Source organism: Gastrolobium bilobum, unplaced genomic scaffold (assembly GCF_033153095.1).
Source record: "Gastrolobium bilobum isolate Gb01-03AN ecotype WA unplaced genomic scaffold, APGP_CSIRO_Gbil_v1 utg7782, whole genome shotgun sequence".
Lineage (NCBI taxonomy): Eukaryota > Viridiplantae > Streptophyta > Magnoliopsida > Fabales > Fabaceae > Gastrolobium > Gastrolobium bilobum.
In genome coordinates, this window is record NW_026899380.1 from 302,094 (window position 1) to 420,184 (window position 118,091).

Genomic DNA, 118,091 nt, shown 5'->3' on the forward strand with positions numbered 1-118,091 from the left:
TGAGTCACCCCAAATAAAATTCCTTTGGAGTTTCTTAATCTCGTTATAGAGACCCACAAGTAACAAGCTATTTTGCATATGATATATAGGCATGGCCGAAATAACAGACTTGGCCAGAATTATTCTACCAATAATGGATAAACACTGCTTTTTCCAACCTTGCAGCATGTTGTTAACTATATCCATAATTTCTCCATAATGAGATTTAATAACTCTACCATGTTAACTCTATTCATACATTCATCTTTTGTCAAAGTGAATATTTCTCCATAGGAATTCAGATTACCTATCCGCTTGAGGAAAAGAAGCACTGAGGTAAATCATTTTAATTGTAAAATTCTTCTTGACCTTTTTGAAGGTCTATACTGAGAAACTTGGATACCAGTTCTTGTGCTGGAAAACTGAAATACCAGCATATCCTTTTTCATTGGAAATTGATAGTAACTTGAGAACTCTTGTGTGATCGAGTTTCGCAATCCTAAAATGTTAGGATTTCGTACTAGGAAACAAAGATACCAAGTAAAAATTTATGTAAGGGGTCGACTAGAAAACTAGGATACTAGAAAACTCCTTGTATGCAAGTTTAATAGTGAAGTTGCTAGTCGAATTTTAGTATTTGATATTTCGGCTCGTGATTTTGTTTTTTCCTTTTAGGTTTTCCACGTAAAATTTATGTGTCAATATCTCTCTATCCTTATCTTGATTTATTTCTTTGAATTAATTTTTAATTTTAGCAAATTAATTTTATAAAACTCAATTTACCCCCTCTTGAGTTCATTTGGGACCAACAACATTTATACTTCGGGAACGAGATGTTTAAATTTAATAGTTTTGATTCTCAAAGTTATATTTGAACTGTTAGTAAAGTGAGGGAGCCATGTATGTAAACCCAAGGGATATAGTAATCATTGTAGGGGTGCCCTTGACAGCAATGGTATGGACCAAGGCTATGCAAGGAAGTTTTAGGTGTAGTGTATAATAATAGGAGGTGGTGTTAAATGACTACAATGGTGTATAATAACTGCTCATGATAGTAGTGATATCGTGTGTGTTCATGGTGAAGAAGGAAGAGGTATTTATAGTTAGGATCAGGCACTATCTTGGTGGGAGAATAAGCCAAGTCAACTATTACGTGAAAAAATCATAGTAGTAGGGCCTTACAGGATAAGGTGTTTTGCAACCGCTGTCAGCACTGTAGCAGCTACGGTATATAGAAAGACATAAAAGGCAGGACCTTTTGGTGCTCATGCAGACAAAATGACTTCCCAAGTAAAACATTTTAACGTCTTACGTTGGGAAGTCTGCTACATGGGTGCTGATATGGCAGTACTGATACGGTGGAGTTTGTTCAACCAGAATAATATGATTTATTTGATATTGCACTAGTCAATTAGGCTCACTATAACAATATTTGTTTCTTGTTATAGGACAAATATTTTAATCATTCAGATCATTTGCAGTTTATTTTTAAGACCTGAGGACCCTGAAATGGAAATATCATCGATGTACATGCATGTAGTAACTAGTAATTACATTAAAAAATATTTTATTCCCAGGTGTATCACACTACAAAGTCAAAATCAATAGTTAGAAATAATTGTTCAAAATTTTAAAAATCAGGGATGGTAGTTAAGAAAAACTCTTCAATATTTTAGCAGTTATGCATAATAGGTCGCGTCGAAAGTCAAATTAAAAAAAATCAGTAGCATTATTTATTGGATTTAGTGTTTGATACATTGGAAATCAGTAGCATTATTTTCACTAATAATATTATAGCAAAACACCAAGTTTAAGAATACTTAAAAAACATTATTAGTTATTACAAATTGAGAATAATATCGTGGTTGAGATATATAGTCTCACATTGGTTTGGTTGTATGTGCAACTAATGTGAAGTTTATAAGATCTTGGGCACTCTCACCCTTTAAGTTAGCTTTTGAGGTGGTGTATCCCAAGGTTCTCTACATGGTATCAGAGCTTGAGTGACTATAAGGTCAAAAGTTCGATCCTCACCGCCCCCACCTTAAAGTGAAATTAAAATAAAAAGCACAACAAGGTAAACAAAAAATTGGGCATGTGCATAATCCACGCTTCAAGCCCAATAGTCTCTCGTGTGAGGGGGCGTGTTGAGATATATAGTTCCACATTGATTGTGTGGGCAATTAATGTGGCCTTTATAAGGCCTTAGACACTCTCACCCTTTGAGGTAGCTTTTGGGATGGTGTATCCCAAGATTCTTTACATTGTTGAGATATATAGTCTCACATTGATTGTGTGGGCAACTAATGTGACCTTTATAAGGCCTTGGACACTCCCACCCTTTGAACTAGCTTTTGGGATGGTGACCTCAAGGTTCTTAACATGGTATCAGAGTCTCGTGTCCCGAGTTCGATCCTCTTCGCCGCCCCCACTTTCTTTCAAGTGGAATTTCTTTGTTCGCACAGGTAGGTGGGTCTGTGCATTGTCCACCCTTCAAGCCCAGTGGGCTCTCATGTGAGGGGGCGTGTTGAGATATATAGTCCTGCATTGTTTGTATAAGCAACTAATGTGGAGTTTATAAGACCTTGGGCACTCCCACCCTTTGAGCTAGCTTTTGGGGTGGTGTATCCCAAGGTTCTTTACATGGTATGAGAGCCTCACCGCCCACCACTTTCTCTTGTGGCGTTTCTTAACACAGGTAGGCTGGACCTGTTGCATTGTCCACTCTTCAAGCCCAATGGGCTCTCGTGTGAGGGGGCGTGTTGAGATATATAGTCCCACATTGGTTGTATGTGCAACTAATGTGGAGTTTATAAGGTCTTGGACACTCCCACCCTTTGAGCTAGCTTTTGAGGTGGTGTATCCCAAGGTTCTTTACAATCGTGATAAATATTGTGTAAATTGTTCATGTTATCAAATGTATATATATTGGATTTGATGTTTCTTATATTATAGAAGATAAAATTATTTTCTATGTATACATAAAAGTGTATGAAGCCTATATGGGGTCATATAAGGAGAAGAGAGAGAAAAATAAAATATGGACTCCACATACTTTTATGTATGTGTAAGAGATAAAATTATCTCTTACAACATGAGAAACATTTTTTCCGTATATAATTTATAAAACTATAAACACTTGAAGAAGCATTTTACTTACTTTTTTTAATGAATCAATTAAGTTTACTTTTAAAAATCATATATATTGTTTTAATTTTAATTTTATAAATTGTAAAGAAAAGAAAACCTAGATAACTAGTTTTTTTTGGAGATTACAAGGAATTGAACACAACACCCTACACTACACACACTCCTAACACACACACCCCACACCACTAGGCTAACCCTAGTGGTTCCTAGATAACTAGTTGAGTTTTTTTAATAATTTTAATACATTTTTTGTTAATTATTAAAATTTTCTTACTTCTTTAACCTCGCTTATAATTATGATGCTTATTAATAAAAAAACATATATACTTATTTAAGCATTTCAAATTCTATAATCCTCTGGCAACAAAAGAAATTACGCAATCTTCTATTCAATGATGCCTTTTTTCCTCTTTGTTTTGCTTCATCTAAATGGTTTCTCTTCTTGATGATTTGATTTTTTTAGCAAAAAAGTTATTTACCAAAAACACCATAATGCCTAAACTTTTCTCAGATTTTATCTCTTCACTTAACCATATTAATTCGTAAATTACTAAAAAGTAAAGGGCAATTTGAGAAAGGAACAAGGTCAGGACGCGTTTGTTGCTGTCTTGCTGACATATTTTTGCACTCTTGTCATTGTGAGTTGAGACCCACAAAATGATTGTTTGGATTTGAGCGAATAATGTGTGGCCCGCGTGGGGTGGGCCCATCCTTTCTATTGCGCCAAATGGAAGAAATCACGTGCGAGTGAGTATTCTGAAAGAAACATGGGAAGGACTAGGGGTGTTCGTGGTCTGGATTGGATCGGTTTTGAAGCAAAAAACTATCCGATCCAATTCCTTCGGTTTGGTCATTACATCATCCGATCGGTTTGAATTTTTTTTCAAATCCGATCCAATTTTTTTCGGTTTGGATTGGATCGGTTTTCGATTTTTTGAAAAGTCAAAAAAACAGAACTTATAAGAATTATTTTTAGAAAAATGAGTAGTATTATTTGTCATGGATCCTTTGTATTGGTAGTAGCAGAAAATTTTGACAATACCGTAGTAATAAGTTTTCCAAAATCACTAATAAAAAAAATTATTGATCGATGTTCTAATAAAAAAAGTAATGAATTCTTTGACAGAAATCACTGTTTTACTACTTATAAATTATAATGGCGGCAAAAGTGGCCACTATGAACAGTGGCCAAAACACAGCTTCTACAAAAAACTTAACCATGTATACTAGATTAACGAAAGTAATCCAGAAATTCCATAACATAGTAAACTTAAAACATAAAACTGAATTCTTCTTATCCATACATAGATCATTGGCATGAATACTACATTAACAAAAAAAAAAATTTGGTAGAAAATAAGTTTGGATCGGTTTGGATTGGATCGGTTTTCAATATCCAAACCGAAAACTGATCCAATCCAGTAAATATTTGCGGTTTTTTTCGGTTTTTGGTTTTTCGGTTCGGTTTGAATCGGTTTATGAACACCCCTAGGAAGGACATGGATAAGACTCACAAAGGTTCAAGCAAGTGACTGAACTAAAGTATAGGCTCTTTAATCCATTGTGATTTTTTTTGAGGTTTTAATATATTAATTTGATATTTGATTCATAATATTTATCAACGGGGTCATTGAGTAATGCGAGGGGATTCAACGACACTGATTGTTTCTTTTTTTATGAAACACATGTCATTCACACATCTGTTTATTTTATTTTATTTTTTTAATTTGAGTGTCTCCCTCTCTCCTGAAAACTCATGGGATTGTATCATATGGCACAATCTCATTTGTCTCATTACTGTAAAAATTTTAGAAGGCAATAACTTTTGACTTAGGTATTCAAATCAAATGATTTTTTTTATTTCACATAACTTTTCGAGATCTATGCAATGACACCTCATTTGACATATTTTATATTCCATTAATATAGTTCAAATTTGCAACGATAGGTTCACATTTTTTTGTCACATTCACATATTTATGAGTGAATTTTTTTTCTTCAAAAAAACCAAAAATATTTTCCCCATATTATATTAGCTACTTTGGAATTAAATATTAATAATTAATTTTAATTAATTTTTTATGAAAAGGAATTTTTTTTCTAAATTTATTCTAAACATTTTAATTTAATAATTTTGTCAGTAACAATTTAAGATTTAAGTTTGATTTAGTATAAATTAAAACATGATTTGTTAAATAATTATCATCATAACTAGTTTTTAAATCATATGTATCATAGTTAGAAATTATATATTATTTTAAAATTTATACATCACTGACTGTAAACTCACTTATATGGCTAATTAATATTGTGTAGTTTACAACATTTAGTAAATTAATCATTTGACGTCCGTTAATAAAAAATGCATTTTTTCTTGTTCAGCAAATTTTGTATGGTTATGCAGTTGCATTAATTTTTATATAGATATTTTGTATGGGAAACAAAGCGCCAGATCCTTGCCCAGCAGTTTTCCTTGTTACATGGGCCGGCTTCATTCTTACATTGGGCTGGGCCGACCGATTGATGTCGACGTGGGTCCCAATTGCTTTTGCAGTCAACCTAGTTAGTAATTAAGCCGTCTTCACCGCTCAACGACCATTTCATCGATTGTGTTTATATATATATATATATATATATAGGAAAAAACATCTATCATTTTAAAAGATATAAGTTTATATCCTTTTAGATCTTAACCGTTGATTTTCGTCCATCAACGGTTATAATCTATTGGGCCAAACTTAATGGGCCAAATTTATTATTAATTAATTAATAATTTTAATCCAATAAATTATAACCGTTGATGGACGGAAATCAACGGTTAGGATCTAAAAGGATATAAGTTTATATCCTTTAAAAGGATAGATGTTATTCCCATATATATATTAAAATCATTTCTACAGCCGTTTTACGTACAACAACGATATGTGTATAGTTATGATTTCTTATATTTAATTTTTTTATCATTTGTATGATTATGATTCCCTACATTTAATGCTTTCAAGTATATATATATAACAAGTATTTGATTGCTGCACGTACAGCAGCTGGAGAGATGTAAACTCTTATATATGTATATATATACATATAGGGGAGAGATCATTTGACTCCAGAGTAAGATTTATAAGTCTTACTCCTCATCCTAACCGTTGATTTCCATTCATCCAACGGCTATAATTTAAGAAGTTATATTAATTAATTAATTATTAATTACACTATAAATGACAACCATTGATTTTCGTCCATCAACGGCTGGGATGATGAGTAAGACTTAAAAATCTTACTCTGGAGTCAAAAGAACCCTCCCCATATATATATATATATATATATATATATATATATATATATATATAGGGGCAGGATCATCTTACACCGGTGTAAGAATAATAAATCTTACACCAAATCTTAATCATTGATTTTCTACATCTAACGGTTAAGATTTATTAGGTCTCACTCATTAATTAATTTTTAATTCCAAATAAATCTCAACCATTGGATGCATGGAAATCAACGGTTAAGATTTGGTGTAAAATTTATTATTCTTACACCGGTGTAAGTTGATCCTGTCCCATATATATATATATATATATATATATATATATATATATATATATATATATATAGGGTCATGATCATTTTACACCAGTGTAAGTTACACTCTCAATCTTGATCGTTGATCCCACTTATATCTAACGGCTCAAATTTTTTAGTAATGTGAGCTATTGGATACAAGTGGATCAATGCTCAAGATTGAGTGTAAGACTCCTAACTCTTACGCCGGTGTAAGAATATCATGCCCCATATATATATATATAAGATAGGATCATTTGACACCAGTGTCAAATTTCAAATTTGACACCTCATCTGAGAGTCGTTAGATAAAAAAAGATCAACGACTCTGATTTGTAAGCATGTGACACTATTGATCTTTTTTTATCTAACGACTCTCAGATGAGGTGTCAAATTTGAAATTTGACACGGGTGCCAAAGGATCTTTTATATATATACATATATATATATATATATATATATATATATATATATTGAGGATACGTTGGATCTGTCTTAAACGTCTCATAAAAATGTTTGCTACATGGACAATTTTTTTTAAAAAGTAAGACCCACAAATTAAAAAAAAAATCATTACACTAAATATTACTGTTCAAACTTAGTTTATGGCAGATAAACATTTTTGCAATTAAGGCATAAATATTTTTGCTATATATATAGGGTTTGATGTTTGTCATTTTAAATGACACGTGTTATGTCATTTTAAAAGAGAGATAAACACAAAAAATGAAAATTATGGGAGAAAAAGTGTTTTTTTTTTAAATTTCAATTTTAAAAAAATATTATGTGTTATCTCTCTCTTAAAATGACATAATTTTATGTCATTTAAAATGACAAATACTTTTTCCATATATATATATATATATATATATATATATATATATATATATATATATATATATGGGTAGGATATTGTAACAACTAATTAGTGTTACTACCAATCAATTTCACCGTTACATCGATTATGTTGATCCTTATATTTTTTTCCATCTTTGTATGGTTATGATTCTCCATATTTAATGCAAAAACATTAAATATGGGGAATCATAATCATACACAAGTGAAAATAAATATAAAGTATTAAATATGGAAAATCATAACCATACACAAGTGAAAATAAATATAAAGTATTAAATATGGAGAATCATAATCATACAAAGATGGAAATAAATATAACCGTTGGATCCACATAATCGATCTAACGGTAAAATTGATTGGTAGTAACATTAATTGGTTGTTATAATATCTTTCCACACACACACATATATATATATATATGGGTTAGGATCATTTTACACCAGTGTAAGTTACACTCTCAATCTTGTCTGTTGATCCCACTTATATCTAAGGGCTCTAATTTTTTAGTAATGTGAGCCATTGGATACAAGTGGATCAATGATTAAGATTGAGTATAAGACTTCTAACTCTTACACCGGTGTAACAATATCTACCCCTATATATATATATAGGGCTTATCGTTTCTCAAGTTGCTTGAGATAATCTTATCTCCAGCTACTAAATCATAACCGTACAAAGATGGATCAATGGTGATAAAAGAAGAGAGAGAAAAAGATAATCATAACCATTCAAATGTAAATCAATTGATATAAGGAAATAAATAAATAAAACGACGTAGTTTTGAAGTAGCCGGAGATAAATTTATTTTTTCTTATATATATATATATATATATATATATATATATATATATATATATATATATTCCAACCAGCGTCAAAATACAATCTTTCCATTTGTCAATTTTTTGAAAGTAGCTGAATTTTTTTATTATTTTTAACTTCCAGTATGGTTTTCAAATTATTTTGTAAGCCTTTTATATTATCCGTAAAAAAATTTGGTTTTATGTAATTGTTTTAAAATGTAGAGATTTGACAAATATGTCGTGTAATAGTAATAAAATTTTGAGTTATTACTTTCTAAAGTTAAACTATTGGTTACAAAATCCACACAAACCTTTTTTAAACAATTTATTTGACAGGTACTATTTATAAAAAAATATTAACACTTATTTAATGTAATATATGTAATCATTAATATTTTCAAATGTTTTCTTAGGGTGAAGGTGGTTGCTAAATTTTTTGGGAAAAAATTTTGTACCGTGACAAGATGGTAGTAAGTTTTTATTTCTTTTGTGTGTTGTGTAGTGTTTTAAAACTCCGTCCCATCCTAGGGTCGACCTCATTGGTCACTGACCCTCTCACTCTGAGAGTTGGGGTCAACTGTTAGACCCTGCATGCACGTTGACCCTTCTGACTCCGAAACTCGGCCGGGTCTTGGGTCAAAGGGGATCATTGTATTTTAAATTTTTTTTTACACAAAACGACGTCGTTTGGTGTGTAAAAAAACGAAAACTCGTTGATGCCTAGATCAATAACTAGATCTAAAATATGAATAGTTCTTCTTTTTTCTTCCGATCTTCTCTTCCATACCCATACCCAGTCTCCCTCATTTTGTGATCTCCTCCGCCTCTCTCCGTTATGTTGGTGGTTCCCTTTATTCTCTTTGATTTTCTCTCTCCCTCTCCTCTGTCGTGCTGGTTCTTCTCTCTCCATCGTTGATTCGTCGCGCCGTCGCCTCCCCTCTGTCGTTCTCTCTTGGGTAAAGGATATCCTTTCACGTGTTGTTGCATAATTTTTATGTATGACTTCATTTTCAGTTGTTGTTGTTTGTGACTTCAAAATGATACAAAGAAGTTCATTCCAGTATTTCAAGAAGCAGCAAATTTTTTGAAGGGGAAAGCATATTTCTTCAGATACTATTATTTTATTCTCTCTATGTCGCCATTCTTTCTCTACAGTCTAGACAAATTTGTATGTTTTTTTCTTTCTTTTTGGTAAGCAGTTTGTAATGTATGTGTTTTATTTCAAGAAAAAAGTGCAAATAAATTAGAATGCTTTGATGTTTATAATGCATTTTGTTTAATTTGATCACTTTATAATATATGTTAACTTACATATCATGTGTTATTGTATATGAATTGAATTTAGATGAGGATTATGTAGATAAAGAACCTTATATGACCATTATACCACAAAATAAAAACAATGTTCCTCAAGGTTTGGACGACAATGGTGGAGAAGGACAATAAAGACCTGATTTTGATGATATAACTTTTCATTAACTCCATTGGAATATGTGTTTTATATTTTGATAGTTTGATACTTTAATTAGCTTGTGTAATAGACTTGTGGATGTAATTGGTGGAATTATGTTAAATATATTTTAAATCTTTGATGATTGGTGGTTTGATTTTTTTGAATTTTTCATATAGAATATATATTTATATTTTTTTATGAAGGTTATACTTATAACCTATTTTCGTTTATAACCTCTTACAACCATATATTAACCATTGATTTGTGTCGATCAATGTTTATTATTTTCACAAATTAAACTCATTAATTAATTATTAATTCACAATAAATGATAACCGTCGATTGACGAAAATCAACTGTTAAGATATAGTTGTAAGAGGTTATAAATGAAAATAGGTTATAAGTATAATTTTCCTTATTTTTTAATATGAGATATGTTATTTTGCCTACTCCTTTTAATACCGTTATATTATAATCTCATCCAATGGTGGAGATTTGTAGTATAAAATAAATCGTTTTACCACTTTTATTCTCCTCACTGCCTCTCACCTTTTTCTTTCCTCCTCTTTTTATCTGTTGATAAAGACAGAGACAACTCATTGTATTGTAGAATCGTATTTATCGTTTCTTTTTTTTTTTTGATAAAATTATCGTTTCTCTTTTAAATAACATATGATGATGCAACTCAATGTATTGTAGAATTGTAGCAATTGAATTAGCAAAACAAAAAAATTATTAATGAATTTGTGCCTGCAACTCATTGTATTGTATATACATCAATCAGCATTTTTGTTTTATTTCTTTTTTTGGTGAATTTTTTGTTTTATTTTTCAACCATGGAGGTCTCCACCCTTATTCGCACCATTCAACAATTTAGAGGTCCTTGATCCGAAAATTCCTCTTTTTATTTATTGGATTTTCTTCATTTTGTCGGTGATTGAAATTATAGGGATAATGCTGCACCCTTTTGCTATCTTTGCCTTAAACCTGGTTTAGGTGTTTAGAGTTATTGATTTTACAATAAAATGAATTATGTAGAAAGGATAGGAGAAAGAATGAGTTTGGAAGGCAGTGAGGAGAAAGAAAGGGAAAAAATTTATTTTATTCCACAAATCTCCACCATTGAATGAGATTATAATCTAACGGTATTAAAATAGATAGACAAAGGTAGGTAGAATATTCTATCCTTTTTAGGGATATGCTATTTTGCCTACTCTTAATTTGCCTATCCTTTTAATACCGTTATATTGTAATCTCATCCATCGGTGGAGATTTGTATTATAAAATAAACCGTTTTATCCCTTTTATTCTCCTCACTACCTCTCATCTTTTTCTTTCCTCTTATTTTTGTCTGTCGACAAAGAAAGAGACAACTCATTGTATTGTAGAATTGTATTCAACTTTTCTCTTTTAAATAATAACACATGCTGATGCAACTCAATGTATTGTAGAATTGTAGCAATTGAATTACCAAAACAAAAAAAATCTATTAATGAATTTGTGCTCCCAACTCATTATATAGTAGATAAATCAATCAACATTTTTGTTTTATTTCTCAACCACGGAGGTCTCCACCCTCATTCGCACCATTCAACAATTTAGAGGTCTCTAATTCGAAAATTTCCCTTTTTATTTATTGGATTTTCTTCATTTTGTTGGTGATTGAAATTATGGGGATGAGGCTGCACCAAGGTAGTCAAAATCGGGATTTTACCTAAAATCGAAAAGGGAATAAAAAATCGTAAATCGTAATACAAATCGTAGATTTTACCTGCACTCTAAAATTAAATTTTTATATACATATGCTTATGTATAAAAAAATTAAGAAAAATAGACTACATGCCACCATCCTTATACATTTGCATACAATTGTTACACTCTAAGGGTCTAAGCTAATAAATCATTCAAGTTATTATCATCGAAGACATTCTGTTCCACGTGATCTTCAACTACATCATTCAAAATTGTCTTCATCTAAACTTTCATCATGAGATAAAGTTCTTTCATTTTTCACAATCCATTTATCTTCGGATGAAACATCAGCAATGTTATATTCAACAATTTTTCTAACTTGTTTAACATCATTCCAATAGTTAAAATCAGGGCTTAAGTAAATGTCTAAATCGGAATTTTGTATTGGAAACGATTTTAAGTGAAATCTAAATCGTTTTAGCAAAAATAAATCGTTAAAATCAGGATTTTAAGATTTAAATCCCGATTTTAACTACCATGGGCTACACTCTTTTGCTATTTCTGCCTGAAACCTGGTTTAGGTGTTTAGAGTTATTGGTTTTACAGTAAAACAAATTATGGAGAAAGGAGAGGAGAGAGAATGAGTTTGGGAGGCAGTTAGGAGAAAAATAGAGAAAAAAGATTTATTATATTTCACAAATCTTCACCATTTAATGAGATTATAATTTAACGATATTAAAAGAGATAGACAAAGATAAGTACAATAACCTATCATTTTTAATATATAAAATGGGGTTAACAAAATGAGTCTAATCCCTGAATTAAATCTATGACCTTTGACCTACATCGAGTCAATGGCCGAACTTAATTTTTAAATACTGGTGTTGTGGGTTTTCTATTTTACGGGGGATGGTATCACGGTATGTGATGCCAAGGCAGGGAACCAACACCCGATCATACAACTTTTTAAAAGTAGAAATTTAATGCTTCATTGAAAAAGAAGCTGTTACTTACGATAATGATCATATCTTATTATCTTAACACTCATTATTTTTAAACCTGCACACTGATCATTAGCTATGTATCATAATTTAATCTTTACAGATATGTTATTAACTATATATTGGAAATTTAAGTAAGGGATTGTTAGATAATCACGGGGTGCAAGAATATGGAGACATCCATGAATTAATTTTGACATCATATCTTAATACAAAATTTTAAAATGAAAAATTAATAAATCATTCTATTAATATTGTTAGAGTATAATATAAATCATTAAAGAGATCTTCACTTAACACCTTAAAATTTTGAGTTGAATTAGTTCTTTACATGATATCTAGTCTAACGAGAGGAATCCTGATTCATTTTCGGTGAACTCATTGTTCATCACAATTTTCAAATTTTTTTCGGATACTGTTTCCTTGTCAGTTTCCGGACATCTCTTTTACTCTTGGGTCGTTGCTGTGTTGCTCCTCCGTCGTTCATCCGGAAGTTGGACGCCACAGCCCACCGTCTCCCTTTTTTCGACAAGTTTTTGGCCGCCACCACCACCGTTCGGTTCGTCTTCCCAGTGCGGTCACCGTCGTTCAAGCCGCATTGCCAAACACCGCCGCTCGCACCCTCACGCGCCGACAAGGGTACGCATGTTTTTATGCACAATAACATCTTCCCCATGCACCTGAGATCTCCTTTCCATGCGCCATCTTCAATATGGTATTAGAGCTTCGGTGTCTCAAGTTTGATTTTCGCCGCCACCCATTTTTTGTGTGGAGTTTCTTAGTACAGGTAGACTGGACCTGATGCATTATCCACCTTTCAAATCTAATGGACTCTCTTATGAGGAGACATGTTAAAGTATAATATAAATCATTAAAGAGACCCTCATTTAACATTTTAAACTTTTGAATTGAATTGATTTTTTACAAATATATTCACGTAATCTTCACATACTTGCTTAGTTTCTTCTTCTTCTTTTATGTTTTTTTAACTAGGACTTGATAATCACACTTAAATTTCCGCATTTTCAAAGTACTAGAGGCAAAGACAATATTTTGTATTAAAAAATATCAGTGTGAAGCGTAGTCCTTAGCCCTTTTCTTCCTTTATTGGTACACTAGCTATCTAGTACGGCATAGAATATCATAGGCTATGGTCCTGTGGATGCCATAGCCAGAGATGTATATAGTATGTTTGGTATCATCTTTAATTCCAACCCATAGGATGTCGTTCCTTTTTGGCATTTATTCCTCGTGTTATAAATAATAATGAATTTGAAAGCCACATTGCTGTATATTACGTTGTAACTTACTAGAGAAATATATGCGCACCAATATAGAACATACTGGACATTTCATAGCCACTAAAATGTCTTACACTAACTGTTAAAGTTCATCTTTCGTTCGAGAGTGAATCACACATACAGTAGAGCCAACCAAGATTTCTGAATATTAGTTTGCACATACAAATAAACGGCTACGAAGCAGCTATTTTATATTAAATAATAATACAAGCTGGGATGAAATTATTTAGTAAAGCAATTTTATCGTTAGTCAATTGCATAAACCCAAAAGCGAGCAAATTAGATTGTTTTCAAGATGAAATTTAACTTGTATAAAAAGATTACAACACCCTAAACATTTTTCTACTAAAAAATTCAATGTATGTCTATTGCCAATACCACACCCGATAAGCCCATGTATTAAGCCGAAGCCCAAATGTTGCTGAATTACCAAGTGGGTTGTAATAATTCTCCGAACTTGAACCAATAGTTGTACTCGTTTGTTCCGATCCTTTTTTATGTTTTTTTTTGAACATATGATATATGATTTTAGTATTTCTACGGTGAAATGTAAATAAATTATTTTCATTCACTCTTAAAATAATATTATTTTGAGATTAAAAATTAAAAAATTATAATTATAAAGGTTATTGTAATTTTGAAATAAAAAATTATAAAAATATCTTAATTTCTGTCCCAAAACAATATCATTTTAGATTCATCACAGATAACTTATCTTTGTAAAAAAAATAAACCCATGATATATACTCGACAATTTCAGTTAATGAATTTGTGACACACGTATATACGCACACACATGGAGGAACGAATCCCCTCCTCTTAAAAACATTAAAATTTTATGTTTTTTTTTTCATAGGTATTAAATAAATAAAGTCCTAATGAAACTTGTCAAAAGGTTTTTTTTTTTTTGCAGTGAATGAAGATAAATTATTTTTATTGAGTCCAAAATGATATCATTTTAGGACGTAAATTAATGTGTTTTTATAATTTTAATTTATTCCAGAGATATAATAATCTTTATCATTATAATTTTTTAATCTTTTAACCTCAAAACAACGTTGTTTCACTTATCTGCATTTATTGTAAAAACATTAAACTCTTTGTAAAAACCTAAAAGAAAAAGTTAGGCACAAAAATGTTACATGACAATATGTCTAAAATTAAATTTATTTATAAAATGTATTAGTGAAAATATGTCTACCTTTAAATTTTAGTTAGTTAAGATCATGATATACTTTAAATTACATTAGTCATAGATATATTTTTATGGGGATTATTTTTTTATGTTAAAGGAGATGATTTCTCTCTCTTTGTGGCACAACTCACATGTGAGGCCTATTGGAAACATGTGGGGGCTTCATGTGGGTTGTGCGAGCAAGAGAGAGAAATCCTCTCCTATAACATAATAAAGATAAAACTCTATTTTTATTTATGTAATTTAGGGACTAATTTGTTTTAAAGTATTTTTTAATTTCAACTTAAATTGAAAAAAAAAAGTTATGTAACTCTGTATAGGTTGATACTTGTAGCATAGCTCTATTTTTTCTCTCCCCATTTTTACTCACTTATATCATCACAAATTATAAATGATAATATGGAAGGTACGCCCTTAGTTCATCCTTGTTATGAATGCTCATTTATGAAGAGAAAACGAAATTTTATGAAATTTAGTGGATATTTAAAAGAATTGTTTTTTTTTAAAAAAAAAGTATAAAACATACATAAGTGAAATAACAGTATATACTAACCTCAAATAATAATTTAAAATGCTAACAAAATTAAAAAAATACCACAAATTATATATCAAAACTTATAAAAAAAATTTAATAATCAATTCATACAACTAACAATTATGAGAATATATATAATTTTTAATCAGAATGAGCCTGAACATATATATTTTTTTTTTTAAAATCATAACCTATGAAAAATATTAAATGAAAATTTTCCACCCAAACCATTATTTTTGACATCTTTTTTCGTATTTAAATCCTTCAAAGGATATTTCTGAACTCATGAATACAATGTCATAGCTAGGAATTTTTTTATGAGGAGATGAAATTACATGTATTTTAAATTCCATAATTAATAAATTTTAAAATTATATAATTGAATGAAAATACTAAAAATATATAAATCACACTTCATGAATCGTAATATAATATAATATAATATAATATATATATTCAAATCAATTTTATGGATTATATATTGATATTAATATTTAGATAGGCATCTAATCTATTTGATATTGACTACAAAATAAATATAATTTCATTATATTTAAATCTTTTTTCTTTAATTTTCATATGTTTAGTCATTTATCTTGTCTTATTTATTTGATTATTATATGTTGATATTTAGATAAACATTAAATATAATTGAGATTGATTAGAAAATAAAACTAATTATATTATGCTTAAATATATATGGGTTTAATGTTTGTCATTTTAAATGACATAAGTTATGTTATTTTAAGAGAGAGATAGACACATGAATGAAAATCATGGGGGAGAAAGTGAATGATTTTTTTAATTTAAATTTTAAATAAAAAATATTATTTTGGGTCTATCTTTCTCAAAATGACATAACTTTATGTCATTTAAAATGACAAATACTTTTTTCAATATATTTTGTACAAATTTATGTTGGAATAATAATTCCTCTTAACCTTATGGTGATAACTATCACCAATAAATCAAGATCCATCATACCAAATCATAAACGAATATTAACATAAAGGTGGAGGCGTACATGTTTCCATAACAGCGGAATAACTTCGATCTTCTCCTTTGGGGTATGCGACCTTCCTTTGTCGAATAGCCTTAATCCTTATTCTTTAGTATGATCTTCTCTTTATGGGATATGCGATCTTCCTCAGTCAAATAGCCTTAATCCTTATTCTTTAGTGTGTTGTCTCTCTCTTGATGGAAAAGAGGGTTGTTATTTGACATATTGAGACCATAATCCTTTATAGTATTTTTATTTATTGTTGAGTCAGTAAGCTCCCATTATACCTAGTTGGTCCAATATTGGTATCCATCCATTTGTCCCACAATTACTTAGAAATTTATTTGGACATCTTTATTGATCATTTTAATTTACCCAATATATATTAAATAACATAATATAATTATTTATACAACATTCGTAAATATAATTTCCTAACATTTACTTCTCCTGTACCTTTCTATTGTATTTCATATTTTTATATTTTTTAAAGTTAATATAAATAACATTACCTTTTAATAAAATTAGAAAAAATACTTAACAAATAATAGCGTATTGGTGGTGTTAAGTATGACTGCTCAAACATTATAAAGATAATATTAATAGTTGATTTTGAAAAGTGGGAGGTCGATAGCCTCTAACCCTGTCGAAATTAAAAATATTTTCAGTAATACATATTTTGGTACAATAATTAAAAATAGATGGATCATACGATATGATATTAAAAATGAAAAAATGAATGGAATAAATATAATTAATAAGTCGTAATTTTTTTATTTAACAAATGTAAGACTGAATCCTCGATGTTACATGACTATTAATTGACAAAAAAGGTTACGTATGCGCAAATAAAACTGATTTGAAATTTAGGGAAGCGGAGTACACATGGACAAAATTGCATATCAATTCCTTTGTTACATTTTGAATTAATTATAACTACAATGGTGGACTATGTCAAATAAAGTCGATTGCCAGTATTTTGGACTATCTCAAACCGAAATTATTAATATTATTTTATTTTATCTTTGATAAATCACAGACATTCTTATATAGAGGCAATTGTGTTTGTAACGGATTCAAATTAATATTATTTTAAGCATAGAAGCATATGCTTTAACACTGGATAATATGTATGACCCAAAATGTAGGGAACTTGATTTCTAAATAAAATATTTTTTACAGAGGTTCTGTTCGGATCCATGAATTAGGTTTACTTACACATATATGTAGGATATTGACCGTACTGTTCAAAAAAATTTACCGCAATGTCATTGTGCTAAAATTGTAAAGAACCAATTCAACCCAAAAGCTTAAGCTTTTGGGTGAGGCTACATTAATGATTTTATATATTTTAAAATGCTCCCTCACACGAGAGCCCACTGGGCTTGAAGGGTGGACAATGCACAGGCCCACTTACCTGTGCGAACAAAGAAATTCCACTTGAAAAAAAGTGGGGGGCGGCGAGGATCGAACCCGGGACACGAAGAAATTCCACTTGAAAAAAAGTGGGGGGCGGCGAGGATCGAACCCGGGACACGAGGCTCTGATATCATGTAAAGAATCAATTCAACCCAAAAGCTTAAGCTTTTGGGTGATGCTACATTAATGGTTTTATATATCTCAACACGTCCCCTTACACGAGAGCCCGTCCCCTCACACGAGAACCCACTGGGCTTGAAGGGTGGACAATGCACAGGCCCACCTACCTGTGCGAAGAAAGAAATTCCACTAGAAAGAAAATGGGGAGCAGTGAGGATCGAACCCGGTACACAAAGGCTCTGATACCATGTAAAGAACCAATTGAATCCAAAAGCTTAAACTGTTGGGTGAGGCTACATTAATGATTTTATATATTTCAACAAAAATTATATTACCAAATTGTCATGGCTCCAAATTCGCTGGTAGTTGTAGTGAGTTTCAACTATCATATGGCAGAATAAGACAAACTCATTGTCAGTAGTAACGAGTATAGACCAACACGTGGTAAAATAAGTCAACTCATTTTTGAAAAGTCATAACTTTTGATTTTGGTATCCAAATTGGGTAATTTTTTAATTCCACGTAATTTCTTGAGATCCATACACCTTTTGGAGAATAAAAATTAAAAAACAACATTCATAGAGATAAAATATGCTAAACGAGACATAAGGAAACATTTTTTGAGAATAAAAAAGTCGTTATTAGTGCTAACGAGTTTAGTCTAAACTCGCTACCACTAATAGCGACTTTGGTAGTTTAAGGAAATGTATCATGTGGCACAACTTTTTTTTTTTTGATAACATAAGGGGCAAAGCCCCAAGAAAATAACAGCAAAACTAAAAAAAGAAAAAACTGAAAGAAAACAAACAAACAGAGCAAGACCCTGCACAGCAAGAGAAGCTGCAACAGCGCCTTACAAACCAGCAGATGCCTCCAATCCTGGGTCCAGGAGATCAGCAGCAAGCAAATTAATGAGATCACTATGCGGTGAGGAGTAAATAATGAGACCAGGAGGATCAATCAAAGCCTTTTTTGCAATCCAATCTGCACAGTTGTTGCAATTCCTTGGGATGTGCTTTAACACAATAGACTAATACTTATTAAGTAGGACTCGAATCTTAGCTACCAAAGGGAGCTTTCGAGTATCTTTACCAACACTGGTAAGAAGGCTAATAGCTTGTAATGAATCTGATTCCAAAATGATGTTCTTCCAACCATAGTTCCAGGCAAAGACTAGTCCTTTGAGAATAGCCCAGAGTTCTGATTGTAAGGGGGAGCAGGACCCTATGAAAGCAAAAAAACCACTGATCCATTAACCCTTCCAGTCCCTCAAGAGACCACCATAAGCAGCTCTATTGCCAAGAGCTGCCCCATCAATATTCAGCTTTAGGAATCCTTGAACTGGAGTGGTCCAAACAAAGTGGATAAAATTAGAGGGCATGACAGAGACAACATAACTTCTACTTGTATAACAAATCCTCTTTTCCTCCATTAAATCAACAAGAAAAGATGAAGGGTTATCATGTCTCTTATAATTCTCTTTATGAAGCTTTTTGTTTCTCCATGTCCACAAAGAATTGCAGGCAGTAAAGAAGTAATCCCTCCAGTCCCTTACTTTACTACTACTAATTCAAGTTAAGGATCTTCCACTCATTAAAGGAGAAAGAGCTAAAAAAGTCAGGAGGAAAGGGATGGAATAAAGGAAGCAACCAAACCTTAGTTACTTTGTGGCAATCTCTGAATACGTGAAGACAAGTCTCCACCTTGTCAGGACAAGAAGGGAAATTATTAAGAGATCCACTCCACTTAGTTATGTTCTCCTTTGTTGGCATTCTTTCATGCAATAATTTTCACATGAGCAATTTCACCCTTTCTTTACCTTTCCAGCTCCAGATTTTGTCCCAGCCACTATTTGGAGTTGTAGAATTAATAGACAGCCAGTTACTATAAGCAATTTTAACTATCGACAGGCTTGGTTTCCAGTTGTTCCACATCAAGAAATCCTCTTCTACATCATCATCAGGATGAGGTATTGCCAGAATACGGTTCACCACACTACTATCAAAATGATGCAAAAGATACTGAAGATTCAAGCCCTCCCCATCAACAAAGCTACTATGATTAATCTTCAGATCAGATTCCTCAGCAGTTGGAGAAGTTATAGCCAAAGATAGCAGGTTGGAGCTAAGCCCAGTTCAATTGTCCTTCCAGAAAACAATTCTCTTTCCATTTCCAATCTGCCAAATGAGATTACTTAACATGGTAGGCCATATCTTGCCTAAGTTCTTCTAGAGATGAGAATCATATGATTTGCAAATGACCTCCTTTGAAATATCTTTATTCCTACCATACTTAGAAATCAAAACCTTTGCCCAGAGCTGAGATGGAGACTTCATTTTGCTTCCTAAGATTGATAATTCCCAATCCACCCTGATTTTTAGAAAGCCCAGTTGACAACATGAATTCTTTTCTGCGAATCTGAGTCTCTCCAAATGAAACTCCTTTGAAGTTTTTTAATATCATCACAGATGCCTTTAGGGAGAAGACTATTCCGCATATGGAACATGGGTATGGCTGATAGGACAGATTTGGCTAGAGTGACTCTCTCAGCCATAGATAAACATTGCTTTTTCTAACCTTGTAATCAATTGTTAACTTTGTCCAAAATATCTCCGTAGTGAAGCTTGCTAATTCTGCCATGTTTCATTCTATAGTCCAGGTATCTGCCAATATTTTTTGTATGGGCAAAATCACTAAACTCCACAATAGCTTTAACCACCTCATGTGGCACAACTATATATATTTGCTATAGCTATTAGCAAATTTGAAGCCGTGATAGTTTGATAATTTTTTAAAGTGTCATGATATTCAGGTAAATTCTTTTTAAAAACATGAGGGTCAATGTCCCCATATATATGCTGTCCTAATGCATATTCAAAACTTGAAAGTATGTTTTTTTTAAATAAATAAATAAATAATTAATGAAGATATCGACTGATGTCTTCATAATAATTCTAATTGAATTATATCGTTAAATAGTGACCTATCAAACCGTTATTGATATATTAATGTTAAATACGAAAAAAACTAAAACGCAAATAAGAATTTAATATAGATGAAAGCTTTATAAATACAGGATTAAATGAAATCAGTAGTTTATTGATTAAAGGGAAAAATATTTATCCTTTTAAATGATATAACTTATACCATTTCACTCTTACAAATAGATGGATTCATACCTTTATTTTTTTTTGTCAACTCTCTCTCCTCTTCATCTATCTCTTTCTCTCTATTAAAATGATACAACTTTACATCCTTTAAAATGACACACACTTTTTTCCAATGTTATTAAAACCGACCCGATCATTGACCCGGTCGATGTACTGGGTCAGTGGGTCACTGGTTTAACCGCATGACCCGGTAATTATATGTAATTTTATAATTTATATTAAAAAATTATAAATATACTCAAATATCTAAAAATAATAATAAAAATTTCAAATTTTTAATATAAAAAATAATTAATCACATACTATTATCCAATAAAGGATCAAATAAAAATATAATAATTGTGATACGGGGCTTTAAATTCAGAAAATGACATCTTTACCTATAAATCAAATCAAAATTTTCTGCATAATGCACAACTGAGATAATTTTAGTGTTGTAGGTACATAACTTATGTAAGTCAATAAGCAAAAAAATATTCAAATATGTCTATTGTGATTTTTTCTTTTGAAAAAAAAATTTGGAATTTTTTTTAGGACCGGGCCGGGTCACCGATTTTCATGAAAATCGGTCGAGTCGGACCGGGTCGCACAGATTCTGATGCATGCCTGATCCGTTGCTTCATCCGGACCGATTAAATAGCCGGTTTACCGATTCCCGGGTCAACTCGGGGGGATCGTTCCGATTTTAATAACGATGCTTTTCTCTTGATTAAAATAATTAAATATTGGGTAGAGATATGTTTGGTCAAACATTTATCTTTAGTTTGATTTTTACATACATACGACAAAAAATTAATTTAGTTATTCAAATTTATGTCTACTGTTTGTTTGCATTATAGCATGCATGTGGTGAGATCAATATGAATCTACTACAAAATATTAAAAAAAAATTGAAAATGATTTTTATACATAAGGTAACTAATATAATATTTCTAGTCTCTACATGTTAGACACAGTACTTTTATTGATTTTTATACTTCAATTTGTCATAACAAACAAATTATATTTTAAGTTAAAATAGGGACAACAAAATTAATTTTTTATATATATAATAATTAAATAAAAAATGAAAGGAACATGAATGGAAAAAATTATATTTTAATTAATTAATACAGAAAAAAATATAAAATAGACATAAATTTCGACTTTTGATTAGTATTAGATGAGATAATCAACAATGATGTCTAATGTCTAATTTCGACTGTTGACTAACGACTTTTGACTGTGAACTTAAAGCGTAGAAAAGTCGTCGACACCTTTGGTTGAAGCAAGATTTTTCGTCTGTAAAAATGTATATAACTGATCATGGCATTTTGTGTTGAGCATTCAAACTAAGAAACACCAACCAGAATGGGAGAGAGACAGAGGGAGGAGGTGGTGAGTGCAAAGCAAGTATCTGATGAAGATGCGTTCCTATTTTCCATGCAACTAGCAGGTGCCACCGCTGTTCCTATGGTGCTGAAGTCAGCTTTAGAGCTTGGTATCATAGAAACCATAGCCAAAGCTGGTGATGGAGCTTATCTTTCTCCTTCTAATATTGCTTCTCAGCTCCCAATAATTAAGAACCCGGATGCACCCGCCATGCTGGACCGATTGTTGCGCCTCTTGGCTAGCTATAACATCCTCACATGCGAACTCCCTCTTGGTAAGGCTGAAAGGCATTATGGTCTTAACCCTTTGGCCAAATACTTTGTCAACAATCAAGATGGTGTCTCCATGATTGCTCCCTTTCTCATGCAACACGACAAAGTCCTCAAAGACATGTGGTATGATTTTTCACTTTTTTTTTATACTATTATCTTTATGTTATTATATGGAGATGGTATGATTTGAGTAAGAGGTATAGGTTATTGAAGTTTAAAATCTGTTGGGGGACTCCGTATATTCCCAAAGTAGGCAACTAGCATATGTCGGTGAAAGTAAGTTTTTCAATTTTTCTTCATGCTAAATGCGAACTGACTCAGACATGACGGAGCTCAACCACGTGTGTTATAATTGGGAATAGATTTTTTTACGTTAAGATTTCAGTTATGTGATCTATTTTTTCATTAATAATAATTAGATCCTTCCTACTTAATATATGTAAAGAGAAAGATAAATATAAAATTTTCACATAATCATCAGATCTTGTAAAATTTTAACATGAAAAGATCTACTACGTTATAATTAAATATGCCAAAGTTTTTGAAAAAAATTTAATATACAAAAATTGCACTGAGTATTCAATACAATGGTCATATAATAATTATATGTTATGGATAGTATATAATTATAATAGTAAGGTTATTTTTTTTCTTTTCTCAAGTATTATCGATTGTGTGACGAAAAGAGAAAAAATAATTTTATCATTATAATTATATATTATCCGTTTTATATAATTATAAAAAATGCCCTCAAGCTTTTGATAGGGTCTCGGTTAGAGAGTCAAAGAAAACAAGACAAGTGGACATGTGAAATATGTAATACTTTTATCAAAGACTTTTAAAGATAACTACTTAATTAGATTGCTCTTTTTCTTTTGGATAATACTTAATTAGATTACTATACTTTTAATCTGACTCTGATTTTACCATAATTACTAGTCAAATATTATAGGCGCATTAGTAAAAATATTTTAATGTCTAACTCCAAAAAAATATTTTAATGTCTCTCATGTTACTCAATAATTTTATCTCTACATAATATAAAAATGAAAAAATTATTTCTGTGACAAAAATAATTTGTCTGTCACGTACAGAAAAAGAAAAAAAATAGACTACATCAAAATTTTCTCTCTTATTTCCTTATAGTTTTTCCTATGAAAATATATGAGGTCCATCTTTTATTTTATTTTTTATTTTATTTTTATATGATTTCACATGAACTTCATATACTTTATGTGTATATAGGTAATAATTTTATCTATTATGACATAAGAAACATTAAACTCTTATTAAAACAGACGAATGATGTACATATATATATATATTTTTTTTGGTATAATGATTTGCGTAACTTTAACGCTATGCAAATTTGACTTTATGATTATGTATATTTTAGTTGATTTTTCATGCAAAAAAAACTTTAACTTATTCATATCAAAGTTTTATGTGCGAATAATTCAATTCCAATAACCACTTTGCATATACGACTAAATTAGAGGCATGCGGTTAGAACTTTCAGGAATTTTCTATGATTTTGATAAAATAATTTTTGTTACAGAAGAAAAAACTACAGAAAATTTTAGCCAATGAAGAAGAGCTAAAAGTTGTACTATCTGTCGAAGGCAGAAGATGCCAGTGCTTAATTACAACTTTTTTTTTTCTTTGGATTCGACAAAGTTTATGGACGGGAGAGAAACCGGCCTCATTATAAGAAGAGGACACGTCATAAGCATTAATGATAATTCAAATTACAACTGACCTATTTTTATCATTATCAGGGTTTAATTGAAGTATTTATAATTAGTGAATGCTTAGTAAAGGGAATGAATTCTCTCATGTCACATAATTTTTGTACTATACATCTCAACCGTCATTTATTAAAGATTTTTCATGATTGTGTTATTGTAGGTACCACTTGACAGATTCAATTAAGGAGGGTGGCCTTCCATTTGACAATGCTTATGGAATGACTTCCTTTGAATTCCATGGCACAAATCCAAGGTTCAACAAGCTTTTCAACAAGGGGATGTCCGATTGCTCTAGCATCATAATGAAGAAAATTCTTGAGACCTATACAGGCTTTGAGGGTCTTGGATCCATGGTTGATGTTGGAGGTGGGACTGGAGCTATTACTAACATGATTGTCTCCAAGTATCCCACCATAAAGGGCATTAATTTTGACTTGCCCCACGTTATTAAAGAGGCTCCATCTTATCCAGGTGCTTTTTAATTCATACCATATGAAGTTTATATAGTGGCTCTTCAAAGTTATAAATGAGAAGAACTAATAAGTTGGGTGTTTGGTGCAGGTGTGGAGCATGTTGGTGGAGACATGTTTGTCAGTGTTCCAAAAGGTGACGCCATTTTCATGAAGGTAAGTTTTTAATCAGTGGGATTAATGTTTTTTTATGTTGTAGGAGATAATTTTATCTCGTACACATGTATAAAAGTCTGTGAGGTAATATTTTCTTTTTATCTTTCTTCTATTCACATGAAATTTTTTTAATGTGGTCCAGGACCACCACGGTTCTTTAACTAAAAAATTAACACCTAGATTAAATTTTTTTTTTTTTTCTCTCTCCTCTCCCCTCAATCTTTTCTCTCTTTCTCTCATCAGAGTTCCACTGAATGATTTCTGCTCTCGGAGCACAGAAACTTCGCTCCTTCACATGCGCCCGCATATTTTTATAAGTGTAGAAGAGAAAATTATTTCCTACAATATGAGAAATATTATTCTCTTAATTAATTTCATATTTTGAAATCAAGTTTTAGCATTATTTTGACGAGTAGGGTTATATTAACAATTTTTTTTACAAATGTACAAACTACACTATGTATTACCGGTTAGACTCTACTCAAGAATGTATTACTGGTAAACATAGTGTAGTTTATAAGTGTTTGTAAATAAAAAGTTTGTAAATATAACTTTCTGATTTCACAGCTGACATGTTTTTTGCCACTTGTTTATGATAATGACAAAAATACCATTTATAAATGCAGTGGATATGTCATGACTGGAATGATGAGCAATGCTTGAAACTTTTGAAGAACTGCTATGATTCCATTCCTGAAACGGGGAAGGTGATTTTGGCTGAATCCAATATTCCAGTAACCCCGGATTCTAACTTGGCCACAAAGTGTCTGTTTCAAATGGATGTTATAATGTTGTGTCATAGCTCAGGCGGAAAAGAGAGAACAGAGAAAGAGTACGAGGCTTTGGCTAAGGGGGCTGGATTCCAAGGCTTCCGAGTAGCGTGCTCTGTTTTCAACTTTTATGTCATGGAATTTCTTAAGAAGGCTTAAGTTCTAATCTTCTGCCATTCACATTTACGTTTTGAGAGAGTGCAATTGCCAGGCCACAATGCTTTCCTCCAATATAATGTTGTCTTGATTCATAATAAAGGGAAATCATTATCTCCATCTACATGAGATAAGAACTTTTTCCTACACAAATTCGTTTTCCGTGCCAATTAATTTTTCTTTTCTTTTTTAATTTAAAATGTGGGACCCACATTTAACTTATCTCTACTTTTTTTCTCTCCTACTATCCTACAACATAAGAAAATATGCCCCCCTAATAAATTAGTAATAATGAAGAAGTTGATTCTACTTGATGAACTGTATTGTTTGTGATATACTCTGTTATGTATTTAATTTTCCACCTAGCTGTGGGTTGCTATAGTTTTTGCTTGTTGAACCTGCGGGTTCTTTGTCCTTATAACTTTTCATTAATGAATTCATCTCTTTCTAGTTCTTCACAAATGACTCTCACCTATATTCCACAATTTTTTTATAAGAGCGAGTGTACAACGGTACATAACAATCATTCGGAGAGAAATGGTTTTTTTTTTTTTTGGTTGGGATTAAGGAACTTAAGAAGTTTATTCTGTACAATAGAAAAATAAATTAATTTTATAATAATTAAATAATGAAGATATCGACTGATGTCTTTATAATAATTCTATTGGAGTTATATCGTTAAATAGTGACCTATCAAACCGTTATTGATATATTAATGTTAAATACGAAAAAAACTAAAACGAAAATAAGAATTTAATATAGATGAAAGATTTATAAATACAAGATTAAATGAAATCAGTAGTAGTTCATTGATTAAAATAATTAAATATTGGCTAGAGATATGTTTGGTCAAACATTCATATCTTTAGTTTGATTTTTACATACATAAGAAAAAAAGATTAATTTAGTTCTTGAATAATAATATTCAAATTTATGTCTATTGTTTGTTTGCATTATAGCATGCATGTGGTGAGATCAATATGAATCTACTACAAAATATAAAAAACAAATTGAAAATGATTTTTATACATAAGGTAACTAATATAATATTTTTAGTCTCTACATGTCAGACACAGTACTTTTATTTGATTTTTATACTTCAATTTGTCATCACAAACAAAATATATTTTTAAGTTAAAATTGGGACAACTAAATTAATTTTTTTTATATAGTACTTAAATAAAAAATGAAATGAATGGACAAAATTATATTTTAATTAATTAATACCGAAAAAATATAAAAATAGACATAAATTTCGACTTTTGATTAGTATTAGATGAGATAATCAACAATGATGTTTAGGGTTCGTTTGGATGAGCTTTTTTTTTAGTCAGAAGTTATTTTTTTCCCAAAAAAAAGCACTTTTAGTTTAAAGTGCATTTGGATGCTGTTTCTAAAAAAAACAGAAGTTATAAAAAAGTCAAAAATTTACTTCTCAAAAAAAGTAAAAGTCAAAAGCTAATTTTTTTTTAAAAAAAATAAATATTTTTTAAAAAATCTAAATAATCTTAACTTTTATAAAAATTACTTTTAAAATAAGTAAGACATAAAAATAACTTTTTTTTAACAGTGAATCCAAACGTTTTGATTGTGAACTTAAACCATGGAAAAGTCAACACCTCAATTACCAAAAAAAAAAGTCAACACTTTGGTTGAAGCAAGATTTTTGGTCTGTAAAAATGTATATAACTGATCAAGGCACTTTGTGTTGAGCATTCAAACTAAGAAACACCAACCAGAATGGGAGAGAGACAGAGGGAGGAGCTGGTGAGTGCAAAGCAAGTATCTGATGAAGATGCGTTCCTATTTTTCATGAACCCGGATGCACCTGCCATGCTGGACCGATTGTTGCGCCTCTTGGCTAGCTATAACATCCTCACATGTGAACTCCCTCTTGGTAAGGCTGAAAGGCATTATGGTCTTAACCCTTTGGCCAAATACTTTGTCAACAATCAAGATGGTGTCTCCATGATTGCTCCCTTTCTCATTAATCACGACAAAGTCCTCGGAGACATGTGGTATGATTTCTCACTATTTTTTTCATACTATTATCTTGACTGAAATATTATATTTATAAATTTTTTCATTACAATTTTTTACAAATTACATTATATTTGACCCGTTATACACCAATCAATAATATATGATCGATCATATTTAATATAATTTGTAAAAAATGATTTATAAACGGATTTTTCCTTTATCTTTACATATGGTATGATTTGAGTCAGAGGTATAGGTTATTGAAGTTTAAAATCTGTTGGGGGGACTCCGTATATTCCCAGAGTAGGCATCTAGCTTAGCATATGTGGGTGAAAGCAATAATTTGCCTATTTTAATGTTTTTCAGTTTTTCTTCATACTAAATGCGAACTGACTCAGACATAACGGAGCTCATGTGTGTTATAATCGGGAATAGATCTTTTTAGGTTATTTTTTTTTATCTATTTCTTCATTAATGATAATTAGATTCTATCTATTTAATATAGAGTTTTAGTTTGTCCTTTAACAAGATCAGAAAAACTTTCCTATATACACAACATTTTGTGGGGCCCGCACTTTTTAAAGCAAAAAAAAAAACTATGGCACGTAAAACGAATCTCTATAACATTACATAATCACTTTTTCTACAACATAACTCTTATAAAACTCATTTAATATATGTAAAGAGAAAGATAAATATAAAATTTTCACATAATCTAATCATGTAAATATTTTTTTTTTTTTTTTTTGTAATAATCATGTAAAATTTTAACATGAAAATGATCCACTACATTATAATTAACCATACCAAAGTTTTTGGGAAGAAGTTAATATACAAAAGTTGCACTGAGTATTCAGTGCAACGTAATAATTATATAGTACGGATAATATATAATTATAGAGGAAAGTTATATTTACAATCTATTTTTGTTTACAACATATTACAATCATATTTTAATCGTTGATTTTCGATAATCATCGATTAAGATTTATACAAATTAAATTTATTAATTAATTATTAATTCACAATCAATGATAATCGTTGATTGACGAAAATCAACGGTTAAGATATGGTTACAAGAGATTGTAAACGAAAATAAGTTGTAAGTATAACCTCTTCCATAAATATAATAATTAAGTTTTTTTTTCTTTTCTTAGGTATTATCAATTGACGTGATGGAAAGAAAAAATAATTTTAACATTATAGTTATATATATTATCCGTATTATATAATTATAGAAAATGGTCGAAAGATTTTGATAGGGTCTCGGTTAGAGAGTCAAGGAAAACAAGACAAGTGGACATGTGAAATATGTAATACTTTTATTAAAGAATTTTAAAGATAACTACTTAATGAGATTGCTTTTTTATACTTTATTAGATTACTATACTTTTAATTTGACTCTGATTTTACCATAATTACCAGTCAAAGATTATAGGCGCATTAGTAAGGGTTTTGATATCTCTGATGTTATTCAATAATTTTATCTCTCCACAATATAAAAATATAAAAACTATTTATGCAATTAAGACAAAAATAATCGGAAATCATAGTCTTCTGCCGCTCTGGAAAGCAAACAATTTTCCTGCACACAGTTTGTTTTGCGTGCCAGCAAATTTTATTTTATTTTTGTTTTATAAAATATGAGACCCAAGCTTGATTTGTTTCTACTTTTTTTTCTCTCATGTTGTCATGCAACATGAGAAAAGATGATCCCAAAAATAATTTGTCTATCACATACACAAAAAAGAAGTAGGCTCCATCAATTGTTTCTATCTCATTTTCTTATAGTTTTTTCTATGAAAATATATGAGATCCATATTTTATTTTATTTTCCTCTTTTCTTTATATGATTTCACATGAACTTACATATTTTTATGTATGTGTGGGTAATAAATTTATTTCCTATAACATATAAAATATTAAACCCATAGTAAAACACACGAATGATGTATGTAACTTCAACGCTATGCAAATTTGACTTTATAATTATGTATATTTTAGTTGATTTTGTTGGAATTAATGAACAATGATTTATTGATTATGAATAAGAAGTGGGTTAATAAATATAAGAGAAAAGGGAAGTTGAAGGAGTGTGTGGGTTTTAACAAGTCCCACATTGGACAACTAGTTAGAAGTGGGAGAGTTTATAAACTCCCACCTCACTCTCCTAGATTGGCTCTTGGGTCACTACACATTTTGTGGAGGGGGAGGAGCTCGGTGGGCTTTGGTCCACCACACGCGCGCCGCCGCCTGGCTTGGATCGGTTCGATTCGGTTCGTATGTGTGTCCAAAAATGTATCTGTTGCTTCCCTCCAAAATTTAAAACCTAAACGTTGCTACCCGCCAGTTTTTTGAGAAATTTTGAACCAAATCGGTTATTTCTTTTCACGAACCGGTCATCGGTTGTGTCTGCTCACTGAACCAGTCACCGGTTGTACCTGTTCGTCAGAACGGTCACCGGTCGCACCCGTCAGTCACGAATGGGACAAATTTCAAACGTTGGCAACAGAAAATGTTGTTCTATTTGACAACTCTGAGTCTGGACCGTTTCCTCAAGGAAGATGCTCCTAAATTGAATGAGGGAGAAGAATCTGATAAGGAAAATGTTGCTGCCATTGATGCTTGGAAGCATTCTGACTTCCTTTGCAGAAACTATATTCTCAATGCTTTGGACAACACATTGTATAATGTGTATTGTACCCTGAAGACCAGTAAGGAACTTTGGGATAGTCTGGACAAGAAGTATAAAACTGAGGATGCTGCCTTAAAGAAATTTATAGTTGGCAGACTCTTGGACTTCAAGATGCAAGACTCCAAATCTGTTGTGAGTCAAGTTGAGGAACTTCAAGTGATTGTGCATGAAATTCATGTAGAAGGATTGTCTCTTAGTGAGTCTTTCCAAGTTGCTGCTTTCATAGAAAAATTACTGAATTCTTGGAGAGACTTCAAGAATTATCTGAAGCATAAGCGCAAGGAATTGTCACTTGAAGATCTGGTTATGAGATTGAGAATAGAAGAAGAATATAAGATGTCTGACAAGAGGAATGGCAACAATCTTATGATCTCTAAGGCTAATGTACTTGAAGAGGGGTCAAAGTCAAAGAAGAAGAAATATTCTGAAGATGAAAATGCTAAGCAAGGAAAGGGCAAAAAGTTCAAAGGCAACTGTTATAATTGTGGGAATCCTGGCCACTGTGCAAGGGATTGTAAGAAGGAACAAAAGAAAGATCAGAGGAAGCCACAAAAATTCAATAATAAGAAGAAGAACACTCAAGCCAACATGGTTGATATTGCTGATCAGGTTGAAGAACTGAATCTGGCAGAAGTGGTGATGGAGTACAATCTGATGGGAGACTCTAAGGAATGGTGGGTGGACACTAGTGCCATTAAACATGTCTGTTCAATCAAGTGGATGTTCTCCTCCTATACTCCTACTGAGAATGATGAGAAACTTTATATGGGTAACTCATCTACTTCAAAAGTTGAAGGTGTGGGCAAAGTGGCTTTGAAGATTACATCTGGAAATATAGTGACACTAAATGATGTGCTCCATGTGCCTAATATTCGCAAGAACTTAGTTTCTGGATCTCTGTTAAGCAAGAATGACTTTAAATTTGTATTTGTTTCTGATAAGTTTGTACTTACTAAGAATGATGTGTATGTAGGAAAGGGCTACCTTAGTGAGGGTATTTTCAATCTGAATGTGATGACTGTAAACAATTCTAATAATATTAATAATACTACTACTTCTGTTTACTTGCTTGAGTCTTCTAATTTATGGCATAATAGATTAGGACATGTTAATTTAAGGTCAATTAAGAATTTAATTCATTTAGATTTACTACCTAAATTTGAATGTTTAAATAACAAGTGCAAAGTATGTGTTGAATCAAAATTTTCGAAATTACCTTTTAAATCAGTTGAAAGATCAACCGAGTTGTTAGATTTAATACATACTGATATATGTGACATGAAAAATACACCATCTAGGGGTAATAAGAAATATTTTATTACATTTATTAATGATTGCAGTAGATATTATTATGTGTACTTACTTAATAGTAAAGATGAAGCTATTGTTGCTTTTAAGCAATATAAAAGTGAAGTTGAGAATCAACTTAACAAGAAAATTAAAATAGTAAGGAGCGATCGTGGGGGAGAATATGATGGCCCCTTCGAGGAATTCTGTATAGAGTCTGGTATTATATACCAGACAACAACTCCATATTCACCGCAATCAAATGGGATTGCAGAAAGGAAAATCGGACATTAAAAGAAATGATGAATGATATGTTAATTACGTCCGGTTTATCACAGAATTTGTGGGGGGAAGCCATTTTGACGGCTAATTACATTATTAATAAAATGCCTCATAAAAAGACAAACAGCATACCATACAATATATGGAAAGGAAAGAAGCCATCCCTGAAATACTTTAGAGTGTGGGGGTGCTTGGCTAAGGATGCGGTTCCTAAACCTAAAAGGTTGAAAATCGGACCTAAAACCGTGGATTGTGTATTCATCGGTTATGCACTTAATACGGTTATTGAGTCAAGGGAAGTCACTTTCTTTGAAGACTTATTTCTGTATAATAAAGTACATGAATCAAGTGGTAATAATGATAACCACATTGTTATACCTCAGGATCCTACAACTAATATTGATCCTATAGAGGATGTAGAAGATGAATCTAGACGTACCAAGAGGCAAATGACAGCCACATCCTTTGGACCTGCTTTTATGACGTATTTATTTGAAAATGAGCCTCGAACGTATAAGGAAGCTATAACGTCTCTGGAAGAATCATTCTGGGAAGAGGCTATCAATAGTGAGATAAAGTTTATCTTGTCCAACCACACTTGGGAATTGGTAAACCTTCCTCGTGGCAATAAGCCTTTAGGAAGTAAGTGGGTGTTCAAAAGAAAAATGAAAGAGAATGGCACTATTGATAAATATAAAGCAAGACTTATGGTAAAAGGCTACAGGCAACGTGAAGGTCTCGACTATTTCGATACTTATTCACCTGTTACAAGGATCACATCCATTAGGATGTTGATCGCGGTAGCTGCATCGAATGGATTAGAAATACATCAAATGGATGTTAAGACCGTCTTCTTAAACGACGACCTAGAAAAAGAGATATATTTTGAACAACCTAAAGGTTTCATTGTTCCAGGACAAGAACGAAAAGTTTGCGCTTAATAAAATTCTTTTACGGGTTAAAGCAAGCTCCAAAACAATGGCATTCAAAATTTGACAATGTTATGTTATCAAATGTATTTCGAATTAATGAGTGTGAAAAATGTGTCTATGTTCGAAATACTGAAAAGGATTTGCCATTGTCTGTCTTTATGTAGACGACATGTTGATCATGGGTAGTAATAATCAAATGATTAAAGCTACCAAACAATTACTTAAAAGTAAATTCGATATGAAAGATATGGGGATAACATATGTTATCCTAGGTATTAAAATCCATAGAACATCTAGAGGGTTGACCTTATCACAGGCTTACTGTAAGAACCTGCACCGTTAATTAAGGAATTTAATTAATAAATTATGAGAAAATAGGAAATGATTCCATAATTGACCCTAATAATTATTATGAGGCTTTAATAATTATAGTAAGTGAGTAATAATGCTGAAAGTCACTTTTCGGAAGAAAAGTGCAGATACCGGTTCTGCTAGTCGGTATAAATGCGTACCGAAAAAGTATCCCGGAAAATTAATGTAAGTGCATGATAATTACTGAATAATATGTAGGACTTGTAAAACGAGTTTCAAGTCCAAGTAATGAGAACTGGTGCTAGAAACCGGTATTGGCTTGGAAAAGCGCGTACCGGAAAGTCGTTTAGAAAATTATAAGAAAAATATGATAATTCTTAGAAAATTATGTAGTTTCAGAATCCAAAGTTTGGGATTAAAATGCTAAGCGTAGCAATTAAAGTTAATACTGTGTGTTTTATGGCTAAGTGGCTATATATATGCATTTTAGCACATAACCCTAGGCATACCAGAATTCCTATGTGAAGCACTTGGTGGGCTGAGGGTGGTTTACTGTTCCATTGCCTCCTTTCACCATTTTTGAACTCAAGTTGTCACCTTTACTTGATTTCTTCCCTCTTTGAGCTTGTATACACTTAAGAACATGCATGGTGAGGAAATGTGAGGGTGTATTCTGAGTTTCCATCCTCTGTGTGTGGGTGAGGGTGCTGGTTTTGGGTGGTTTGGGTGCTGAAAGCCATAGTCATGGCATTTTGAGGTCCAAGTGGTGACCTTTGGTGAGAAGAACCAACCTTTGTGAAGCCATTTTCGTGCATCTTCCTTGAGTCAGACTTGAGGGGCTGTGTTGAGCTCCAAGAGCATCTCCATTCTGAGTTTTGAGCCTTGGTATGTTGTACCAACCTTTAACTTGAGTTTTAAGGCTTAAAAATGGTACCTTGATGCATCTAATGACTAAAAGATGATAACTTGTTGTTGGGTAATGTTGAACACACCTAGAAATGCATGTTTAGGTGTTTAAAATCGGTAAAAACCCAACCTTGGAAGGATATCTTCACGAAATGCAGTTTCTGCATTCTGTCGTGAAATATCCGGATATCTGCCCGTGGAATATCCGGATATTGGATATCCGGATATGGGATTTGGACATCCGGATATTAGATATCCGGATATGGGATTCTGGATATCCGGATATTGCATATCCGGATATGTCCAGTGAGATATCCGGATATGGCATATCCGGATATGGTCCCGAGGAATATCCGGATATTCTGAGATTTCGTAGAACAGTAGCTGTGTTGTGTGTACAGTAGGCTATTGGGGGTTTATGGACCCTAGATTGATGAAGTTGAACTTCTGTAATTAATGAACTAAGTCAGAATCGTTGTGATTAAGGACTTATGGCTTGGTATGGAGCCTTAAGACGTAAAACATAAGAAAATGCGTTGTCTTTAATTTATATGCTTGTGTTGTATTATTATTGATATAGTATTGGTCCATAACAGATTGTGAATCTGCTGTGTTTGGACTTTAAGCTGTGGACTCTTGGCTTTTGGAGTTAGCTTGCAAGGTAAGCTTTTGTGTCCTCGGTTTAGCCATGTTGTGGTTCCACCATGTCCCATGGGGGTATGGTTGTATGCATGCTGTGTTACATGCTTTGAATATTTGAAATGCTGTTGAGCCTTATGTGTAGTGGCTTTTAATATGCATGTGTTGTTTCATCTTGACGGTAACCTGAGTATGTAGCGTCATACGAGATGGTGATCCGAGGTGAATGCAAGTAGCGTCTTGCACTAGTGTGGGTATTTAGCTGTGTAAATCCTGCATTTTTCTGGCCAGTAGAATAGAATTGACACACATGGCATGATTATCTGCTGCATTGCACTGTTTTAGAACTGATGATGATATCTGCTTTTAAACTTATATTGCACATGTAAGTGAGCTTGGGGTGGAAGATCCTTGAGGACCCCTTGTCTTACTGAGATTTCTTGTTTAGAGATCTCACCCCACGTTTGGGGAATGCTTATTTCAGGTTCTGGTAGTTTGGTGACTGATGCCTCTGGTGGCAGGAGGCCAGAGCTTAGTTGATGATAGTATGTTGTTTGCTGCCATGACTGGATATGGATGCTGTTTATGTTTTTCGCTATTTATGTTTATGTTGTTATTGAGACTGATGTTGGGCATGTTGCCTTATTTGAGTGAGCATGGGGATTGTCCATGACACTGTATGTTAGTACTTTTGATTTGGAGTTGTATAAACTGTTAGATGGTCCGGTCTACGTTGTTGTAGTTCCGTGACTAGAGCCACACTTTTATTATCTATGATTATGAGGTATTTCAGTTAGCTGTTTTATTGCAATTACATACAGGCGATGTTTTATTAATTGATTAATAAGCAAGTTGGTAATGATAAGGACATCATAATTGTAAAGAAAAAGATATTCCGCATTTTTAATTAAGCGCTGCTTAATACGATAGTATGATAACATTACCGGATATATATGGGGTGTTACACTCACTATATAGCTAAAGTTCTTGAGAGATTCAAAAGTTTGAATATAACCCATGTGAAGAACCCTTTAGATTCTAATCTTAGTTTATTAAAGAACACTGGTAAAGCTGCAACACAAAAGCTAAAATGCTCAAATGTTGGGAAGCTTGATGTATGTTATGAACTACACCATACCTGATATTGCTTATGCAGTAAGTCTGTTAAGTCGCTTTACTAGTAATCCAAATGAAAATCATTGAAAAGCTATGGTAAGAGTTTTGGGATACTTGAAGTATACTCAAAATTTTGCTTTGCATTACGAGAAATACCCCGCAGTTATAGAAGGGTATTGTGATGCAAATTGGATCACCGGCTCTAACGACACTAGATCCACAAGTGGATATGTGTTCACCCTTGGTGGGGGTGCTGTGTCTTGAAAATCGTCCACAGAGACCTTCATTGCAAGGTTAAATATGGAAGCAGAATTTATTGCTTTAGATAAAGTCGGTGAAGAAGCCGAATGGCTTCATAATTTTATTGAGGATGTTCCTAATTGGCCAAAACTGGTACCAGCCGTATGCATACACTGAGATAGCCAAGCAGCTATTGGAAGGGCCAAGAACGTCATGTATAACGGTAAGTCTAGACACATACGTTGTAGACATGATATCGTAAGACAACTACTCTCGAATGGAATTATTACAATTGACTATGTTAAGTCTAAGGAGAACATAGCAGATCCGTTAACCAAAGGGATTACTAGAGAGTTGGTTGAAAATTTGTCGAAAGGAATGAGTTTAAGGCCTATCAATTGTTGAGCATTGCGGTAACTCTACCTAGAAGAGTGGAGATCCCATGAACGAGGTTCAAGGAGACAACTACGTGATGTTCGACTGTTCAAACACTGTGGAGTTTTAAACTCATACTCATTCCTATGACAAGACAGTGTATTTATGAGGGTAAGCATTTAGACTTTTAATGATTTCTTAATCTGTTGTGTTCAGATGATGTATAGTGAGTTACATCATAAGAAATCACCTATGTGAGTGTGAAGTGAAGGCCGCTTCTATGAGAACTTTTCAAAGGCCGATTCTCTAAAAAAATCGCAAAACCAAGCAGGTGTCCCACGGCCAAAATAGGCACAACAAAGGACCAACAATACTGGAGAAGCAATTGTGTGACTCTTATTGTCTAGTATACACTAAAGGTCGACGGTTCAAGTCGGCTAGACCACCGATTGACTGAGTATATCCGATAGGTTTTCACTAGAGAAGGTTCAAAGGTAACTCCACCTATCTCGATGCAGTTGTTTCTCGATGAGGAAATTACACTTTGCATTTATATTCTTATGCATTTTTGTCACAGTAATTTGACTTCTTATCCATATGGGGGATTGTTGGAATTAATGAACAATGATCTATTAGTTATGAATAAGAAGTGAGTTAATAAAGATGAGAGAAAAGGGAAGTAAAAGGGGTGTGTGGATTTTAACAAGTCCCACATTGGACAACTAGTTGGAAGTGAGAGAGTTTATAAGCTCTCACCTCACTCTCCTAGATTGGCCCTTGGGTCACTACACATTTTGTGGAGGGGGAGGAGCTAGGTGGGCTTTAATCCACCACACACGCGCGCGCGCCGCCGCTGCCGTCCGTCCGGCCGGCTCAGATCGGTTCGGTTCGGTTAATATGTATCCGTTGCTTCCCTCCAAAATTTAAAACCCAAACGTTGCTACCCGCCGATTTTTTTAGCAATTTTGAATCGAACCGGTTCTTTCCTTTCGCGAACCGGTCATCGGTTGTGTTTGCTCACTGAACCAGTCACTGGTTGTACCTGTTCGTCGGAACGGTCACCGGCCAAACCCGTTCGCCGTCGTCAGTCACGGCGGTTCGTCGCCGGCGGCAGTTCATCGTGACCGGTCAGTGTCTATAAATAGACATTGACACCTTTAGAAATTTATCGATTTTTTCTGCACTGAAACTCTACCGGAATTTTTCCTTCTTCCGGTTGGCATATTCCTGTTCATACTCCGATGTGATTTCCTCTAGCATTTTGTTGTGTTCGTTTGGGCTGTTGACTGGTAGTGCCGCCACTCTTCAGACGAAATCTGTTCTATCCTGGGAGACAAGTGTCCATCTACCTTTGGCATCAGTGAGGGAGAAAATTGTCTTAAAGAGACACGTTCTGTGGGCTCAGATTTAATTCCTCTACTGCATACATTCACCTGTCTGATTCTTTATACTGACTACAAGTAAGTCTGTTCTGATTTGTTCTAATTATACTGTATCTCATAATTCTGATCATCTACTCCCTTATGTTCTTTACATGGATTCAAACTTCTAGTGATTTAATATCACTCATTGTCTTCAATAACAGATTTTTTATGCAAAAGAAAAAAACATTAACTTATTCATATCAAAGTTTTATGTGCGAATAATTCAATTCCAATAACCACTTTGCATATACGACTAAATTAGGGGCATGCGGTTAGAACTTTCAGTAATTTTCTGTGATTTTGATAATAATTTTTTATTCAGAAGAAAAAACTATAGAAAATTTTAGCCAATGAAGAAGAGCTAAAAGTTGTACTATCTGTCGAAGGCAGAAGATGCCAGTGCTTGATTACAAGGTTTTTTTCTTCTTTGGATTCGACAAAATTTATGGACGGGAGAGAAACCGGCCTCATTATAGGAAGAGGACACGTCATAAGCATTAATGATAATTCAAATTACAACTGACCTATTTTTATCATTATCAGGGTCTAATTGAAGTATTTATAATTAGTGAATGCTTAGAAAAGAGAAAGAATTCTCTCATGTCACATAATTTTTGTACTATACATCTCAACCGTCATTTGTTAAAGATTTTTCATGATTGTGTTATTGTAGGTACCACTTGACAGATTCAATTAAGGAGGGTGGCCTTCCATTTGACAATGCTTATGGAATGACTTTCTTTGAATTCCATGGCACAAATCCAAGGATCAACAAGCTTTTCAACAAGGGGATGTCCGATTGCTCTAGCATCGTAATGAAGAAAATTCTTGAGACCTATACAGGCTTTGAGGGTCTTGGATCCATGGTTGATGTTGGAGGTTGTACTGGAGCTATTGCTAACATGATTGTCTCCAAGTATCCCACAATAAAGGGCATTAATTTTGACTTGCCCCACGTTATTAAAGAGGCTCCATCTTATCCAGGTGCTTTTTTATTCATACCATATGAAGTTTATATAGTGTCTCTTCAAAGTTATAAACTAGAAGAACTAATAAGATGGGTGTTTGGTGCAGGTGTGGAGCATGTTGGTGGAGACATGTTTGTCAGTGTTCCAAAAGGTGACGCCATTTTCATGAAGGTGAGTTTTTAATCAGTGAGATTAATATTTCTTATGTCGTAGATATTATCTCGTACACATGTATAGAAGTCTGAGGTCAATATATATTTTTTTCTTCTCTTCACATTACCTATATGAGCTCCACTTATTTTTATATGCATAAGAGATAAAATTATTTCCTACAACATGAAAAATATTAATCTCTTAATTAATTTCATATTTTGAAATCAAGTTTTAGCATTATTTTGACAACTGACATTTTTTGCCACTTGTTTATGATAATGACAAAAATACCATTTATAAATGCAGTGGATATGTCATGACTGGAATGATGAGCAATGCTTGAAACTTTTGAAGAACTGCTATGATTCCATTCCTGAAACGGGGAAGGTGATTTTGGCTGAATTCAATATTCCAGTAACCCCGGATTCTAACTTGGCCACAAAGTGTCTGTTTCAAATGGATGTTTTAATGTTGTGTCATACCTCAGGTGGAAAAGAGAGAACAGAGAAAGAGTTCGAGGCTTTGGCTAAGGGGGCTGGTTTCCAAGGTTTCCGTGTAGCGTGCTCTGCTTTCAACTTTTATGTCATGGAATTTCTTAAGAAGGCTTAAGTTCTAATCTTCTGCCAGTCACATTTACGTTTTGAGAGACTGCAATTGCTGGGCCACAATGCTTTCCTCCAATATAATGTTGTCTTGATTTATAAGAAATTAGTAATAATGAAGAAGTTGATTCTAGTTGATGAACTGTATTGTTTGTGATATACTCTGTTATGTATTTAATTTTCCACCTAGCTGGTGGGTTGGTGTTGAAATGTAATTTAAATTTGAATAGTTAGATTTTTTTGTATAAGTTAGTTTCCTATTATTTCTCTGATTCTATTAGGCAAGTTAGCAATTCTTATTTTTGTATGTTAGTTGCTGAATATCGGAACAGTCCTTAATCTTAGGTAATAGATAGCTATTCAATGCTAATCTCTGTGTATAAATATTGGAGTTATGGAAATGAAACAGTACAGTGGAATTCCAAATATTGAATGAAGTTATTCTTATTTTTTTAACATGGTATCAGTAAACCAGGTTGATTTTTTTTCGTAAGCCCATCACTATTCCGCTACCCAACCCATTACCTCAAACAGTATCCTTCGATTTTTTTTTCTTTCTTGGTTTTTCCCATCCCATTACTTTTCCGCTAAGACCCATCTTTTTCTTTTTTGTTTTTTTCCCATCCCCATTTGAATCCCTAATTCCCTTCTTCCGAAATGGCCAACGCCACACCTCCACAAAATGATGTCGCAAACACAGACCCTCCCAACCCTGTTCCTCCAAACATTATCCTCCAACAGGAACATTCTTCCCTCCCTGTTACTATCGTTCTTGATGATAGCAATTATCCCCTGTGGTCTGAATTGCTGAACATGCGTATTGGCGCACGAAACAAAGGAGGGTTCCTTACTGGCACCACTCCAAAACCGAATCTGACCGATGCTACTTATGATGCGTGGGTCACTGATAATAAACGTGTAAAGAGCTGGTTGATTGACTCCATGAGTCCTTCCCTCATGCAGCGCTTTATTCGACTCGAAACGGCAAAGGAAATTTGGGAGGCTGCCAAGAACACGTTCTATGATGGGTCTGATGAGACGTGTTTGTTCGATCTGAACCAAAAATCCTTCAATATGAAGCAACTTGGACGACCCCTGTCTGTGTATTACAATGAGTTGGTGTCCATCTTCCAAGACATCGATCAGCGTCTTTCTTCAGACGCTACCACCGTCGATGGTGTAGTCCAGGTTCATACCTCTATGTCTCGTCTTCGAGTACACATATTTCTTAATGGTCTCGATTCTGTTTTTGACCAGGTACGAGGAGAAATTCTTCGAAAAGACCCTAAATTGGATCTAGAACTTGCTTATGCCTATGTCAGACGTGAGGCTCAGCAACGGCTGACCATGGGTCATTCCCAGACCGGTGAATCCACTGTTCTCTTCACCCAACAGTCTCGACCAACACAGGTGTCGTCATCTCATCATCGACAAAAGAGTGGCAAGCCCTCGTATACTTGCACTCACTGTGGAGAGAAAGGGCATTCTCAACAACGATGTTTCGAACTCATTGGTTACCCCTCTTGGTGGGATTTCACAAGGAAACCTCGGAAGAAGAATGCTGTGAAAGGGTTGAGCACTTCTGCTGAAGAAACCATTCCTTCTGCTAATGTGGCCACAGGCTCCAGTATCCTCGGTAAGTCTATTGCTTTTTCTGCATTATCTAGGAATTCTAACTGGGTAATCGACACAGGTGCTTCAGATCATATGACCAGTGACCCCACCCCTCTTTCCAATATTGTTCCTTCCTCTCGGTCTCATATTACCACTGCTAATGGGGGTATAGCCCCAATTACGGGCCAAGGTTCTATAACTCTTTCAGATAAATTAACTATCCATCTTGTCCTAATTGTTCCTTCCTTGGATTATAATTTACTGTCGGTTTCAAAACTTACGTCTGGTCTCAATTGTCATGTACTGTTTTGGCCTACATTTTGTGTGATACAGGACATCCAAAGTCAGATGATAATTGGTTATGGTGTTAAGCATGGACAACTGTATGTGTTAGAGGTCCCTCAAGATACTGTAACTGCACCCGCCAGAGCCTCTGCTGCCATTAGTTCTGATAAAGCATATGACCTTGTGTGGCTGTGGCATCGTAGATTAGGGCATCTCTCCTTTGGTTACCTTAAAAAATTATTTCCCCATGTATTTGCTTCTCTCAATAAAACTGATTTTCAGTGTAATGTGTGTGAATTGGCCAAAAGCCATCGCATTCCTTTCTTTCCAAGTACTAATAAAAGTTCTGTTCCGTTTCAAGTTATACATTCTGATGTTTGGGGCCCTGCCAAGGTACCTTCTATTTCAAAATCTTTATATTATGTCAGTTTCATTGATGAATGCACTCGTATGACTTGGGTTGTCCTCCTGAAACACAAGAATGATGTCTTTCCTGCATTCCAAGAGTTTTATAATATGGTATATACCCAATTTCAGAAGTTTATCCAGGTGTTACAATCTGACAATGGCACTGAGTACATAAATAGTGTGTTTACTGCGTTTCTTGTGTCCCACGGCATTCGCCATCAAACTTCATGCACTTATACCCCTCAACAGAATGGTCTTGCTGAACGCAAGAATAGGCAAATACTGGAAATTACTCGTGCATCTCTATTTGGCATGAACCTTCCTAAGTACTATTGGGGTGAGGCAGTTACATCTGCTGCTTACTTAATAAACAGAACACCTTCGAGTGCCCTTGATTTCAAAACACCCCAACAAAAACTTGAATCTTTTTTCTCCATCCCTCATATTCCTAATCTGGAGCTTAGGATTTTTGGCTGCAGCGTATTTGTTCATGTACCCAAAGTGTTGAAAAATAAATTAGATCCTTGCGCTGTTAGATGTGTATTTGTTGGTTATTCTAACTTGAAAAGGGGTTATCGTTGTTTTGATCCCGTGTCTCATAAGCTTTATGTCACCTTGGAAGCCACCTTTCATGAATCTGAGCCATACTATTCAGGGGGAGAGACTAGGCCTTCCTCTCAGGGGGAGAACAAACATACTAGAGAAGAAGACCAGTGGATTTGCAGCTCCAACGTGACAGCTCCAACTCAAACAGAATCTGAAGTAGCCTCTCCTACCACCTTAGATGGTTCCCCTGAACCTAACACTCCAACACACACACGGGAGACAATAACTGGGACACCATTAGCCGAAGAATCATCATTGGATGTCCTGGAACCACCACAATCTCAGCCAGAACAAGTGCAACCTGATCAGGTAAATTCTAACCTTAATGATACATCTTTAAGTCATCAAACTCAGCATGCATTACCACCCATCACACTGTGTGTAAGAAAGTCACAAAGAACCACCAAAGGCATTCCTAAGTCTCTGTATGAACCTGATCCCACTTCTAAGGCCAAATATCCCATCAGTAACTATGTGTCAAGCCATAAACACTCTGAATCATATGCTCTGACCACTGAATCATTGTCCAGTATATCTATTCCTAGTTGTGTGCAGGAAGCCTTAGAAAACAGAAATTGGAGAGCTGCCATGGATGTGGAGATGGCGGCCTTAAGGAAGAATTGCACCTGGGAAATGGCAAACCTACCAAGTGGAAAAAGAACCATTGGATGCAAATGGATCTTTACCGTGAAATTAAAACCAGATGGAAGTATAGACAGGTATAAAGCTCGATTGGTAGCAAAAGGCTATACACAGAAGTATGGAGTTGACTACCAAGATACTTTTGCACCAGTGGCGAAACTGAATACAGTTAGGATCTTAATCTCCATTGCAGCTAATAAGAATTGGCCCTTGAAGCAATTTGACGTGAAAAACGCTTTTTTGAATGGAGACTTGGAAGAAGAGGTGTATATGGACATTCCCCCGGGAATTCAAAGAGATCCTACTGAAGAAAACAAAGTGTGCAGATTGAAAAAGGCCTTGTATGGCTTAAAACAGTCCCCGAGAGCATGGTTTGGAAGATTCACTCTTGCAATGAAGAAGTTCAGGTATACACAAAGCAACTCAGACCACACCATGTTCACTAAACACAAAGGAAAAGAGGTAACTGTTTTGATAGTGTATGTAGATGATATAATTTTGACTGGAGATGATACATGTGAGATGAAATTGCTGGAACAGCACTTATGTACAGAATTTGAGATAAAAAGTTTAGGAGAACTGAGATACTTTCTGGGAATTGAGATAGCCAGATCAGAAAATGGAATATTCCTCTCCCAAAAGAAGTATGTCCTAGACCTACTGGCTGAAACTGGTATGTTAGCTTGCAAACCAGTTGAGACTCCCATGGAGATGAACCATGGATTAGAGATACATCCAGACCAGGAACCTGCTGATATTGGTCGCTATCAAAGACTAGTAGGTAGATTGATTTATTTGTCCCACACAAGACCAGATATAGCCTATGCCGTAAGCATAGTGAGCAGATTCATGCACTCACCCAGTGTTGATCATATGAAGGCTGTGTACAGGATTCTTAGGTACCTTAAAAGTTCACCTGGAAAGGGCTTGTTGTTCTCTAAACATGACACACAAAATATCAAGGGATACACTGACTCAGATTGGACAGGGGATAAGACTACTAGACACTCTACATCAGGATACTTCACTTTTGTATTTGGAAACTTAGTAACCTGGAAAAGTAAAAAACAAAAGGTGGTAGCTCGGTCTAGTGCAGAGGCAGAGTTCAGGGGAATGGCATATGCATTATGTGAATTGGTATGGATCAGCAGTGTGTTGAAAGAACTGAAAATGCCCTTCAATCAGCCAATGGAACTATATTGTGATAATAAGGCAGCCATAGAGATTGCTCACAACCCAGTACAACATGATAGAACAAAGCATGTTGAGGTGGATCGCCACTTTATCCGAGAAAAACTGGACCAGAATGTTATCCAACTTCCCCATGTGAAATCTGAGGACCAATTGGCAGATATTCTAACTAAAGCCGTGTCTGCAAGGAGCTTTGAACCAGCAATCAACAAGTTAGGCATGCATGACATCCATGCTCCAACTTGAGGGGGAGTGTTGAAATGTAATTTAAATTTGAATAGTTAGATTTTTTTGTATAAGTTAGTTTCCTATTATTTCTCTGATTCTATTAGGCAAGTTAGCAATTCTTATTTTTGTATGTTAGTTGCTGAATATCGGAACAGTCCTTAATCTTAGGTAACAGATAGCTATTCAATGCTAATCTCTGTGTATAAATATTGGAGTTATGGAAATGAAACAGTACAGTGGAATTCCAAATATTGAATGAAATTATTTTTATTTTTTTAACAGTTGGTAATAGCCAAATATGAATCATTTTTAAATATGACATTATTAGAAAAGTCTCAAATACTAACAGAATTTATCGAAGAAAAATATTTTGTTGAAAATTTTGACAAAAATCATATTACGTAGAAAATAGAGACAAATTTTTTTTCGTCGAAACTAGAGACGGAACAAGATTTTGTCATAATCACTGACATTAAATTTTTTGAGACAAAATATTTCAGTCAAAATTCTTGATAGAATCTAAATTCCGTCGAAACTTTCAACAGAAACAATTCTGTCAAACTTTTCAACGAAAAATAATTCTGTAAAATTTTTTGACAAAACACATTTCCATAAAATAATTTAGTCAAATTTTTTTACGGAAAATATTTTCGTCCAAATTTTCGACGAAAAATATTTCCAGCAAAATTTTCGACGAAAAATATTTCCAACAAAATTTTCATAGTATTTCAGAAATTTTTTGACGAAAAATAATTCTATAAAAAATTTTGACGGAAATTTTTTTTGTCAAAGTTCTTTACGGAATCTAAATTCCCTCTAATCATTTCCCTCAAATTTTTTGACAAATTTTTTTTTATAAAACATTTTGGTCAAAAAATTTTATCGAAATATTGTTCGTAAAAAATTTTTACGAAAATTTTTCATAGAAATGTGTTCCGTTGAAAATTTTGATGGAAATATATTTTATCAAAAAATTTGACGGAAATATTTTTCGTCGAAAATTTTCGATGAAAATGTGTTTCGTTAAAAATTTTGACGGAAATTTTTTTGTCAAAAAGTTTAACGAAAATATTTTTGTTGAAAACTTTTGACGGAATTTGAATTCTGTAAAGAATTTTGATGAAATTTTTTCCCGTCAAAAGTTTTCGAAGAAAATGTGTTTCGTGGAAAATTTTGATAGAAATATTTTCCGTCAAAAATTTCGATGAATATGATTTTTTTGAAATATTTTGACGAAATTTATAATCCGTAACAAAATTCGACAAAAAAAAAATTTCCGTCAAAATTTTTTAAGATATGTTTTTAGTCACAAATTTTGATGGAAATATTTTTCGTCACAAATTTTTGCGGAAAATTTTGATGAAAATGTTTTTCGTAAAAACAACGTAAAACAATTTCTATAAGAATCATTTCGTCCTAAGAGTTCCAAAACAATGAAGATTCTTACAAGAAATAGTTGGTCAACTACCTATAACCGGGAGAAACAAACGACTACTTATAAAAATAGCACGATCCATCAAAAATCAATTTTTAATTTGTTAAAAAACCGATTTTGAACTTGATAACTGGTTTATAGTTCATAACCGATTTTGAGTTAAAACTGGTTTTAAATCAAAACCGGTTATAAACTATAAACTATAAACCGGTTTTGGAACAGGTTTCAAACCGGTTTAGAAAATTAAAAACCGGTTTTAAAAGAAGAAAACCGGTTCGGTTTGAAAACCAAAACATTTAAAATTGGTGCAGTTCGATTTTTGTTAAAACCGATTATGAATCGCTCCATGCACAGTGCACACCCTTGCTATAGTTTTTGCTTGTTGAACCTACGGGTTCTTTGTCCTTGTATCTTTTCATTAATGAATTCATCTCTTTCTAGTTCTTCACAAATGACTCTCACCTATATTCCATAATTTTTTTTATAAGAGCGAGTGTACAACTGTACATAACAATCATTCGGAGAGAAATGGTTTTTTTTTTTTTTTGGGTTGGGATTAAGGAACTTAAGAAGTTTATTCTGTACAATAGAAAAATAAATTAATTTTATCAAATATAATTTTTAACTTAAATCAAAATAAAAAATATTCCTCAAAATATTATTTTATATGGCGTTAATTAATCTTAAAAATATAATTAATATAAAAACACAAAAGTACTAAAATATCATTAGAATAAAAAATGCTTAAAAACAGAAAGAAATACCCCCAAAAAAGCAACGCATACACACGAATAACTAATGTACATGAAGAATTTTTTTAATGTGATCCAAGAGCATAATACATTTGATGATCCTTTATAAAAAAAGAAATTTTTTTTTTATTTATATCCTTTTCTTCCATCTAAATCCCCTCCCAATTCTTTGGAATAGTGACCAAAATGTCACTGTTCAATAACTTTTTTACTTAAATGCCATGCGAACAATGTTATTTTCTTATATGTCACGCGGGCAAGTTCACTACAGTGCCAAGCGAATTTAGTTTGCTGATGTGGTGTGTTTCTGGTGGTCATCTAGTTTTCTACTAAGTGTAACAAACTAGGTGACAATTAATATTTTTTACTCTGACAAAAACAAAACACGTGACAATATCATAAAAGTTTGCTAGAGGTAAAAGCAAACTAAGTAAAAGTAGTCTGACACACATAAATTTGCTATATTAAGTAAGGAACTATGTGTCTTCTAATAATAAAGGGCGTTGTCAACACTCTGCAAAATCAATATTAACTACTAGTACTGTATAAGATAAGGCAAACAATGAGTACTCAATAGGTCCTTTATAGGTTATCCTTGGTATCTCCTAACTTTTGTCTTTCTGATGCTATTTTATTGTTTGGACCTTAAAGGTCAAATATTTTTTAGGGAGGATATTTTGATTACTAAAATATTTGACTACTAACTTATTATCTATCTAATCATCATTGGATCAAAGAGAGAGAATGTTAAAAAGTTTTTGAACAGAGAGAAAATGCTAATTCAATGGTGATTAGATAAATAGTTAGTTGGTAGTGAAAAATTTTGGTAGTGAGAATATTCTTCCTCAATATTTTTATGCACATAGTTCGCTACTTAGTGTAGCGAACTTGTGTGTGTCAGACACAACTATTTTTACTTAGTTCGCTATTATCTCAAGCGAACTTCTATGATACTGCTACATATTTTATTTTTGTCAAAACAGAGGGATATTAATTGTCAAATAGTTCGCTACATCCAGTAACAAACTAGATGGCAACCAGAAATACGCCACATCAGCAAATCGAGTTTGCTGCCTGCTGCAGCGAACTCAGACACATGATATTTTGACAAATATTACTGTTCGCGTGACGTACTAATAAAAAAGTGACCAATATGTGATACATTGTTCCCGATCCTTTTTCCTTTCTACTTTTCGAAAAGGAGCACAAACTCCCATACCATAATAGCATAATAAATGAGCTCGTACATGAATACTTCTACCAAAAAAAAAAAAACTATGTACATGAATACAATAAAAAACATAACGAATTCGGCAGACATCAAACAAAAATAATTACATTATGTATTATTATGAGCTCTTCAAAATTCCAGTAATGATAAATTTCTTCCGAGGGGATTGAATTGTTTTGGCTTAATAAAAACGTATAGTTAAAATAAGAATTTTTTTTTTTGATTGAAAAGCTAAATTTGTATCTGAGAAGAAGAAAAATAAAGTTCAAAACTTAAAATTAAATTAGTCGGACATATTAAGGCTTTAAATATATTAATATCTAAAAAATTAATTTTATATTAAAAAAAGCAATGCTAAGAATATGTTGGCATGCAGAAAAAATGATGGGAATTTTTGTTCAATCAAATGCTCTGCGGGAGATGAAAGTATCTCAATAACCTTGCAACAATTGTTCAAATAATACTTTAAAAAACATCTTATAATTGAAAGCATAAAAAATATCAAATAAAAGTTTAATATTATATACTGTTACAATAAAAAACTATACTTTTATTTAATTTGTATTGATAAATTTAACCATATTAATAATCAAGCGAGATATCAAATTAACTAAATAATATAGTCATAAATCATTTAATCCGAAAATAATATTTTTTGTTAGCATTGAAATTGAATTCTAGATGATATTGTATATGATTTACAATCCTCTAAGGTTAAAAAAATAAGGGTGGTGTATTGGATTGAGATTTCAAAGAATTTTAATGGATTATTTTTGGATAAAAAATCTATTGGTATTCAATTAGGATTTTAAAAGATTTAAAAAAAGTCATGTGATACTTGATTAGGATTTTAAAAGATTATTTTAGAGTTCGTTCAAATCCTTTGGTATTCAATCAAGATTTTAAACAAAGGAAAAACAATCTTGTGGTATTCAAAAATCTGACGATTTTAATGAATTTTCTATTAGTGCGGATTTCGTGAGACTTTTTAGTGAGAAATATAAATAAGATGTCTTTCTCACAATCTCACCCTAATCCCTAGGATTTCTTGATATTTCTCTATTGCAATTGCAGTGTCTTCTTCTTCCTTTGATGGGTTGACCTGCTCGAAATCAGATTCCACCATAAGAGTTTCGTCAAAGCTCAAAAACAATAAATTTTTGAAAGATTTTCATCATAAAACAACCCAGAAATAACAAACCAACAATATTCTATTATAATCCATCTCAAAAACAGCAGATTTTTTAGAGCTTTTGGAAGTTTAAAAAACAATTTTTCAAGCTGAGTTGCGATTTTTTTGGCATAAAAATGTGTGATTTTTGTATTAAGAACAACATAAAACAATGAGAAAACAATAAGGGAATTAAAACCCTCAAATCAATTTTTGTTTTACATCAATGAAACAATATCAATTTAAAGAAAGATTAAAACTTTCATAATATGAGCTTTATATTTCGTAACAATACATTAATGAAAGAAATTCCTTCGCTATAAAAAAGGATTTCAAACAATTTTTATGTAAATAGATAACTAAAGAATTATTTTTCAAAAGCCCCAAAACAATTTAAAGTTTCAATGTATCGATTGAAAATAATTTGAGAAATTTTCTAAACTTTCATGTAATAAAACTCAGAAATCCATATTCGAAATTTTCTAAGAATACTTAATGAAAACATGCATATTTAGAAAAATCTCATCACGTAGAACAAAACCCCCAAAGTTTCCAAGATCATTTGCAAAAAGTTTCAAACGAAATTTTTTTTTGGTGTGGGTTTCAAACGAAATTTTATCATGAACTTTTTTTTTTTAATACATTTTAGAATTATTTTTGTTCTGGACGAAAATTAATGGGTATTCTGTATATCTGCATGTCTCATTTGGAGCATTCCATGTATATATATATATATATATATATATATATATATATATATATACATCCTATTCCAGACGGTTATGATGAACGTGGGTAGTTATGGATAACCTAGTTTGAGATCGTGGTAGGGCCCAAAGAGGCCACTAATACGTGGGTCTCCTACCCGGTTAAGTGACTAATCCAGACTCGTGCCTTAACCAAGACAACTACTCGTTACAACTTAACTCGGACACAAGCTCCTTTTGATCTTGGGGGGAGCCTAAGTCAGGAATCCACAACAATTTTAATAAATAAAAAAAAATTGGTCTTATAATCATATATGCATAGCTCTGATACCAAATAAAGAAAATAATTTTTAACCCATTGGTCAAATCCAATAGCAGGAATAAGAAAATGCTAATGCGTGAAGAACTAGCATAGCTTTAGGTATGTGGAGTTGTTCTTATTAATTTTGAATGTTTGTTAATAATTATATTATGTTTTACTGTTTAAGAAAATTATATTATGTTTTACTTTTTTTTATTAATATCATTGTATTTCTTTGTTATTTTTTTATTGACTCTTATAAATTTGAATGTTTGTTAAAAATTCATATGATTTTTTAAAATGTTATAAATTCATATTGTTCTTTCAAATTTTATAAATTCTATTAAAATCATTTATAATCCACTCTTATGAAATCTTGATCGTAGAAAAAGTTTTTTAAAAAAGTCTTTTGAAAAAGTCTTTAAAGTCCCTTCAATTCTAAATAGTCTTTTAAAATCTATAAGATTTTTATCTCAGAAAAATCTTTTAAAATCCTAATCCAATATACCCTCCTAAGTTTTTATTAAAAAATAAACAAATATAGTTTTGATAAATAATTGGAATTTATGTTTCTTAGGTTGTAGAAGCTAATTTTATTTTCTATCCACACATAAAAGTGTGTGAGGTCCATATTTTTTTCTTTTTCTCCTCACTTGGTCTTATATGAGTATTACATATTTTTATTTATATATAAAGATAAAATTATCTTTTACAATAAAAAAATATTAATCCCTAAATAATTATAGCTAGATTACAAGTGAAAGTTGATGCTGTTACATATACAAATATATATTTTTTCAATTTTTGGTTTTTGAAACACATTGCTGATCCACTTTGCAATTTTGAACTCACATTATTTTTGGTTTGCAGTTGCACATGTGTGCTAAACCCATCCCACGTGTGGGCTTGGTATTGGATCGATGAGGTGCATGGTCCAATCACACACCGACACACGACAAAACTAAAAGGTCGGTCAACGACACCGTTTCCAGTTTCAGCCATCACTTAAACTAAAACACTTCGTGGAGATTAAAAATAGCGTACTGCGTGTGTCGTGTTCGGCGTTGTTCAGTTTCATCTTCTTCTTGCAATTTCCGAAGAGAGACACCCAATAAGGTATCTTTCATTCTTTTAATTTTGTGGATCCATGTTTGTGAATTGAAGCTATGTCAATGAAGGTATTTTTTTTTTGTTTTTTTTTTTTAATTTTTTGGCGGTGCAGATGGGATTGTGTATGAGGCATGTTTTGTTTTTTGCGTTAATTGGGGCGTTGTGGAACTTGAAAGGATCAGAGGGTATCAGATTCGTGATAGACAGAGACGAGTGTTTCTCCCATGATGTTAAGTACGAGGGTGACACCGTTCATGTTTCTTTCGTTGTTATTAAGGCTGATTCTCCCTGGCATTACGGTAGCGAAGGTGTCGATCTCGTGGTATGTTTCTTATTTGCTTCATCTTATGCTTTAATGTTGATTTCTTACATCAACTTGATTTCATTAACCGCTATCATATCACCAATCCCACATTTATTTATTATTTTATCTGCAACAACCTTAAACGTCTTCTTCATTCGTACCCCTTCATGCTTTACCTTAATTTTGAGCTTCATGATTCGGAAGGGTAATCACAAGCAGTCGAAGTTTCTTTCTTGTCCACTTCTTAAGTTTAAAAATTTGATTTATGCTATTTGGTTTTGATAGGAATCTGTTTCAAAATTCTATTCTGGGAAGGGAATGGAAATTTAGGCACATGAATAAAAAGTAAAAACCAATAATATTGATTTCTCTTACGTATTGGTTTGGGGTTTTAACATTTTGAAGCTAAAGCTATTTATGTACGTCTGTTCATACCTAAGCGGGACAGAAGAAGCTTTCTATGCTTTTATTTACCCTAACCTTGAAACTGTTATTCCTTTCTAGATCTTTGGAGCCATTGTCAAACTTAAATCCCATTCTGAAGATTTTAATTCATTCACCATGCTGAACTATTTGAAGGACATTATAGCAAAAATGCATGCTGATCCAACCCCTAAAGAAGCAAAAATTATATTAGTAGTTAGGAGACAACATCATGGTTTAAAACAGTTGAAGTTCTTTTATTTAGGAAATAATGCATATTTAGAGAGATGTTTTACGCATTATGTCTAGGAATTTATATTTGGTATATCGCGTTTACAATTAAATATAAACTATTCACATTCAGGTATCTATATATGTGTTGGTCTGCTACTTTCCAAATCTTTTGACATTTATATCTTAGGCAGCTAAACAAATCCACAAGTAATAGGAATAACCTTTCTTTAAATTTATCTTTCCTTTCTTTTTCTTTGATACCCTGTCCGATCATGTTGGAATCTCATTACACCACAATGTAAGAATTTCAGGTAAAGGGACCTTCTGGTGATCAAGTTCAAGATTTTCGTGATAAGACCAGTGAAAAGTTTGAGTTTGTGGCTCACAAATCAGGGGTCCATAAATTCTGCTTCACCAACAAGTCTCCTTATCATGAAACCATCGATTTTGATGTACATGTTGGCCACTTCTCTTACTTTGAGCAACATGCAAAAGACGGTAATGCATCTTCTATTAGGTCCACTTATATTTGGTCATTTATTTTTACTTTTTGGTGTTAAATACTGCTCTTTAAGTTGCATGGAAGTCTAAAAAATGACAGAACTATCATGGTAACTTTTGTGACTGTGTGCAGAGCATTTCACCCCTTTGCTGGAGCAGATAGCAAAATTGGAGGAAGCTCTTTACAACATTCAGTTTGAACAACATTGGTTAGAGGCTCAGACAGACCGCCAAGCAATAGGTATTTTTTAAGGTTTACTTTTCTGTTTATCTAGAAATTTACATTTTTGTGTGCATAAAATCTTTTGTAGATGTCAATTATGGGTCCCCAACTTCTCATGTTGTAGGAGAAGAAATTTTTCCTGCAACGAATTAACACTATGTATTACGGGTAGTATATAATTGTAATATTAAAGTTGGTTTTTTTATCTCCGCCACGTCAACCGACATCCTCTGACGAGAGAGAAAAAAAAAACAGCTTTTAAAATTATAACTATATACTACCTGTAGTACATAGTGTTAATTCATTGCAGGAAAAAGAAAACTTCTCCTACTACATGAGATCTATATTTCCCATCAATTATATATATACATATATTGGTGTTGAAGATAAAACAAACCCTAGTTTATGTATGCCATCTGGTTTTCTAATCTTGATACCATTTAGTAGAACCTTCCGTCTCAATCTGTAATCATCCTAATTCTATTCAGCTACTATACCAAAAGAGACTGCCCTGTTGAGAACATCATTTCCTATCTTTTGACACTGTTCCACGGCTTCCCTTTGAGGCCAAAGTTGACCTTATTTAGATGACTTAAGAGGTTGAGCACTACTCCTGTGCTGCTCATCTCACGGTTAAATGCACACACCATTCAGATAGATGAGAAACAGCCATATTTTACCGCGCCCTTGCCTAGTTTAATGAATTATGGCCATCTTAGTTGACAAAAGCCACAAACTTGTTTTCTCTGTTAAATCTTCTTGAGTGCGAGTGCAATGCCATGTTCCTTTATTACTGTCTGAACTGCAGTGAATGATGCAATGAGCCGAAGAGCAGTACACAAAGCACTCTTTGAATCTGCAGCACTAATTGGGGCTAGTTCACTACAAGTCTACCTTCTGCGGCGCTTGTTTGAACGAAAGTTGGGAACCTCCAGAGTTTAGAGCTAGGCAATGTTTTGGGAACCTGTAACACTACAGATGAGAATGCTATTTTAATTTTTTTTTTTCTCAGTTGTCATCACATGAATATTTACATTACTAGTTGTTCGCCCTACTCATAATATTTGTGGAAAGATGCTATTTATTGTGAATTACAGTTGATTTCCGGCGAAAAATTATAAATGACTGTTCATGTAGAGTTGCGGTTCACTTAAATTACCCTGCTTAAGCTGTTCTGGCTCAGGAGAAATTGATATGTACTTCGGGAGCAAGATATTTCTCTTTTTCTATGATATCAAAGATGTATTATTTTAGTCATAATATTATGTGAGAAACAATGATGACCTACGTACTAAAGTTGCTACACATTCAGTGATAATTTCTTGCTCAAACAGCATATGAAATTTGTTATGGCTGAAATATAAGCAAAACAATTTAACACTGAGGTTTGACAAATCCAAATAAAATAGTGTATGCTTAGGTATATACCATATCTTGAAAATTTCAGGATCGCGCGGCAAAATCCATCCCGGTAAAAGAAGTACATCTTTCGAGTATTAGGATAAACCCACCCCCTTCCCCGCGGAGTGATTATGGTACCCCTTAGATTGCATTCAATTTTTTGTATTATGATTTTGTTTTCGGTGTGAATCTCTAAAGAGATGGCAAACAATGCAAGCCATAAACTTATAAAGCTTGGCGAACCACAAGAGGGACAAGTCAGGGCAAACTCCATTATAAAACAATTAACCAAACATTTATAAATAGGAGGCTTCAATAAATAAGTATATAGTTTACACACAAATATCAAACTCCACTGTAAACAATACAGAGAAGTATGAGTCAATAAAAAGCTTCAATCCAAAAAGTGCCGAGTCAATGAAGTGTGAATCCAACAATTATTGGACAAAATGAAATCCCAGTAATAATTCACCATAATTCATATAAATGTCATGCAATATTTGTTTCCTAATCATTTTTCTCCCCAAGCCCAAACTACACTACTTTTATGACAAAAGATTCCAGCAGGACCTATCATAGCTTTAATGAAGCTCCAGACTTCCGGAATTATGCAGGGGCCAGGTATGGATAAATTATCTTACACTCCAGAACTGTTACGAGTTAAAAAGCCTCCTCATGATTCCGCAGATGTGTTTATGCAGCAAAACCATTTTTTCTGCAAGAATAAAAAAAGATGGAGAAATCAATACAACAGCGTATTATTAACTCAGTCTAAACAGCTAAAACCACATATATAATGGCTACCCTAACATGGCATTTCAAGGATTAAAATGGCTACCCTAACATAAAATCAGTCTAAACAGCTAAAACCACATATATAAATTGTTAATGTCGAATTCACAATTCATTCAGAAGTTATTAATATGTTCAGGACAGGTCACCAAAGACAACTACTGGATACTAGTCAAAAGGCCTTATCAATCCTCCAACAAATGGAAGGGATGACTGCCTGAGAAGAAACAAATATGATTACATAAATCATGATAAAGACATGCATAACAGTACATCCGCAGAAAAATAAATGATGTACTATATAAAGCACTTAAATTTAAATGTATAAAAAGTTGCTACTGTTTCCTTAATTCTTCAAAAAGCCACTGGACTATGAGCATCTATATGCTTATAAATAGATATATATGACAGGCATGTTCACTACTTGCCCATAGCAAAACTTTTCTCGTTATTGTACGAGCATTGCCTGTCGATCACATAGGGGGATGCACAATCAACAGTGTCTGGTGCAAAACCAATCCACTGAAACCACCACAGGTGGAACTAGACTAACAATAGTGAAAAGGCCAAAATATTGATGAATAGTGAATTCAAACAAGCACCCGTACATATATATACACATAACAACCTCCCAGCCTTATGCAATAGCTCGGAATCAGCTCCATAGATCAATCAATGCCATTGGGCTCTAATAAAAAACCAAAATTTTGGGAGTCGAATGAAAAAAGTTCCTCCCAATAAGGATAAACATATACAGTACAATCCATATTACTAGAAGACACGGGCATACTATATGAGAGTTCGAGCATGAAGCACGAATCCTCTTCATGAAAGTGCCCCCATTTGAGTATAGGAAAATGGCACAAATTGTAACTTTTCTACCAAAGCAAGCTAGGTGACATAGTGATTGGAGCTCTACCAATGGAAGCAGGAGAGGAGTAAGACTAAAAGGTTTTCCTCAAACTTATAATTGAGATTCACTTGCCTTCTCCTTTTTTCAATTTCACCAACCAAATCTTAAACAAGAATAGCAAGTGAAAGACACAGAATGGGTGATAGGTGTGCAACGGGAACTGCAGATGGCTATAATTTACTATATCACAGCCATAAGGTAAGAGTTTGAATAAGAAATTGTACTATCCAACTGCCATCAAGCTGTAGCAGCAATGGCTTTTGCAATACCCAAAGCTCTTTAAATATAATGGAAGAGATAGCAAATGTCCATAATGAAGGACAATGTAAAATGAAAAAGAACAATAGCACACTGTTTACATATTAACTTGAATCATTCATGCATCTAGTAAAAAGGTAAGAGTTGTGAAGTTAACAAGTGTGATTGCATAGCAAGGATATAAAAGGGAATGGGGGTAAGAAAAGAACATACAGATTGGGGCTTCCCAAGAACCACTTCATGCTTGTATTTGTTATTATCCTTAGGTGGTGAATCAACCTTAGCACCAGTCTTCCTCTCATTCCTGGCTTTGTTGAAGATTACCGTGAATCCCTCAGCAGATGCTGGGTCATTCACATCCCATTCCCCAAACTTTGGTAATGGTCTACCCTTGTCCTGCGGAATTTACAACAAACATGTGCATATTCAAACACAAACACTCACTTTTACATCGGAGACTCAGACAGAACAAATACAAAATGGAAATGAAAATGAAACAAAAACACACACAGAGAAAAAAATTGGTTTAGTGCTCTTGAATCAAATAAATAAATATGTATAATGTGTGCAAAACATGAGATAGGTTCAAATCTTATTGTATGATTATGAAATCATGCAGAAATTTTGGACCCAATCTATCGAGAACAAAGGGAAATCTAATAAGGGAGAGAGAAATGGAAGCATACCGCCATGGTTGGTGCAGATGAAGGATTTGTTGTATGCCTCTACTGGTTCTATCTGTTCAAGATTCGTCTTTTTCCAGTTCCCAAGGAAGAAGACGTTGATGAGAGAGAGAGAGAGAGAGAGAAAGAAGTGGGCCAATGCCAATCGAAATTGTGGGGGCTTTACTTTGAACAACTTTACACTATTTCCAGCCAACCCAGCTCAACCGTCAAAAAACATTTTCCCCTTATAATAGTCTATTCCTTCAATTTGATTTTTGTTAAAGTGAATATGTTTTTTTTTTAATTATTATTTTTTTTATTTCAATTAGCAAATGAGTTTGTCCATGAAACACATGGTCCAATATCAGAAACCAAGACGCTTAAATAAAAGTGTAAAGTCCCTTTATTGTTCCTAATAAAAAAATATAATTTCCACTTTTGTTCTTTATAAAAAAAAAAAAAAGTTAATTTTTAATCCTTTTACAATTTTAATTTTTTGAAAATGTGATCCCTCAAAAATTCAACGAAGATCCAATTTAGTTCATAAAATAGAACTAATATGAATATTTTTTTTTATAAAAACACTCTAGTGGATATTATATTTTTTTTGTTAGGATCCAAAATTGGCTTCGCTCAAAATAAAATTGTGTATATAAAAAAAAAGTTTGGTAGAAAATGAACTCACCAATAACATTGGAATGTGTCTCTTTAATATGATAGATAAAATGTTAACATAAAAACTGACAAAAGGAGAATTAACAAATGAAATTATCTCATATGAGCTGTTAATATTAGATGAGACACGTCAGAGATTGCTGATCTTAGTTGCATATAGAATAATTATTGTGCATCACTACCGTAAGTAATTGTCCTTCGACATAAAAAAATTATTAATGTAGTCACATAGAAATGTCTTAGGGGGTATTTGGTACAAAGATTTTGGCCGGATTCTCGAGAAACTGAATTTTTCTAAATTTTAAAATTTTCGAATATTATCTTAAACTGAATATAAAAATCATATTTTTGAAAATCGAGATTCCCGAATAAAAAAAAATTTCTCCTCTACCAAACGCCCTATTAAGGTCTTGAATTAAAATAATTCTTTACATGATATTAAAATTAATATGACTAAGTAATTATTAGTTCGATTATTACCGCCTCATTTTTTAAAATATTCACTTTTAAAAAAAAAATATTGTTCTTCGAGATACAAAATGTTTTGAGGTATTGAGTTAAAATATTTCTTTACATGATATCAAAATCAATACGACTACGTGATCATGAGTTCAATTATCACGGCCCTCATTTTATTTATAAAAAATTAAATTGTGAAATTTCTTATCTCAAATGCCTTAAGGGGGCGTTTGGTTTCATGTTTTTTGAGATTTTCTTAGGTAAATGAAGTTTGGTTTTTAGAAAATCAATGTTTGGTTCAACAGGTTTTGACCAAAACCCATCTATGTGAAATGCCTGACTTTTGAGAAAGATAGTAATTTGCACCGTTTAGAAACTCGATTTGAGGGTGGTTTTTTGAGAAAACCCGGGTAAAACACTGTTGACACACTTTTTGTCATATATTTTCCTGGTAAAATTTTATCAAACCAAACTACTTTTTTTTAACTCCCCATCTATTCAACTTTCCTTGTGTTTACCTAGTAATTACATTTCTCTAGTATTCTTAAAATTTATCTTCAACCAAACGCATCGTAAAGGATAAACATTCTATTGATAAAAGTGATGGCGAACGTTGCCAAGGTGGTACTCAATGCATCGAATGATACTCACGTTAAGAATTTTTTTTATCTAATAATATTAGCCACTTAAAAGGCTTAACACGTATCCTTCATTGGTTGTTTTATACGAAACGAACTAAATACACCAGTGTCCTTATTAAAGCGTATACAATTTAAATTATATTATGATTATCTTAAAATGTTGTTTGGCCGTGTCATTAAGAAGCTGGGTAGCATATCTTTATTAGTACGCAAAACTTTGTTGTACTTTATTAGCTCTTAAAGAATTCTCTTCTTTTGAAATCCTAACATGAAACTAATCAAAGGTCAGGGTCCCAATAATGAATGGCTCAGATCTACTAACTTCAACTCCCAGTCTCTCACGAGCAAAATTGAATTTCGATGTCAGAAATTAGAGAACAGGTATATTAACAAATTTTTTCTTTTACAAACTATAAATATCACTCAAGAATATCTTACCGAATGTAATTTGTAACAAATAAAAAATTTATAAATATAACATTTTACTCAAAATTAATCAAAGTTGGCTCAACTTTCAACTTCGAAACAACAATTACAGAAAAAAGGTGAAAAAACAGATCATAAAAGAGAGGCATACAAATGAATAAAATGAATCTGGAGTCTTTTTTATAGTATTCAATTACAACAACCAATTTACACCAAACCCAATAGAAAGAAAGGCACAAAAAAAATCAGGAACTACAATGGGAAAGAGAGAGGGTAGATATGGTGTGGATATATGCGTAGTGCGTTGGTTGAACTCAAACATTGGAAGCACCCTCTGGCTTGAAAAGGGGTGATTGTGAAGGAAGGGTATTTGCAGCACCTGGCGGAGGAGTTGGCATCCCATAAACTTGTGGGTTGGTCTGTACTTCTCGCCTTCCTCTAGCTCTTCCAAAGAAGTAACATCCAAAACCAAGCATTAATGAGAAAAGAATAAGAGGGAGAGAGATAACCACCACCATGCCCATCTTTTCTTCTTTTCTTCTTTTCTTCTTTTTGTGGTTGCTTTGCTTGTTATGACAGAGTAAGAGAGAGAGAACACAGAGAGTGTATAAGAGGAGGTTTCAGATGGGTTGTGTTAGCAAAGTGGGAGAGTATTTATATATGGAAATGGCATCTTACCAATTTTCAATATAAAAGGTTTCAGATTCTTAGAAGTGAGCTGTAATGGGCTTAACGTTCAAGTTTCTAACGGTCACTTCCTTTGTCCCACAAGAGCTGTCCTTCTAAAGGTTCCTATGCCTTTAACATAACTTTTGTTTGTGGGCAGGAATGAATTCTTTATTTTATTTTTTTTCCTTCTTGTGTTTTTCTAGAAGTTCCTTAACCTTTTAACTATCGTTTTTATATGGATTCGTTTTTTTTGCAATTATTGCAGATAAGTTATCGACAGTAATTTCAAAACAACGTCGTTTTGGGACGAAAATCATGGTATTTTTATAATTTTAATTTATTTCAGGATTATTATAATCTTTATAATTATAATTTTTTAATCTTTCAATTTCAAAACGACGTCATTTTGAAAGTAAATGCAGATAACTTATCTGCAGTTACTGCAGAAATATTTTTCTTTTTTTATATTTATCTCCCACCTTTCAAACTCTTCCCATGTTTTTATTTAAAAATATTTTATTTTTTTTCTCAAATCTCTTAAAACACATCCGAACTTAGAACCAAGATTTTACACTTAGAACAGTTCTTACATAATATATTATTTCGAAATTTTAATTTGAGACTTAAAAAATTTGCTAAGGCCGAGTTAATTTATTTACAAATTCTAATCAAATATTTCAAAACGGGTAGCATTATTGTTTTAGGTTTTCATTTCCACCGCATTCATCTTATGACATTAAGTATATGCTGCATTCCTAAAATCTGTTCTAATGTTCAAACTTATCTGATAAATGCAGTTAGTTATTCGTTAGAAAACTGATGCAAGTGTTCTGTTATGTTGCCTAGAGTTGCATAGTTGTTTTCTTTTGGATAAACCGATATATACATAAGAAATGTGCTTTAAGATGCTCAGAGTATTCCAATCTTAGTTTTGATGATGACAATGTCTTGATTCAGTTTGCAAATAAATATCATTTTGAGGTAAAACTGGTGAAAAGCACAATGAGTGGGCAAGTTATTAGTTTAACTTCCAATATCAATATATTTTACAATTTTTTTTAAAACTTGGTGACTCTAACCCGTCGTATGAGCTTATCGATAACGTGCTTAAGTGCCTGTTTGGATCATCTCTTTTTTAAGCTAGAAGCTGCTTATAAGCATAAGCTAAGCCAAACAGATTTTAGAAAAAGCTCTTATAACAAAAAGCTTTTTTTTATAATGAAGAAAAAAGCTAAAAACTAAAAGATACTGAGAGGAGCTTTTTTTAAGCTCTTATTTGTCTTTCTTAAATTGTGTGCTTTTTTCCAAAATGAAGAGTGATAAAGATAGAGAGAGAGATAATTTTCTTAAAATATGTGCTTTTAAGTAATTTTTAAATTAAATTTTTTATGTAATTTCCAAACAGCTTTTAGCTTATTTTTTTAAGCTCTTTTTTTTAACTTTAGCTTATAAGTAACTTTTAGCTTAAAAATAAGATGATCCAAACAGGCTCTAACGAGGATGGTGCACTGTGTAAGTACCAATTGGTATGTATGCAGTGTGTTCTTTTTATGTGTGCAGTGTGTTCTGCAGTTTGTCAGCTTGCAAAAATAACGAGGATCGTGCACCCATGTTTTTAAAGACTTGTTAATATTGTGATCTCAGCTTACTTTATAACTTTCTTTTATTTACTAATTTAGGTTTAAACCCATAAATAGCTGCTTTATGTAAGTACCAAATGGTATGTATTAATATCTATGATATTGGTTTCATGTATATAGGCCACGTCAATAATAAATTAGTAGTAGATACAAGAACAACCACAGCTTCATTGTTTCCGCTCTTTCTTTTCAGTCGTTTCAGTTATGAACACATTCTTGTAAAGCACAGGAATCTGTGTAATCTTGTGTTTGAAATAAGGGGTTTGAAGAATGATTCATCCCAAATCAAGGTACACCGGTGACTTATTGCAAAGAAAACAAAAATCTAGATAATATTGCTCCATGTTCTACTTCGATGCTATGAAAACTTCACTTTCGCAAACTGAGACTTAAATCTAATACTTACGTAGGCAAATTTCTCTCCACTCTTTCCTTTTTGCCATCGTAATAAATTTGGAACTTGCATGTGCACTTGCTAAAAAGAGGGAGACGGAGTTTTTCGAACTTGGCACAAACTGGTTCTAAAAGGACATCTATCGAACATGAAAAACGCTTACAGAAGTTCCACAACAAGTGCAGATGCACCGCCTCCTCCATTGCAAACGCCACCAACTCCGTATTTCCCATTTTTCTGCCTCAGTACCTGCAAGCAGTGACTATTAGACTAACCGATCAAAAAAGAACATCCAATATGATCAACATCAACATCAACAACACCTTTATTCCAAATGAATTGGGATCGGTGGTAGATGAACCCAAATAAAAAATACGAAAGGTTGAAAAAAGATAAAAATAAAAATAAAAATAAATAAATAAAATAGTAACTTTCCCCTATATATATATATATATATATAAATATAAATATAAAAGTGATAAAAGAAGGGAAAAAGAAGAGAGGGGGGAGATGAAGAGGAAAAAGGACTAAAAAAGGGACCATCTGAAACATAGGAATAACAACGGGTCTAACCCTCCACCATCCAATATGATAGAAGAAAGATATTGTACATGAACAGTTAGGAATTAGGATAAAAAGTTACTTAAATATCATATGATCACTTAAAAAAATCATATGCCTTTATGTTCTAATATTGACCATTCATGTAAGATCTAATAGTCAAGATTTGCTCCTCTTACTCTCATAACAAACCACTCCTCTCACTTGATTATCAAAATAATTCATTTAAAAATAAATAAAACAGAAATGATAAAATAGTAAAATAATTACATTACTATTATTGATGCCTTGGCACAACGGTTGGTGTTGTTGTTGCCATGTGACATGTGACCTAGAGACCGCGGGAAGCTTTATAGCACCAGGTAATTACATGTATTTTCAAATTATTAACTCTTTTGAGTAATTGAACATAACAAGTTTAAATAATTAAACAAAGAATTTAAGAGCTAAGCACTAAAAAAGACATTTTTTCTTCAAAGACAAAAAAGGTGGATTGCAAAATAATCAAAGTTATCAACTGAAACAAACATACCCCCAAAAGTGTCACCAGGATACGAGCGCCACTGCAACCAAGAGGATGTCCCAATGCTACAGCTCCACCATGTACATTTACTTTTTCCTGCAGAATAATAGTTACTTGAGTAAAAGAAATAAATGGAAGTTTAGAGCCATTAATGGTCACCATGAAGACAATTTGTGGATTATAGACAAATTTAACATGTTTCACACTGCAAAGAGGGGAAGGGGGCCTACAACAGCATGCAGTCCTCAAGACACTCTATCGGAAATAGTTTACTACACAGACATAAAAGAATTACAAGTTTCACATGACAAGGGACAAAACTTACCGGGTTAAGTTCAAGAAGTTTCTGATTTGCAAGAGCCACAACCTAAAGAAAGCAGAGTGAAGAATTAAAATTCATGCGGTCATAAATTGACAAACTACTACAATTAAATGTTTGGCCTGAAAGCCTACCGAAAAGGCTTCATTTATTTCATAAAAATCAATTTGTGAAGCTTCCAACCCTGCGTGGGCAATAGCTTTGGGAATGGCAAGGGCAGGAGCTGTAGTAAATAACTCTGGTTCCTGTACAGGTCAACCTCAAATGAGCATGAAGTCATAATAGTAATATACTCAACCCTACAAATAATGTGAATACCAATATGGTTTTTTCCATTTCTTATTTTTCATGGCCTAAAGGTGTATTTTATATTTAAATTATATCGTATGTACCTTAGCAGCATCAGCATACCCAGTCACTTTTGCAATAACTTGAAGCCCAAGCTTCAGTGCCTTTTCTCCACTCACCAAAACTAATGCAGCAGCTCCATCGCTGTCAGCAAGAGCATTTTCAATTTTATTAAAAACCAGGGCTCGTGCCAAACTAAGACTTACAGGAAATATAATGTCAGTTAGAAGCATTTGAGTGCCTAAACTAAAGAAAACTCAAGATTTAGCAGAGTGAAAACTTAAGGAAGCATATAATACATTAATAAGTCATGAATATAACTTTGTAATTGACTTCAAGGTTCAAACTGTAAATTCACTGAATCACTTGTGGCTCAAAGATGATATAGGCAAAAAATTGTTTGCCTGATGACATTCAGCTATCTATGCTTGCAAGTATGAGTGGAAGACTTACAAGTTGGGATACCTAACTATACTCCCCCATATGTCTATCTAAATATTGCTTGCAAAATGTATGATTGACCCATCACTCAAATTGACCAACTCCTCCAATTCAATATCACTAAATCAATTCCTGGTTGGCTTCTTTTCCCCACTAAATCACTCTTGTCTAAATGATAAGTTATAATTGAATCAGTCCAATGAATGGTACTGAAAACCATGTATTTTATAAAAAAAAATTTAACAAGAGCATCCAAATACAAACAGGGAAAAGTTGAATAAATTCTGACAATATATTAACCTTATGCTGGAAGCATTGCCAGCAGTAACAGAACCTCCATTCTCCTTGAAACTTGGTCGGAGTTTGCGTAACTTGCCAGCATCAAACTGGCATAGCAAAAGGAAAAGTATAACAATATATTAGTTTATATTTAAATGCACACGTACCGACAAAATTAATGATTATAGGTAACTTACTAGATTTGCAACTAGAAGTACCAAAGATATAAATGTTCTTTATGTGAAGAGAAAAAATTACAAACTCCAATCCCCACTCCTGATTGATTTCTCAGGTTAACAGACATGGAGGTATTTACAAAAGATATCATGCAATATCTATATTCGTATGCCTAGAAAACCTGTAATCTTTTAACAAATTTTTAATACTCAGGAAACTAAGAAAGATTACTTAATATGGATAAGAGGCTGTAGACGTGTACTTCATAGGCTCACCACATCTATACAAGAACAAGTATTACCATGGTTCAAGTTCTTTGGATGATTACCTTTCCTGGGCCTTCATCCTTATCAACAACTGTAGATGGTTTTCCCCTTCCACCAGAGACTTCAACTGGAACAATTTCCCATGTAAAGGCACCACTTTCTTGGGCAGCATTCGCACGTTCAAAACTCTGAATCGCGTAGTTATCCTGTGGAAAAGACAGAGATATCAGCAAAAATCTTTTATAATGATCCTGCCAAAACATTTCTGAACAGAAATTAATCCTAAAATACCTGGTCTTCTCTTGATATTGCATGGTTATCAGCACACAGTTCGGCACACACTCCCATGCCAACGTCCTTATAGACATCCCACAAACCATCTTTCAACATCCCATCGACAAGTGAATCATGTCCAAGGCGGGATCCTTTCCTGAACTTTTAGTATTGAATCAGTTTCTTTGAACACAGGAACTAAGCTTAAAAAATATGTCAAATAAAAGGCATTGTTGACCTTGCTTCTGCCAGGTACTTAGGTACATTAGACATGCTTTCCAAACCACCAGCCACAACAACATCATTTATGCCTAACTGAATACTCTGTGCCGCAAGCATTGTCGCTGCAATAACCAGAAGAAGTTAGAATTCTTTTTATTATAACTTACAAAGAAAGAAATGGAATTCCTTTTATTAAAAATTACACACCCTTCATTCCCGATGCACAAACTTTGTTAACAGTAGTGCAGACTACTGAGTTGGGTAGTCCTGCACCTAGAGCAGCTTGTCTGGCAGGAGCTTGCCCCAAATTAGCACTAAGAACATTCCCAAAATATACTTCTTCCACAAGCGATGGATCAACATTGGCCCTTTTAAGAGCAGCTACATATCAATGAAAAAAGATGTGAACATATCTTCAATAAGTTTCAAATGCAATGCAATAAGCCCTGATACAGATTTCCTTAGTTACCTTGAATAGCTATAGAGCCTAGCTTGGTTGCAGATAAAGAAGACAGAGTACCAAGAAACCCACCCATTGGTGTACGGGCAACGCCGACAATGCAAACATCTATAGAAAACAAACAGATCAGATCAACTAAACCAAAAGGCGTCCAGTATTTGAGAGCTTGGAAGATAAGAAAATCAATGTTTCATTTTTTTTCTTCTTTATAATTGTGCCAGATGGATGAAATGAACAACTATACCAAATAATACTCTAAAAGATTAAATGAATCAAATAAAGGCTATATAAACACAGCAATACTCCAATGTACTTTATAGTGTATATATGTAAGCTAAAAAGTTTGATGAATGACCTCTAGGCTTTATAGAATCTGAAGATGCTTCTGCTACCGGAGCCATTGATAGATGAAAATGGAATCTGTAATCCAAAACAAAAAATATGGACGTAAGAAGATTTAATTAACAAGTAACACATATAATCTCAGAGAACTAACTTCATGTATGAGTGATTATACGAAACAGCAATAGTTATCATTGGCCTCACATACACGGGCATACATTTAACATTCGGGATTCTTGTCTTACACTACACAACGTTGACACTACACAATGTTGTATTAGTCCAATTTCTTCAATAAAATGGGAGGAACAATGTGAGAATGTATCAAATTTATTGGAAGTGCAACAAAACTATCACAACTTTTTTTTACCTAGTCTTCCTTTCCTTTTTTGGCATATTATTAGTTAGGAAAAACCAAACCAAAAAATATATAGTTAAGAAATCCAACAGAAAAGAATAGATATACTGTAAATTTGTTGAATTATGAACCAGAAAGTAGAAAGTCCTCAATCCAAAAACACAAACTACAAATAGTGTTATTAATAGAATTTAACTACAATTTGTAAAAACTCAAATGTGGTTGTTTGATAAGTCAAAGTGGCGAAGATTACTTTTCCATCCAACGGTTAATAACAATTTCAATTCAAAAAATTATGGCTATCAAGTATTTTCCATTAACTACATATTCTTCTACCTCTACTCAAACAAAGCCAAAACATATGGAGGCAGAATAAAACGATAGCGCTATTTGATCTTAAAAAATATTTAGTCATTCAGAAATTCAAAATAAAAAAATAAAAAAATCAGTGTGAGATTGTTGTCTCTTCCTCCTTCGTTCTTTCTCACATAATTAAGAGAATAATACAATACTTTATACTTGTGAGTTGTCTTATTTTTCTATGTAAGAAAACAAGATGCAATGAGCAGGCAATACGACAAGTGACGATCAGATAAATAAGGAAAGAATAAAGATCTAACAGAGAAATAGAAATAATAAATGATCAAACAGATAACTATTAATGCAACAAATATCATATTCATGTCGTCTCAAGCGAAATACAGATCTGATGTAATTTGAGCTAAGAAGCTTACGAGGAACAGTCGATGAGAGAGAGAGAGAGAGAGAGAGACGGTTACCTTAGCGGTGTTTAATTGTTGAAGAGGCAAAGAGAAAGAGAAAGAGAAAGCGAGGGAAGGGTGAAGAGTGAAGAGTGAAGAAGCATGTCTGATCTGACCGTTTATGTATTGCCAGGTGGGACAAACCACGAGTTACACGCACCCTTCTTTTAAGGCAACGGAATCCTTCAATTTGTTAAACGGAATCAACATCAAACATTTCTGAGTTTCCAAAGTTTTTGTACGGAATGATATTTATAAAGGGAAATCATTATCTCCTTCTACATGAGATAATGAAATTTTTCCTACACAAATTCGTTTTCCGTGCCAATTAATTTTTTTTTCTTTTTTAATTTAAAATGTGGGACCCACATTTAACTTATCTCTACTTTTTTTCTCTCGTACTATCCTACAACATATGCACCCATTTATAAAAGGCAAAATCATTTCTGCCACTTCCTGAAGACAATTTGCGCACCGGAGACACATATTTAATAGGATATGAGTTGAATTCTGATAATTTTTTTTTTAAAAAAAAAATTAGTGGATCCCTTTTTTGTTTCTAACCTTGCTATAGAAAAATCAAATCCTTTATAAAAATGAAAAAATATTTATCTTTTTACAAAAGGTTATTTTAGTTAAAAATAAATTTTTTATTTAAAATTTAAATTTAAAAAATCACCCACTATTCACCCACTTTTTTTCATAATTTTTGTTGTTTATTTTTTTTCTTTCATTTAAAATGACACAATTCTACGTTCTTTAAAAGAATAAATATCAAATCCTATAAAAATTTATTCTATTTCTTTTCATTTTTTTGGCTGAAATAATTATATTCATTTCAATTTAATAGGTATTCTATAAGGTTGATAATGTTTTGCACTTTTTATTATCTAAATTGTTTGTAATTTTATGTACAAACAGACGGTGGAGAGCAAGGCCAACTGGTTTTGTGTGGGGGTAAATTGCAAAAAGACAAATGACATAATTAAATGTAGGATGGGTTGCATGCGATGCACACTAATTGTTTTTAATTTTTCATATACAGCAACACCAAGTCACCAACACGTGAAGCGTCTGCGCCACCAACTACTCAACTATGGAAATTGGACAAAAATGTGTCAAGGCAAAAACATTTTTTAATTGTTTAAATCACCCTAATCGTGTAAATCCTACACAACGGACGGTGGATTGTAAGAAGAATAATGTTTAGCTTATTCCTTGCGCATGAACGAGGGAATTATTATTTTTATTAATTGGCAATAATCTTTATCATTTATTTATAGAAAATAATTATTTTTCTTTGAATCAACCGAGTACATAATTGGACCATACCGTATTTGGTTGGGTCTGTGAGACTCACCTACCCTGAATCCGAACCCACTCAGCCCTATTTCAATCCCAGTAGATTTTTTTTTTCTCCTTTTGGGAAAAATTATGTGTTCACAGTGACTCCATTTGGTATCTGCCAAATGCGTGACGAAGACACAACAATTCATCTTTGATCATGGCGGAGGCACACCCCTCAAACTCGAGGACTACATTGTTTTGAAGGGCAATAAAAGGTTGCACACAAGTTTATCCTTACCCTAATAGTTTGTCATTAAATTAGTTTATCTTTATCTTAATTATTTGAAATTAAAATCATTGAACACCTACAAAAAAAGAAGTGGTGGAAAATAATTTTGAAGGCCTTATAAACCTCACATTAGTAGCTCATACAATCAATGTGGGACTAATTCCACTACAAAGAAAGTGAGAGGTCCACTACAAAGAAAGTGGGAGGCGGTGAGATTTCGAACGTTCTGATACCATGTTAAGAACCTTGAGGTCACCTCCCCAGAAGCTAGCTCAAAGGGTAAGACCTTATAAATTTCACATTAATTGCCCGTACAACCAATACCAATGTGGGACTATATTTCTCAACAAATTTAAGTCTCTTCCTTAATGTCTCAATGTAATCTCTTTAATTCTCTCCCCCACCCCCCATCTCTCTCTCTAAAGTCTTCTCTATCTCCAATTTCTCTTCGTTTTTCTAATTTCGTTCCTTACGTATCCGTACTAGGGAACCAGGGAGATTGAGGTTAAAACGAGGATGAGAAAGAGATGCTTTATCAGACAGTGTTTCTCAACCGAGAATTTGTAAGCAAGTGTAGGTAGGCTCACGGCGTACAATATGCTTTTCTACTTACAAACTATGATATTTTCTTTATTTTGAAGCCATAAAATGTATAGTAGTTTCATCTGCCTCCAATCCTGTTTCTGTATAACTCGTATAGCTTGTTATGCTTGCGTAAAAAAATTGAACGTTTACAAGTAAGAAAATGGAGATCAACACAACTTTGTATAGGTTTGAAAGAATTGAATTTTTTGGTAACCAATTATATCATTTTCTCAAACTTATCAAGCTTCTTTACCCTTTGCATGGACCTGACAAATAGTGTCATAAAAAGACCTGCATATTGCAAAGCTGCACCTATCAGCCACAAGAATAAACTTGCACATGGTTGCACAATAACTTGAGAAAAGCTTTGAAATATAAAAGTCACCTGCACCAACGAAAGATCCATTCGCTATAGCTTCATTGCCTTGGCTACTCAAAGTGAAGCCAAGATTTAGCAAGGTTCCTCCTAATACCGTGTACATAGTAGCCATTTGTAAAATTGTTGCTTTCCGAGCAGCTCTTTCAGACTAGCAAATCAAGTTAAATAGTTTCAAATAAAAAAAGTAAGTTAAAGAATGATTATGTGAAGAAAAACACTTGATTATACGGCATATACTATGTGAAGAAAAATAAACAAACTGACCTCGAGCACTCGGACTCGTAGTTTTAGATCCCCTGCCTCAAGTTGCTTTGTGAACTCTTCTATTCTTTGAACTCTGTATGGCATTGACATGGTATAGGTTCTCGCCTAAAAATATTCCACAAGCGTTATCAATTTAAGTGGATGCATAACGCCATAGAAAATGCTTCACATCACAAGAGATTTTTCTATTGTCCAAGAAAAATGAATCCTCTCATGTATAATTTCACATGATCAGATTATGTAAAAGGTTTTTAACCGAAGATAACCTTTCACGTGATCTGGTTATGTGAAATCATACATGAGAGGATACATTTTCACTATAAAAAGACATCAATGGAACAAAAAGCTAAAATGGTAGTTCAGGTTAGATGTGGTACATCATCTGCTTGCTTCCTTATTTCCTCCACGAGTTGTGGTCCAGTGCGTTGCTTTTGCCTTATATCTAGAAGTTCCTGTAACGTAGTAAAGAGTATGAGCAGAACATTGTATTTTAATGCAGTATGAGAACAATAATCATTCATGGACAACCAGAAGTCTGAACCTGCGCATAGGGTGCAGCAACCTTAGCAAAGGAAAAATCTGGATTGAGTGTGTAACTTATGCCTGTCAGAAAAATAAAAAAGTAAAAACAATTAAATAATAGATAATGAAGAAATAAAAAGCACTGATTAAAAAATATCCTTTTGCTATTGATCCACTAAATAGGTTAAACTTTTCCAGTAAAGGAAGGGGTTACCATCTTATAATGCGCATACTAATGTGAAATTAATTATACACATTGGACCATGTTTAAAATTTCTGTAAGAATGACAATCAGAAGAGGGAGAGCAGGAGGAAATGGAAGATGCACACCTTCAAGTGTTGAAAACGCCCTGAGAACAAAGGTGAAGGTGGATGGAAAACGGAATGGCTGGTCTTGTGCTATTGCAAATAAATCCTACCACAGAAAGCACTCAAAATAATAAATTGTAGACTATAGATTCTCTATATAATTTTGAATAACCAAGTAAAAACAATGATTTTCCATCTTCAGCTTATCATCAGTCACAATGAAACAATCACCCAAAATATCATGAAAGCAGCTAAGAATTCATTGATTCAATATAACTATGCTCACATACCTCCCCAATTGCAGAAAAGGTCTGCTGCTGATCTGGTGTCTGGCTTAGCAGATTGTCCAAGAAATACTGTACAGATCTCCTTACCTGGAAGCCGAATTTAGTCATTTATAAACTCATGACACAAAACATAATATTTGAACTTTTAACTAACCATCTTATATAAGAGTAGTAGAGAAACAGGTAGATCACATTCTTACCGCTGACAGGTCCCCAGTAGGTTGGAGTGCTCCAAGGTCTATAAGGCATTGCATAACCTGCATCATTGTTTCTTGTAAGTTTAAATAAATGAGAAAGAGGGGTCCTGAAGTTGATCAGTTCAAGTTCTGAGCAACATTAAATTCCCATTTTCTGAAGATAAATTTTGGTTAGCTGGACAGAAATTTGCAATTGTAATTGTACTGAAAGCCATATTGTCATTTTGTTTGCTCGAGTTAATTGAGGCAAAATCAGCTATAAAAAATGGATATCGATTACACACTTATCAATATAGCTTATCATGATATCAGGTTATGATTTCTTGTTAGTAAAAGACAATGTCCTAAATTTAAATGATCCAGGGGTAGGAGAAATCAAGACCTTCTTTGCATCCTTTTCATAAACAGCATAGAAAAGTTCAAGTAGTCTCTCTCGGGTAAAAGATTTGATCTCCCCCATCATGCCAAAGTCATAATAAATAATTGCTTCATCCACATCAATAGCAAGATTTCCAGGATGAGGATCAGCATGAAAGAAACCTGTTCTCAATATCTGTAAGACCAAAGAAAAAATAATTGATAATTTATTAACTCCAATTTTTTTTTTTACTAACATCTATCATCAAGTGACAATTTCTTCTTCTTCTTCTTTTTTTTTTTTTTGGGTTTCAACACCAGGTATTACTATCAGATCGAGTTTTGGAGAGAAACAAGGTCGTGCACCTGAATCAAGTACGCTTCAATAGCACGTGATGAGATCCGTAATATATCATAACCACTCGAAGTTAATGTATCCACCTGATTTATTTTGATACCTATCCCAGTAGTGAAATCAAAGTAAAGAGCAGTTAAAAAAACAAAAGTTCTCTGGCATAATGCCATATAACATATCACTTTGAAGAAAGAAAATTATTGGCTCCCACTTGTACAGGAAAAAAAAGGAGAAACACGGCATATGCACTAGTGAAGATGAAAACCTGGTACATACTCCAAGGTCAACGCCTTTGTTGCAGTATAATCCCAATACACCAGCTACAGTGGAGGAAAAGAAGATGTGGTCAAAATTAAAAAATTTCATTAGACTTTGGAAATTTATATAGACTACACAATAGGCTTGTAGTGTTGCACCAAGAAACATACAGGTACTCGAACCCACTTTATGTTTCTAAAATCTCGGCGGAACCTGTCAGCATTCTTTCCTTCATTTATGTAATCAATTTCTTGATACAAAATACTGCAAAGAAGCATGTGCAATACAATATAAATTATATAAGGCATTAGAAAATAATGTAATGAAGAGAAGGTGAAATGGTAGCAACATAATTTACAATATGCTTTAGTTATACTTCATGAAATCTCGTTAACGATTTACTTCCATTCTTATCACTTACGTTGCACATTCTTCATATATTCCGATCCAGTCTCTAGTTGGACCACCTAGAGCTTCACTTCTCTGAAAATACTCTGCAATCAACTTTAAGTTTCCTGGACAGAACAAGCAAACTTGTGAGAGTAACAAACAGAACAATTCACCAAAATTAGTAGTCTTAAAACTCTATGCTGCTATACATAAATACCCTTCTTTCGATTAGAGTTTCAAGAAATAAAGCAGTCTGTGGAAAAATACACAGGGGGAGAGTGGCAGCAAATGGAATCAAACTCTCTGGTACCAAATGGTGAGGTTTCATCCTTGCCTCACCATGCTTCAAGCCCATATTCCTATGTTGAGGTGTTTAAAGTAAAACCTCTTCCTAAGCTTGCACCTAACAATCTAGGCTCTTGGATTCATTAGTACTTGGCAGTTGGCCAAATCTACTTAATCCAAATCACAAGGTGTTGCTAATAGCACAAACAAAATGAGCACAACTTACGCAAATCAATGTCAAAAAGCTTCTTCAGACCAGGCCTTTGAACTTTGACAACTACTTTCTCTCCATTATGCAGAATAGCACGATGAACCTACAAGCAGGGTTCCCCAAAATTGATGTTCATACATTAAGACCATTAGTAGTTAATATCTATACATTAAGATCATTAGCATAATTACAAGAAGAAGCGAGAAACGTTCAAGTGTGTGTTAATGATGGAGTAAGCAATAGAGAAAGGCATTAAGCTATTATTATGCTACATCTCACTTTGTGTTATATTTATCAAATTTCACTTTTCGAATAAACCCACAAGTTTCTAACAATAGAAGTGAAGGACAGTAGGTAAAGATTCAGTGCAAAAAAATATAATGAATTGCTAGGGCATGATTCAAACACCTGACCAAGACTAGCAGCAGCAATTGGCCTATCTTCAAACTCCTTATATAATATGTTAATGGGAGCTCCCAATTCACTCTCAATGAAGCCTCTTGCTTTCTTTGGAGAGAAAGCAGGAACCTTGTCCTGAAAAATGTTACATTACGAATTACTTAGATTAACATATAAAATCTGACATCAAAATTTAGCATTCTATGTTAAGGAATCTCTCCAATGAAGAGCCTGAAAATATTGAAAAATTGAAATCTGCAAAAAAAAATACCTGCAATTTTGCGAGCTCATCCACAAATTCACGGGGAAATAGATCCGACCTTGTTGATGATAACTGTCCAAGTTTAATGAACGTTGGACCAAGCTGTAATACACTCTCCCTTAGCCATGAGGCAGTTTTCTTCCTTCTGTTCTTCTGAATAAAATGTTAAAACAATTCAGGTCAGAAAAGCACAAACACAAGAAACTTAACAAATTAAATTAAGGGAAAACTTTTTCTCATATTTCATGAGAATTCAACTCTCATGTTAGTGACCCTTCGATTTGCGTGTAAAGTTTTTTTTTTTTTTTAATAAATATGGTATCCACCACTAATTGAGTCACAACATGAGAATTGAATTCTGAGTGCTGCAGAAAACTTTAAGAGGCTTTCTACCAGCAGAGATAAAAAGTCATCATGAAAGAGAGTGTTTTTGCCAACAAAAGAACTTTCAGAACCTACTTGCTTTTCTTCTGTGAGGCCTCCCACATATGCCCATTTTGCATTGTCCAATAGAACCCGAATACGTAAAGAAATAACAAAAGACCAAATATCAATAGTCCTCTGCCAGGAATTGTAATTTTCATTGGCCCAACTGAAACCTTCATCTGAGGGTAAAACTTTTAGCTCCTCCAACGGGGGAAGTTCTTTAGAGGTTCTAGATTTCACTGTCTTTGTAGAAGCTGGGGTGGAATCTCTTCTTACTAGACTTGCTCCATTAACAGCTTGCTTTGAAGTTGAACCATTCACTGTCTCCACCTTATTCGCTGACATTGTCTTTCTTTTCACTAGCTCATTTGCCGGTACCATTTTAACAGCTTTACCATTTGTACCATACTTCGAAGCAGGCAATTCTGTCTGTCTCATTTCCACGAGGAACCTATGAAATCGATTATTCCGTGATGGATCACATGTTGTCCTTTTATTCTTTGACAATTTATGAACTGAAATTGAGCCTGAAAAACTGAGATTGTCTAGCGTTCTTCTTTGGTTTGTCAAGTTCATATGGTGACAATAACAACCATGCAAAGCCATTGTTACTGCCGTCTAAGATGAAGATACCTTAAAAGAAACATCAGAATAAAAAGTAAGAAAAAGAAATGACAAAAGCTGAGTCAGTTGTAAACTCTACTGAGAAATTCAATGAACATAATTTGGAATATCCAAACAACAAACCTAAAAGGAGATGAATTCCATATCAGATAATTTGTCCCATATATCAAACATAAATAAGTAAAAGCAAATCATATGGCCAGTTAATTAAGCTTAGAGTTATTATCAGTTATTTCATAAAAGAATATCAATGACCAGTAGCAATTAATAATCATTTGGAAAAACGAAAGACAATAATATTGTATAAAATCAATACAGCAAGTGATATTCATTTAGACTTGAACAAATTTGTTGAGCAATTTAAAGCAACTAGAATCAAAACAGACTTAGTAAACCTTAGCAACAAACCTCAGGTTTCTAAATTGAACCAGACTTTATCATTTGCCTAGTAACCAAAAACCAGACTGAACAAGAGATTTCAAAATTGAAGAAGGTTGAAAGTTGAATGTTGCTATATACGTGGCCAGAAGCAGAACAGGAATAATAGAGAGGTACTAGGTTGTTGTTGCTTCTGAGTTTCAAATTTAGCGGTATGATATTTTCTTCAATTTCGGTGTTAACGACAAAACGGAAGGTGGGGTCTTTAACTACAATCACCGCCACTCACTGGCTTTGTTGCGTGGAAGACTCTTATACATTTGCCTTTTTCCTCTCTTTGCCACTCCTGTCAAATAAAAATGTATTAAATATCCATATTAATCTTTTAAATAAAAAAATAATAATGCGAAGGATTATCATATTAGTTTTTAATCAGAATAATTTTTATATTAATTTATTAAAAATTAAAAACATTATTACATTAGATATATATTTTTTTATAAAAAAGGCTAATGTGATAATATTTAAATCTGTAGACTGAGAAATTGTGAGTTTATTCAAATTAAAAATTCTTACCATATACGATTTTACTTTTTCAAATATTGAATAAACTAGGAATGAAAACGAAAACAATTTTCCATTCAAAAGGAGCTATATATTTTTTGGTTTGGTTTGGTGTTTGTGATTTTAAATGATGTAAGTTATATTATTTTAGAAGAGAGATAGACACAAAAAATAAAAATCATGAAAGAAAAATTAGGTGGTTTTTTCTTAATTTAAATTTTAAATTAAATTTTTTTATTTTGTGTCTATCTCTTTTAAAATGACATAACTTTATGTCATTTGAAATGACAAACACTTCTTTCTATATTTTTTTTTTAAAACGAACAGAAAATTTTATTATATTCCCTCGGTGCAAAACGACGAAACTTTATTTGGTGATTTTTTTTTCCTATCATCTTTTGTTTCACTTTTTAAGTAAAGAAATTTAAAAATAAAGATTATTTCTCTCTTTTTGTAATGATACTTGCAGGTTATTTTTTGACCCTAAAAAATTGCAATTTAAGGATGCTTCCTTTTAAGCTTCCGCAAATTGTGCTGAATAATCTACTTTTGTCTTTAAAACAAAAAATAAACAAACATGTTACAGTTTCATACCTTCAAAATAAAGAGGGATATTTTAAATTTATTTTATAGTATATATGAATATTTTATCAGAAAAACTCAAATGATATAAATATTAAAATACTATTTATTTAAAATATATCGTCATGATTTTTTTGTTAAAATCTATAATCAATTTTCTTAAGTAAGCATGGCACTAATGTTTTGTAAAGAATAATAAGCTAATGAATAAGGGCTTTTTCAATATTTTTAGGGTTCGTTTTTTCTGTAGTTAGTGCAGATAAGTTATCTGCAGTAAGTCTCATACGACGTCGTTTGAGACAAAAATTATGGTATTTTTGTAATTTTAATTTATTCAGAATTATAATAGTCTTTATATTTATAACTTTTTAAGATTTCAATACCAAAACGACGTCGTTTTGGGAATAAATACAGATAATTTATCTACAATAACTGCAGAAACATTTTTCTCATATTTTTATTAGAGTCCTTTTCGTCCCTGAGAATATTCACGAAGCCCATTTTGGTCCCCAACAATAAAAAGTCTCATTTTGGTCCTTAATTTTAGTTGAGCTATGACGACGTCATTAACAAGTCTGAGTGTATCGTTAAGTAGCTGACTCACAATCCACGTAGGACCAAAAACGAGTGGTTGAGCTACCTTCAATTTTTTTTTTCCCTCTTCTTCTCTTCAATGCAAGTTCTTCCACTTGCAGCACCAAAAGCTGAAACCTTGAACCTAGCATTGCAAGTTCTTCTCTCCAATGCAAGTTCTTCTCTGCAACGCCGGCACCGGCGCCGGAGATATCTCCAGCAGTTCCTTCATGTCCTCCGTTGCTGGTTATAAATAAATCTGGTTTAGCAGGATTTCTCTACCACGTTTCCACCGGTTGTAGAGTTTGCCTCAAATTCGGTTGTTTGTTATGAAGGGTTTCTTGTCACATAACATTTGCAGAGAAGAAGAGGAATGTGAAGATGCCAAACTAAAAGCCCATGATAGGAGCCTGAGGACCTATTTAAGCAATGGTGATACAAATGAAAGCACTAAAAGTGATTCTTCTGAAGTATGGTTTCACTCATTGGGGCTAGGGATTATTTTTGCTCGTTTATATATATATCCCAGTCTATAATTTTTATTTTTTTTAATATTTTGTTTGTCTTTGTATAACTTACTATCATGTTTTCATGATTAAACAATATAAAGGTTTTGAAGCAAAAAGAAGAAGAAAAATTTACAAGCTATACAAAGCTCTTTATGGTTTTAAACAATTACTAAAGAGTGTGGAACAAGAAGACTGGTGATTATTTCTTGCAAAATGGATATATAAAAACTCCATCTGAACCATCCCTCTATGTAAACAATCTATAGAAGCCGTGGTTGTTCAAGGCTAGATATAATGCATTCCAGATTAATGAATGCACGAAGCAAGATTCATTTTGCAGCAACTAAGATTGAGTACAGAGATTACATTTTCCATTTTTATTTCAGTGACCTTAATATACAGCACACACTACATACAGATTGAGTACTGAGATTACATTCGAAGATAAACAGTATTTATAGATATATGCATGAACAGGAGCGAGCATTACAAGAAGTAGGATTACAAAAGCGATTCAATTCTTGTTGGTTAAACCATATTCCTGAAGTCTAGTGAGTGCCTTTTCCAACTGACTCCACTTCTGCTCCAACGTCCCTATGTATCCTATTGACATTCCTATTAGACCTGGTGAGATTCCAGCAAGGAATTTTTCCTCAGAACTCAACTCACTGCTGGTGCTACTTCCAGAACAAGACATGAGGGTCTCATAGTAGCCCAAGCTAACAGCCATAAAACCAAATTGTCCATGGTTCTTGTTCTGCCCTAGGCAGATGTGTCCAATTAGGATTGGATGATTGATCTATGATTCATGTGTCTTCTCTAGATACCTATGAGTTAGGTATCTTAAGGACAACAGATCACACACTATCTGATGGCCTTAGCCTTGGGAAAAGTGTGTGTACTATTTAGGCTGCGTAAATATGTAAAAATAGATTAGGTCATACCTGTGGCATTTAGCTCCTATTTATAATACTTACATGTGGACCTGTGCTGATCATGGGCCTCACTGACCATGGGCCTCGTTCTAGTCCATAACTGTAAGTGGTTCATCAACGAGTTAGCCCTCTCTTCAGTTTCCATGTCAATGCAAAAAAGTCCACCGTACCCATAATCCTTGTTGTGCATGGATTTCAACAAATCATGATGTGGATGGTCTTCAAGACCAGGGTAGATAACCTTGAATCCTAAGTTTTTGAGCCTGGTTGCAAACACCTTTGCACGGTGACTATGTTCCTTCATCCTTAGCCCCAAGTGTGGGATTCTTTCAGATAGTTCAAATGCCACATTGGCGTTCATAGTTGAACCCAACAGCATTAGCGCCCTAGGGAAAGATCCAATCAGGCATCTGATATGGAGATTGAAAGACTCAAGGCTGAACTTGCAGCTTTGGCTAGGCAGGTGAATGTGTCTGACTTGGAAGCAAATTGTAAAGGAAAGCAAAAGAGGACAAGAGCTCTCAAAGGAAATCATTAGCATGAAAGAGGAAAGAGATGCACTCAAGACAGAATGTGACAGTCACAGGACTTTTCACAAGCGAATGGATGAGGCCAAAGTGAGTAACAGGTCACAATTGGAAAGTGGGGATCTTCGTACCCTTGTTGAAGAAATCAGACAAGAATTGAATTATGAGAAAGAGCTGAATGCAAATCTTCGATTACAGTTAAAGAAGACACAAGAATCAAACTCTGAACTAGTTCTTGCTGTGCAGGATCTGGATGCTTGTAACCCAAATCAGCAAATTAGAGGAGGAACTGGAGAAACAAGCCCAAGGATTTGAAGCTGATCTAGATGCTCTTACACGTGACAAAGTTGAGCAGGAGGAATTGTCGAATCAACTCAAGAAATAGTCAGAAGAATTCTCAAATTCTCTGGCGACCATCAAGGTACTTGAAACAACAAGGTAAGGAGGAGGATGAAGGTGGAACGTGCTTAGTGGACTCCCCAAACGTGCTTAGGAGAGGAGGATGAAGGATGAAGGATGAAGGTCTTAGCGTTGTAATCTCCGGATAAACTTCAAGTGGGAGAGAAGAGGGAAAAAAAAAAAACGAAGGTATCTCAACGATATCGTTTTTGGTCCCACGTGAAATGTTAGTCAGCTACTTAACGGTACACGTCGTAAAAACGTTAGTGACGTCGTCATAGCTCAACTAACAGAAAGACTAACGTGACACTATTTTTCTAAAATTAAAGACTAAAATAAACTTTTTTTATTGTTGGGGACTAAAAGAACTTCGTAAATATTGTCACGAACAAAAAAAAAGTATTTACTCTTTTTATTAAGAATAATAATAGTTGCATAGACGTACATTCGTATATTCTTCCCATACCTCTAGATAAATAAGGAAAAAACGCGGTGTGTGAATTCATATATTCTTTCCTCAAAAAATATGTTTCTTTGACCTGTATTTATAAGGTATATATTTAAAAATCATTAAATAAAAATAATTTTTTTTTCGGTAAGAAAAATTATAAATATTTTAATAATCGAAATAAACAATAAATATTATTTTCTAGAGAAAAGTTCAAAAAATTTCTTATGCTTTTGATTTGAATCACTTATTCCTTATTTTAGGGTTCGCTTTTTTTTGCAGTCAATATAGATAACCCAAAACGAATGTCGTTTTGGTATAGAAATCAATGTATTTTTCAACATCAACAACACCTTTATCCCAAATTAATTAGGGTCGGTGGTAGATGAACCCACATGAAAGATACAAAACGGTTGAAAAAAAGTTAAAAATAAATAAAAATAAAAAATAAAAATAAAATAAAAAAATAAAAAAGTAAAAAAGTAAAAAAGCCAAAAATAAATAAATAAAAATAAACAAATAAAATAAAAATATAAAATAAGATAAAATAAAATAACAATATATGTATATATAAATAAATAAAAGTAAAAAAGAAAGGGACAAGAAGAAGTGGGGGAAATGAAAGGGAAAAGGACTAAAAAGGGACCATCTGGAACATAGGAATAACAGCGGGTCTAACCCTCCACCATACTTATAGCTTTTCTCCATTCCGTTCTAAGACATACTGTCCGCCAATCTATATCTCACTCCATTAAATCTTGTTTTACTACTTTCCCCCAAGTAAGCTTCGGCCTACCTCTGCCTCTTTTTGTGTTGAGCTCTTGGTAACAAACTTCTGTTCTTACAGGAGCATCCATGGGTCTTCTCATCACGTGCCCAAACCACCTCAATCTATGTTCTCTCATCTTCTCGGCTACCGGTACTACTCCGACCTTTCGTCGAATATCTTCATTTCTTATCTTATCCATCCTTGTGTAACCACACATCCACCTTAACATCCTCATCTCTGCTACTCCCATCTTATGCTCATGTTGCCTATGTGCTGGCCAGCATTCTGCTCCATATAGCATTGTCGGTCTTACTGCCGTTTTATAGAATCTTCCTTTTAACTTCAGGGGGATTTTGCGGTCACACAAAAATGCAGATGCACTGCGCCATTTCATCCACCCTGCTCTGATTCTGTGATTTACATCCTCATCAATCTCACCACTGTTTTGTAAAATGGAGCCCAAGTATTTAAAAGCATTTTTTTTGGTACCTCTTGACCATTTAGATGCACAGGTTCTTGGTCCTCATCTCATACCAGAGAAGACTCACACTTCAGATACTCAGTCTTGCTTCGACTTAATGTGAATCCTCTGGATTTCAATGTGCTTCTCCACAATTCAAGTTTTCTATTAACACCCTCCTTGCTCTCATCAATAAGCACAATATCGTCTGCAAAAAGCATACACCATGGCACTTCCTCTTGAATATCTTTTGTTAGTTCATCCATAACTAAGGCAAAGAGGTAAGGACTTAGAGCCGACCCTTGGTGTACACCTACCGTGATAGGAAAATAACTTGATGATCCGTTACAAGCTTTTACACATGTAGTAGCCCCATCATACATATCCTTGATTGCCCTTACATACTTTAATGAAACCTTTTTCTTCTCCAGGACCCACCATAAAACTTTCCTTGGAACCCTATCGTATGCTTTCTCAAGGTCTATGAACACCATATGCAAGTCCTTTTTCTTTTCTCGGTATCTTTCCATTAGTTGTCGCATCAAGAAAATTGCTTCCATGGTACATCTTCCTGGCATAAATCCAAATTGATTTACAGAAACCTTGGTATCTCTCCTCAAGCGATGTTCAATAACCCTCTCCCACAACTTCATAGTATGGCTCATTAGCTTAATGCCTCTATAGTTTGAACAATTCTGTATATCTCCCTTGTTTTGTAGATAGGCACAATCATACTTTTCCTCCATACATCAGGCATCTTATTCATCTGGGGAATCTTATTAAAAAGATTGGTCAACCATTTTATTGCCACATCCCCCAGGCCTCTCCACACTTCAATAGGGACACCATCAGGCCCTAAGGCTTTATTAGTCTTCATCCTCTTTAAAGCCTCCTTAACTTCATGTGTATTAATTCTGCGTACAAATCTTCTATTCATATCATCACACGCGTCCTCTAAGTCCACCTCGCTTGTATCTCCATCCCCATTATACAGCTTGTTGAAGTATTTCAACCATCTTTCATTTACATCTTCATCTCTCACCAGAAGTTTTTGATTTTCATCGTTGATGCATCTAACTTGGGTGAGGTCTTTACTTTTCTTATCCCTTATCTTTGCAAGTTTATAAATACCTCTTTCACCATCCTTGCTCCCAAGATTTTTATACAACTCGTCGAAAACCTTGCCTCTAGCTTCTCGCACTGCTTTCTTTGCATTTTTTCTCGCCAATCTAAACTTTTGCAGGTTCTCTGCACTGGGACTTTTATCCAAAGATCTAAAGCACTCCTTCTTATGTTTAATTGCCTCTTGCACCTCTCCATTCCACCACCATGTTTCCTTTGTATGAAATCCATTTCCTTTGCTTTCTCCCAACACCCTCCTTCCCAAATTTTGAATACACTTAGCCATCTCATTCCATGTTGCATTTACTCCTCCATCAAACTCCCAAGGTCCTTCGTGCAACATTCTATCATTGAACTCTCTCTCTTTTCCCTCCTTAAGCTTCCACCACCTTATCCTTGGATTCTGAGCCCTCTTCTTCATTGTACGTACTTTGTTGAACCGAACATCCAAGACTACCAGCTTATGTTGCGTAGCGACACACTCTCCAGGGTAGACCTTACATTCGACACAAGAAGTTCTATCTTCTCTTCTAGCCAGAAAGAAATCAATCTGACTACGATTATGGCCACTATGAAAAGTGATTAGGTGTGACTCCTTTTTTTGAAAAAAGGTGTTCACTAACATCAAATCGGAGGCTAGTGCAACATTCAAGATATCTTCTCCAGTCTCGTTTCTCGTCCCATAGCCAAAACCTCCATGGATTCTATCAAAACCTCCATTGCTTTTACCAACATGACCATTTAGATCTCCTCCTACAAAAATCTTCTCCTCTCGAGGTATTCCCTTCAAAACCTCCTCCAAGTCTTCCCAAAATTGGCTTTTATCAGTTGGTTGCAATCCAATTTGGGGTGCATACACACTGAGGATATTCAGGATTAAGTCACCCACAACAAGCTTAACCAGAATAATCCTGTCGCCTTTCCTTTTGACGTTCACAACTTTATCTCTGAAACTTTTATCGATCATAATTCCAACACCATTTCGACTCTTGTTCGTACCTGTGTACCATAACTTGAAACCAGTTCCATCCACTTCCTTGGCCTTTTCTCCAGCCCACTTAGTTTCTTGCAAACACACAATATTCACTTTCCTTCTAGCAAAAACATCTGCCAACTCCCTCAATTTACCCGTTAAGGTTCCTATGTTCCAGCTTCCTAATCTCATCCTTAACCCCTGGGCTGTGCTTTCCCGCCACGCTCGCCCATCTGCGTGTTGGGACCCTGGCATACTTCTCACCAAATCCGGGTGAAGACCTGGCGCCTTGCCTTGGAGCAAGGACCCTAGCCCACTTTTCACTACACCCCGGGCCCGATGCAGCGCCTTTCCTTGTGGCAAGGACCCTAGCCCATTTTTCGCTAGACCCGGGGCCCGATGCAATTTATTTTTGTATCAACTCAATGTATTTTTCGCTTCACCAAATCAATGTATTTTTGTAATTATTATTTATTTTAAGGTTATAATAGTCTTTCTTATTGTAATTTCTTAATTTTTCAACTTAAAACGACGTCGTTTTGACTTTGAGAGTGAATGTAAATAACTTATCTACATTCACTGTATAAATTTTTAGGCCTTTTTTTTAATCATTTATCTTTCTACGATTTTTTCCATCCAAACTCATTCTTAACACTATTAAGAACTTAACTAATTGTCCACAATTTTTTTTAACTAATTTACCTATTTTACCCTTCTAATCTGCTTATAGAAGAAAATAAATTGATGAGAAAAAAATAAAAATCAAATCAAATATGTTAGAAACTTACAGTATTTACATAAAGAATAAAAAAATTAAAAATAGAAGAAAAAATTTAAATATATCTATATCAAAAAGAAGAAAATTCAATGAGGACAGAAAAAAGAAGATAAAACTAAATATATTTAAACTTACATCAGTAATAGAAAAGACTAAAAAAAGTAATAAAAAAGAGAAAAATATTTGTCCTTTTAAAGGATATAACTATATTATTTTAGATACTAATATTTGATTTTCATCAACCAACGGTAATAATTTATTTGGTCAAACTTATTAATTAATTAGTAATATCCTTTAAATTATAACCTTCGATTAACGAAAATCAACGGTTGCAATCTAAAATGACACAAAATTATATCATTTAAAAGGTAAAATAATTTTTCCATAAAAAAATAAAAAATATAGAAAAAAATAAATAGAAGAAAAATAATTAGTTTTTAAGTTTTTAATATTTTTTGTCTTATTTTTTCTTCAATTTTTTTCTTTTTTGTCTTCAATGTATTTTCTTCCTTTAGATTTTTTTTTTGTGTGATAATTCTTTCCTTTTGATTTAAACATATTTGATCTTATTTTTTTATTTTATTTTTTTCACTTTTAATTTTTTTTTTCACGGTTAAAAGAAATATGAGAAAAAATAAGATAAAAAATAAATAGAAGAAAAAGAAATTATTATTATATGTTTCCAACATATATTTTCATATTTGTTTTTCTATTTTTTATCTTCATTCTCTTTTCTTTTTTTATTTAGATTATTTTCATTTTTTTTAATCTTTTATGTGACTATTGTAAGTTTTTATTATATTTGATCTTATTTTTTTCTTCTTCTTTTTGTCCTCAATTTATTTTGACATATTTGAATTTTTTTCTTCTAATTTTATATTTTGTACTTTTAATTTTTTATGTAAGTGTTATAAGCTTTTATGATATTTTGTCTTTTATTTTTTTGTAACATTTTATTTTAATTTTTCTAAAATGGGTAAAATAGAAAATTTAGTTAAGTTTCTAACCATTTTAAGAATTAATTTTGATGGAAAAAATCATAGAAGATAAGTGATTAAAAAAATATATGAAGAGTTAAGTGATTCAAAACAAAACCGTAAGAAGTGTTTGAACTTTTCCATATTTTCTATTCTCAAAACGTGAGGACTGAAGAAAACAAAAGTATAATTACTCTAAACAAAAACTTTATCCTATTTTCTATTCTCTCTCTTACTCGTTTATTTTTATGTGAATTTCACACACAATAATTGCGAGAAAAACAGAAATATTAAATCATTCTAATATTGTGAGATTAAAAGAAGGGTTCGCTTTTTCTGCTGTTACTGCAGATAATTATCTGCAGTAAGTCCAATACGACATCGTTTTGAGATGGAAATCATGATATTTTTGTAATTTTAATTTATTTTAGGGTTATAATAGTCTTTATATTTATAATTTTTTAAGATTTCAATACCAAAACGACGTCGTTTTGGGAATAAATGCAGATAACTTATCTGCATTAACTGCAGAAACATTTTTCCCTTAAAAGAATTATAAGAATCATGTTGCAGGAATGTTATTGTTCATTTTTACAATCATTTTTTAATTATGTACTCTCAAGAGTACATAGTTAAAAAAAAAATTTAGGCTCATGAATTTTTATAATTTTTGTTGTCGGGGTAAACAGAAAGGTAACGAGGGTTGGGTTTTAGACCCATGAATAATTGATGTTAGGGTTGGACTCATGAATAACTGCTATTAGGGTTTTCTATTTATATTCCTCTTATAAACCGAGAGACTTGTAATTAGTGACAATGATGTGAATATAGTACAAACAAATTGGACATAGCCTACATTGGGTGAACCAGGGTAAATCACCGTGTTAATTCTTTCTCTCATTTTCTTTTCGTTTGCAATTTGTGTGTGATTGTCGATTATACCAATGGTGGATTTCACATTTGAGAGAGAGATTGTTGAAATATTCAAGTGGGATGAATTCCACATTAATTGATATGAGCTAGGTGAAAAGTATATAAGTGGGAGGACCCATGAACCCAACCTTAAAGTTTTGAGTTAACAATGATGTTGATGTTCGGCCTATTTAGTATATTTGATCCGCTTATATCATTGATGGTGGTCCCTACGTAAGTTAGGCTCGAGGTAGCATTATAATCCGCTAGGAGACGGGTTGAGTTATTGGGTCACATTGACAATTCTCGTGATATTCTAGTAACTTTTGACGTAAAAACAATTTCTACATAAAAAAACACGAATACTTTTCCCTTAAAAGGAAAAAGTTAGAGATAGTTTTGGAAACAAATTTGAAATAGCAAACCGAGTCGCGTGTTGATGATAGTTGTATGAAACTTATGAGGAAGGGGAGCATTGAATACCAAATGGTTTTTCTTGAATGACTATTCTTGTAAAACGCACCCTGAATTGAATATTCAATGGGGACGGCTGAGTTTTCATCGCATCGCTCTGTGCTGCATTGCATTGCGTTTTCTGAGATGGAAAAGAAAACCGTTCAACAAACCAAAAGTCCAACCCCTGAAGCTTATTTCGCTGATTATAAATTATTGCTCTCTTCTCCCTTCAACCTCTCAAGATAACACGGTATTTGCTCAGCAAACTAAACGAGTTTTTTTTTTCCTTTTGGTAGGTTAAACGAGTTTTATTTGAGCTTTGCCATTGTTAATTTGTGATCCCTTTTAGGTTTCAATTATAAGAGCCGTTTCCTTTTCCCAAAAAAACATACCACTAAATGGAAGGCGAAACCATTGAATTACTGAGTGCAGTCGAGGATCAACATGGAGGAGTTCTTCTAAACGTGGAAGGGCCTCTTGATCCTATGCTCTTTCCTTCTATTTTGGAAGCTAAAATTTCAAATTTGAGGCAACAGGTAGGTTTTCAATGCTGCAATTCAGTAATCTAGTTACTAATCACCATCCCTGTTATATCATTTATTCGAAACGTGTTTTTAAGGGAAAGAAGGGAGTGTGGATCAAGTTGCCCATTCAACATTCAAATCTTGTTGATTCTGCGGTGAAGGTAAATATATATTTTCTGCAACATAGCTGATAAAATGCCTGAGTGACTGAATCCTAAGAAGCCATTTTATTATGATGATTCTCATGCTTATTTTGCAGGCTGGATTTAGGTACCACCACGCTGAACCAGATTACTTGATGCTTGTATATTGGATTCCTGATACTCCTGATAGCCTTCCCGCAAATGCTTCACATCGCGTCGGTGTTGGTGCTTTTGTCATCAACAACAAGAGGGAGGTAATCTTTCTTTGTTGAAAAAAGCTTTTTGAAGTTTGTTTATCTTAAATATACGAGTAAGGATTATCTGTTCTTAATTTCATTTAAAGCATATGGTTATTTTAATTCACTCAAATTCAAGGGTAGATGTATTTGTAAGCATATCTTTTTCAGCTCATTTTAAAGGGACGCAATTTTCCTTTGTTTTTGTTTTCCAATTTTCACTGGTTTAGCAATTTCTTTTTTCCCGCTGTTCATCATGGATTTTTGAAGTTCAAATTTTGCTGCCTGCGAAGTATATTGGGAAAATAACACAACTTTGACTGTACTTTTCCACATCTTGAAACTTACATGTTACAAACATATCTTAGACCAGTCTTATGACTTCTGCATGGAGCTTATTTTCTTGCAAAGAAATTAACGCGTGATAGTCAAAATAAAATAAAAATTATGGTGAATGTTTAAATATTGTGTCTTATAATATGTTAAGCTTTTGAAAGCACCTGGAAATCTACTATGGTATAATTTCTGGAACACCTGAAAAATCACAGTTGAATTTGGTCCTTCTCCTTTCGTGCACGAAAGTACAAGTCTTCATGTAAGGACGCGTGTTAAAAAATGTTAGTGATTAAATTCCTCTGTCTCAAACTTTTAGGAGGTGTTTGATAGAAGATAAATTTTTATTTATCTGAGAAATTTTTTTTTACTGCAATATAGTGGAAAATAAATTCTTCAGAAATTTTACTAAAAAAGTGTTTGGTAAGGTCAGATCTTCCCGAGATTTTATGCTTAAATTTACTGAGTATGTATTTGGTTGATTGTGAAATATTAGTAGGAATGAAACATGACCTCACACATTTACCCTTTGTATGTTCAGAAGGATATGACACAATGCATCAATAGGGTTATTTTGGTCTATTGTTTGCACTTTTTGTTCCATTTCTTTTGGAAAAGAAGAATTCCAACTTATTTTTGGTATTTTGAGGTTGGAATTTTGGTACACTTTTGCACTATGGATGGAAATCCCGAAAAATTTGTTTCCCAAGATAATTTTAATTTTTTGGATACCAAACATTGCAATCTTAGACTACCAATTCAGAATCCTAGGCATTTGGAAATTTGCCTCCTACCAAACGGCCCGTAAGATTTTGTATAGCTTTCACTACAAGACATTCTGCGTCTGCAGTTAAATTTTTTCGTTGACTACTTCAGACCTTTTGGGCTAGAGTGAACCCCATATTTCCAGGGAGTAACTTTTTTTCTTTGTTCAACTTGTTCCCTTTGATCATCAACCTGTAGTCCATCTCAGCCTTCATTCTGTGGTTATCCTACTACTCTCTTATTGCTAAATAAAATCTGGTATTTTGTTCAGTGATCATTCAGCTTCCTTAATATGTTATGATGTTAAAACTGTCTTGTTTCATTTGATAGGTGCTTGTGGTTCAGGAAACCGGTGGCAAGTTCAGGGGCACAGGTGTATGGAAGATGCCTACAGGAGCTGTTAATGAAGTATATCAAAATGATTACAGATCAAATTATTATACTTTCTAAAATTATATTTTGATACATTTTAATTCCTTTTGCAGGGTGAGGATATTTGTAATGCTGCAATTAGAGAAGTCAAAGAAGAGACGGGGGTAAGTACACACATAACCAATATATAGTGCAGAGTAAATTGCGTTCCGCTTGAAGTTTGTCAAAATAATAACAACTTTTAAACTTAATTATACATTACCCTCCATTTTCTCATTCTCTAACAGATAGTTATACCGTTAATTATATTCAAAAAGAAAAAAAAAACTAACCTTTAATTAATTTTATCATTTCCTTTACAAAACTTAGTTTTAAATATAAAGATGAAAAATATTATAAAGAGGAGCATAATTCATGTGTGTATTTATTATACTTTAATAAATAATTGATATACCATGATGTCCTTTTATCGTTGTTTTGTTTCCTTTATCATGTCCTCTAGCTTTTCTGCTTATAATCAAAGACTTTGTTTCCTTTCAGAAAACAAAAAAAAACTTTGTTTCCAAATTCCAATTGCACCCAAAAAAAAAAAAAGGAATATGCTTCTTTATTTTGTCATTTATTATTTTTTGTGAATTTTTAATTTTCTCTTTATTAGCTGGAATTTCTTCTAGCATTACAAACCATAAACTTGTTTTAAAGCTTGAAATTTCGAATTACACTTTTTTTTAAAATATTTAAAATTGAATAATATTATTTAGCAAATTTTAATTCAAGTACTCAACTAATACCATGTATATTATGTATTTTGGTGCTTTTAAACCCAAGCAAGATATTATGTATTTTTGAACTAAAGGTACATTTATATTGGGACATGATCATGTTACACACATACAAGGGAATAAATAATTAAAATTAAGTATAATTTTTTTTTTCAATTTTATTGAGACATATGTAACAACAAATAATCGGTATCCGAGCCTAGTATAAATAATTAAAATTAAAGTTGGGCGAAATTAAATTGATATGTAACAAAAGCACATTTCACTAATTTATTTTCTAATAAAATTTTCGAAAACAGACCTAACTTTTTTTTTTTCAATTTTATTATCGGTACCCAAGCCGATTTAATTCAGTTAAGCATTATCCAATCCGTATCGAAAGATTCGAAACAGTTTTCGCAATACATATTTTATTGTATTTTTCAAATTTTATATGGCCATGACGTATCCTACGGCTACCAGTACTATGTCATAGCCATTTCGAATAAATAAAAAAATTAGACACATGGAGACACGTGCAGCACGCAATGACACGCCGATAAGACACAAACGGTGTGTTCGTGCTTTTATATGATGAATTAGACCTCAATTCATGTCCCCGTATATTAAAACCAGACAAATTAATCTTGTGTTAATCCCATGGCAGAAATTTGTCTTCATACTTGGTATATTATTATGATGTATGTCTTGTATAGAAAATATTTAAAGAATGTGATTTGTTTAGAAGCAATTGAACTCAGAGACTCAACAGATTAAGCAAAATGAAAAAAGAAAAAGAAAAAAAAAGAGGGTGTATTTTTAAGATAATACACAACAGTGTTAGGAGAGTGTAATTTATAGTTTATCTGTTCCATGTTTTTTGGAAACTTTCAAAGTCTAATGCAACTATTCTTTTATTCTTCTTTTAGATAGAGACGAAGTTTGTTGAAGTTTTGGCATTCAGGTAAAACAGTAACTTCATCGACTAGCATGTGGTGTTCTGTCAAAAAAGCATCTGCATTTTTACACAAGAACCATCATGTTGTTATGCATATAATTTGCACTATTTTGTTCTCTGAAATCTAAATTAATATTGTCTGTCCTTCACCGTCTTTGTCTTTTTGGTATCAGGCAAAGCCATAAGTCTTTCTTCGAGAAATCAGATTTGTTCTTTGTTTGCATGTTGCAACCTCAATCCTTTGACATTCAGAGTCAAGCTTCAGAAATTGTGGCAGCTCAGGTACATGCTGTTTGGTCAATTGAAATGGATTTCACTAATTTTCAGTAGAGTAGCATTCTAAGTTTCGAACATGTAGCTTTCATTCTTCATTTAAATGTTTCCAAGGCTGCATACTGATAATCTATCATGCCATTGATACCTATCATGCCATTGATACCCGAAAGATTTTGATTCTTTCAAACTACTGCCGCTTATCTTTATTATGATTCTTTGTAACTACAGTAGCGAACATTCTGACATCGTTTGTATTTCTATTCAGTGGATGCCAGTTGAAGATTATGCAGCCCAGCCTTTTGTGCAAGAAAATGAGCTCTTTGACTTTATTACGAAAATATGCTTATCAAAGTTGGATGGCAACTACACTGGCTTTTCTACCGTACTTACTCATACATCTTCTGGCAAAAAAACATATCTGTACTTTAACAACCGGGATGCTAGCCCCTTGTTAGCTTCCAAACATGAGCAAGCTTGACATATACTTGTTAGCCCCTTGTCAGACCCTTGTAAGCTTGACATATACTTATTGAGCTTTAATTTAAAGGGAATGATGTCATAGAATACTAAGAAATTTTAAGGAAACTCCTAATAAATCCCACCTATGTTAGAAGAAAAAATAAATGTTCAGACCAAGTAGGCAGGAGAACAAAATAAATAAATGCAATTAGGAATATCCCAATCAACTAGGATATTCCTACTTGTTTGAGAATAGGGAGAGGGAGGGAAGAAAAAGGATTGAGAATTTTGTAATCAAGAGAGAGATAGTAGGCCAGAGACGTTCTCTGGAGAAGAAGAGTGGTGGTGTAAATTTCATTGTATTCTTTGAGCAACGGCATTTTCTTGCTGTCCTGAATAATATGTTATGTCCTCTTCCTATTTTTTATTCTTTTGACACCAATATATTATTGGGATGAAAGCTTCAGGAGTGAAGTTCCACATTGTTAAAATTGTATTAAATTCTAATCATACAGGGTAGTGTTATATTTACAAACTTTTTCTTTACAAACTCTTACAAATACACTCTTAAGTATAGTATTATTGGTCAGATATAGTGTAGTTTGTAAGTTTGTAAAAAAAAAATTTGTCGATATAACTCTACTCTAGATTTAAATAGAAACTAAAATAATATAAACCAAGCGCAAAGTTTATGAATGCACTGGATTCAGACAAAGTGTCTAATGTATAACTTTTCTTGAACTCATTCATTATGAAAATATTTTTTCATGTTGATAGAGACATTATGTCTCATGTCATCGAGATAAACATTTGGGGCCTACATTTTATAAAAAGATCCACATATTTATTTCTATGACATGAGATAAGATGTCTCTAACAATATGAGATTAATAAGACTCTTCTTTTAATTATTTACGTCTTTTATATGTGATTATCGGCTTTTTTATTTCTTTTTATCTTTGGTTTGGGATTGGCATTTTTTTTCTTTATTATTTTTTTCAATGCTTACTCTATTCAAAACTTTGGTACTATAGGAGTACCCAAGTGGGTGCTTCATTTTTTTATAATTGAAAAAAATTTCACAACTTTGAAATTTTTTTCCTTACATTTTGAATTTTTTTCTTTTTGAAAAAAAAAATGTACTCAATTAGATACATTCGGTGCATACAAATTTTTTTTCTATTTACTTTAATTACAATCTTAAATAATATTTGTCTTTTTATTTTATTTTATTTTGTTTCAAGTTATGGGTAGCTAGACCAGATTTTACTTTTTGAAGTTCCATTTTTTCATACTAAGGAAAAAAAGAAGAAGAAATTTTCCGTTTTGCCCAAGTTACTATATCAGTAAACCGTACACGTTTGTTAGGTGGCCATATTTATCATACTATATCATTCAATCAAAGGGAGATGCAATTAAAAAATGAATAAGAGGAAATAAGAGAAATTTTCATCAAGTTACATAATCTTCACCTGACTAGGCAACTACAAATGACATAGTGATAAAAGAATTAACGCAAGATGATTTGTTTAAACCTCGTTTCAACTTTATATCAAAAAAGTACACTTCATATGTCCAAAAATAAAATAAAATGCATTCATCGAATCATATGAGTATTGATTAATATAAACTAAATACTGATCTACCCACACTGGAAAAAAAAAAGGCCAATTCAATAATTCAGAAAAAAAAGGACAGTGCAGTGCCTCAAACTTGTCGTGTCACCGTTTTATTTCCTTCATAAATAATATCAAAGGAAAAGAAAAGAATCTCTAACATGAACATTGACCATAGAATGATCACTTCATGGCATGCAAATTGCAAGCAATTATAGAACCAAAACCCCAATAAACAAATTTAACAACACGATGATGAATCTGAACCCATTGTTCAATCCACTTACCCCATTATTATCATCATCATCAGCTTTCTGATCATCTGCTTCTGCTCCTGGCCCATCTGCTGGTGCATCCGCTGCTTCCCCATTCTTGTTCTTTGCTGGCTTAGGAGACTCTGCAGGTGCTTCTTCTACTGTCTCCTTAAACAACTCTCTAGGCAACAAAACATTGTCAATCTTATAAGCCACAAAAGGGTCTTGGTCTATCAATGTCCCTACAATGTTTGCTGTGTCAACTTTTGTATCAAGTTTCACATCTTCCCCATCATTTTGCACTGTGAAATCGTACTTGTTGGCTCCTTGAGTAGCCAAAGTACTCATGACACCATTATTTGATTTCAACATTTGTAAGGACTGGTAAACAGGAACACCATGATATAACAACAATGACACCTTCTGAGCGTCCGTGAGAATCTTGTACTTGGGGGCGAAACCGTTGACGGCTTTGTCAGTTGGACAGAAAACGGTTAAACCCCCATCAACGTTTTCATTAAACGAAGGAAGAGCTTGTGAAGCTCTCAACAAATCTGCAAAAGCTTGGCAATCTTGTTTGGACATGATTGAGATTAGGTCGATTTCGCTGGGTGCTGCTGTTGGTGCTTCAGCTTCAGCAGAACTCAAAGCTTGACTAATTTGAAGGATAGAGATGTCATATGTAATGTCCTTAACAGATTTGACATAGAATGAATGGAGTTGTCCATCGTTGTCTTCTGCGCCAAACCCAACTTTCCCTCCTTTAAGGTTTGTGATGTTCACGTAACCTGAAGTGCCAGCAGCTTCTCCTGTTGCCTGAAACATAGTGGAAACAAGAGTGGTTCTGTTTGTGATTTGGTGAAGTTTTGTGATACCAAAGTAATCCACTAATACATGGAGGGCGAGGACATTTTTTAAGGTGTAGATAGAGAGGTGTTTGTCCAAGAGAGATGACATGGCGGCATTGTCCATGGCAAGGACGGTGATGGTGCGGCGGCGGTTGATTTCTCCGGCGAGGTGTGTGGCGGTGAGGTAGTGGTTGAAGGTGGAGAATTCAGGGTTTTGGGCAAGTATGAGAGTGATGTTATGGCCATTGGCAGTGAAGGAAAGAAGTGCTGTGAGGAAGAACACAAGAGTGGAAGTGACAAGTGGTGCTTGCTTCATTTTGGAGGATTAGGGATGGAAGGGTCAAGCAAGGAGAAGTGAGGAGAGTGGTGTGTGTTTTTATAACTCAGCTTTAGTACATGTCTCTTTGTGAGCGTGTGGTGTTAATTTTGTTGGGTATGGCTCATACTTCACACGATGATGTTGGCCCTAATTGTCGGGGTCAGCAGAAAGACAACTGAGGTCCCGTTCTCAGGAGAGCGGGCGGGGGTCCGGGGGGCAGCGCCCCCCGGCCCGTAGAGGCTAGGTAATGTTTAGGCCTCTGTTTCTATTGTAATTTTCTTAACAGTTTGGGCTTGGGCCCTTGAATAGCTGCTGTTAGGGTTTCTTGTAATCCTATTTATATTTGCCTTGTAAACCGAGAGACTTGTAACGAGTGGCGGTGAGGTGAATATAGTACAGACAAGCTGGACGTAGCCTATATTGGGTGAACCAAGGTAAATCATCGTGTCAATCTCTCTACTCTTATCTCTTTTTCTGTTTTCTCGATTCTGTGTGATTGTCGATTTCCAACAAATTTGTGTTAATTTGCTGTATGATTGTGTGCTGACAAATAATGCCAGGTTGGAATTAGGTAGGACAGACTCATCATAGATTTGATGATTCTGATAATCTTTGCATATTACTGCCAACCTTGTTTTTAATGAGCACGAGTGTATTGGATGAGTGTATTGGATTGAGATTTCAAGAAAATTTAATAGATTGTTTTTGGAAAAAAAAAATTCTGTTGGTATTCGATTAGGATTTTAATGGATTGAAAAAAAGTCACGTGCTATTCGATTATGATTTTAAAGGATTATTTTAGAATCCGTCCAAATCCGTTTGGTATTCAATCAGGATTTTAAACAATGGAATCACAATCTCGTGGTATTCAAAAATCCGACGATTTTAAAGGATTTTCTATTTGTGTGGATTTAGTGAGACTTTGTGAAAAATATAAATAAGATGCTTTTCTCACAATCTCACCATAACCCCTAGGATTTCTTGAGATTCTTCTATTGTAGTGATTTCTTCTTCCTTTGGCAGATTGACTGCTCAAAATTGGGTTCCGCCATGGAAGCTTCGTCAAAACTAAAAAAAAGCATATTTTTGAGCGATTTTTATCACAAAATAACCCAGAAACAACAATCCAACAAGATTTTAATATAATTTATCTCAAAAATAACATATTTTTTAGCCATTTTTTAGAAATTTTGGAAGTTTAAAAAGTGATTTTTCAAGCTATGGGTCACGATTTTTCTTGGTACAAACAACATAAAACAGTGAAAAAATAACAGGGAAACTAAAACTCTCAAACCAATTTTCGTTTTACATCAATGAAACAATATCAATTTAAAGAAAGATTGAAACTTTTATAATATGAACCCTATATTTCGTAACAATACATTCATGAACGAAATTCCTTCACTATAGGAAACAATTTCAAATAATTTTTGTATCAATAGATAACTAAAAGCTTGTTTCTCAAAAGCCTCAAAGCAATTTAAGGTTTCATGTATCGATTGAAAAAAAATTGAGAAATTTTTTAAACTTTCATGTAATTAAACCAAAAATTTCAGATTCGAAATTTTCATAGAATTTTCAATGAAAATATGCATATGATATATGGTTAGAAAACTCTCATCACGTAAAACAAAAACCCCAAGGTTTTCAAGATCAATTGCAAAAAATTCGAAACGAAATTTTATCATGAACTTTAGGTTCTATATGCAAATTTAGAATTATTTTTATAATTAAAAAAAATAGGGTCTTATAATTATACATGCATAGCTTTGATACCAAATGAAGAAGATAATTTTCAACCCATTAGATATGTGAAAAGCTGTTGTTTAGTAATTTTGAATGTTTGTTAAAAATTATATTATGTTTTACTGATTGAGAAAATTATATTAGATTTTACTTTTTTTTATTAATTTCATTGCATTTCTTTGTTATTTTTTTATGGAGAAGATTATACTTACAACCTATTTTTGTTTACAACTTTTTACAATCATATCTTAACCGTTGATTTCTGTCAATCAATGGTTATTATTTCCGCAAATCAAACTCATTAATTGATATTTAATTTGCAATGAATGATAATCATTGATTGATGGAAATAAACGGTTAAGATATGGTTGTAAAATGTTGTAAATAAAAATAGATTGTAAGTATAACATTTCCCTTTAATTTGTATTGACTCTTGTAATTTTGAATGTTTGTTAAAAATTCATATGATTTTTTAAAATCTTATAAATCCATATTGTCCTTTCAGATCTTATAAATTCTATTAAAATCCTTTAAAATCCAATCGTATGAAATCTTGATTGTAAAAAAGACTTTTAAAAAAGTCTTTAAAGTCTCTCCAAGTCTAAATAGTCTTTTAAAATCTATAAGATTTTTTAGCTCAAAAAAATTCTTTGAAAATGCTAATCCAATACACCCCCTTAAAATCCTAATCCAATACACCCCTTAAATATATAGAATTGGATTGTCACTTCATTCGCGAGCAATGAGCATCCTTTCTCCACCTTACATTCAATCAGCTATACGGCTAATCGATATTCTCACAAAAACATTGGTTCGATCTCCTCCCTCCATGTTCCAATTTGAGGGAGAGTATTAGAGCAAAAGATAAGGAAAAAAATATTTGAATTAATTTCGAATATTGGTGTCCGATTCAATTTTAAATATTTTGAATCATCTTCAAATATTTGCATTTATTATGTTTCTATCCGTTTGTACAACTCATACCTTGTATTTGTATTTATTACATTTATATCCATCTGTACAGCTCATGTCTTGTATATGCGTCTTCTAATGCCTTGTATATGCATCTATAATAAGGATGCAAAGTTTTGATTCAACATGATCTGATATTCAAAATTAACAATTCCCCAAAGGTTGGAGACCAAACTCTGTTTTTTTTTTACAAAAAAAAAAACATATTTTGCTGGAGGAGGGGCGAGATTCAAACCCAATGGAACCCCCTACGGAACTAAACGCCCCGAGCGAGTGATAAAATCTTGCCATCCAATAGCAAATCGGTATATTGAGTGTGGGAAAACCACCACATAATTTCCCTTTAAAGAGTATTTGATATGGGATATTTTTTATAACCAGAGAAAAAAAATATCCCGGAATATGGTGAAATTTTTTTTGGCTTGGGTAAGTTACAAAAAGGTGTTTGGTAGGTGCCAATTTTTCTAGGAAAGTTGAGTTATTTTTACTAATACTATATTTGGTTGATGGTAAAATATTGATGGGAATGTGTAGAGAAATTATGAAATTACCCATTATGTTGAAATTTTTAATCAGAGTCAGAAAATACGTTTTAGCAATCCATTTTCGAAAAGTTTATTCAGGGCATTTTTGTCTTAAAATTGGAAAAAGGGTCTATCCTTACGCAGATAAAAAAAATACCATGTTTGAAAGTGCATTTTTTTTTTTTGCAGACTCTAGTACAAAATCATTTTGACTGGTAAAATAATATACTGATATTTGATAAATTAAACACATATCAAACATGATAAATATATTTGACCTACAGTACTTTACCAAGAATTTTATTAAATTTTTCATACCAAACACCCCTTCATATTATTTAGAGATAGCGATTGGGATCCCAATTGATGAATTCTATGAATCACGGACATCGACCACTGACACGGATAAATAAACACACTAAATTCTATAAAAGCTTCTAGGTTTTAATGTCTTGATGTATATCATATGTTACAAAACAAAATGAAAAGTTGAGCGAAATTAAATTGATATGTAACGTTGTCTATGCAGTATCCTAACAAATAAACAAATTAGACACATGGAGACACGTGTCGGTCCCTATTTTGTTGTCCAATACGCAATGACACGCAGATAAGAGACCCAAACGGTGTATTCATTTCGTGCTCTCAATCCATGTCCCCGTATGTCAAAACCAGACAAATTTATCCGTGTTAATCCCATGGCAGAAATTTGACTTCATATTTTGGCATATTATTATGATGTATGCCTATATAGAAAATAATTAATAGCATGTGATTTGTTTTTGAAGCAGTTGAACTCAAAGACTCATCAACAAATTAAGCAAAATGAAAAAAAAAGGTGCATGTTTTAGATAATATACAACAGTGTTAGGATAGTGTAATTTATAGTTTATCTGTTCCATGTTTTTTGGACCGTTTTAAAGTTTAATGCAACTATTTTTTCTTCTTCTTTTAGATAGAGACAAGGTTTGATGAAGTTTTAGCATTCAGGTAAAACAGTAACTTCATCGACTAGCACGTGGTGTGAATGTTGTAATACATGTTGAACTGTTGTGTAGTTCATAGATGTATTTCATGGAAGGTAAGTATATTGATATAGGGGTGTTCTTAGTAATCAAAGTAGAAACTATGGTTCCATGGAAGCTTCGCAGGTGCAATATATAAAAAAAAAAGGGAGGGGAGGGGAGGGGGTGTGTGAAATGACTATGGTAGTAACAGCTCATAAGATGCAAGATGAGAAGGTCCATTCTTCAACTATAGAAGAGGGTATTTTTAGAGAGGAGAAGACTCATCCAGCCTGGGAGAGAGTATTAGGGAGCTATCTTACCTGTAGCCTGTCTTGTCCTTGAGACAAAGCATGTTGCCCTACTGTCAGTGCACGATAGGCATAGTGTAAGAGTATGGGGTGCCCTCTAGAACGTTCTAGATATGGACTATAATATTGGGCCCAATCTGCTGGGGTTATAAAGTGGTCGGCTAGAACATAAGCCCCCAGCTTGGTAGCTTGCTAAGCCAGGGTGCCAAGATGTAAATGTACTTAAGCCGACCATTCACACTCCGCATTATGTAATGTTGAGAGTAGGTACAATCTAACCGATCCGTAATAAGTCGGCCTTCATGTCTTGTTTTTTGCAGTCAAGTGTGGATTGTCCGATTGCCGAGATAGTGCTTCAAGAGAATCTTTTATTTTTGATTACCATTGTGTTGAAATTTTGGTCAGTGAGGGATCATCTTGGTCTCTAAGCCGGTCGGCAGTACTTGTATTCAAATATTCGGTACCCAAAATTGCGGGCCTAGTTTGAGAGATATTCCACTCCCTTCCTATTTGTTTTCAGTTATGAAGCACATACTCGTTATTTTTTCAGAAAAATGTGTGTCGAACAAGTGTCGGATACCGACATACGGTCAACATTTTGGAACACGTTGACTATTTAGATATGTGATTTTGATTGTGTCCAACATGGTCAATGGGCAGAAATGTAAAGTTTTCAAAAAAATTATAAAATTAAAATAATTGTAAAATAAAATTTTTTTCTAAAAAAAAGAAGTAGAGATTCCATCCATAAAAACAAAGAAAAAAGAAGAAAAAAGAATGACCACTTACGACGAAGGGAGACTCGAGATTTCACCTTTACCAGTCACAAATAGGGTTCAGAGAGAAACAAATACAAATGGAGAAAGACATTATAACAACCAATACTTTTAAAATTTTAAGATGTCGTGCGATTATTAAATTTTATAAACTTCAAAAAAAGCTTTGTAAATTGTGGATTGGTTAAGGTGTTGATGTGAATTATGATAAGTTAATTATGTGAGGAACAATATTTTTGAGTTAGAATGCCTCTCATGCCAAACAAGTCATTTAGTAGTCAATGAAGTGTATTATAAGAATTTAGGACATATATGTCAATGTAGAAAAAGATTAGGGTTATTTTAGTAATTAAACAAGACTAGGTCTAAATATAATTTTGAGACTTTTATTAAATTGTGTGGTAAATTTTATAGGCTTAAAATGTTTTAAATGTTAAGAAATGATATCAAGATTAATTTATAAAAATGAGTAAAAGTGGTGTAAATGACAACCAATAGAAATTGAAATAGGTTAAATTACTTGGAAAAATAATTAAAGGAAAAATGTGTATCATTTTAAAGGATGTAAAGTTGTGTCATTTCGTTCACCAAAAAAAAAAATTATGTCATTTCAAGTGAGAGAAAGAAATAGATAAAGGAGGAGAGAGAGTTGACAAAAAAATATAAAAGTGTGGTCTCACTTTTTTGTGAGAGTAAAACGACATAAGTTATATCATTTAAAAAAATAAACACTTTTCTCATAATTAAATCATGAAATATCATCAAACTTAGTAAAATTTCCTATTCATTTTAAGTGCATATATGTTTTCCCTGCAGTCTAATATTTTAATGTATATAAAGGTTGATTGTAGAATTAAAGTAATCAATAGAAAATTTTAAGAATTAAGTTTGATAAGTTAAAAGTGTAAAAGGTTAAGGCATTTGGTATACGAAATTCTTTAAGATTTCCGACAAACTAAATTTTAATATTATCATAAATTGAATATAAAAATTATATTTTTAAAGATCGACATTTGGAGAAATAAAAGTAAAAATATATGACTATATGTCCATTTAGTTGCTCTCTTTCTTAAAAGTCGACAGTCCCCTCTAAGTGGTCATCCGCGCTCTTTTCTTTCTTTCTTCCTTCCTTCCTTCCATGTGCAGCCAACTTCTTTGGAGAGAAAGGGCAAGCTTTTGCTTCCTTAAACACTCATTTTTAGACATTGAGCCTTTCGTGGAACTTGTAGAGTAGGACCTTAAGATCATACCCCAAGTGAAAGTGCCTTGTAAGAAGCCTTATTTGGTGAGATATTCCCCTTCCATGGTTGCCACCTCAAGTTTGTCAAGGGAGTTTTAGGGGACTGCCTTCTTTATTTCTTGTTGGAGAAAGTATTCTAGCTTCTAGAGAAGTTAATTAAGGGTATGTAAACTCATCTTTAATGGCTGTAATCATGGCTGGAAAATATATTTATAATGTGTTTTGGATGAATTTTATGGAGGTTAAAGGATGTTTGTATGTTGGAATTTAATTGGATTATGGTTTGTTGTTATTGAATGATGAATTCTTCTAGTTGTATGCTGAAAAATCTGCACATAGGGTGAATTAAGGAACCCCGTATGGTTCGACCTTTATGTGTAAAAAGATGCACAGTAGGTGTTTGTAATAATGCTAAGAGAAATCAAGAATTAAGAAGGTGTTGTGATGAATTAAGTTGAAGAAAATGATGTAAAGTTCACTAGATTTTGATGATATCCCTATAGGGCAAATCTGCCCTATGAATGATGAATGGTATGAAAGTGATTACATAGGTTTGTAATGAGGTATACATAAGTTAAAGATGCATTAGAATTGATTAAATCATGATACAATGAGTTGGAATTGAAAATAAACCTTGAATCCTTTGTTTTTGGATGTCTCAGCCTTAGTAGAAATTTAAGGGTTGATATTATTATGAAGTTGTCAACAAAGATTAGAGTATGCTAGATAATTTGTTGAAGATTGAATCCATAAAGAACCAATTTAGAATCTTTGGAAAAAGTGTTAACTCTAGGAACCTACACATGTGATTTTCGGCCCTCTTCATCAAACGGTGTGAGAGTGGTGTTTGAATACTTGTTTAAGTAAAATCTTTAAGGTGTGGTTGTATAAGGTACAATGGATTCACTTCTTGGTTAATTAAGAATGTAAAGTTCATAAGTTTAATATGAAAGTGTTATCTATTTTATAAGAACAACTATGTAATTTAATATAAAAATTATTGAGGGCTTGTGATTGAATTATTAATCACACAAATATGAAATAGATCAATCTAAGTAGTTAAATAAAAGGATGAAAGTGGACGATTTTATATGGGTCAAGTTGGTGATGATATGGTTAAGTATAGGAAATTGCTTAAGTTGTTTTAAGGTATCCTATTGTGGTTAAAGGATTTAGAAATAAATGGTTATGTTAAGATTACATTAAGATGACTTATGCCTTGGTTTGGGCTTTACATAATTCGGCCACTTATAGGTTATCTAGCCTAGGTATTGAATTAAAATTAAATAAGCTTATGTAAGAAATTGTCAAGTATAAGGAAGTTATGACAAGTGTTGGAAAATAAGGAAATTTAAGATAACCAAATAAAATAGAGTAATTCCTTGTTATGTAAGATCAATATGGATTAATGAAATTAAAGTTATGACTTGTTAGGATGGCATGAATTGGCAAGTTAATATGTGAGTATGATTATGTAGACCACCTTAATTAAATATTTTGAAGTATACAAGACATAATGTGACTTCTTCAAGTATAAGAAATATGCTTTTGGGTGGTTGTTGGTATGAATGTATATGTCGAAAGTTATGAATTAAGTGGACCAATGTCATTCTTAATAGGTGACTTTGGTGAATCAAGTGGGCTTGGGTGGTTGTTGGTATGAATGTATATTTCCTTCGAACTTGTTGAGCAGGATCATTTGCTCTTCACCGAGTATTTGACAATTATGAGCACACAAGCGGTTTAGATGTCCACCACCGATTGGCATAGAGCTGCAAGGGTGGGCAAATGACCGACCAGAATTGGTGCCGAGTTAGTAAGGTTTTTGCTTTGCTTTCCAATCCTCCACATATGTTTTTTTCTTCATTCTAGATCTTTGGTTTGCTTTCTATTTCTGGTTTGCTGTTGCAATCATTTTTGGCCAATAATGTTCTCCGAGAGTTTTTTCGTGGTTGAAATGATGAGCCAGTGCCTAAAAGTGCTTTAGCTGGAGCCCATAGGTAATAACCCATAGGTAATAACCGGCCGGCTAGAGATGGGTGGTCATGTGTGTAAATTTCGACCTCTACAAATTTATTGAACTGACCGGAGCAAAAGCAAAGTTGCATTTCGACTTCTTCACACTTAATGAACTGTTGAAGGTAAGAATATAATTTTTCCTAGATATTTTAAGGTGGAGAAAAGCTATAAGTATGGTGGAGGGTTAGACCCGCTGTTATTCCTATGTTCCAGATGGTCCCTTTTTAGTCTTTTTCCCCTTCATTTCCCCCACTTCTTCTTGTCCCTTTCTTTTTTACTTTTATTTATTTATATATACATATATTGTTATTTTATTTTATCTTATTTTATATATTTTTTTTATTTGTTTACTTTTATTTATTTATTTTTGGCTTTTTTTTTTTTTTTTTTTTTTTTAACTTTTTTTCAACCGTTTTGTATCTTTCATGTGGGTTCATCTACCACCGACCTCAATTAATTTGGGATAAAGGTGTTGTTGATGTTGATTTTAAGGTGGAATTGCAGGTCTTCCCATAGACGGTGCCAATGAATTGATGTGTAGATGTGTAGTTTATAGATGTACCCCATAGAGGGTGAAATATGTTGATATAAGGGTGCTCTTAGGGGACGTTTGGTTGAGGAGAATTTTTTGAATATTAGGGAAATGTAATTGATAGGGAAATAGTTGGAAAGTGAGTTAGGTAGGAAAGTTAAAAAAAAGTTGTTTGGTTGAATGAAATTTTATTGGAAAAATTGAGTTAAATATATTGAGTCCATGTTTGGTTGAGATGGCTATTTTGATGGGAAAATATGACAAAATTACAAAATAACCCTTATATATAAATATTCTTCTGTCATCTCAACTCTGTTTAGATCTTATTCCCACAGTCTAATCTGATCTGTGACATTTTCAGGCATAGATGGTATCTTCTCTGCAACTCGAGCATGAGCATTCTACTGAAGAAAACTGATTATCTAATCTGCTGTAATGCCATTTTCAAAAGTGTTATACAAGCTTTCTTTTGTAATAGCTCCAACAATAAGATTTGGAAGTGTATACTCTATCCTTGAGAACAGCCGCAATATCTCACAATGTAATTTTGAAGATGAGTATGCATAAACTCTAAAATTTGTTTCCACAACCACAAATCCCTGTTTTCTAGATGATAAATCAGACAAGCTCACTGAAAGATTGGTTGCCAATTTCGTTGGTATGAACCAACTTTCTTTCCTTCCCTGTTGAAGTTTGACCAGTCCAAGGTCTGTTAGGTCCTTAATTATGTTCCTCTGAAAATCAGTCACTGTGTTTATATTATATGCCTCCCCGATGACATGAAAACTAAGCTCCAGCATGAATGAGATCAAGTTAGCTGCATCAACACCTCTCGCGCGAGGGTATTTTGGTCTGCAAATGGATGCCATTTTTAACATTTCGCCGGCTAACTATAGAATACCACCATCTACTTGTCTTTCATAATAGTGATTTATAGTTGCTTTTTACAAGCATTTCTGGATTGCTATGTAAATATAAAAGCTGGGGAAATATTTCAAAATCCTCTACCAAACGTGAATGTCACACTTTCCCAAAGTGAGATGCATAGATAAATCTTTGAAAATCCTCAACCAAACACCCCCTTAGTGACCAAGGTAGAAATCATGGCTCCATAAAGAGCTTCCCAGGTGCAGTATATAAAAGGTGTGTGTGTGGATTGGCTATGGTAGTAACAGCTCCTAAGACGCAAGATGAAAAGGTCCCTTCTTCAGCCATGGAAGATGGTATTTTTAGAGAGAAGACTCATCCAGCCTGGAAGTGAGTATCAGTGGCTGTCCTACCTGTAGCCTATCTTGTCCTTGAGACAAAGCATGCTGCTCTACTGCTAGTGTACAGTGGGCATCAGTGTAGGGGTACAGAGTGCCCTCTACAAGGTTCTAGATAAGGGCTACAATATTGGGAAATTTTTTCAATATTACGGAAGTATCGAACTCGGTATTCCCTTTTACTAAAATGAGAAATTTTCTTTCCATATTAGTTCATGCTTTTCTTTATAATTCCTTCTAAATTCTAAAAACTTCATTCTTTTAGAATGGATGTACCTGCTGCAGGAGTACCCAAGGTTTTCTCATAATATTGGGTCAAACCTGCTGGGTCTATAAGGTGGCGGGCCAGAACAGATGCTATGTTTGGTGTTCTGTGGAAATAGCATCTGCATTTTTCACAAGAACCATCATATTGTTATGCAAATAATTTGCACTATTTTGCTCGCTGAAATCTGAATCAATATTGTCTGGTCTTCACTGTCTCTGTCTTTTTGGTATCAGGCAAAACCATAAGTCTTTCTTCGAGAAATCAAATTTATTCTTTGTTTGCATGTTGCAACCTCAATCCTTCGACATTCAGAGTCAGGCTTCAGAAATTGTGGCTGCTCAGGTATATGTTCTATGGTCAATTGAAATGAATCTCACTAATTTTCAGTTGAGTGGCATTCTAAGTTTCAAACATGTAGCTTTTATCCTTCATTTCAATCTTTCCAAGGCTGCATACTGATGATCTACCCTGATATTTGTACCCGAAAGATTTTGATACTTTCAAACTGCTGCCGCTTATCTTTATTTTGATTCTTTGTAACCAGTAGCGAACTTCATAGATACACCAGCAGTAAAGCGTCCGACCTTACATGTGGAACTTCGGATTGTAATAATAACCGTCTCAATGGTTACCATTAATTAAATTAAAGTAAATGGCAACATATTTCTTCTTCTTCTTTTGTTTTGTTTTGTTTTATTTATGTTTGACCCATTCATTTTCACTACATAAGTGTGATAGAAGCATGCAGAGGTTATTATTATAACTGCAATCCGCTTTGGCATGTGTTGTGCGAGAGCCGAGAGCTAAAGCTAAATATATAGTTGCACATATTGAGCTTTAATTTAAAGGGAATGATGTCATAGAATACTAAGAAATTGTATGGAAACTCCCAATAAATCCCACCTATGTTAGAAGGAAAAAAGAAAGGTTCAGATCAAGTAGGCAGGAGAACAAAATAAATAAATGCAATTAATGGGTGGGAATCAATTAGGATATTCCTAATGTTTTGTAACAGAATTAGGAAGATGTTTTCGTTTACATAGGGAGGGGGAGGGAAGAAAAAGGATTGAGAATTTTGTAATCCAAGAGAGAGATAGTAGGCCAGAGACGTTCACTGGAGAAGAAGAGTGGTGGTGTAACTTTCATTGTATTCTTCTTTGAGCAAGAGCATTTTCTTGCTGTCCTGAATAATATCTTATGTCCTCTTCCTATTTTTTATTCTTTTGACACCAATACATTATTGGGATGAAATCTTGAGCAGTGAAGTCCCACAGTCATTAATCATATAGGTTTAAATAGAAACTAATGTAAACTAATTTAATATAAACCAGCTCAAAGTTTAGGAATGCAGTAGATTCAGACAAAGTGTGTAATGTATAACTTTCCTTGAACTCATTCATTATTTCTTTTATTTAGTTCTTTTAATCTTTGGTTTTGGATTTGGCTTTTTTTTTCATGCTTACTTTATTTACTTAGATTACAATCTTAAATAATATTTACCTTTTTATTTTATTTTATTTCAAGTTATGGGCAGCTAGACCAGATATTCCTTTTTGAAGTTCCATTTTTTCATACTAAGGGAAAAAAAATCTCCGTTTTGCCCAAGTTACTATATCAGTAAACCGTACACGTTTGTTAGGTGGCCATATTTATCATACTGTATCATTCAATCAAAGGGAATTGCAATTAAAAAATGAATAAAAGGAAATAAGAGAAATTTTCATCAAGTGACATAATCTTCACCTAACTAGGCAACTAGAAATGACATAGTGATAAAAGAATTAACGTGAGATGATTTGTTTAAACCTCATGTCAATTTTATATTAAAAAAAGTACACTTCATATGTCCCAAAAAAAAATGCATTCATCGAATCATAAGAGCATTGATTAATATAAACTGAATACTGATCATGGAAATAAAAGCATAATATAATAATATGAACAGATTCCAACTTCAAGATTAAATTAGCAGAACAATAATAAATCACAAGAGCTATTGTCATCAAAATGGTTGATTCACATGCACAGTGGGCCGTTATCTCAATATCATATTGTCCAACTCTGATGTAACAGAGAAAGCCATTTAAAAATCTATTCAATTTAAAATTGTTTATATGCATACATCCCAGCTGGCAGCTAGCACAAACTGGATCTACCCACACTGGAAAAAATAATAATAAAAAAGGCCAATTCAATAATTCAGAAAAAAATAAAAAAAGGACAGTGCCTCAAACTTGTCGGTGTCACCGTTTTATTTCCTTCACAAATAATATCAAAGGAAAAGAAAAGAATATCTAACATAAACATTGACCATAGCTGTATACCGACACACCATTGGATCTTCACTTCATGGTATGCAAATTGCAAGCAATTAAAGAACCAAAACCCCAATAAACAAACTCAACAACACCATGATGAATCTGAAGCCATTGTTCAATCCACTTACCCCACTATTATCATCAGCAGCTTTCTGATCATCTGCGGCTGCTCCTGGCCCATCTGCTGGTGCATCAGCTGTTTTCCCCTTCTTCTTCTTTGCTGGCTTAGGTGACTCTGCAGGTGCTGCTTCTACTGTCCCCTTAAACAACTCTCTAGGCATCAAAACCTTGTCAACCTTATAAGTCACAAAAGGGTCTTGGTCTATCAATGTCCCAACAATGTTTGCTGTGTCAACTTTTGTTTCAAGTTTCACATCTTCCCCATCATTTTGCACTGTGAAATCGTACTTGTTGGCTCCTTCAGTAGCCAAAGTATTCATTACCCCATTATTTGATTTCAACATCTGTAAGGACTGGTAAACAGGAACACCATGATATAACAACAATGACACCTTCTGAGCATCCGTGAGATTCTTGTACTTGGGGGCGAAACCGTTGACGGCTTTGTCAGTTGGACAAAAAACGGTTAAACCCCCATCAACGTTTTCATTAAACGTAGGAAGAGCTTTTGAAGCTCTCAACAAATCTGCAAAAGCTTGACAACCTTGTTTTGACATGATTGATATTAGGTCGATTGCGCTGGGTGCAGCAGTTGGTGCTTCAGCATCAGCTGAACTCAAAGCTTGACTAATTTGAAGGACAGATATATCATATGAAATTTCTTTAACAGATTTGACATAGAATGAATGGAGTTGTCCATCGTTGTCTTCTGCGCCAAACCCAACTTTCCCTCCTTTAAGGTTTGTGATGTTCACGTAACCTGAGGTTCCAGCAGCTACACCTGTTGCCTGAAACATAGAGGAAACAAGAGTGGTTCTGTTTGTGATTTGGTGAAGTTTTGTGGTACCGAAGTAATCCACTAATACATGGAGGGAGAGGACATTTTTTAAGGTGTAGATAGAGAGGTGTTTGTCTAAGAGAGATGACATGGCGCCATTGTCTATGGCAAGGACGGTGATGGTGCGGCGGCGGTTGATTTCTCCGGCTAGGTGTGTGGCGGTGAGGTAGTGGTTAAAGGTGGAGAATTCAGGGTGTTGGGCAAGTATGAGAGTGATGTTATGGCCATTGGCAGTGAAGGAAAGAAGTGCTGTGAGGAAGAACACAAGAGTGGAAATGACAAGTGGTGCTTGCTTCATTTTGGAGGATTATGGATGTGAGGGTCAAGCAAGGAGAGGTGAGGAGAGTGGTGTGTGTTTTTATAACTCAGCTTTAGTACATGTCTATTTGTGAGTGTGTGTGTGTGTGTGTGTGTGTGGTGTTAATTTGTGTTAATTTGCTGTATGATTGTGTGCTGACAAATAATGCCAGGTTGGAATTAGGTAAGGACAAAGACCCCATCATAGATTGGATGATTGTGATTATAGGGAGAAGAGAATATGGAATTTTAAAAGATCAAGTGCCAATTTCACTCTTTCAGGGAAAGCCTAACTGGATTGGCATCCCACCGACACTCTTAGACCCCACTCTCCACTACTCTAGGCTGTAGGTGTTTGTTATTATTTTATTTTATTTTTACTTTTTCTTTTGGGTACATTTTAGTGCAAATTAATGACTTACAAATGCTAATATTAGCCATAAAACAGAAATTTTACTGCTTGAGGAACAACAATCATGGTGTTATGATCATGTTGTTATTAGGCATATATATTTGAGGTTTAATTGTATTTAACTATTTATTATTTAATTTGCTGAAACTATCCTAAATATCTGTTGACAAGAATGTAGCATCAGTGAAAGAGCACTATTTAATATCTAAGTGTTAAATTACATTTTGAGTGACATTATTGATTTTTAAGATTATTATTGTCGGCGAAGTCGTTTGTAAAAACCGACATCTTATGCCAGTTGTGAAAATTTTGGCTCAATATTCTTAATTCTTGTAAACAAGTTCAGGCTATTTTTTCTTTGAGAGAGGGTATCCATAATAATTGTCCGAAGATAGATAAATAATGTTTTGAGTTGGTTGATACATAGTTGTCACCCTCATCTTAACAATAATAAAGGCTGAGCCACCAAATTTGGAATAAAAAGCATCAAATAGCACTAGTGTGGGACACCCAATACTTGGACTGTCTCAATATTCAATAGCAAGGTTGTTGATCAAATGAGAATGGAGTAAATAGGGTCTTGCTCAAAAGAAAGGTTAAAAAGCTACCTAAGGACATTTTGTTCGTTTCTTTGTATTTGGTTTTGGGATAAATTAATCAAAGTTAAAATTAGCTGTAACAATGTCAGCCAAAAGGGATAAGGTATTCCGGATTCAATAAAGTTTGAAGACTGAAACAAGCCAAGTCCCTCTAAGTACACACGAAACTTATGTGCTAGATCTAGCTAGCTCCATTTGGTGACTTCTTGTACAATAGCAGAAGCCATGGTTCTACAATGAAGTAAGCAAAAGCAAAATCGGTTTAATAATAGGTTTCCAGCTAGCGTTTTCTTCCACTCAATGGATTGATTCTAGATTGCTTAAGTTATTGAAAATTTCACTTAAACATACTTGTCCCGGAATTCATTCCAAGATGTTTCCACGTTATTACAAATCAATCAAATAAAATCATTTCCTTTCCCCCTATGTTAAAAATATAATAATAAAATTATTCATTTGCCTCCTAAAAATTTAAGTTTTTAAGGAAATTTCATATTAATAATTTAATATATTATATCTCTAACACCCATCTTTTAGTCAATATGCCCATAACTGTAATTTTAATGTGTAATTCGGGTATGTTTCTGTTTGGGCCCAGGTGCAAATTTCTGTGCGGGAATCAGTGTGAGAACACTATGGGTATGTAATGCAACAGAATGAGAAGAAACAAGGCACATAAGTTAAAGGGTTTGCAACTCTAGATCCATGCTTTACTGGGCCTTACTAATGTCAAAGCATAGAAGGATGGACCGGCTCGAGGCCTCAATTGGGTGTGCTAATTAAGTCAAAGCTATTTGGGCTTTATATCCTTTCAATTTTGATCTTTATTATTTTCAACTTTTTTTTGTTAATATTGATTTAAAATTAGTAATATAATAATTTTAGCACAATAATTGATATAAAATTCAACAAGTGATATTCTAAAAGGAACGACTATTTTTAATTTCTATTATTTTTCTAAGACATGCTATTTATTACGAGTAGCATTTTACAAGACTAACATGAAAACTATTTTCCTTCTATTTAACTTGAGAGATTGAACTTAACCAAATAATAATAATAAAAAAAAACCAAAACGCAGATCATTTAACTCTAAAAATTTATTCGGGTACCATTTCATAAAAGTTACCCGAAAAGGTTTTATGTGTAAATTACGCTTTATGAATAAACCTGGGTTCCATATTTCACATGTTATATGAGTTAAAATGATCTTTTATATATATAAAATTGTATGAGACTTATGTGGAGTAAGAAAAAAAAATATGAATCTCATATATTTTTATGTGTGTAAATGATAATTTATTTCTTACAAAATAAAATTATAAATTCTCACAAATACATTATATATATATATATATATATATATATATATATATATGTATATATATTTTTTCTCTCCTTCGGAAATATGTGAGTACAGTTATTTGACAGATATAGCCATGTAGGTATTCTTGACGTACGCCCATCATTTCCAAATCGTTAAAGCTGCCCAAATGCGAATGACTCAAAGGTGGCTGCTTTAAAATCGGGTCAGAAGGACGTAGACTTGAAACTAAAGCGACAAGCTCTGCTACACAACTTTCCAAGTTGTAGTGTAATGAGCGAGTAACGAACCCCCCCCAATAGAACAATCATGCGAGTCTTTTCACAGCGCACATGATCGATCCTATTACTGGAAAGGCAGGTTTTCTATCCCACAAAAGCGCACACCATTGCAACTTCACCCCTTAATTTACAATCACATAAAGAAACTGTCCAATGCTCAACTTGATGATGATGATGATGAATTTCAAGCCATTCTCAGATTTTCCAAACTCCCACAAGAATAACAATTCAAAAAAGAGGAAAAGAAAACGGTTTGATTTCAACCATTCAAAAAAACATGCTTCATGAATGGATTACATAGATATACATAGTACAAAGTACAAACATCTTCCCATCAGTTCTCCCTCAAATTAAGACAACTAGCACTCTATCATTACAAAGGTTACATTTTTTGTCAATCCACCACTTCCTAGTACCACCACCTAACTACATAGTCCTCCTTCCAATAGAACCATGTTGTGGGTTCTGAGGAATACCCATATGATGAAACCCAGCATCAGCAGAAGCATAAAGCATGCCATTAACGTTGTCATCGTAAGTAGAAGTAGAAGTAGAAGTAGAAGTCGAAGTATAAGTCTTGTCCCCTTCCATCTCGCGATACCTGTGGAGATAAACCTTCAATGGGTCCAAGTAATCATCGAAACCCAAGGTGGTCATGGCCCACAACAGATCATCGCCGTTGATCGTCTTCCGTTTCTCTCTCTGGCACTTATCCGACGCCTCTCCTGTTACGAAGCTTATGAACTCCGACACACATTCCTGCACCGTCTCCTTCGCCTCCTTCGATATCTTCCCGTTCGCCGGCAACGCTTTCTTCATTATACGGCTCACGTTCGCTATCGGCAAAAACCGTTCCTGCTCCTTCTCCTTCCCGTTCGGGTTCCCACCCGATTCGTTATCCGAATCCGCCATCCCACACTTCTTCCTCTTCGCTCCGTTGGATCCTCGCCCTAATAATGCATCCAGCCAGACACGTGGCCTTTTTTTCAACCACTCGCTTCCGATTTTTTTATGGGATTACGTGGTTATCTATCCAGCGTTGGATTTATTTAGATCTGGACGGATTGGGAATAACACACGTGGTAGGAATTTGTTTCGGTTTGGTGATGTGATTCTCTTTTAACCTTTTTGAGGGAAAACTTAACAGCTAAGCCTTACTATTATTATTTATTAAGGATGAGTAAGTATATTGAAGACCAACACATTACACATACATACAACGTTGTCATAACCATTTTAACCAAAAAATGAGTTTAGTCTATGATGAGTTTGCTTTGTTGGTCACTCAAGGTGCCCCTAATCCCACACTCGCACCACTTCAATTCTAACCACTCGTGGCTATGATATTTTCCCCCCATTAGTGCCAGCATGGAAGGTTCGCGCAATCCTTTTTCAGATTTTGTTAACAACTTTTGCGTCTCTCTCTAATAAATGCCCCTCAGATTCAGAGATAAAGTGGTTCCTTTTTATAGCAATTGGTACCACACACACGAGATATTTTGATGACACATTTGTCCAATTTCAATTCATGTGATAATGAGTACATTCCTTTCTTTTTTGGTGTATATATATGATTATCTTTCTACATGATAGTGACGTGTCTGTACCTAAGTTTTATTTTCGCCTTTGCGATGAAACATTAAACGGGGCTCATGCTACTTAACTATAAGTATATCCTATGAATTGATTATGAAACGTTATATTTTTGCTGTATTTTGTATGAAATATCACATAATGTGTGAAATGTTGCAGAAAAAGAATATACGTCGAAACAAACAAGCAATTTGGCTTAAAAATGAGAACGATGCATTTTTATTTTTATTTTTTTGATGAAATAAATGAGAATATGAAGTTTTAACAAAGAAAAAGAAAAAAAAGGTGCTCGACTAGTCCTCAGCTCATCTATTAATGTTTGGATGACTCAATTAATGTTTGAGAAAGTGGTCACGGTAACCGCCTCATATCATAGGGAACTTGGAAGATTTTGCAAAGTTCCATTCAAGGAGTTGGGAAGGTGAAAAAAGAATCACTCAGAGGTGACTAATTCAAAGTTTTGAGTAAGAAGGGATCCAAGTCAATTTCATATAATTGTTCAAGGGTGAAAGCTATTACGAATCCAATTCAGTGCTATAGGCCAAATGGCCAATTTTCATATCCAGAAAAGAAAAGCCTACAATCAAGTACTTTAAGCAAGAAAGATACATGCAACTTGAACTGTCTTCCCAAAAGATTTTCATGTAAAATTTATATTCCTTATGACAGAGACTAAGAGTCACAATCAAATATGTTATTTTCGTAAACTCCAGAGATGTTATATATATATGCAGCATGCATGAAATTTTTATTTATTTTTAATCAAGCGAAAGAGCTAAACTAGAAAATTAACAAGGGAGAAAGATAAACTGATGACAGCTGCGGCTAAATTGGATCAAATCCTATTTGGTATCTTACATCTCAAGTACAGTGGTGTGGCCTCAAACTCTTGCTCCATATGATTCAGCAAATTATATTTTTAAAGCCAAATACCCAATCAGAAGAACATATATAGCAAAGAAACTTAATTCTTCAATTCTTGCTTTGTTAATCTCAAGTATGAGTTGTCTTTTGATCTAGGAAGATAAGTCAAGAACTTAAGATGCAGAATGCAAGATGAGAAGTAAAGTAAGAATCAGGTGGAAAGAAATGCTAGTCAGTGGAATTTCCATCATCTGGGCACACAGGCTTTTTCAACTTTATTCTTTATTACTTTAAAGAGCAACAAGAAAGTCAAAAGAGGTCATACATAATACACAAACGCTTTAATGGGGTATCCTAAGTTTGTGAGAAACAGAAGCTCACACTGCACAACACTTAATAACACAACATTAAGCTTATAGTAAGTATTACATTCCATTCCAAATCCAACCAACCAGGTGGATAAAAAAGAGAGAAAGAAAGAAAGAAAACTAGGTAACATTTATTGAACTTTTAAAACAATATTAGTGCTGAACTCATGCTTTTATTTCAAACCTTGAGTACTTGATGGAACCCATGGATATGTCAATCTCTATTAAGTTTTCTTCCTCACTCACGTCGTTAAATTCTGATAAGAACTCCATTAGACTCTGTTGACTGAAAAGGGCCTCAGCAGATAATTCCATCTTCTTCTGCTGCAAACTGCAATTGTACTTTGGTTCATCTTTCTGCTGACCCACATAGTGTCCACTAGGAAGTGCAATTTCTATGAGGCTATCCTCATCAGAAATTGACCCATCTGAGAAATCAGGACTGTGATCTACTTCATATGGGAATGACCAATCAGCTTCAGAGTCCTCAGAAGTAGACAACTGGTCTTGGCATTCACTCTCTGATAGCAAATCCCTTGATGTGGTTGAGTAATTAGCAACAGTACCATTGATATTAACTTCTTCTTGGGCTTCCTTTTCTTCTGTTACTGTTTCAAGCTTGTGCAGTGGGGTTGGTGCAATGTTTTCCCTTTGATCTAACCTTTCCTCCTTAGAACTCAGAACCTTTTCTTCCACTAATTTATCAACCTGTACTGCTTTGTGCTTTGATACAGTGTAGAGAATAGTAGACAAAACCATTACTAGAGATGTGTAGAGGATAGAAAAAAACCGAAATTCCACCAGTAGGTAACTGGAAAAAAGCATCAAGAGAGCAAGAAGAGCCATCCATGAGGGTGTACTCTTGAAAAAGCACAAACAAGAAAGCATTTGATTAGCAACTTTTCCTTCCCACCCCATGAATTGCAAAAAGCCTATTAGTCAGTGACCTGGACAAAAAGTATTTGTCTAAAGAAAACAAATGAAAATGATAAATAGTAATAATAACAACAATTAAAGGACTTTATCTTAGATCAGATGAAAAGAACAGTGAAAATAGCTCTATTGAGAGTTTAGGTGAATATATATACTAAAATATTGGTTTAGGGTACATCAAGTTTCTTCCTTTTTCTCTTCAGTTTAAAACTGAAGAAGCTCAGCTCTCAACAGAATGAGAAATACAAAGGGGTCGTGTGGATCATCTACTTCAGATTGAAGTTGCAGAAATCAGCCAATCGTATAAGGGTTTTCAAGAGTAAACCTATTCTTAAATGTTCTGTACTACTTTTTTACTCAACATTGTTCTGCAAGGACTTGCAGTTGCTCACGTGTGTCTGAAAGAAGCAAGAACAGGTAGTAACCAGTAGTCAGAAGCTGAGGATCAGATGAAACTCAAGAGGCTTGCAAAGGGGGAAGAAGCAAAGCTAAAAACAACAGGCCTAGAATACTTGTACGGAACTACTATGCAGTTTTCCTTCATGAAAGAATCACAGTTCCCAAGTCCTGCATTGGATATTAAAAAAAGGGGCAAAAAAAAAAGAGAGTTTCTTTATTCTAATACCAATTTGGTGGCTTCCCCCGCTACTTAACCGATTCTCTTGAATATCCACACAAACCCCTGGTTTCCCTGTATTTGTTTACCGTTTAAGAGGTTGGAATAAGAGAAGCCATGTGCTGACATCTGAGCTCACCACATGGCACTTTCTCTCCAAATTTCAATGCCATAACTTCAAATAAATAAATAAAAAGGAGCCCTTTGCACAATTTTGTCGTTCTGCCATTTCTCTACAATCCAATTAGAAACATAATCTATATCTGGAAAGGTTACAAGAGGTTACACACTTTACATCTACAAAAAAACACATTGTTTGGTCATATTTACTCAAGTGTGATCAAAACCATTGGCAATTTGCTCTTTCCATTATAGGTTTTTATCTGTGAAAGGCTATTCAAGTTACAAACTCAAATTTTGTGATCATTTTATATTTCACATATTTGTTTTTCTTCTGATTAAAATTATTTGCACAAGATATCGCGTTACTTTCTTTTTCGGAAATATTCCAATCGGTTCATTGCTTCGCAATTAATTCGATTCGGGGTGGGTTTAGGATTAAGGCTTTAAATCCCTCCCAAAGGTAGTACGGGAAAGATTTGAACACATGTTCTCATCTCCACCTACTTAACTCTCATGCGCCAATTAAGCTACCACCATTTAACAGATATCGCATTACTTTATGTAACAGTTTAAACTTTTTCGGAGGATTAATAGCGTAACATAATATCATGACCTACAATTATGTAGTCTACAATTTGATCTTTGCTTCCCCATTTATCAAATAAAAAAATTGAATTCAAACACAAGCTAATCAAATTAAAGAATGAGCATATACATCAACTTTTGGGAGACTTAGCAAGTCCCTTATATATGAAGAGTGAACACTACAACGAAAAAGAAAGAAAAAGAATTTAAAACATGACTGAAATATATGTCAGTGAATTCGACCATGCTTGTGTAACTGTACGTGTTCTCTCTAATGAAACTGGGTTCTCTCTAATGAAACTTTAATTACTAGGTTTAATAAGATTGCTCCCCTTTATTACAGCACTACAAGCAGCAATCTCCGCCTTGTATGAAACAACAAAATATTTATTATTGTCCCACATAATAATATAAATAAATGTTTTTACCTCGATCTTATCCCCTATAAATGTGTATAAAATACCAATTTTTGTCCGCTTTCTATTATAAATAAGATGAAAACAAGCACAAAATTAAAATAAGAAATGACCTCTCATAAATTCTTAAAGAGGTTGCTAGGTTGGGAGGTCTGCATCATGGAAAAAATACCAATATTTACCCTCACTTAAATTTTTAAATATAAAAAATAAAAAATTTAACTGATTCACTTTTTTTTAGAAGAATAATGATTGATTTTGTTTCGGAGTAGATTTTAAGAGGGGAGGAAAAGAAAAGGGATGATTTTAGAAAATCCTTCCTTTGTTTGTGAGTTTAAAAAAACGAGGGGAAGGAATTGAGGATTTTTACTAAATCTTCCTTATTCTTAAAATTAAAGCTCCTCCAATTGCGCCGGGGGGGGGGGGGGGGTTGAAGGGAAAAATAAATGTGAAAACTTCATAAATGTGAATCATTTATAAATGTGACATTGTTAGAAAAATCTCAAATACCGACAGAATTTATCGATGAAAAATATTTTGTCAAAAATAGTGATGAAATTTTTGATGAAAATCATATACGTCAAAGAATTTCCATAAAAAATAAAGACGAAATTAGAGACGGAACCAGATTTTGCCATAATCACTGACATAAATTTTTTAAGGAAAAAAATTCAGTCAAAATTGTTGATAGAATCTAAATTCCGTTGAAACTTCTAACGAAAATATTTTCGTCCAAAATTTTGACGAAACACATTTCCATCGAAAAGTTTTGACGTAAAACAATTACGTCAAAATTTTTTATGGGAAATATTTCCATCAAAATTTGTGACTAAAATATTTTTGTAAAAAATTTGACGAAATTTTTTTTTGTCAAAATTCTTTACGAGATCTAAATTTTGCCAAAAAAGTTCACTAAAAAACATATTTATCGAAATTTATGAGGAAAAATATTTCCATCAAAATTTTCAACGAAACACATTTCTATCGAAAATTGTTGACGAAAAAAAATTTCATCAAATTTCTTAACAGAATTTAAATTCTGCCGAAAGTTTTTGACAAAAATATTTTCGTTAAAGTTTTTGGCAAAAAAAATTTCTGTCAAAATT

General features: G+C 33.3%; 14 protein-coding genes and 1 pseudogene across 14 annotated transcripts; 4 read left to right on the forward strand and 11 right to left on the reverse strand.

Annotated features, from left to right (window-relative positions):
* The first annotated feature begins 22,593 nt into the window (after positions 1-22,593).
* LOC133290084 (caffeic acid 3-O-methyltransferase-like) lies at positions 22,594-26,299 on the forward strand. The gene is made up of 4 exons (XM_061488143.1): positions 22,594-23,009; positions 24,795-25,105; positions 25,196-25,260; positions 25,887-26,299. The coding sequence occupies exons 1-4, from the start codon at positions 22,594-22,596 to the stop codon at positions 26,187-26,189; spliced, it is 1,095 nt and encodes a 364-aa protein (XP_061344127.1). The 3' UTR covers positions 26,190-26,299.
* A 1,627-nt stretch (positions 26,300-27,926) lies between these two features.
* LOC133290049 (caffeic acid 3-O-methyltransferase-like) lies at positions 27,927-40,107 on the forward strand. The gene is made up of 4 exons (XM_061488103.1): positions 27,927-28,204; positions 39,051-39,361; positions 39,452-39,516; positions 39,805-40,107. The coding sequence occupies exons 1-4, from the start codon at positions 27,927-27,929 to the stop codon at positions 40,105-40,107; spliced, it is 957 nt and encodes a 318-aa protein (XP_061344087.1).
* An 11,568-nt stretch (positions 40,108-51,675) lies between these two features.
* LOC133290094 (transmembrane emp24 domain-containing protein p24beta2) lies at positions 51,676-54,602 on the forward strand. Its single transcript, XM_061488153.1, has 5 exons — positions 51,676-51,787; positions 51,894-52,103; positions 53,054-53,240; positions 53,377-53,484; positions 54,275-54,602. The coding sequence occupies exons 2-5, from the start codon at positions 51,894-51,896 to the stop codon at positions 54,406-54,408; spliced, it is 639 nt and encodes a 212-aa protein (XP_061344137.1). The 5' UTR covers positions 51,676-51,787; the 3' UTR covers positions 54,409-54,602.
* Positions 54,603-55,161: 559 nt separating this feature from the next.
* On the reverse strand, positions 55,162-57,698 carry LOC133290109 (protein NOI4). Its single transcript, XM_061488174.1, has 3 exons — positions 57,517-57,698; positions 57,044-57,226; positions 55,162-55,582 (listed from the first exon to the last, which is right to left on the reverse strand). Exons 1-3 carry the CDS (start codon positions 57,520-57,522, stop codon positions 55,541-55,543), a joined length of 231 nt encoding a protein of 76 aa, XP_061344158.1. The 5' UTR covers positions 57,523-57,698; the 3' UTR covers positions 55,162-55,540.
* A 2,171-nt stretch (positions 57,699-59,869) lies between these two features.
* LOC133290115 (uncharacterized) lies at positions 59,870-60,304 on the reverse strand. The gene has a single exon (XM_061488179.1). The coding sequence runs from the start codon at positions 60,218-60,220 to the stop codon at positions 60,011-60,013; it is 210 nt and encodes a 69-aa protein (XP_061344163.1). The 5' UTR covers positions 60,221-60,304; the 3' UTR covers positions 59,870-60,010.
* Positions 60,305-62,165: 1,861 nt separating this feature from the next.
* LOC133290042 (acetyl-CoA acetyltransferase 2) lies at positions 62,166-67,831 on the reverse strand. Its single transcript, XM_061488088.1, has 13 exons — positions 67,748-67,831; positions 66,624-66,688; positions 66,278-66,376; positions 66,016-66,189; positions 65,825-65,930; positions 65,605-65,743; positions 65,376-65,519; positions 64,892-64,977; positions 64,195-64,294; positions 63,937-64,047; positions 63,809-63,850; positions 63,493-63,579; positions 62,166-62,648 (listed from the first exon to the last, which is right to left on the reverse strand). Exons 2-13 carry the CDS (start codon positions 66,667-66,669, stop codon positions 62,559-62,561), a joined length of 1,224 nt encoding a protein of 407 aa, XP_061344072.1. The 5' UTR covers positions 66,670-66,688; positions 67,748-67,831; the 3' UTR covers positions 62,166-62,558.
* Positions 67,832-69,949: 2,118 nt separating this feature from the next.
* On the reverse strand, positions 69,950-75,910 carry LOC133290069 (protein ACTIVITY OF BC1 COMPLEX KINASE 7, chloroplastic-like). The gene is made up of 18 exons (XM_061488125.1): positions 75,824-75,910; positions 74,825-75,424; positions 74,375-74,518; positions 74,113-74,238; positions 73,720-73,807; positions 73,240-73,333; positions 72,989-73,082; positions 72,826-72,880; positions 72,572-72,663; positions 72,231-72,401; positions 71,852-71,908; positions 71,655-71,738; positions 71,386-71,470; positions 71,075-71,136; positions 70,911-70,985; positions 70,534-70,638; positions 70,276-70,417; positions 69,950-70,181 (listed from the first exon to the last, which is right to left on the reverse strand). The coding sequence occupies exons 2-18, from the start codon at positions 75,395-75,397 to the stop codon at positions 70,108-70,110; spliced, it is 2,121 nt and encodes a 706-aa protein (XP_061344109.1). The 5' UTR covers positions 75,398-75,424; positions 75,824-75,910; the 3' UTR covers positions 69,950-70,107.
* A 2,625-nt stretch (positions 75,911-78,535) lies between these two features.
* LOC133290050 (methionine gamma-lyase-like) lies at positions 78,536-79,335 on the reverse strand. The gene is made up of 2 exons (XM_061488104.1): positions 78,999-79,335; positions 78,536-78,783 (listed from the first exon to the last, which is right to left on the reverse strand). Exons 1-2 carry the CDS (start codon positions 79,333-79,335, stop codon positions 78,536-78,538), a joined length of 585 nt encoding a protein of 194 aa, XP_061344088.1.
* Positions 79,336-80,399: 1,064 nt separating this feature from the next.
* On the reverse strand, positions 80,400-83,846 carry LOC133290051 (uncharacterized). The gene is made up of 2 exons (XM_061488105.1): positions 83,305-83,846; positions 80,400-80,421 (listed from the first exon to the last, which is right to left on the reverse strand). Exons 1-2 carry the CDS (start codon positions 83,844-83,846, stop codon positions 80,400-80,402), a joined length of 564 nt encoding a protein of 187 aa, XP_061344089.1.
* A 2,993-nt stretch (positions 83,847-86,839) lies between these two features.
* On the forward strand, positions 86,840-91,875 carry LOC133290086 (nudix hydrolase 2-like). The gene is made up of 9 exons (XM_061488146.1): positions 86,840-87,027; positions 87,127-87,313; positions 87,397-87,462; positions 87,561-87,698; positions 89,109-89,186; positions 89,264-89,314; positions 90,841-90,875; positions 91,043-91,151; positions 91,411-91,875. The coding sequence occupies exons 2-9, from the start codon at positions 87,176-87,178 to the stop codon at positions 91,621-91,623; spliced, it is 828 nt and encodes a 275-aa protein (XP_061344130.1). The 5' UTR covers positions 86,840-87,027; positions 87,127-87,175; the 3' UTR covers positions 91,624-91,875.
* Positions 91,876-93,432: 1,557 nt separating this feature from the next.
* LOC133290110 (fasciclin-like arabinogalactan protein 2) lies at positions 93,433-94,648 on the reverse strand. Its single transcript, XM_061488175.1, has one exon. It carries the CDS (start codon positions 94,636-94,638, stop codon positions 93,433-93,435), a length of 1,206 nt encoding a protein of 401 aa, XP_061344159.1. The 5' UTR covers positions 94,639-94,648.
* A 9,383-nt stretch (positions 94,649-104,031) lies between these two features.
* Positions 104,032-105,913, reverse strand: LOC133290052 (general transcription and DNA repair factor IIH subunit TFB2-like; annotated as a pseudogene).
* Positions 105,914-107,382: 1,469 nt separating this feature from the next.
* On the reverse strand, positions 107,383-108,915 carry LOC133290097 (fasciclin-like arabinogalactan protein 2). The gene has a single exon (XM_061488157.1). It carries the CDS (start codon positions 108,870-108,872, stop codon positions 107,670-107,672), a length of 1,203 nt encoding a protein of 400 aa, XP_061344141.1. The 5' UTR covers positions 108,873-108,915; the 3' UTR covers positions 107,383-107,669.
* A 2,637-nt stretch (positions 108,916-111,552) lies between these two features.
* On the reverse strand, positions 111,553-112,553 carry LOC133290076 (nuclear transcription factor Y subunit B-1-like). Its single transcript, XM_061488135.1, has one exon. The coding sequence runs from the start codon at positions 112,397-112,399 to the stop codon at positions 111,914-111,916; it is 486 nt and encodes a 161-aa protein (XP_061344119.1). The 5' UTR covers positions 112,400-112,553; the 3' UTR covers positions 111,553-111,913.
* Positions 112,554-114,477: 1,924 nt separating this feature from the next.
* LOC133290053 (uncharacterized) lies at positions 114,478-115,071 on the reverse strand. The gene has a single exon (XM_061488106.1). The coding sequence runs from the start codon at positions 115,069-115,071 to the stop codon at positions 114,478-114,480; it is 594 nt and encodes a 197-aa protein (XP_061344090.1).
* Between the last annotated feature and the right edge of the window lie 3,020 nt (positions 115,072-118,091).

Coding starts and splice junctions, on each gene's coding strand:
- LOC133290084 (XM_061488143.1), top strand. CDS start 22,594: ATGGGAGAGAGACAGAGGGAGGAGGTGGTGAGTGCAAAGCAAGTATCT. Junction 23,010..24,794: donor AAAGTCCTCAAAGACATGTG/GTATGATTTTTC, acceptor GTGTTATTGTAG/GTACCACTTGACAGATTCAA. Junction 25,106..25,195: donor AGAGGCTCCATCTTATCCAG/GTGCTTTTTAAT, acceptor TGTTTGGTGCAG/GTGTGGAGCATGTTGGTGGA.
- LOC133290049 (XM_061488103.1), top strand. CDS start 27,927: ATGGGAGAGAGACAGAGGGAGGAGCTGGTGAGTGCAAAGCAAGTATCT. Junction 28,205..39,050: donor AAAGTCCTCGGAGACATGTG/GTATGATTTCTC, acceptor GTGTTATTGTAG/GTACCACTTGACAGATTCAA. Junction 39,517..39,804: donor GTGACGCCATTTTCATGAAG/GTGAGTTTTTAA, acceptor TTATAAATGCAG/TGGATATGTCATGACTGGAA.
- LOC133290094 (XM_061488153.1), top strand. CDS start 51,894: ATGGGATTGTGTATGAGGCATGTTTTGTTTTTTGCGTTAATTGGGGCG. Junction 52,104..53,053: donor GCGAAGGTGTCGATCTCGTG/GTATGTTTCTTA, acceptor TAAGAATTTCAG/GTAAAGGGACCTTCTGGTGA. Junction 53,241..53,376: donor TGAGCAACATGCAAAAGACG/GTAATGCATCTT, acceptor GACTGTGTGCAG/AGCATTTCACCCCTTTGCTG.
- LOC133290109 (XM_061488174.1), bottom strand. Junction 55,583..57,043: donor TTCTTGGGAAGCCCCAATCT/GTATGTTCTTTT, acceptor TTATTCTTGCAG/AAAAAATGGTTTTGCTGCAT.
- LOC133290115 (XM_061488179.1), bottom strand. CDS start 60,220: ATGGGCATGGTGGTGGTTATCTCTCTCCCTCTTATTCTTTTCTCATTA.
- LOC133290042 (XM_061488088.1), bottom strand. CDS start 66,669: ATGGCTCCGGTAGCAGAAGCATCTTCAGATTCTATAAAGCCTAGAG. Junction 66,190..66,277: donor AGGCTCTATAGCTATTCAAG/GTAACTAAGGAA, acceptor ATTGATATGTAG/CTGCTCTTAAAAGGGCCAAT. Junction 62,649..63,492: donor TCCTGGTGACACTTTTGGGG/GTATGTTTGTTT, acceptor CACTGCTTGCAG/GTACTGAGGCAGAAAAATGG.
- LOC133290069 (XM_061488125.1), bottom strand. CDS start 75,397: ATGGCTTTGCATGGTTGTTATTGTCACCATATGAACTTGACAAACCAA. Junction 72,881..72,988: donor TAAAGTGGGTTCGAGTACCT/GTATGTTTCTTG, acceptor CCTCCACTGTAG/CTGGTGTATTGGGATTATAC. Junction 70,639..70,910: donor TAAGGAAGCAAGCAGATGAT/GTACCACATCTA, acceptor GAATATTTTTAG/GCGAGAACCTATACCATGTC.
- LOC133290050 (XM_061488104.1), bottom strand. CDS start 79,335: ATGCTGTTGGGTTCAACTATGAACGCCAATGTGGCATTTGAACTATCT. Junction 78,784..78,998: donor TGATCAGCACAGGTCCACAT/GTAAGTATTATA, acceptor ACATCTGCCTAG/GGCAGAACAAGAACCATGGA.
- LOC133290051 (XM_061488105.1), bottom strand. CDS start 83,846: ATGAGATTAGGAAGCTGGAACATAGGAACCTTAACGGGTAAATTGAGG. Junction 80,422..83,304: donor GCACTAGCCTCCGATTTGAT/GTTAGTGAACAC, acceptor TTATAAATACAG/GTCAAAGAAACATATTTTTT.
- LOC133290086 (XM_061488146.1), top strand. CDS start 87,176: ATGGAAGGCGAAACCATTGAATTACTGAGTGCAGTCGAGGATCAACAT. Junction 87,463..87,560: donor TTGTTGATTCTGCGGTGAAG/GTAAATATATAT, acceptor CTTATTTTGCAG/GCTGGATTTAGGTACCACCA. Junction 87,699..89,108: donor TCATCAACAACAAGAGGGAG/GTAATCTTTCTT, acceptor TTCATTTGATAG/GTGCTTGTGGTTCAGGAAAC.
- LOC133290110 (XM_061488175.1), bottom strand. CDS start 94,638: ATGAAGCAAGCACCACTTGTCACTTCCACTCTTGTGTTCTTCCTCACA.
- LOC133290097 (XM_061488157.1), bottom strand. CDS start 108,872: ATGAAGCAAGCACCACTTGTCATTTCCACTCTTGTGTTCTTCCTCACA.
- LOC133290076 (XM_061488135.1), bottom strand. CDS start 112,399: ATGGCGGATTCGGATAACGAATCGGGTGGGAACCCGAACGGGAAGGAG.
- LOC133290053 (XM_061488106.1), bottom strand. CDS start 115,071: ATGGTTTTGTCTACTATTCTCTACACTGTATCAAAGCACAAAGCAGTA.